The sequence below is a fragment of the Antechinus flavipes genome, chromosome 4 (assembly GCF_016432865.1).
Source record: "Antechinus flavipes isolate AdamAnt ecotype Samford, QLD, Australia chromosome 4, AdamAnt_v2, whole genome shotgun sequence".
NCBI classification, from domain to species: domain Eukaryota; kingdom Metazoa; phylum Chordata; class Mammalia; order Dasyuromorphia; family Dasyuridae; genus Antechinus; species Antechinus flavipes.
Genome location: NC_067401.1, coordinates 203,571,521 through 203,715,699, shown reverse-complemented (window position 1 = coordinate 203,715,699; position 144,179 = coordinate 203,571,521). Strand labels below are relative to the sequence as shown.

General features: G+C 40.4%; 2 protein-coding genes across 3 annotated transcripts; both read left to right on the top strand.

Moving 5' to 3' along the window:
• Positions 1-11,074: 11,074 nt before the first annotated feature.
• Positions 11,075-31,376, top strand: PGC (progastricsin). Its single transcript, XM_051996935.1, has 9 exons — positions 11,075-11,175; positions 13,225-13,375; positions 17,191-17,308; positions 19,092-19,210; positions 20,342-20,541; positions 26,306-26,428; positions 28,021-28,168; positions 30,386-30,484; positions 31,043-31,376. The coding sequence occupies exons 1-9, from the start codon at positions 11,120-11,122 to the stop codon at positions 31,193-31,195; spliced, it is 1,167 nt and encodes a 388-aa protein (XP_051852895.1). The 5' UTR covers positions 11,075-11,119; the 3' UTR covers positions 31,196-31,376.
• A 6,201-nt stretch (positions 31,377-37,577) lies between these two features.
• TFEB (transcription factor EB) lies at positions 37,578-117,526 on the top strand. 2 transcript variants are annotated; one of them, XM_051996932.1, is made up of 9 exons: positions 37,578-37,676; positions 104,703-104,953; positions 105,058-105,312; positions 107,426-107,506; positions 110,224-110,344; positions 110,499-110,555; positions 113,048-113,123; positions 114,577-114,724; positions 116,078-117,526. In XM_051996932.1, exons 2-9 carry the CDS (start codon positions 104,741-104,743, stop codon positions 116,555-116,557), a joined length of 1,431 nt encoding a protein of 476 aa, XP_051852892.1. In that variant the 5' UTR covers positions 37,578-37,676; positions 104,703-104,740; the 3' UTR covers positions 116,558-117,526. The 2 variants fall into 2 exon arrangements, with proteins under 2 accessions (XP_051852892.1, XP_051852891.1); XM_051996931.1 differs by lacking the exon at positions 37,578-37,676 and adding an exon at positions 101,195-101,316.
• Positions 117,527-144,179: the final 26,653 nt, after the last annotated feature.

The following is a 144,179-nucleotide window of genomic DNA, read 5'->3' as shown; positions in this document are numbered from 1 at the left end:
TCCCACATCCCCTCCAACATTCCCCATTATCTTTCCCTGTCATTCTAGCCAATCTGACAGGTGTGTAGTGGTATCTCAGAGTTGTCTTAATTTGCATTTCTCTGATTAATAATGATTTGGAGCATATTTTCATATGTCTATAAATAGTTTTAATTTCTTCATCTGAGAATTATCTGTTCATATCCTTTGACCATTTATCAATTGGAGAATGGCTTGATTTCTTATAAATTAGAGTCAATTTTCTACATATTTTGGAAATGAGGCCTTTATCTGAACCTTTGACTGTAAAAATGTTTTTCCAGTTTATTGTTTCCCTTCTAATCTTGTCTGCATTTGTTTTGTTTGTACAAAAACTTTTCAATTTGATATAATCAAAATTTTCTATTTTGTAGTCAATAGTGATCTCTATTTCTTCTTTGGTCATAAATTCCTTCCTCTTCCACAGGTCTGAGAGGTAAACTATCCTATGCTCTTCCAATTTATTTATAATCTCATTCTTTATGCCTAGGTCACAAACCCATTTTGACCTTATCTTGGTGTATGGTGTTAAGTGTGGGTCAATGCCTAGTTTCTGCCATACTAATTTCCAATTTTCCCAGCAATTTTTGTCAAATAATGCATTCTTATCCCAAAAGCTGGGGTTTTGGGGTTTGTCAAAGACTAGATTATTAAAGTCATTGGCTGTTTTGTCCTTTGAACCTAACCTATTCCATTGATCAACTAGTCTATTTCTTAGCCAATACCAGATGGTTTTAGTAACTGCTGCTTTATAATATAATTTTAGATCTGGTACAGCTTGGCCACCTTCATTTGATTTTTTTTTCATTAATTCTCTTGAAATTCTTGACCTTTTGTTTTTCCATATAACTTTGTTGTTATTTTTTCTAGGTCATCAAAATAGTTTTTTGGGAGTCTGATTGGTATAGCGCTAAATAAATAGATTAGTTTAGATAGTATTGTCATCTTTATTATATTTGCTCGCCCAGTCCAAGAGCACTTAATATTTTTCTAGGTGGTTAGATCAGACTTAATTTGTGTGGAAAGTGTTTTGTAGTTTTGCTCATAAAGTTTCTGATTTTCCCTTGGCAGATAGATTCCTAAATATTTTATACAATCAGTAGTTACTTTAAATGGAATTTTTTTTTTGTAACTCTAACTGTTGGGTTTTGTTAGTGATATATAAGAATGCTGATGACTTATGTGGGTTTATTTTGTATCCTGCAACTTTGCTGAAGGTGTGGATTGTTTCTAATAACTTTTTAGTAGAATCTCTGGAGTTCTCTAAGTATAACATTATATTATCAGCAAAGAGTGATAATTTGGTTTCCTTGTTGCCTATTCATATTCCTTTAATCTCTTTCTCAATTCTTATTGCCAAAGCTAGCATTTCTAATACAATATTAAATAGTAATGGTGATAGTGGGCAACCTTGTTTCACTCCTGATCTTACTGGGAATTGTTACAGTTTGTCCCTGTTACATATGATGCTTATTGCTGGTTTTAAATAGATGCTACTGATTATTTTAAGGAAAAGTCCATTTATTCCTATACTCTCAAGAGTTTTTAATAGTAATGGATGTTGGATTTTATCAAATTCTTTTTCTGCATCTATTGAGATGATCATATGGTTTATGTTAATTTGATTATTAATATGGTCAATTATATTGATAGTTTTCCAAAGTGAATATTGAGGATCTGTTAGAACACTCCCACTGACAATAAGTTCAGTACTTTACAATGCTTTAACAATCACACATTATTTGCCCACTATATGTCAATTCTGTTAAATATTGCCAAAATTAGGAAGTTTTAACTCATCACAGCTTGTACTCATAGACTCCTGGTTCTGCTAGGAAAGCCAGGGCTACCCTCCAGGGCTACCAGAACATATTTAATTCCTCTTTCTTGTCACAATCTTAATGTATAAGAAGATAGGCATCACCAATAGTGATAGAAATGTAAATTAAAACAACATAAAGATTTTATGATACTCTTTGAAAAATGGCAAAGGTGATGAAAATAGGAATAATCAATACTGGAGGGACTATGGGAAGACAAGTACAAGACTTTGCTGTTGGTAGAATTGTGAATAGATCCAACCATTGTGGGATTATGCAAAAAAAAAAAAAATGAGCTTTCATACTTTGTGATCCAGCTAACTCACCATTGGGTATATGCCCCAGTGGAGTCAAAGATAGAAATAAAGGATTCATATAAATACTAAAATATTCATAGTAGTACAATTTGTTGTGGAAGGAAGGAATTGCAAATAAAGTTCCATAAATATGGAAATAAAACACTATGGCACATGCATGTGATAGAATATTATTGCTCAGTAACAAATATTGAATGAACAGAATTCAGAAAAAAAAAACATGCAAAGTTTTATGATGCTTTATTCAGTGAAATAAACAGAACCCAAATATCAGTCTACAAGGTGAATATAACAACGCAAATGAAAACATCATCAAAAGGAAGTGACACTGAAAAATAGGAAAAAAAAAAAAAAAAAGATCCCATAGATCTTGAGTAGAGTCAATTTAACAAGCATCTATTAAATGTCCCATTATTAAAGTTCCAGGCATTTTGCTAAGTTCATTGAAGAGAAAAATATAGATTTCTCCTCACTTCAGAGAGGCAGAATGTAGTATATGTAGAATGTAGTGGCTGTTTGTGCTTCAGGTGCTTTTGCTTCATTATTTTTTCTTCACAAGGGAAGATTACATTTTGAAGGAGAGGATTTCTTCCCATCAAAAAAGACTGTAGGGTAAGAACAAAGAGTATCAATAAAAAGTATTTTTTCAAAAGAAAAGCCAAATCAAGTCAACAAGCATTTATTAAATCCCGACTATATTCTATATTCTAGGCACTGTATTAAGTTTAAGGAATATCAAGAAAGGCCTGACTATGGAATAGAATTAAATGGAAATAGAATTGAATGGAAAAATATTTCTTAAGTGCTTACTGTGTGCCCATTACTGTGCTAAGAATACAAATTTAAATGTATAGTTCTTTCTTTCAAAGAATTCTTATTTACAACATTTATAGAAAAGTTCAGTTTCAGTACAGAAATTTAGCAGTCTCTTAGTATCAGTCTTAGTAGCAGTCTGCCCATTAAGTTCAATGGCAGGGAATATGACAAGTCCTAGGATTTTTTTGCTAGCGTTTCTTGTCCCCAGTACTTTTTCAACATGATGACACTCTCTCAAAGTCTTACACATCATTTTATAGTTACAAAACTCTTTATTGCATATGTTCTTTTGGATTCACAACAAATCTGTGAGAGAAGAGATTAAAATATTTTAATCCTCATTGTGAAGCTCAGAAATATTAAGTGACCACATAAGAAAGTATTATTCCCATTTTACAAATGGGAGAGCTTAGGTTCAGAAGCATTAATCAATACACAATAACCTCATACAAATCTCCTCAAAGTATCTATGAAAAGACTCTTTCTTTAAAGCCATCCTGTTTAGTCTGTTCCACTATCTATCATCATTGCCGAACTTAGCCCAAGATTATATAAAACAATAATACTGCTGGGAATTATCCAGAAGCAACTCATTTGAATAAGGATAGAAGATGGGACTGGCCTTATGAGGTGAGGAATGAAAATACACAAACTCTTCAAAAACTCTTGATGGAACTCAAACTCTTTCTCTTATTCTAGTGACCTAAACCTTTTGTCCTGAGCCTTGAGCAGACAAAAAAAAAAAAAAAAAGCTTTCTCACTTTTAGCTGGAAATTTGCTTTGATAACACTATCAACCCCTCTTTCCTATTGTGACCCAACTTCCTCTTTTGATTCAACCTCATCTTCCAGATCAAGGACTAACTTTATAGAACAATCCAATGCATCTGGACCATTCTTGAGGAGGAACCTTCCAGTTGCAATCTTTACTTGCTTCCCTATGTAAGAGTTTTGAGTTTGTATAAAGAGACCAAGGCAAGTGTGCAAGATTGAGGGGAATTATATATATTTGATAAAAGTTCTTTTTGTTGCTTTCAAGATGACTGACTTGAGATTGGTGAGGAGGGGAATGGAATATAAGGGAACAAATGTCCTTAAATTTGACCTTCCATAGCCTGTAGTCTCCAGAAGAATCCCCAAGGACTCAAGTAAAACTATGAGAAAAGATGGCAAAAACAGAGAGGCTAGAGCTCCACTACAATATACCAAAGCTGGAAGGAAGTTAGAAGCTATCTACTACAACTCTTTCATTTGACAGAGAAATAACCAAGATCCAGTGAGATGAGGTAATTATCAAAAGGACTCCATAGATGTTCAAGAAAAATCAATAAGGATGTGGTACTTCATAACTCTGATATATCTCTGAAGATATAATCAATATTCTCTTGCTAAAGAAACCACAAATGACCAGAACAAAAAATGGTACTTTAGAGACCAGACTTACCCTCTACCTCCTGAGCCTTGGAGTTTAGGGTCAACTACTGATATTGGAGCTATAGAGGCCTCTGGGCACAATCCAAAAAGAGATCAGGGCTCATTTTAAAAGAAATTGATTGAGGGGTCCTAGAATGTCCAGCTGGGAGATGAGGTCCCTTCCAGTTTACATTCTGTGATCCCATGATCCTATGCCTGTACTGTCTACCTCACAGATGTGTTGTAGAACTTTGTAAACCTTGAATTACTGTATTCTTTTGAATTACCTAAGCTGTAAACATTTTTAAAAAAAAATGATTCATTTCCATTGTCCCCATGTCCTCCGAATCATATTCCTGCTGCCCTCCTTCTTTCCAGATCCCATCCTTACTTCCCTGAGAGTTACATTGAAGATAGAATGACCTGCAGTAGATAATTTAAATATTGTATGGATACAAATGAGAAAACAGGTCCAAAAAGGGGAAGAAACTAACCAAAGCTTTTCAGTGGTAGTCACCAAAATTCCCTCCTTCTCCTCCAAAAGAACTGATTCTCCATAGATTACTGGGAAAATATTTGATTAACTTCTTTGTGTTCTGTGTGGTCCTTTAAGTTGGTAGCTAGAGAACTTGGATCTTCCGATTCTCTGGCCATGGTTCAGAGAAAAAGAGAGCAACCACATCATTGGCTTGGGTGTCAATTTCCATGGCCCACATGGAAAATCCCCAATAGCTTGTTTGTGCTCATATCTGCCAGTCCTGGTTCTGGCTTGGGTCCCAATGTCCTGACAAATCTTTTTGATTTCCTGGGTTCAGGGGTAATGGGGAGGGTGTTGGCATGGAGGTAGTTTTTCCACTCACTCCATCACCCCAGAAAGGAGAATTCTCCTGTGCCACGTAATCAAACTTTGAGCCATCACTGGATTACTCTGGTTGATATAGCATGTATCAGGTGTGTGTGAGTTTGTGTGTGTGTGTGTGTGTGAACCAGGATAAGAGGTAGGGGAAGCATGCATGGGGAACAAAAATAGAAGTAGAGATAGGAAAAGGAGACAATATAGGAAAATGAAGTAGAATCCAACAAGTCAGAAGAACTTACTTGGTACTAAAAGGGAGAACATACGTGTATTAAATACTTACTATAGACAATGTGCAAATTAAGTACTTTACAGTATTATCACATTTTTGCTCCTTACAACAATCATGAGAGGTAGGTGCTTTTTAAAATTTCATTTTACAGTTGAGAAAACTGAGGCAGACAAAAATTGTCACTTGCCCAGAATCACATATATAGTAAATGTCTGAGACTGAATTTAAACTTAGATTTTCATGAATCTAGGCTCAGAAGTTCATGCACTCTATATTCCAGTCAAACTCAATTATTTGAGATTGACTCAACTATCCTCTATCCCTTTCTCTTATTCTGCCCACTCCCATTTCTATACCTTTGTGTACAACATTTATTATGGCCTGTAATGGATTTTTTCCCTTTTTCTCCCTACCAATCTCCACCTTTACTTTCCTTCAAGATTCAACTCATTTTCCACTTCCTCTATGAAGGCTTTCTTGTACTGTCTAATCTATGTTAAAATGGTCATTTTTCAAATAGTATTTTGCCTGGATTTCTCCTTTGGTCTGATCGTCATTTTGTTTTTTATTGTAACCATATGTTTATATTCTCTGCCTCTACTACATTGCAAAGTCCTTGAATATCAGGACTTTCTTCTACCTTTCTCTGTATCTCTAGTACTCAGCAAGGTACTTGCACATAGTGGGCACTCAAAAATGCTTTTTGCTTTGAAAGGAAATAAATGACTTCTTTCTACCTTTTTCCCTTTTATCCTACTTTTGTCCTCCCTTCCTTTTATCATGGAAAATTAGCAAGTGAGATTAGAACAATGCTATGCATAAGATGCTCAATAATAACAATTAAATGTGTACTAATGCTGGATTTGGAAGAGACTTTAGAGGCCATCTATCTCAAATTCCTTGTTTTACAGATGAAGGAACAAAGGCTTAAAGAGGGGCGGTGATGCTCAAATCACCCATCAAATTAGTAGCACTCCTGAGATTAGAATCTCAACCTCCTTACATTTAGTCCTGTGTCCTTTCCACTATAAATGCTTGCAGTTGATCTAGAGGTCCCCAGAAGTTCCACAAAAAGACCACTTCCCTAACAAATACCTTCCATTCCAACCCCAAGAACTAGATTTCATTCCCATTGCTTATATCCTTTATCCACTTGTGGTTCTGTGAGATGTCATACCTCATGATGTCACACATAAGTATGGATTCAGTGGTGGCTATTGAAGCCCTTTCCCTATCCTCTATTACTTAAAAGAATGGCTTCTTCATAAGCCATTGGGAAAATCTCTGACTGACTTTTGAAATTGCCCCATTCTGAGTGCCCTATAGAGTAACCCTTAGACTTCTTTCATGCAACTCTGCTTCTTCATGTGATATAAGAATGTATTGAGATAAGTGATTATTTTCCTGGGAAATATTAAAAATGCTGCTCAGTTATTCAACAAGCACTCATCAGTACCATGAATGGATACTGGACTAAGTACTGGAGGTACAAAGACAAAAACAAAAACAATCTCTACCCTCAAGAAGTTTACATTCTTTTTTCCCCTTTCCCACTTAATAATATTTATTTTTTCCAATTACATATAGAGATAATTTTCAACATTTATTTTTGTAATATTTTGAGTTCCAAGTTTTTTTCCTCTTTCCCTTTCCATCCCCTTCCCCAAGACAGCAAGCAATCTGATACAGATTATACATGTACAATCATATTAAACATATTTCCATATTAGTCATGTTATAAAAAAAGAATCAGAACAAAAGGAGGACACTACAAGAAAGAAAACTAACAAAAGAAAAGTGAAAATAATATGCTACAATCTGCATTTAGTTTTCATAGTTTTTTCTTTAGATATGGATTGCACTTTTCATTATCAGTCTATTGAAATTGTCTTAGATCACTGTATTGCTGAAAAAAGCTAAATCTATCATAGTTGATCATCACACAATCTTTCTATTACTATATATAATATTCTCCTGGTTCTGCTCACTCCACTCAGCCTCAGTTCATGTAAGTCTCAGATTTTTCTGAAATATGTCTGCTCATCATTTCTTACAGAACAATAGTATTTCATTATATCCATATATCATAACTTATTCAGCCATTCCTCAATTGTTGGGTCTTATCTCTTACCACCACAAAAAAAAAAAAAAAAAAGCTTCTACAAATGTTTTACATGTGAGTCCTTTGTTCTTTATGATCTCTTTGATATAGAACCAGTAATGGCACTGCTGAATCAAAGAGTATGCAATTTTATAGCCCTTCCAACATATTTTCAAATTGTTCTCCAGAAAGGTTGGATCAGTTCACAACTCCACCAATAATGCATCAGTGTCCCAGTTTTCCTGCATCCCTAAGGAGTTTACATTTTACAGGAGGAAAACAAGATGCACTCAAATAAATAGCAAACTCAAAGCATATATAAAAAAAATGTCAAGTGATTTCATTACTCTAGAGGCTAGAGAAGTATTAATAAGTGGTGAGAAGCAGGAAAGGGCGGACATAGGGACTCTGAACAATGGAATGGAAGGGAAATAGTATTATAAGTATGAGGGATAGCCTATGCAAAGGAATGTAGGACTATGGATATAGAAAGTGGTATGCTGGGAATTGAAAGTAGGCTAGACTTGTGTGTGACAATTTTTCAGGGTGAAAAGAAGTTTAATTTTCTTTCTTTGAGGCAGCTAGTTGGGCAGGCTCAAGCACTGAGCCTGAAGCCAGGAAGACCTGAGTTCAAATTTGGTCTCATATATTTGGCTATGTAACCCTGAGTTAACCCTGTTGCTCAGTTTTCTTAAGTATAAAATGAGCTGCAGAAGGAAATGGCAAATTACTCTAGTATCCTTGCCAAGAAAATCCCATATGAGGTCACAAAGAGTTGGATACAAGTGAAACAATTGAACAACATATGTTATTTATAATTGTATATGCGACAATTCTGTATTATATTATATAATTATATATAAATATGCAATGTAACTATATATTTTTATAATTATGTAACAAAAATGAATAAAATATGATGCATTTGTATTACATTAACATAATAAAATAACATAATAAATTTCCTTGTCTCCCTCCTAATGATCCCTGTTGTTACTCCTTTAAAGAATAAAGAAACCCATATGTATCTTTCTCTTTCTGTCTTTTAAATTTTATTTTAATGGTCTCTAGAAATGAGGTTGTTCTTTCTTAATTTCTGTTGTTTGAAATATTTACAAGTCAAATAAAGTGCTCACCTCTTTTAAAATTCCTTCCTAAGAATGTTTTAAATCCCTCACTTTTATTAAATGTCCAATTTTTTTTTTTTTAATTGATGATTAGACTTGGGTTTGCAGAGTACATCACTTTGCCTTGCTCCTTTTTTTTTTTTTTTTTTTTTTTTTTTTGGAATATAATCTTCCAGTCCTTTCTGTGGTCATGTATTATTAATTTTTCTTTTCCTTTCCATTTTAGGGTCTTTTTTCCAGTAGCTTGTAGAATTTGTCATTGAAATTGTGAAATTGCTCCACAATGTGTCTTAGAGTTGGAAGCATAGAATTTTGTTTGCTTGTAGATTTTTCTGGAAGTGATCTGTGGAATCTTTTGATTGGTAGTTTGTTTTCTGTATTCAGAAGTTCTGGGCAGTTTGTAGTTTCATGGTTTATAGTATCTCTGAATTCCTGTTAATCCCCAAAGTAATTCTGTCTACTGCCATATGTCAGTGGCAGCTATCCCTGAAACTCATTTGCAGAATCAAGAAGGCAATGCCCACATCTACCACCCAGGCATAAACCATTTGTACACATGCAGCACATTGAATATTTCAAATTATCTTGGACTCTTAATGAAATTTGAACCCTTCTCATTCTTTCAAGTATTCAAAACTTTTTGCTGGGTCCAGGTGACTGATCTTCATTTTTCTCTAAGCATTTTGATCTGAAGACACTGATTCTGATTGGAAAAATCACCTCCTTTTGCCCCCTCTAATCAGTACCACCCATCCAGGTGTATGTACAATTGGGTAAATGTTTAACAACTGGATCTCCTCTAACAATAGCAGGACACACTTTTTTTTTTTTTCCGGAGGCAATTGGGGTTAAGTGACTTGAAGTGTTAAGTGTCTGAGGTCAGATTTTACTCAGGTCCTCCTGATATCAGGGCTGGTGCTCCATTCACTGTGTCACCTAGCTGCCCTACCAGGACACACTTTTAAGCTTAACCTGTATTATCCACATTTTCCCCACTACTTTCTTAAGCCTAGATATTCAACAAAATAACATATCAAGCCCTTATTTGCAATGGATTTTGAAGTGTATATATGCACATTGAAAATCTAACAATCAGCTCTCTGTTTGGTGAGACAAACTGGCTCCACCACACCCCAGTTCTTATTCCTGGTAATTGATCCCTGATCATAACTGTTATATAATTGATTTAGGACTTTTGGTCTATTCTGGATACAGTGGTCTTTCGGAGTTCCCCAGCTTTGAAGCCTCAACCTGTGCCACAGAAGACTCCTAGCACAGTTCATGGCAGACCCAGACGTGTCTTAATAGGGTTTGGACAATACATTTCAAGTCTCAAGCATTCTGAAGCAAGAGTAGTTTGGGGAACCCTGGTACAGAACATGTGACACACATCCGATGTTTACCCACCAGTATTTGCCTTTCCTCCCTCTCCTTCTCATCATTAGGGGAATGACTAACCATATTGTGGATAGAATCCTGTTGTGCTGTAAGAAATTACTAGCCAGGTACTTTTAGAAAAATCTGGGGAAACTTACATGATCTGTTACAAAGTAAAGTGAGAAGAACCAGGAGAACATTGTATACAGTAACAGCAACATTGTAACTCTGATCAACCAAGAACAGTTTAGTTTTTCTCAACAATATCATGATTTCTTTAGCAACATGGCTAATATATATGTTTTATATATATATGTGTGTGTGTGTGTGTGTGTGTGTGTGTGTGTGTGTGTATAATCGATATATTGTTTGCCTTCTCACCAGATGGAAGAAAGGCAAGAGGAAGACAGTGAATTTGGAAGTCAAAAATTTTTTTTAAATTGTTAAAAATTTTACATGTAATTGGAAAATATTTAATAAAATAAACAAAATATATTTAAAAATTTGCCCATCCCATCAGTATCCACATATTACTTTCTATTTCCCAAGAGAACATGGAAACTTCTGTCATTGGAGCAAGTGAAGTCCTAATGTGTTTTATTTAAGGAATCTTTGTATTCTATCCTTGCTCCAAACCCTCCAGCTTTTCTTCCTCAAACAGACAGAGATGCCCATGGTCTGACCTCCCTAGTTCCCAGAGGAAAAAACCCAGCCATAGCTCTGTCTTGTTTACCGATTGGTTGATGTTCTTTGTTCTTTGTTATCATTCATGTCCCTTGGCCCCATTGCTTGTATTAAAAAGTCAACAAAATGGAAATTCTTTTCCTGAAATCATGCAGAAGGGAAAATTACACAGAAATAGTTGATATGGGAATGAGATGGGGGTTGAAAGGGCACATATGCCTGTAAGTGGGGTTGTGAGGTTAAAGAGAGGGGGTAGATCTTTAGCATATAAAAGAGCAGAGTGGCTACTCTTTTCTGATCAGTTTTGACTGTGATAACCTGAGTAGCTTCTCTACTGTGGAAGCTCATAAACTGACATCATGAAGTGGCTTGTCTTGGTCCTGGTTTGCCTCCACCTCTCAGAAGGGGTTTTCAGGTGGGTGATGAAACTTAAATGAAGCAAAGAGGCAGTCTTGGGTCAAGAGATCATAGTCACAGGAAAAGGAGAGGAAATCCTCTATCTTCCCAGATCTCTATTCTTTTGATAAGAAATCAATGCACCATTCTAGGCTGGGCCACTGTCTGCTACAGGGGAAACATTGCATCTCATATTTCTTTTACAATATTCTCTAAGTTTATAAAACCCTTTTCTCATAACCCTACAAGTATTTTTATCCCTATTTTACAGAGGAAGAAGGAGCTGAAGAATCTGAGAGAATATGACCTCTTCGTGGTCCTAGCTAGTAAATGGGATTTAAGCCTAATGCCAGTGCAATTTCCCAGGCATTGAAGCAAGAGAAGACATGGTCTCTCCCTTTATAATCTCTGTCCCCAGTCAGATGGATGAAACAGTTCTCATACTCAGGAAATTATTAGTATAAGACAGACCCTGTACTTAGAAAGTTTCAAATCTAATGGGAAAAACACAGTCATTATCTGAGAATTTTCCCAATCTGACTAGGAAGGCACAGTGTCATTTTTTCAGGTAACCTCTATCTAGTTTAATGGAGGAGATATGAGCCCTGACTTAAAAGAACTTCCAATTTGATGGGAGAGATGTAATCTTTCCATATTGAAGGAGAATATGCATAATATTCCCTTGTGAAGTTCCCAGTTTGATGGGGATGAGGAGAAGGAAAGCTGAAGATCCATAGGTCATGTGTGGGACTATTGTCCAAGTAGATTTTGCTCTGTAGGTCTTGGGGAGCAATCCTACTGGGGAAAGAAGGAGTCTCCTGAAAAAAAAATTCAGCCCACCTGAAAGGAAGTTTTGAAGATATATGGTTTAACCTACTCATTTTGGAAAAGAGAAAATAAAAATCCAGAGAAAGAAAGTGATTCACTCAAGTCAAATACTTGGTTGCTGATAGATCTAGGAGACCCCATCCACTGCCTCTTCTAAAAGACAAATATCCCTGAGAAAAGTAACAAAAATTCTTTATTCCTGGATTACTACAGCCTCTCTGTCAAGAGGTACCCAGGCAACAGAAGTAAAAGGGTTATTGGTGATGGGAAACATAGAGGTAAGGAACAGAAGGAATACAAAGGGGAAAGGAACAATATACAAAAAGAGAGCCTGTCCACTTTCACATTTGGTAGAAAGCTGGCATCGAAGGTGAATCATGAACAGAGTTTCCCAGAAGAGAAAGAACTTGAGCGGTTCCCCAAAACTTCCATTTTGGGGAAGGGCCTCATACCAGTCACCCTTAATTCTCTAGATTTAATCACCATACCACTGCCAGGGTATCCTCCCTTCCTCTCCTTTTCAACTTCTCTTTTATGCATTTTCTTCTCTCTTTAGAAGAAAAGCTCCTTTTTTTTTGCTTATAGTTCTCTATCTCCTACTACATTCAGGCCATCTCCAGCCATATCTTGCCACTGGACTCAGATGGCTCTGGAGGAGAAAGTGAGACAGGGGACTTTGTACAGCTCTCCCATACTGAGCATCATCTCCCTGATGTCATGATTCTCTTTGAGAATGAAGGACAAACAATAACAATAACAATCTCCTTATTTGGGTGGAGGTGGATAAGAGGAGTTAGGGGTACATCTCTACAATCTGGAAAATACGCATAAAATTTTTTGGCTCTTTCTTTGTATCAGAGGAGAAGTATGAATTATTATGGTATCAAAAGATAAAATATGTTAATATTATACAATACATATATTTTTCAAATTTCTGAATTTCTATACTTTTTTTGGACATTATGTGCCAGACTTTATGTATTATCTGTGACTTTCAGAAAACTTCCCCAAAATTCCCATTTGATTTTTTATGCTAACCTACGATATATCAAAACTTCAATGGGCAAAGTTGTGATGTAAAAGGGATAACTGTATTTCTAATTCCAGTGCTTAGCACAGTACCTTGCACAAAGTATGTGCTTAATAAATGATAGTTGCCTAACTAATTGAGAGAGAGGAAAGTTCCAGGAATAGAGAGAAAGGAAAGCTCCTCTCCTTGACTTGCCACCTTCTTCTGCAGAATCCCTCTGAAGAAAGGTAAATCCATCCGGGATACCATGAAGGAAAAAGGTGTTCTGAAAGAGTTCCTGAAAACTCACAAATATGACCCTGCCAAGAAATATCACTTCAACGATTTCAGTGTGGCCTTTGAACCCATGGCTTACATGGATGTGAGTACCCCTCTCTCCTATTTCACTAGTGCTGAGCCTTGGGGTCCCAGCTTTCCTAGGCAAGTTCTTCTCTCCTTAGCAGATCCTTCGAGACTAGTCAGTCACCTATCTGCAAGTAGATTCCACCAAGCTTTCCTCTTCTTCCTGTGCATAGACCTAAATCAGGGGATTTAGAGTGATTTTTTTTTCTTCCCTCACTGGAAAAGATCTGAAAGAATTCAACTATCCTCTTAATTTGGAGATGAGGGAATTGAAGTAACAAGCAATAAAGAGGACCTTACACAGTTAATAAATTATTTACACTGAGATTTAGACAAAAGTTTCCTGATTCTAAGGCTAGTTTTCTTCCTGGACAATTCAATTCAAAATTTCTTTCCCAGTTCAGCTCAAAAGCTCCCTCTTGCATGAGACCTTCCCAGTTGCTAAATCTTGAATTTATTGGGTACATGTCAATCCCATATTAGAAAGTAATCTCCTTGAGGTCAGGGACTGTTTCATGTTTTTGTATCCCTAAGACCTAGCACGATGTCTGGCACATTTTGGGGGGGGGGGTTATTGTTTTTTAGTTGTGTCAGTTCAATATTCCAGTTCAGTTTTCATGATCCCATTAGTAGCTTTCTTTTTTTTTTTTTTGAATTTTTTCTTTATCTCTATTTTTTAAATTAATATTTTATTTTATTTTATTTAATAATAACTTTATATTGACAGAATCCATGCCAGGGTAATTTTTTTACAACATTATCCCTTGCACTCGTTTCTGTTCCAATTTTTCCCCTCCCTCCCTCCACCCCCTCCCCTAGATGGCAAGCAGTCCTATATATGTTAGATATGTTGCAGTATATCCTAGATACAATATATGTTTGCAGAACTGAACAGTTCTCTTGTTGCATAGGGAGAATTGGATTCAGAAGGTAAAAATAACCTGGGAAGAAAAACAAAAATGCAGATAGTTCACATTCGTTTCCCAGTGTTCTTTCTTTGGGTGTAGCTGCTTCTGTCCATCATTTATCAATTGAAGTTCAGTTAGGTCTCTTTGTCAAAGAAATCCACTTCCATCAGAATACATCCTCATACAATATCGTTGTCGAAGTGTATAATGATCTCCTGGTTCTGCTCATTTCACTTAACATCAGTTCATGTAAGTCTCTCCAAGACTCTTTGTATTCATCCTGCTGGTCATTTCTTACAGAACAATAATATTCCATAACATTCATATACCACAATTTACCCAGCCATTCTCCAATTGATGGGCATCCATTCAATTTCCAGTTTCTAGCCACATTAGTAGTTTTCTTGGCAGAGACACTGGAGTGGTTTGCCATTTCTTTCTTCAGTTCATTTTACAGATGGGAAAATTGAGTCAAACAAGATTAAGTTACTTGTCCAGGGTCACACAGCTAGCAAGTATCAAAAGGCTGGATTTGAACTCAGAAAGATGAGTCTTTTTATCTCCAGGCCTACGTAGGCAGCCCATAAGTGAATTCATAGGATCCAATTTTTAAAAAATGCATCAGATAGTTCTAGGGTCTTGAGTGGGAAGATAAAAAACATTTCTTGTTCTCTAGGAGCTTAGAAAATGGAGATCTGCTGCTGAAGATCAGATTTTCAGCCTTCGGGGCCCTAAAACCAATCTCATGTGCTATAACTGAGTCACAGTCCATACTTGTAAGCTTTGACTACTCTCTTCTACTTTGCCTCTTCCATAATTCTCCTTCTGCCCTTCAGAGGAAAAAAAAATGTTTTTGGAAGTAGCTAACTTTCACTCAAGTCATAAAGTCACTGGGATATGTTTATGGCACCTATCATCTTATCTTGATTACTTCTCTCCACCCCCCTACCCCTTCCCTTTCCGTGTTCCTTTCTTCCTTCCCTTTCACACTTCCCTCATAGAGAAAACATCTTTGAGCTCAGGTCAGCAATGGAGATCTGCTATAGATTTGGTAAATCACTCAATCTTTCCATCAATAAAAATGAGGAAGCTAATTAGAAGATTCCTTAATTTCACAGTTGATCTTCATTCAGTATTGTTGTTACTGTGTGTTATATTCTCCTAGTTCTGCTCTCTTCACTTTACATCAATTCATATAATTCTTTCCAGGTTTTTCTGAAAGTATCCTGCTCATCATTTCTTATAGCCCAGTAGTATTCCATCACAATCATATAGTACAACTTGTTCAACCATTCCTCAGTTAATAAGCTTCCCCTCAATTTCCAATTCTTTGTCACCACAAAAAGCATTGTTATAAATAAGTCCTTTCACTTTTCCTTTGATCTCTTTGGGATGCAACCTAATGATGTTGCTGAGTGAAAAGATACATACAGTTTTATAACGCTTTGGGCATCATTCCAAATTGTTCTACAGAATGTTTGGATCAGTTCATAATTTCATCAATAATGTATTAGCACCCCATTTTCTCACATTTTTTCCCACACTGGTAATTTTTTTTCTGTCATATTAGCCAATATGATAGGTTTGGGGTGGTATCTAAGAGTTGTTTTAATTTGCATTTCTCTAATCAATTGAGAACATTTTAAAATATGACTACAGGTAGCTTTTATTTTTTTTCATATAAAACTGTCTGTTTATGTCTTTTGAATATTTATCAACTGGAAATTGATTCATATTCTTATATATTTAACTCAGTTCTCTATATATTTGAGAAATCAAGCCTTTATCAGAGAAACTTGCTTTAAAGTATTTCCCCAGTTTTCTGCTTTCCTTCTCATTTTGGCTGCATTGTTTTTGTTTATATAAACCCTTTTTGCTTTAATGTAATCAAAATTATTCATTTTCTATTTCATAATGTTCTCTATCTCTTGATTGGTCATAAATTCTTCCCTTATCCATAGATCTGATAATTAAACTATTCCATGGTCTCCTAATTTGTTTATGATATCACTTTATGTCTAAATCATGTACCCATTTTGACCTTATCTTGGAATATGCTATGAAATATTGCTCTATACTTAGTTTTTGCCAAACTGCTTTTTAGTTCATCAGTGTCCCCAAAGCTTGCATCTTTGTATTTGTCAATCACTAGATTACATTATCTACTATGAATTTTGAGCCCAAAGGAATTTGCTAATACCCAGGTAGTAGAGATGTTTAGGGGGAACATCTTTCAAATTTCTCCAACTATAAGATTAGGTAACATTACTCTATCAACTAGGAAAAATGTTTCTTCAAATAGTAATCCCTCAAAACTCCCCCAATTATCTTATGTGTACATTTAACTTCCATGATGACCCAACTCAAATTTTGCATTCCAGCTGTACTGGCTCCCAACACTTGATCCTTCTCTCTGCCTAATTATAAATCTGGCATAAATCTGGCATAGCCTCCCTTCTTCCAATCTTCAGGATCAAATTAGCTTTTAAAAAGGTTGCCTCCTCCATGTGACTTTTTAAAGATTTACTCAGATCATCCTTCAACTAGTCAGTGTAATACTTGCCCCATTCATGTCTACTTAAGGTTCTTTTAGAGTTCTAGATGCTCTAGCCACTGAGCCATCTAACTTCAGTTACCTTGAGTAGCTCAATACAATAAACACTTTTGAATGGATCCAAGGTTCTGAGGGCAACTAAAACAAAGCTTTCTATTTCTCTCTACATTCAACAAGTACATGGATCAGTCAGGGTCTTGGCTTTGTTTAGAGAAATGGGACAGGCTAAAGGAGTGAAGAGGATTCAGTGCCCACAATCATACTTCTAGGGCTGTGCTAGGTTAAGGATGGGCAATACAAGGACACAATCACTGTGGGTGGGAGCATCTACTGGGTTCAGCAGGAATGATGGGACTCTTTTCTTTTCTCTAGGCTGCTTACTATGGGGAGATCAGCATCGGGACCCCACCCCAGAACTTCCTGGTCCTCTTTGACACTGGCTCCTCCAACCTGTGGGTGCCCTCCATCTATTGCCAGAGCCAGGCCTGCAGTGAGTACTCCAGATGGTGGGGGAAGGGAGATGGAGGGAGACACAGGATCCTCAATTGAAGAAGATATGGCATCTAGTAGGAGGGGGGACTATTGGAGGAGGGAACTTTAGGCTCTTAGCAGCCCATTTACTTTCTCAAAATCAAATTACATAGGGGTAGCTAGATGGCACAGTGGATATAGAGTTAGAGGGACCTGAGTTCATTAGACATTTAACACTTCCTAGCTTCCTGACCCTGTGCAAGTCATCTAACTCCAATTGCCTTGCAAAAAAAAAAAATATCAGGAGCATTTCATTGAACTCTAATACATATATTTTTTAATGAAGCATTCATAATTGTGTGCTTGCAGAGGGAGGAGGTAGAAGAGTGGAGGAGATTTAGGAGAAGTATAAGATCTAGTCATTACTCTGTATTCTCAATGGGTAAATAGGTCCTAAATATGTTTTTTCTACCTCTGGCAAAACCCCAAGGTTTGGATCACTTTCCAGTTTCCTGGAAAGCTTGGAAATTCAGAGAAAAGCCATCCAACTTGACTGTAAAAATGGGTGTGGTCAGTCATGGTGGGAGTTGAGAATGTACTATGGAAATAAGTAGGAAGAAGCTGGTATCCCCTGAAGGGAGTGGATCTGGCCCACTTGAAATCATTTAATTTCTTAATGCCTTTGAGAGAACTAAGTTCTCTGTGGATGAATATTGTTGCAGGATGGGATGTCTTTGTCAACTACAAGAGGCAGATTCCTTAAGCACTTAGTATTGTTCCACAGACTAGAAGGAAAGACTTGATCCCTGACTTAGTGGAGTTTCCAGTCTAGTGCTGGGGAAAAATACCAACCTAGAAAATTAGAATATACAATAATTACATGATAAATTCATAATAGAGATACAAACAAATGTAAACTAGGTGGGGAGTCCTGATCTGAGCAGACGTTACTCAAACCCTCTAACCTTAATGATGATGATGATGATGATGATGATTTTCCCTTACTGAACCTGATTTGACTGCTGGTTTCCCATCCAAAGTGAGGAGACAAGTGTCTTAGCTTCTATTCCTGGACCTAAGCTTGTCTAGAAAGAGAAGGCTATTATGAGGGTCTACAAACCTTAGATCCTCTCCATCAGCCTATAATTCATGGGCAAGAAAAAGTACACTGGGCTTGGGGTTAGGAGAATCAAGCTAAAGGTCTGACTGCCACTAAATAACTGTGTGACTAGTCAAGTCACTTAGTTTCCATACCTATAAGATGAGGAGGTAACTAGGTAGTTTAGTATAGAGTGCTGGAACTGGAGTCAAGAAGACCTGAGTTCAAATATGGTCTCAGATACTTCCTGTGTGAGCCTGGGCAAGTCATTTAATCTCTGTTTGCCTTTATCCATTGGAGAAGAAAATGGCAAACCATTCCAATATCCTTGCCAAGAAAAACCCATGGACAATATTGATGTGCTATAATCCAAGGGGTCATAAAGCTCACAGAGGATTGAACAACTGAATAATAACAAAGAAAAGGAAATTGGATTAGATAATCTCTAAAGTATTTAAGATAAAGGAAAATCTGAGGTCAAAGTAATATCTCAGACACTTAGTAGCTGTCAAATCACTTAACCTTTATTTGCCTCAGTTTTCTTCATCTGTAAAATGATGATAATAATAGCAACTACCCTCTTATTATCAGAATCAAATGAGTCAACATCTATAGGATTCTTTGCAAACCTGAATGAACGCTATAAGTGTTATTCCAGCTCTTAAAGAATCTTAATACTAAGTTCTCTGGGTTTTTTCTTTAGGTGGCCATGCCCGATTCAACCCCAGCCAGTCTTCTACCTACTCCACCAATGGACAGACCTTTTCCCTGCAATATGGCAGTGGTAGTCTCACTGGTTTCTTTGGCTATGACACTATGACTGTGAGTAGCTCTCTTCCCTCTCCTCCTGTTCCCTCCCATCTTTTTTGTTCTCTCGCTTCTTTCTCTTGCCCTCTTGAAAGGAATCTGATTTATACTCTGACCTTGAATAGGCTGAAGGATTGAAGATGTTAGGTCTTGAGAAGTCTTGAAGGGGGTGGGATGTGAGAGCTGCCTTCCAGTATCTGAAAACTCATCCTATGGAAAAGGAATTGGCTTTGATTTGCTTGGCCCCAAATGGTCCAACAAAGAGAAGTGACTGGAAGTTGCAGAGGCTTGATTTCAGCTTGATATGAGGGGGAAAGTTTATAATAATTGGAGCTAATCGAGAGTAGAATTGGCTTCCTCAGGAATATAATGAGTTCCTCATCACAGGATGTCATCAGAGGTAAATCTGGATGACCATTTTTCAAGGGTTTCTTGGGAGAAGATGTTTTCTTTGGGGATATAAGATGGACAAGCTGATCTCAAAGATCCCTTTCAATTTTAAGATTCTTTGGCTAAAATATGAATCAAATTATAGAATAAATCATAGAATTTCAGAGCTAAAAAGGTAGATTCGGCCATGGAAGGAAAAAGCTTTGATGGTTAAATAGGATTTGGAAAATCTTAAGATTTATAGTTGAATATTACCTAGAAATTGTGCCATTTAACTCTTTCATTTTACATATGAGGGAAGCTAGGTGGCTCAGTGGATGGAATGTCAAATCTGGAGTCAGAAAGATTCATCTTCCTGAGTTCAAATCTGGCCTTAGATATTTATTAGTTGTATGATTCTAGGCAACTCACCTAACCCTATGTGTCTCAGTTTCTTTATCTGTACAATGAACTAGAGAAGGAAATGATAAGCGAAGAAAACACTAAATGGGGTCATGAAAAGTTAGACCTGACTGAACAACATTACATTTTACAGATGAGGAAATAGGAGCCAGTAAGAATCAAGGCGTGCATTCTCTGAGAATAATAGGGAGGATTAGGGAAGGGCAGCTTCAAAGCAAGGGTGACAGGGCTTTTAGGCATTCTGGGACCTCATCCCCTCAAGGTGGCTACCACAGCCCACTAAAACCCTTATCTGAATGATCATGCTCACAATCTCCTTTTAATATCTATCATCTCCGTTGTGCTTTTCTCTAGGTTCAGGGAATCAAGGTCCCCAACCAGGAGTTTGGCCTGAGTGAGAATGAGCCAGGAACCAATTTTGTCTATGCCCAGTTTGATGGTATCATGGGCATGGCCTATCCTGCCTTGGCCGTTGGGGGAGCCACCACAGCCCTGCAGGGCATGCTGCAACAGAACGTCCTTACAAACCCCATCTTCAGTTTCTACCTTGGCAAGTAAGGAGCTCAGAGGGCACATGGTCTTCCTCTTTCTTTCTCTGCATCTTTCCTTACCCTTTTTTTCCTCCATGCTTTATCTTAATTCACATTTCTTTAAAGCTTACAAAATTTTTCATTTTTTTTTTGGGGGGGGAGGAAGTTAAACTTTAAAGCTTAAACCTTCTTAAACCTTCAAAAAGCCCTGTGAAATAGGTAATGAATGTATTATCATACCTATTTTACAGATCAGGAAAATGAGGATCAGAGAAGTAAACTAGTTACAGAGCTAGTGAATGTCAAAATCCAGGCCTCTTAACTTCAATTCTACAAACCAAGGTTGTTGACATGACCCTCTGTCCTTTCCTGTTGCTTTTTCTACCACTATCTAAAGGTTGAGGTTCCTTCCTCTAGACTCCAGTGTCTCCAGTGTCATGATATATATACTTCCTTCAACACAAAAATCCATCCTACTATCATTTCCTATCTCCTACCTTCTTTTAGAACAAAATTATAAATCATTTTACTAGCAGGCATTATAAACAGATGCTAATAGTCATATTTAAAAACTATGAGTGACATGTTGGTGAATGTATTCTTCATGAATGACAGAATGATTCTCATTTTAAAGATCAAGACATAACATATAGAATTTTACTGAAAAAAAGAAATTATAACATACATGTAATGTAACAATGAAATATAGCATAATATAATACAACATAGCATAATATAGTTATATATAATGTAACAAATATTATAATCTATTGATTAATGTATTAAAATTAATTATATTATATAAAGTTAGATAATACTATAACTTTTTTTTTGCAACATGGCTAATATGGAAACAAAATGTTATTCAATATAACCAAATAATACAATTAAATATAGACTATCACATATAATATTATCAAAAATAAATATATCATACAATGCAATAATACATATTGTCTTATGTTATAAACAGAGCATAGTTAATGTTCACTGTGCTTAGTACATTTTAATGTATTATTCACATTATGCTTTGCTTTCCCCAGACACTTAATTCTTCACTTCTTTTTCCCAAATTAGCACAGTTGAGTTATCCCTAGGCATCACATTCTATTTCATCACAAATTTAGTAAACTAGTGACATAAAAATATTTCTTATTCACCAGATATTTGCTGCTGATGAAAATAAAACTGTGAAAATATTCTGTAAATCTTATGGCATATTGATTTAGACTGGCTATGGCCACACATAGACAAGAAAGTTACAAAAACTTTCCTTTGTGAATGAGGCTCCATGAGTAGGCAAATCTGATATAAGCTTGTAATCACAGGTACAAAGTATAGTTGGAAAGTCCTGTTCTGTCTGAGTCAGATCAGTTTTTCTTAAAGATTCTCTGCTTTTTAGAGTTCTACAGCTGCCTCATCACACAAAGGGCCTCGGCACACTCTAGGAACCTCTAAGTTTTAGGGATTCTTGCCCCAACTTAGAAAGAACATAGAAATTTAGCACTTTCCAAACAGTTTCCCACATCAGCATGCTAGCTCACAAGTTTTGAAACATTGAACGATTCATTTATGCATCAAAGGACACGGAAAATAACTAAGGGAGTTGATCAAAGACCTCCTTCCACAAGAGAGCTCCAATTCCCACGACTTACACTGGTGCCCTGGCTGGGGCCCCAATAAAAGGGGGAGCTTGGATTTGCTCCTCCATGTTGGTGCCTTCTTTTGCGGTTCCTTTCTATCACATTTGCTATTCAGTCATTTCAGTTGTGTCTAACTCTCTGTGATCTCATTTGGGGCTTTCTTGGCAAAGATTACTGGAATGGTTTGCCATTTACTTCTCCAGCTCATTTTACAGATGGGGAAACTGAGGCAAACAGGGCTAAGTGACTTGCCCAGAGTCACACAATTAGTAAGTGTTTGAGGCCAGATTTGAACTTTATGGTTCTGGTACTTTATCCACTGTTCCACTCAACGGTCTTGTAACACAGAGCCCTTTCTAGAGCAAGTCTTTGGTCACTATTCCATGTCTGCTGTAACTGTCACCAGATTGTGAGATTATACTATAAAATCACAGATTCCAAATCAGAAAGGATCTCAGAGTTCATTTCCTCCTATTTTAGATAAGAAAATTGAGTGTGTGTGTGATTTCCTCTGGGTTACCTAGCTAGCAAGAGTTATTGGTAAGATTTGAATCCAGGTCTGGGTTCAGCCCTCTCTTTGCTCTACCATACTGCTTCTCCCCTTTACTCTCCTAGGATCTCATTGCTTCCTTTGTACTGGCTGCTTCCACAATAGGTCTGATAATTTTTTTTTTAAGATTTCAGGTCTACATCCACGCTGCCTGAAATTTATTTCTCTCCCAGCAGATGGCGCTCATTTCCTTCTTTGCAGATCAGTTTTCTAAAGTTTCTTTAAATTTTACTTTTAACAAACCCCAACTCACACAGTCCCTGCCCTCTTACTCCAAGGAGTGATGGAATTTCTCTCAGGAAAGCTGGTTTTTCCATTTTAAGAATGAACATTTATGCCTCTCAAATCAGCAAACTACAAATCAGGACTTGATTTATTATTTTGTTTGTTGTCTACATTTAAGAAAGTGATGAAGAAAATGTAAATAGTGCAAATTTAAGCTTTAAAGTGTGTACGTGCACACATATCTTCCAAAAAGCCAGTTATTAAACATTTACCAGCATAACTTCTGCAGACTCTAGGCATTGTGGGTATATTCCCTGTTTATCCTGTTGGACCAAGTCTGCATTTTCTGGCTTCAGGTAAATCAATCCTTTTTGCCCCCTTCCTTTCTTACTTGTTGGTATGCTTCCTTTTTGTATTAGTATTTCCCACTGAATCTAAGGATTCTCCAAAGCTATCTTTTTTGAGATTTGCTACCTTTATTTGCCTTTCTATTGTGCATCTTCTGCTAGGACTACTAGAATAGATTATGCAAATCACTCCAGGGCTGTTTGAAGAAACTTTTCCAGAAAGGAGTAAGAGAGGGAGTAAGATTTACTTTTTTTTTTTTTTTAAATAACTTTTTATTGATAGAACTCATTCCAGGGTAATTTTTTACAGCATTATCCCTTGCATTCATTTCTGTTCCGATTTTTCCCTCCCTCCCTCCACCTCCTCCCCCAGATGGCAAGCAATCCTTTACATGTTGAATAGGTTACAGTATATCCTGGATACAATATACGTGTGCAGAACCGAACAGTTTTCTTATTGCACAGGGAGAATTGAATTCAGAAGGTATAAATAATCTGGGAAGAAAAACAAAAATGCAAGCAGTTTATATTCGTTTCCCAGTGTTCTTTCTTTGGGTATAGCTGCTTCTGCCCATCTTTGATCAATTGAAACTGAATTAGTTCTCTTTATCGAAGTGATCCACTTCCATCAGAATACATCCTCAAACAGTATCGTTATTGAGGTATATAATGATCTCCTGGTTCTGCTCATTTCACTTAGCATCAGTTCATGTAAGTCTCGCCAATCCTCTCTGTATTTATCCTGCTGGTCATTCCTTACAGAACAATAATATTCCATAACGTTCATATACCACAATTTACTCAACCATTCTCCAATTGATGGGCATTCATTCATTTTCCAGCTTCTAGCCACTACAAACAGGGCTGCCACAAACATTTTGGCACATACAGGTCCCTTTCCCTTCTTTAGTATCTCTTTGGGGTAGAGGGAGTAAGATTTAAAGGGAAAGGGACAAACCAGCTGGCATGGTAAAAATGTGTGTCTTGGTTTCCTATGTATAACATATATACATATGTATATATGTATAAGTATAACAGAAAGAAGGGTGTGATAGGAGCAAAGGAAAGATCCCAACAAAGCGTCAGGAAAATTGAAAGAAAAGAGATCACTTTTGGCCAGGAAAGTTAAGAAAGGCTTCAAGGAAATAGTCCTCTGCTTCTCATTTGAGGATTCAGTCTTTTCTGTTGTCTATTAACTCTAGCTTTGTTTATCATGGTCATTTACATGTTCAAGCAAAGACATTTAGCTTAGATAGAGACTGGATAAACACTTGAACAGAAAGAGATCCCATCCATGGGCCACTCATTTGGGAGACTCTTCCTACAACTCATTTCTTTCTTTTTCTCTGACTCTGTTTTTTTTTCCTTTTTTGTTGTTGCTTAGTCATTTCAGTCTTGTGTGACTCTTTGTTGACCACCTTTAGGGTTTTCTTGGCAAAGATACCGGAGTGGTTTCCTTCTCCAACTCATTTTATAGATGAGGAAACTGAGATAAACAGGGGGAAGTGACTTGCCCAGGGTCACATATCTAGTAAATGTCTGAGGCTGGATTTGAACTCATGAAAGTGAATCTTCCTGACTTCAGATTGGGTGTGCTATCCACTGAGCCACCTAGCTGCCCATCCTTCCTTCTTGAGACCATCTACTTGCAGTTCAGATAGTCACATCTTTATTAACTATGGGCTTCTATTAGCAACATAGTACTGTACTATAACAGCTAGGAGCCAGGAACATCTGAGTTTGAATCTTGCCTCCAATACTTAGTAGCTGTATGATCCTGTAAAAGTCAACCTAAGATCCCTATGCCTTGGTTTCCTCATCTGCAAAATGAGGATAAGAACAGCACTTACCTTTCATGGTTATTGTCAGGATCAAATGAAATTATATTTGTAAAGAGCTCTGAAAACCTGAAAATGCTGGCTTTCAACCTTCAACACTTACATTGTCATTAGAGTCTCTGTTCAGTCTGACTTGGCCACTGGCCACCAGTCTGGTGAGATAAGGGCCATATGTCATATGGCCAGGAAAGGCCTTTGCTAACAAAATACTAAATTTCCCTCCCCTCCCCCACTCCTTTTATCTCCTGACCCTTATCCCTTTATTATTACCAGCAGACTTCATCCCCAAAGCCAGAAAGACAACAAGTTTGGTTTAAGGATTGAGGAAGGTCTGCTTGTTTCAGAGGAGATGCTTTTTATCCCTAGAATAATAATTGCTAGAATTTATAGAATTCTTTAAGATTTACAAAATGTTTCGTGAGTATCTTATTTTATTCTCACAACAACCGAGAGACACGATTATTTTCCCCATTTTACAGATAACGACTGGGTGGCAAAAAAGAGATTTTAGTGACTTTCTCAGAGTCCCATAGTTAATAAGTATGAGGCAGAATTTGAACTCAACTCTTCCTCACTTCAGGTCTAGCCCTCTATCCCACAAGTCACTGAATTGTCTTAATTGCATAAATGGCACTGAATATAGTTCAAAATTGGATTCAGTGGCTTCTAAAGTCTCTTTCTGCTCTGAATCTATGACCCTTGAATTTTATGAATTATTTAAGTTCTGAATTAGGATTTCACTGGGTAGCTTCATTATTTGGTTTGTACAATTTACATTAAGCCAGTTAGAGCAGTGGATAGAATGCTCAACTTGGAGTCAGGAGGACAAATTTAACCATACTTACTAGCTATGTGACCTTGGGCAAGTCACTTAACCTTTCCTCATCTGTAAAATTAGTTGGAGAAGAAAATGGCAAACCACCCAGTATCTTTGTCAGGAAAACCCAAAATGGGATCAGGAAAAATTAAATATGACTGAACAACAAAACATCAACAATTATTCACATATTGTCCTGTTGACTAGATTGTGACCTTTTAAAAGGCAGGGACCATGGTCTTGACTTTCTTTGTATCCGTAGCAAACTTCAGGGATTTGTAAGTCTCATGAGGAAACAGGGGTTCAGTCATTTCTTCTCCCTTTCTACCTCTTCTTCAACCTTCCTATAATTTATTTTTCTTTTGCAGCCAGCAAAGCTCTCAAAATGGGGGTGAGGTAATCTTTGGAGGTGTTGACAACAACCTGTATACCGGTCAAATCTATTGGGCACCTGTCACTCAAGAACTCTACTGGCAAATTGGCATCCAAGAGTGAGTTGTGGAGGGGGAAGATGTGGGTTATAGTGGTGGTAGTGGGGACTTGAAAGGGAAAATTTGGAAGACAAGAGGATTCTGAGCCTCCTAAGGATTTTGAGGTCTCCCAGATTCATATTCCTCATTTAATGTCTCACATCTAGAAAGCAGAAAATGAGGGTACAATCTGGCCAGGTAAGTGCTTTTTTTCTCTCCACTAATAGCACTTTATTTTTCCCAATTATGTATAAAGATAATTTTCAACATTCATTTTTATAAAATTTTGAGTTCCAATTTTTTCTTCCTCTCTTCCTCCTCTTATTCCTTCCCTATATCTTATATATGTGCCAGCATATTAAACATATTTCCACATTAGTTATGTTGTGAAAGAAGAATTAGAACAAAAGGGAAAAATCAGGAGAAAGAAAAATAAAACAAAATAAAAAAAAAGAAGTGAAAATTATATGCTTTGATAGCAGGGAAGTATTTTAATCATTGATGGTTTTCCCAAAGCCTGCTTTACCACAGTTGTCTTATGATGGAACCTCAGGATCTAACAGATTAAAAAAGAGGGAGAAGTGAGAAATAGGGACTTACTCATCATTAAATATTTATTGAAGGACTGGTGTGTGGGGCGGGAGGAGGAGAGCCAGACATAATAATAATCCAGATTGTATCAAGAATAATGTAAGTTGGACAAGTCACTTAACCCCATTTGCTTCAGGAAAAAAAATAAAATAAAATAAAATAAAATAAAATAAAAATAATGTAAGCATTCCTCCCTCCTTTTCTAGATTAGGAAATTGGAGCCAGAAAAGAGAAGTAAATTGCCTAGGATTATCCAACTAGTTAGTGTCAGAGCTAAAACTCAATCCCAGGACTTCCAATTCCAAAAAGCTAAGCTCTCTGTCTGCAAAGAATCTATAGGAAAGGAACTCATGAAAGGAAAATCAGAAAAAAGAAAAGAAAAGGAGTTGATGACCTTTTTGTGGCAGGAGGGATTTAGAATAGACACCAGAAAGAACTTTCCTTAGACCCTAGACAGTGGAATTGAAGTAGATGATGGAAATCATGTTCCCTCCCTCTGTTCTATGGAAATCTTTTAAAGAAAATGTCTGTCTAGACTGAGTTGGATAGGAGTTTTAAGCTAGGAAACAGGGAAGGACAAAGGTGATCTCTGGAATCCTGAACTTTTCATAGCTAGGTAAAGGGGCTTTTGTGACTAGAGATGATTTTTAAGATGCTGAATTTTATTGGTAGAGTAGATAGACTCTTCCTAGAATTAGGAAGCTCTGAGTTCAAATCTTGCCTGCTGTGTGGGTCTCTTAACTTTTCTGTGCCTCAATTTCCTTATCTGTCATTCCAAATCTATGATCTTTTAGTGGAATATGGTGGGGTTGTATGATTCTTGCCAATATCTTGCCTCTTTTGCCTCAGCTTCCTCATCCATAAAATGAGGAGATTGGTCTTGCTGGCCTTTGAAAGTTCCCTTCCAGCTATCCATCTTTTGCTGGGAACTGGGAAGAGGATTGCTAAAGGAGTGACTTGTTCTTAGACTTTGTGTTCCAGACTTCCTAGGACTGAGGCACACCTTCCTTGGCTTCTTCTAGGTTTTCCATTGGGGGTCAAGCTACTGGTTGGTGTTCCCAGGGTTGCCAGGCTATTGTGGACACTGGCACTTCCCTCCTCACTGTGCCTCAGCAGTACATGAGTGCTTTCCTTCAGGCAACAGGAGGCCAGCAGGACCAGTATGGACAGGTATGTTTAACTTCAATTAGCATTTATTAAGTGCCTACTGTAAGCAAGATAACAAAGATGAAAAAAAAACATAATCTTTTCCTCAATGATGTCTACTAAGTAATGGATATGACATACATAGAGATAAGTATAGCATAAGATATCTTGTGATGGGGGCAAAGGAGAGACCCCTATATCTCATTGGCTACCTGTCCCACATTGGGATAACTCCTCTCTTTATTCCTGTCTCTTATTACTGAGCCTTTTTTCAGGCTGCTCATCCATCATTGGTATCTACCTATCACCTAGTTCTCACCTATGGCTCCAAGAAGCGTGTGTAGCAGCCACATTCTGGTAAAACTGTCTTGGTAGACAGGCTAAACCTTTAACTTGTCATTGAGTTAGTGGAATGTCTACCCCAAGCATGTGAAGACTTCCTGCAGAGAAATGGGCAGATGAGAACAAATTTGTTTCAGTAGCCATGAAGGTGGATGACACTGAATGCTTGCTTAGAGATGGAACAAACTAAAGTCATCCACTGCATCTTGGCCATGGCCAGTCATCTTTATTTTTGTCCTGCCACTGGACTTTGATGGCTCAGGAAAAAAGAATGAGGCTGATGACTTTGTACAACTCTGTCTCCCTTAAATCCAATTCATAAGAAAGTCAATACATCATCCCATGATGGGACTGGTCCTCTTTGAAACAAAGCATCAATAACAAAAATAACAAGAAGATGAAGGCTCCAGGAGTTGGTTACAAGAGGTCTGGGTCCTAATATCAGTTCTAGAATGTAGTAGGATATCACTTTTATCTCTCTGAGTCTCAGTTTCCTAGATGAACTCTAGGTCCTTTCCAGACTTAAATTTGATGATCCTATATATGTAGACTGGCATAGCCAGGTAACACAGTGACAGAGCTCAGGCTTGGAGTCAGAAAGACCTGAATTCAAACCCACCCTCAAATATTTACTAGCTGTGTGACTCTGGGAAAGTCATTAACCCTGGGCAAGTTAGTTTCTCTGTAAAATGAACCGGAGGAGAAAACAGCAAACCATTTTAGTATTTTTGCCAAGAAAACCCCAAATGCAGTCAAAGAGAATAGGACACGACTGAACAATAATAACAACACAATGTATAGGGATTTATTAATGTGAACTATTATAATTACTATTACTAGAAATTATATATTACCCCTCTCAGGAATCTGGGCAATTTAAAAGAGAACACCCAGAGCAGGAAGTACTTAGTTGAAATGATTAATTTTGTAGTGGCTGAGTCTAAAGCACCAGAGAATAAATTTGTAAATAGGGGTCTTTTGATTTCCACTTACAATCTCCTGGATAGTTTATTACTTACTCTGGCTATTCTTGTACTTAAAAAAATTTTTTTTAAGCTTTTTATTTTCAAAACATATGCATGGATAATTTTCCAGTACTGACCCTTGCAAAACCTTGTGTTCCAAATTTTCCCCCCTCTTCCTCCCATTCCCTCCCCAGATGGTAAGTAATCCAATATATGTTAAACATGTTTAAAAAATATGTTAAATCCAATATATGTATACATATTTATACAATCATCGAGCTGCATAAAAAAAATCAGATCAAAAAGGAAAAAAAAAAGAGAAAGAAAACAAAATGCAACCAAACAACAACAAAAAGAGTGAAAATGCTATGTTGTGATCCGTACTGTGATCCTCTCTCTAGGTGTGATAGTTTGCTTCCTCACAAGATCACTGGAACTGGCCTCATTTCATTGTTGAAAAGAGCCATGTCCCAGAATTAATCTTCATATAATCTTGTTGTTCTGGCTATTCTTGTTTTTTTTAAAAAATAGATTTTTATTGACATCTATAGTTTTCAAATTACCTACATTTCCCAATGTATCCCTTCTAGGAGAAAAATCACTAAAACAAAGAATAAAAAAGAAGGGGGGGAAATTCAGCACAACTAATCAAGATATGGAAAATGTCTGTCCTCATATGCAGTGTTCCATATCTAGTTGGGATGCCTTCTTGGATTTCTTCTTTGGGATCAAGCTCTGTCATTGTAATTTCACAACACTGAATTTTAATCTGTGTACTTTTAAAGGTGGGACTAGCAATAGGAGGGGAATAGGACTGGTGTCCTGTGTTTGGGAAGTTCTGGGCATAAATTAGGCCTTTTTATGAGTACTGTTCTCATGGGGAGGTCTTCTATGTAAATGGGATGACTTGGGGCCCTGCTGTTCTTTTCCCTAGTATGTGGTGGACTGCAATAGCATTCAGAGCCTGCCCACCATCTCCTTCCTCATCAATGGAGTGCAGTTCCCTCTGTCACCATCTGCCTACATCCTCAATGTAAGTAGAGTCTCCCCATAATTTCCACCAATTTTGGGGAGGGGACTCCCAGGAGTGGAGAAAGGTCTTGAAGAGGGATTATCATATTTCAAGGAGTCAACAAAGATCTAGATTCAAATTCCACCTCAGACACTTCCTGCTTACATAACCTTCATTTCCCTGAGCCTCAGGTTCTTTACCTGCAAAATAGGAGTACTTGTAGAAAAGTTCCTTTTCATGACCTTCTCATGACCAAGTTGCTTCTTATGACTTCTTCTCCACTTTCATTATTTTAAGCCCTTTTCTCAGAAGGAAAAAAAAATAAAGCTAGCTTCAAGATAGCAGAAAATATAAGACAAGGAGAAATCACCCTGAAAGGAAGGCTGCTGGAGTCAATGGGGTTATAGACGTGGGGAACAGCTTTGGATTAAGGGGAAAGCTTTTACATCAATGGAAAGGATATGGTTCTGAAAATGACAAGTTTGGGCCTTACATGTCAACATCCCTGCGATTATCCATCTGAAGGTTCAGCATGGCTGACTCTGTGCTCTCTCTCCCCTGACCCTCTGTATTGAACAGAATAATGGATACTGCACTGTAGGAATTGAGCCCACTTACCTACCATCCCAGAATGGCCAGCCCCTCTGGATCCTTGGAGATGTCTTCCTCAGGTCCTACTATTCCGTTTATGACATGAACAACAATAGGGTGGGCTTTGCTACAGCTGCATAGAATGACTGACTGATTGTTCAGAAACCTTTTTCTTCCTTTTTTCCTTTCCCAGTCCTACTACCCTTGTGGGATATATCCCCCTACATTCTCACCTTGTATTTCTTCCCTAGGCTATGTCTTTCTACTGCTTCTTTGTAGTCACTCTCTGACTTTACTTAATAATAAATGAATCCTCAAAATATTTCTTGTCCAGTCTGATATTTTTCAAGGGGGAGCCCCTGAAATTAATATATCAATTTTATTGGATCCAACACAGATTTATTAAGTGATGAAAGCATTATGCTACACATTAATGATTCAAAGATAGATGAGATACAGATCTTGCTTTTATGTAGGTTACTGTCAAGGTTGCCATAAGAAGATTTTTCCAACCTCCTAAGAAACCCAAATTATGAAACAAAGGATAGAGAGATTACCATAACAAACTTTTACTGAGCACCTACTATGTACAGAAACCAATACTGAATCTGGGAGTAGACAGAGTTAGACAAAAATGTTCTCTGTTCTCAGAGAGTTTATATTCTAGTGGATAATAATAGGAGAAATGATATTTCAGAAGGCAAAGAATATTTTCTTATAACCAAGAAAAACCTACCCAGAAAATCTTCATAGAATAAAAAAGACTATTTAATGAAATAGAAAACTTCTAAGCATTCCTGATGAAAAAATCAGAGCTGAGGAGAAAATCTGACATACAAACATAGGCATCAAGAGAAGCAGAAAAACATGAATGAGAAATCATAAGGGAATAAATAAGGTTAAACTGTTTACATTCTTATATGGGAAGATGATCATGTAGCTCCTATTTGTCATCATCAGGAGTCAGAGCCTAATTAGACAGAGGGCCTGGGTATAATTCTGTTTTGTCTGGATGAATTCAAAAGAAAGAATGGAATGGGTGGGAAAGAGGGAATATACTGAGAAATAGAGGAAGGGGAGAGGAAGAATGGTCAACATTACCTCACATAAATGGAATGAGCAAAAAATGTTTTCAACAAGGAACAAAATAAAATACAACAAGGAAAAATCACTGGGGAAGGGGAGAGGAGTGACATTTGAACCTGATTCTTATCGAACTAGTTTTAAAATGGAAGAATAAATATACACATGGTTGGGTACAATCAAATAGGAAGGAAAGGATTTAAGTGAAAAGAGGAGAATAATAGGTTAAGTGACTTTTCCAGAGTCACACAACTAGTAAGTGTCTAAAGTAGGATTTGAACTCAAATTTTCCTGACTCCAACTCTCTACCCACTAAACCTTTTTTTAAAGAAACTATACCATGTAGGTTCCTAGATCATAGATAAGGAGTCAGAAGGGACATCAGAGACTATTTAGTCCACCTCCTTAATTTTACAAATGACAAGATTGAAGCCCATAGAAGTTAAGGGACTTTCTCAAGCTTATACAAGTACTAAGTGTCAGTAAGTAAAATTTAAACACAGGTCTTGGGTTCCAAAACCACTGTAGTGATGTACAGCAAAATGCTATATGAACCAGGGTAATCAGAGGCAGCTAGATGGCACCATAGTGCACAGAGTGCCAGGGATGGAGCCAGGAAGACTCATCTTCCTGAGTTCAAATCTGAACTCGGACACTTACTAGCTGTGTGACTTTTTGCAGGTCACTTAGTCCAGTTTGCCTCAGTTTCCTCATCTATAAAATGAGCTAGAGAAGGCAATGGCAAACGACTCCAGTGTCTCTGCCAAGAAAACCCCAAATGGGTCATAAAGAGTCAGCTATATCTGAAACGAATGATCAACAAGAATCAGGAAAGGCTTCATAAAAGAGTTGGCATTGGCGTAGGACTTTATGTCTGGAAATTCAATTAAACAGCTAAATATGGGGAAGGAAAGCATTTTGGGTTATGGAAAATGAGAGGAAGAAGAGCTCATTTTTACTTGGAAGGCAAAAGAAGAAAGGGTTCAGGGAATGATTCATAGTGAAGGAGACTCCTGCAAGAGAAGAGGTCTTCAACAAATTGAAATGGGGGTACATTCCAGAAATGGATATAGGGCTTAAGAAAAGGGTTACAACATTTAAAACAGAAAAGGACCTTAGAGACAATCTAGTCCAATCCTCTTCCTTTTGTACATGGGAAAACGAAGGCTTAAAAGATTAAGTGACCCAGTGTCACAGAGTCAGTAAATAGCAGAGCCAAGACTCTAACTCATGTCTTTAGGCACCAAGTCTTGATGTTTCCCCTATTATATCATGCTGTCTGGGGTCAAGCACAGACCTAGAGATGAGAAAGTATAAGATGGAAAAGGGAGACAGAAAGTTCAGTTTGATTGGAATGTGCACAACAAGAAGATGAGTAATATCAGTGTGACAGAAGGTAGTACAGAAGAAAGAAGCTATAATGCAGCAGGCTTTGAAACTTGAATCAGCAATCTATATTTTTTAGCTTATATTTTAAGGCATGGGGAACCAGTGGAAATTTTTGAATAGACACAATCACCCTAATATGTTAGGAAGATTGCTTAGAGATGGTATGGAGTGGGAATTAGAGAGGTATGAGATTAGAACTAGCTAAGTAGATAAAAAGAGCTATGGTGCAGTGGATAGAGTGGCAAGCCTGGAATCAAGAAAACCTGAGTTCAAATCAGGTCTCAGATATTTACTATCTGTGTGACCCTGATCAAGTTTGCCTCAGTTTCTTCATCTGTAAAATGACCTGAAGAAAGAAATGGCAAACCACTCCAGTATTTTTGCCCCCCAAAACTCCTCACAAATCCCAACTCTCCCCTCATAACATATAAACCTCAAAACCCCCCAAAATGACTGAAGAATATGAAGTAGAACCAGTATTGGATTTGGAGATGGCTGAATCTCGGGTCTAGAGAATATATATTTCATGGCCAAGATGCTCAGTCTACAGGTTTTCTTTCTCCAAGGCTGTGTGGGTAATAATTATCACTGTTCAATTAAACAATCTGGTGCAAAGATCTATGCCCAAGCCTAGACAAAATTAAAGTGACCCTTGCTTTTAAGGAATTTAGCAATACATAAGAGCACTTAGCAGCACGTAAAGAGAAAAATAAAGTATTTGTAGAATGATCCAAAGTTATTTCAAGAAAAGAGGGCCAATGGGTGGGGGAAGATAAGGAGAGGGCACAGATGAATCTTTGAAAGAAGCTAGGGATTCCCTGAGATGGAAAGGAGGAAGGAGTACCAATTGCATATGAAAGTGCACAGAGACCAAATATTGTGCAGAGAGAAGAGAGTAGTCTCATTTCTGAAGGGGAGTAATATGATATAAAACAGCATAGGAAGAGGAAGTCAGATTGTAGAGGGCTTTAAATGCCAGCCTGAGGATCTTGTATTATGTCCAAAAGGTAAGAGGGAGCCATCCAGGTTTGTTTTTTTTTTTTTTTTGGTGAATGAGAGACAAAAGTGAGTGACAACACACTTAACATTTACAAAGTGCTTCCTTCCCTCACACATAACAGTTTAACAAGCCAGGTAGTATAAGTCAAAACTAATCTTTTTAAGTTCTAAATTGTCAATATTAGGGGTCATCCACACGCTCATTTAAAATTGAGATCCTGAAGGGTCCATGCCTTACCTAATGTCACACCTCTAGTTAAAAGATAAAACCAAATGATAAGAAATGATTTCTGGCTCTCATGGTGTAATAGAGACAAGAGTCCTCAAAGATCTGATCAGCCCCCTGATTCCTTTTTTTTTTTTAATTTTTTAATAGCTTTTTATTTACAAGTTATATGCATGGGTAATTTTACAGCATTGACAATTGCCAAACCTTTTGTTCCAGTTTTTTCCCTCCTTTCCCCCACCCCTCCCCTAGATGGCAGGATGACCAGTGGATGTTAAATACATCAAAGTATAAATTAGATACACAATAAGTATACATGACCAAACTGTTATTTTGCTATACGAAAAGAATCGGACTGTGAAATATTGTACAATTAGCCTGTGAAGGAAATCCAAAATGCAGGCAGGTAAAAATATAGGGATTGGGAATTCAATGTAATGGTTCTTAGTCATCTCCCAGGGTTCTTTTGCTGGGCGTAGCTGGTTCAGTTCATTATTGCTCCATTGGAACTGATTTGGTTCATCTCATTGCTGAAGATAGGACCATAGGTTTTAAAATACTTTTTAAAAAGAGCTGGGGTTACAACCAGAAGTAACTTACCCAGAAAAGATAAGTGTAATCCTGAATGAAGAAAAACAATACTTAACAAACTGAAAGACTTTCAGGTTTTTGTGACAGAAATAGCAAAACTTAAGGGAAATTTTGACAAATCCAGGAAAAATATAAATATTAAAAACTAATTATAAGGGACTCAATAAGGTCAAATCATTTACATTTATGAAAGTATTATCAATTCTTTTAGGACTGCCATTTTTATTTGAGTGTTTTGAAAGAAAGTCTTGGGCTAAAGGACTATATAACTCAGCATACACTTTGATCCAGCAGTGTCACTATTAGGTCCAGATCCCAAAAAGATCATTTAAAAAAAAGGCAAAAGGACCCACACATACAAAAATGTTTGTAGCAGCTCTTTCTGTAGTGGCAAAGAATTGGATATTGAGTGGATGCCCACTCATTGGCTGAATAAATTATAGTATATGAATGTAATGGAATATTATTATTCTTTGGGAAATAAAGAACAGGCAGATTTCAGAAAAGCCTGGAAAGATCTACATGAACTGATGCTGAATGAAATAAACAAAAGCAGGAGAACATTGCACATAGTAACAAGATTATGTAATGATCAACTGTGACAGATTTAGTTCTTCTCAGTAATACAATGTTGTTGCTTTCAAAAAGTATTATAAAAACAAGAGATACTCACAAACAAAATAAAGAACAAGAGTAGAATTTATTATGAAAGATTACACTTAAATTCTCACAGGCATTTATACCTTAGTATGAAAGAATTCACCAGAGCCATACTGAGAATCAGGAATTAATAGTAGAGAAGAGGAAAGAAATATTGAAAATAGATTCATATATTTCCATATCCATATATTCACATGGACACTTAAGTGAAAGGCAGGATATTCTCAGAGAGGTATAAAGAAATGTGAAATAAGGATTGGTCTGGCTTCCTTTTATCTAGTACCATTGAATGTCCTATGAACAGGTTTAGTTTTAGGATTCAGAGATGAAAGGGACTTGAAAGATGCAAGGTTTTCTTATATCTGTTATGAATATCTGTAAATGAGTATGTAGTCTCATTCATTCAAATGGAGGTCCCTCGAGAACATCTATTATATGTTTACAGCATTCAATTAAACTCTTGGCTTCTATTAGAAACTTACAAATACTTGTCGATATCAATAGATATAAATACAAGAAAAATAGATCTAATCGTCATCAGCCCCCTGATTCCTAAAGAAAATTGTACAGGAGGGGAAGACTGGATACAAATTCCCTGATTTCCTTGAATTCCCTAGGAATCGGTGTAGGGCATACTGCTTGTCTGATCTTGAGTGATACAAGCAGATCTTGAGCAGATACAATGTAGCTACTGGGAGCATATACAAGTCAAGGCAGCTGAATGGAGCAATGAGTATTCCAAGAGCAATATACCTAGAATCACAAATATTTGAGTTCAAATTCAGTTAGAAGCTTATTGGCTCTGTGACGCTCAGGAAAATTTTGCCCTCTCTGACTCAATTTCCCCTTCACAAAACTGAAGAAATAATGGTACTCCCCCTTCCTTCCCAAGTGCTGTTATGAGAATAAAACGAACTAACCTTAGAAAAGTGTTAGCTGTTAGTATTATTAGTCAGCATGTAAAATGATGTAGAGAAGGAAGAATTCTGTTTCTGTTCTTTTCCAGCCGTATTATTCACTGTCCTTCTCTGGGACGCAGTTGGATACCTAAGGTCCTTTCCAATTCTAAAATCATGTAACTCTTAAATTACAATGCACTTACTTTACGCACCGCTCTTCAAAAAGCAAAACTCCAAGTACCTAGCAAGGATGGGGACTACAACTACCAATGTGCCCTGCGGAGAGGCCAGGGATTACGAGGCCCGGGAGGACTACGATTCCCAGACTACATCGGGGGCGGGGCAGGGAGGGGCGGAGAGGCCGAGGGGGCGGGTGCTGCCCTCTGCCGGGCGCGGCGGGAAGTGGGCGAGAAGGTGACAGCCGGAGCCCGGGCGCCGGGGTTCGGGGTGACAGCGGCAGCGGCAGCGGCAGCGGCGGCGGGGGGAAGGAAGACCGGGCGGTTACAGAGGACCCGGAGGAGGCGCGTTTTCAGGGTACCCGGAGGAGGAGCCGCCGCCGGAGCCGGAGCTGGAGCAGCAGCAGCAGCGGCGGCGGCGGCAGCAGCAGCAGTGGCGGTAGTGCGACCAGTGGACGGGGCGAGCCGCCTGGGCAGCAGCTCCGAGCCCGGAGGAGGCCCCGGCGGGGCGGGGCGGGGCGCGCGCCAGCTCCCGGCCCGGGCACCTGAACTTGAACAAGTTGCCGGAGCGGCTCGGGCCGATTGACCTTCAGGTCGAGGTGAGCGGGGCCGCAGAAGGAAGGGGGTGGGGGCTGTGATCTCGGAACTCGGGACGGGGGTCCGCGGAAACGGGACTCCGATTCCTGGATCCCGCATTGGAAAGCAGCGTCTCCTGCCTCCCTTGGGTACCGGAGACAGGTGGCTGGAGCAGGGACAGCGGGTTAGACCGAGTGAGATCGAGAAGGAGATGGGGAATCCCCCTGTCCAGTCCGGACCAGGCGGCTTTCCCTCTGTCCCCGCGGGGCCGGCGCTGTCCCGCAGGCGGGGGGTGGGCGCTCCGGCCTCTCCCCTGGGGCTCGGACCGGGCAGGGGTGGGGGTGGGGGGCGGTCGCTCCGGGACCTTATGTAACCAGGCGGGAGGGGCCCGGGCTGGGGCCTCCCCCGGCCCGAGGAGTTGCGGGGTGTAAGGGGCGGGAGGCGTGGGAGTGAACTTGGGATGAGTTAATGGGACTAGACGGGAAAAGACGGCGGCCCAGCTTTCTTCCTCTCCCTCCCCCACGTCGCCCCCCACCCGCGATCGGGGTTGCAGGGGCGGGCGGGGCGCGGAAGGGGGGCCGGGGGAGGTGTGCGGGGGCCGTGTCCGGCCCGGGCCAGGCTCCGCCTGATGGTCGGAGAGGGGGCGGGTCCAGAACAGCGTCCCGCCTACCTGGGGGGCCAGGCTCGCAAGGGAGGGACCACTCCATTCCCGTTGTCTCCCCACCCCATCTCTCCGGACTCCAAGCTGGGAGAAGTTGCCCCCTCCAGCTGCACCCTCTTTCCAGAGGGTAGTCTTCGGGTCTTCTCCCTCTTTCCTAATGTGTTCTTGCTTCGCTCTCTCGCTCCGTCTTGTCTTCAAAGGGTGCCAACCCCGGGACTCCAGAGAATGCGCCCGTGGTACGCTTCCTCGGAGGGCTCCCTTCCTCTGCTAAACCTCGAATAACTATAGCTCTCCCTCCTGCCTGCCCAGCGCCCCCGCTTCCCGGTGCCTTGGCGGCTCCGTTCCTAAATCAGTGCGCCCCTATTCCTTTGCCAGGGCCTCAGACTCCGGAACCCGGTCTTTCCCAGGGCCCGGGATTCGCCCACTTTCCTGCCTCTGCCTCTCGGGCTGATGACAAGGGCCCTGGCCCTCCCGGGTCCCCTCCTCCCCACCCCTCTCTCCTTCCCTGACCCAGGCTTTCCATAGCTTTCCGCTCCGCCGCTCTGGGGCCGCTTGGGGCTGCGTGAGCAGGTTCCCGCTGCTGTCGCCCGGCCCGCCCTGGCGGCTGAGCACCTTTTCCCGGGGGCGGGGCACAAACTCGAAAAAGCTTCAGACCCCAGCCTCAATCTCTGGACCTGGCTCCTTTCCGCATCCTTTGATTCTCGCCTCTGTCCCAGAATCCCACTTCTTCTGAAGATCCCTGAGTTTCCCCACTCTTTTCACTATCCTTCTCCCCCGTCCCACTCCTACCTATTTACACTTTCTTCCGACCCTGTTTTAGTCTCGGAATTAGCCACTCTTCCCCCCTGCCCTCAGCCATATCTCTGGGGTCCAAATCACTTCCCTCCTTCTTTTGTCTTTAGGGAGTCTGAATTTAATACTTGTCCCTGCCGGCTTCTGAATGAAGTCCTGATCTTTTTCAAAACTTTTTCTGAGGTTGCTTACAGCCTATCCTTCTTTTTCGGTCTCTTCCCCCATTGAGGGCTTGGAGGACAATCTCTGGGTTTCCTTTCTCTATCTCCATCAAGAGTTTAAGTCAAAATAATGGAGAAGAGAGAGAGAGAGAGAGAGAGAGAGAGAGAGAGAGAGAGAGAGAGAGAGAGAGAGAGAGAGACAGAGAGACAGACAGAAAGACAGAGACACAGAGACACAGAGACACACAGAGAGAGAGACTACAAGAACCCAAGTTGCTTTCTGCCTCTGACCAGGTTATCCAGGAGATTAGTTCAGTGATCGATTCTATTTGCACCTTTTGAGGCTGTGACCATGGCATAGAACCCAGAATGGCTGAGACTTAAGATGGGGAATCAGACTTTCAAAGTTTGGAAGAGATCTCAAGAGCTGGAAGGTCTAGTACAGGGCTTCTTAAACATCTTCTACTCTATTTCACCTAACAAGTTTTCACATGACTCGGGGTATAAATGTATATTAAATACTTATATAAATCAAACACTTACTGATAAATCACAATTTTGTGACCCCACATTCAGTTAGAATATGCAAAACACAGTTTAAAAAGTTGGAGAAATTAGAGCAAGGCCTACGGTGGGGAGATTCCTTGACCAAGCTGACCTAATGAATTATTGACTGACTGGACTAAAAGTTAGGTCTCCCAATTTCTAGCTCTTTCTACTCCCGAAGGCTAAGGCACTCTCTCTCCTAGAGACTGTTTTCCAACAAGAACCTGAGCATTTTGTCTGAAGCTCCTTTGCAAGTGCTTTGCACAAAGGCTTAATAAATTCTTTTTCATCTATCCATCTACTGTCTTCTGGAAGGTAGAAGGGGACAGTTTTAACAATTTGCCATTGGAATTTCCTGGTCTATACTTGCTGAATGTGTGGGTAAATAGTAGATTTACCCTATATTCTATTTACTCTATGCTCTAACTTCCCCATCCATAACACAGAGGAATAACAATCCAAAATACACTTAGTTTGCTTGGGAATCTTGAAACCACAAAAAAAGTCACTGGCCCCATTCCTGAAGGACCAAACATTTGGTCAGTGTCAGATGCTATTTTGATTGGGGGGAGGGAAAGGAAGATGAACAAGAAACACTTGAGGAATTGGGGTATTGATATTCTCAGGTCTTACTTTGCTCAGTAGTGACATACCTAGGATCCTGGTATGATAGAGGATTAGGAGAAAAGAGACAGGTCCAGCCTCCTGAATTGTACTCTGTCCACTGTAGGCACTCAATAAAGTTTGGTTATTCTATATTGTATCTCTACTAGACTCTACTAGACTATTAAATTCATGAGGATTCGATTATATCTTGCATGAATTTTCTCTCCAATTTTCTCCACTTCAATGCCCAGGATAATGTTCTGTACACAGTAGGTGGCTAATAAATGTTTACTGAATGAATGAATGGTTGGATGAATGAATTCTGGAAGAATAGTTACTTATTTACGCAATGATTTTTGGGACTTGGGGTGAGGATGAAGGAAGATTGGGCAGGTAACAATGAATTCAGGCTTCTAGGTGATGTGTGAAGTGAGGGGTCCAGTGTCTACTCCCAGACTTCCCACCCTTCTTCTATGTAGCCCATTTCCTAGTGGGATGAAAACAGGCAAAAGGAAGCCCTAAGACTGGAATAAATTCTACTCTCCAAGATAAGGGTGGAATTTTGAGTGTCTGTCCTCTAGCTGTCTCTATTTTCGACCTTGTTTCTCACTGTAATTGTATTATGAGTTGGTGTTTTATCACTTCTCAGCACTTGTATATACCCAAAAGTACCTGAACCTCTGCCAGTCTTCCTCTTCTCCCTTTTCCTATCTTTTGGTCTGGCAGTGACACCTGTTTCTTCGTTTTCAAAGTAGCAAGCACTTTGTGGCTCCAGCAGGGGCTACCCAGAATATGCTGGCTCTAAAAACCAGTTTGGCTCCCTGCCCTCTTAGGAACAAGGGTGGATAGAGCTGGTGATGAACCTCATAGGCTTCAATTGAATTCTAATGTTTATTATTAGGCACCTGCTGTGCTAGGCACTGAGGGATATGTGTGGGAAATAAAAAAATTAGATCAGCTATTTTGTCCTCATGGAACTGGTAGTCTAGTGAGGGAAAAGTACAAATACAGAAAATTATAATACAGAATGATACAGGATAAAATCATCATAGATTGGGGGTGGGGTGGAAAGGGACTTCAGTTAAAGAAACTGAGAGTAGCAAAACAGTGTTGTATGAAGTTTGAAGAGAGTTAAAAGATCCCTACCATAGATGACTATGGAAAGATTTATCCTAAGTATCATCATCATCATCATCATTATAGCTAATGTTTATATAGTGATCCTATGTGCCAGACAATGTCTACATTCCCAGAAAAGGATCAGTATATCATAGTTCCATAGTTCTTGTGCTGGAAGGGTCTTAGAAGCCACCTAGTTCAACTCTCTCCTTTTCTAGGTAAGGAAACTGAGACAGAGAGATGGAAAGATTTGCTCTGGGTCATGAAAGGATTTAAGAGATCATCTAATTATTCTCTTGTGTCCCAATCACCCTATGAAATAGGTAGTACAAATAATATTGATTTCTTCTCCAAATAAGGAAAGTGAGGCTCAAAGAGGTTCTCTAATTATCTCAAGCTCTCTTCTATGAAGGCCAGTCTTACTTAGTTCCAGACTTAAAAGAGACATTTTGGATCTATTAAGGAAAAGCATTACTGTGTCAAAAAGGAAACACCTCACAGTTTAATATGAATTCAAAGGATCATTCATTTAGAGTTGAATGGGTCCTCAATGGCTGTCCAGTCCAACCCCCTCATTTTATAGAGGAATAAACCGAGGCACAGAAAGGTGAAATGATTTTTGTTCAAGGTTACACAAGTAGTATTAGGCAGTCATGATTTAAACTCAGGCTCTTTTGACTTCCAGCCCAGAGGTTTTTTTTTTTTTTTTTTTTTTTTTTTTTTTAAATAGTGAGCTTCCTCCTTCCCCAGACAATTTCTTTCCTTGGGCTAAGAGAGATATTTGTTGTTGTTTAGTCTATTAGTCATGGTTGACTCTTTATGATGCCATTTGGGATTTTCTTGGCAAAATACTAAGGGGGTTTGCTATTTTCTTTTCCAGTTCATTTTACCATTGAGGAAACTCAGGCAAACAGGTTTAAGTGACTTGTCCTGGGTCACACAGCTAGGATATGTCTGAGGTCATATTTGAATTCAGGTCCTTCTAATTCAAGTTTCTTTGCCTCTCTCTATCCCCCTTCCACTGTGCCACTTAGCTGCCCCCAAGGGCAGATTTATACAAGTTTTAAAGTATTAGATCCAAACTAGGGTTAGGAGGTAGTTATATCCAACTGTTGCCTTGAGACTGAACAAAGCAGTCTCATGTATCCCTAAGACTGAAGGTCTATTTACTTGATATGCTAAAAGTCTACAGATTTGATAGCTGGGTCGGTAGGGACACATTATAGGGAGAATTCTGTTTCTTATCTTATTGCAAAGGAAGGTATAAGACAGATTGTGGTTAACAATGGCCAAACCTATCATATGGGAGAATCACTGGTGCCAAGGAGAGACAGGAACAAAAATCTTAAAACTCTTAAACTTTAGAGTTGTAATAGACTTTAGCAGGCATGTGATTCAGCTTTCTCATTTTACATATGGGAAATATTCCCTCAAACATCAAAGGGTCATACAGGGATTTAGTGGCTAAGTCAGGACTAAGACCCAAGTCCATTATAAATAAGATTTAGACCTAGAAGGGACCAGTCATCTTTATTTGACAAGAAAAAATTGAGACCTGGGATGCGGAAATCGCTCAGTGATTTTTAAAGAACAGCTTTTATTCTCCTTTTAAAAAATTATTTGATATAAGAGATAAAGATCATTTAAAAATAAAAGTGATGGGAAACTAGAAGATATCAATGAAAATAATTTTTAAAAAAAATTTAAAGGAGAGTCGAATTTAGGATACCAGAATTAGCTGCTTGGATCCCATTAATTTCTAGAGAACTCTAGTGGCTTTGAGATAAACCTGTACTACCACACAAAATTTTAAACAAAGTCTCCTTATATTCAAGGTGTGGATTTGAACATAACTGTGTATGATTGAATGTGTGTGTGTGTGTAAGCTCAAACATATTTTCATGTTTATGAAGCTTTTCTCTTCCAAGTAGACTATAAACTTTGTACATAGGGAATGCCACTTCTGTTGTCTCATAGCCTCTATCACATTCAGTGCAATGCTGGGCACAAATTGGTTGATCAATCTTTTTGTTCCACCATAGCAGAGTAGGGTCTGGAAGGCCACTGAGCAGGAAAGGAAGGTGTGGTGATAGAATATGCAGTATTCCACATTCCTAGTCTACCATCTTTCCTCATTTAGCTTCGTTCCGGGCAGGGAGGGCATGTTCAGGCCACATCTTATCCCTTTGCCTTCTTTAGGCCAACCCAGACCTTTCTTCTTTTCTTCTTTCTTCTTTCTCCTTCTCTTCTTCCTCTTCCTCCTCCTCTTCCTCTTCTTCCTCCTCTTCCTTCTTTTCTTTTTCTTCTTTAAATTAAAGCTTTTTATTTTTTAAAACGTGTGCATGCACAATTCTTCAACATTAGCCCTTGCAAAACTGTGTATTCCAATTCCCCCCTCCCTCTCACATGCCCTCCCCTAGATGGCAAGTAGTCTAATATATGTTAAACATGGTAGAAATGTATGTTAAATCCAATATATGCATACATATTTATACAATTATCATGTCACACAAAAATAAAATCAAACCAGTTAAAAAAAAGAGAGAGAGAAAAGCAAAATAAAATGCAAGCAAACAACAAAAACAGTGAAAATGCTATGTTGTGAACCACACTCAGTTCCCACAGTTCTCTCTCTGGGTATAGATGGATGCCTCTCTTCATCACTAAACAATTGGGACTGGTTTGAATCCTCTCATTGTTGAAGAGAGCTACGTCCATCAGAATTGATCATTGTATAGTCTTGTTGTTGCTGTGTATAATGATCTTTTGGTTCTGCTCATTTCACTTAGCATCAGTTCATGTAAGTCTCTCCAGGTCTCTCTGAAATCATCTGCTAGACCTTTCTTCTTTTCAATGAAATAGCCAGTCTTCTGAGTTGGGAAGTAATTGTAGGTGAAGGAGATGATCCTCTGTGATAGGGCAGAAACTGAAGTTTTATCTTAACCACAGAAATGAATGAAAATGCATTTAATAAGCACTTCCTGCCTGGGCTAAACCCTAGAGATAAACATAAGAAAAGGAAGATCACATCTGCTCTTTAATAGCTCACATCCTAATGAGGGAGAAGACATATAGAGGTTTTAGCTGCAAGTTACATGGAAAGGTCCTATGATTCTGAAGTCCAAGGATGAAGCAGATGGGAATTCCTCTGACTGAATCTGTCTATCCACTATATTTTGTGGTTGTTCAGTCATTTTTCAGATGTCTCTGACTCTTTGTTATTCCATTTGGGGATTTCTTAGCCAAGATACTGGAGTGACCTTCACTGACATTTCCATTGCTGAAATTATATTGGTTTCTGATGTAAAGCCATCTGACAATAGCAAGGACTTTGGAGATGAGACATTTCTCTGCTGAGTCCTCAGTAGCTGTGGCTATAGCACCCTCAGAAACAATTTCTATGCTGTGTCTCCATAGTTCTTGCTTTTCCACCTCAACGTTATGAAGGCTGAGCTGAAAGTAGAACCTGTTACCAATCCTAGGGCTTTTGGGTTCATTAGTAGCAATTGGTCCACAGTTTTTGTTGGCTGTAGCAAGAAAAGCAGACCCTGTGTGTATAGTGATTATTCTCCTCATCCATGGCTGTGAGGGCCAGGCTGAAAGCCGAACCAGTAGTCTAGAATGCACTACTATTTCCAAGTTTCTTGGGCCAGGGGTGATGTCCACTGGCATCTGAAGGGAAGTAGTGATTGCAGTGATGGTGTTGGTTTGATTCATCTGGTGGATGATATCTTCTATCTCTCTCCCAGATGCCCTGCTGTTTCAGCTAGGCTGGCTTGCCTAGGTGGTGATTGGTAAATGGGATTGGGAAGAGACTTTTGAACAACTCTTTGATGGCTAATGTTAGAGATAAACGGATAGAAGAAGGATAAATAGCTAGTTAGATTTTAAAAATAGGCAGATAGAAGATAAGTGGATAGAATATAGAAGATCAATAAATCTTCTGCTGGATAGAAAATAAATAAAAGGTAGAAGATCAATAAATAACTAGTTAGATATAAGATAAATAGCTAGCTGAGATAGAAGATAAATGAATAGAAGATATAGTTAGATGGAACATAGAAGATAAATAGATGGGTAGATAGAGCATTTATTAAGTGCTTATCATTTGCCAGGTATAAAAGGTTTCTGATCATTTTCCTTGGTGGGACAAGCCTGGTCAGAATATAGTATTTACAGTTTGAAGGAAGCTTAGAAATGATCTAATGCAGCTAGCTCCCTCATTTTACCAGTGAGAAGGCAAATCTAAGACAGGAAGTGATTTGTACAAGTGATTTTAATGATAGAATCAGGATTAGAATCTAGTTCCTCTGACTGAATCTATCTCTCCATTATATTTTGTGGTTGTTAAGTCATTTTTCAGTGCAACAAGTCTCAGTTTGACTGAGTTTGACTGCCCTTACTGATGGATTGGAGCAATATGGATGATGGGAGTGTGATGAGGGAGGGAATGAAGGGGGCTGGAGAGGGTAAGAAGAAGAGACATTATATATATACAAAGACATCTGAGAGAAAAGAAGTTTGGGGATATTTAGGATTGGGGCTGCATTAGATTCCAGCCACTATGATCAGGGTGGGCCCAAGATCCTTAGCTTCTCAATGCTTAGGATCACAGAAACATTCATTGATTTAGAGCTGAAAGCAATTTTAAAGGTCATCTGGTTCAGCTCCCTCATTTTACAAAAGGAGAAACTAAGGACCAGAAAATGATGTACCCCAAAGTCACACAGATAGTATGTGGCAGAGCTGGAGTTTGAACCCATATCATAGTATACATAGTGACAGCAGCATTGGAGGCCAAGTCCAGAAATTGGAGTTTAAATTCTGCCTTTCTTTCTCCCTGTATGATTCACACCACTGCTCAGTTTCTTCATCTGTTAAATGGAGGAAGAGTTGGACTTGATTATCCTAAGACCCCTTCCAACTATTATTCTGTGATGGAAGAAAAAATGCTGGTGAATATTTGGCAATCTTGGGAGCTGGAAAGCATTGTGATACAGTGGAAAGAACATTGGACCCATGTTCAAACATGCCTCTTATTTCTATTTTGTGTGTGACTTTTCAACAAATCTTTTAACATTCTTGGGCTTCAGTTTCCCATTCTGTAAAATGAGGCAGTTACTCTAGTTGGTCTCTGAAAGCTCTTCCAGCTCTTCCAGAATCATAGACATATGATTTTACTTGCTATTATCCCTGATTTTAGATTGGAGACTGTCTTCTGAAGTATGGAAGAAAGGAGCTCTACAAGGGAGGGAGTAACTCCTCCAGTCTAAGAGATACATTCTCCACTTTAGTCTCTGTCAATCAACAAATACTTATTAAGCCTTATTGCTGTGTGCCCAGCACAGTACTAGGAGCTGTAGGATCTGAATAGAAAGAACAAGATATTCAGTCCTTGCCTTAAAGAGTTCAAAATCCAACTGGGAATCATAAGAAATAATAATGAACATACATTGACTTTGGAGTCAAAAGTCCTGGATTTTCATCCTGACTCTGCCATTTTACTACCTGTGTGATAATAGGAAGGTCACTAAAACCTTTCCAGGACTCAATTTCTTTATTCTATAAAAATGGATGGTAGTAATGGTGCTGGTGGGAAAGGTAGACTAAATGGGTTCCTAGGTCCCTTCACTTCATTTTAAGACAATGTTTCTTCTTTCCCTTTCCCTTTCTTTTCCCCCTTCCTGCTTCATTTCTTTATCTTTCCCTTCCTTTTCCCCTTCTCTTTTCCCTTTTCTGCTCCTTCCTCTTCTCCCTTCCTTTTCTCTTCCCCCTTGCCCTTGGCTTTGTCCTTCTTGTTCCCCTTTCCTTTCCTTTCTCCTCCCTATGTTGCTACTAGGTGTGTGTTGATAGAGATACTGGGGAATGGAGTGGGAAAGGGGGGAGGGGTGACAACAGGTTTGTTTTCTCCTGCTTAAGCAGTGAAGTCACAGCCTGTCCTTTGACTTGTTTATTATGGATTCAGAAGCAACAGCTGCTGTAGCTCCTGGTGGTCCCTGCAGGGAGAAGCATGGCCAGGGAGGTGACACATTATACTGCCCACTTCAGAACACCAACACTGGGACCTGGCTGCTGTTCCTTCCCCACTGCTCTCCTCTTCTTGGACTCTCTGAGGTCCTTTCAGTTGTCCCTTGATAGGATGGGGTCTCTGAGTTTGGGGACTTATTTAGGGTCATAGAACCACTCCTTGGAGGGGAGAGAGGTGAGGTTCACTCATTCTGGTCCCTTTATTTTCCTGCTGAGAAAACAAGATTCAGGAGAGATGAGGCAGATTGCCCAGGTCTCCTTTTGCTTTTGAATTTCTGGTTAGTGTTCTATCTACAACAACAGGCTGCTTTTATTCTGTTTAATTGTGTTAAATAAATAATGTGATGTACCTGCCTACCCTATGTCTAAGCCCTCTATTAGCCCCTTACAGAAGGTAAAAAGAGGCTGGCCCAGGTGGTCTGTACTGTAATGCTTCCCAACTTGAATTGATTTCCCAGCTTCCTGCTTTTAAAATAGAGATACTATTTGAGTTCCTTATCTGTTTGGGCTGTGGTTTTCCAGGTAGGCTTTCCAGAAAGCTAAATTGATTGGAGTGTTTTGTAAAAAGAAAAAAATCTTGTTAAATAAAACAAGACAAGGTCCCTGCTTTCTAAGATCGTGATGTATTATTGGTCAACTAGATTGACATGCCCTCAAATATAAGAAAATTGAAAGGAACAGAATAAATTGAATGGCATCACCTAGTAGAAAGACTATGGTTCCCAGAGCCAGAAGACCTGGATTCAGTATCCTTTGGATTCTCTCAGGTGGAAGACCAGCTTTCATTTTTACCACATATCCCTAATCTTCAGGCCCAAGTCATTTAGCTTGAAGGTTTTGGGGATTGAATAAAGGTCCACTTGGTTTTGAAATCTTGAGTCCTTATTACCTATGTGATCTGAGGCAAGGTGTTTTACTTCTCTGGGCTTTAAATACCTTACTATAAAAAAAGGGAAGAATTGCACTTGATGGTCCCTAAAATCCATGTCACACCAAATATATAGTCCTATCATTCTAAGAATTCTACATGCCACTATGGATTCTGTTACTTACCCTTCTTTCTCTCTCGGCATCTTTTTCCATATTTCAGGATCTTGTTTTCCTTTGCACTGGGGACTAAGGCTGCAAAAACAATAAGCTCAGAGAAATGGGTTTGGGAATCCCTTTCCCTTTGGGAGCTCTGGGGGCCACCATGGCCTTTGATCCACTTGTCTGCTTATTGGTTTCTCTGTGGCCATGTGCCTGGGATGCCTGTGCTAAATTGGGCTTGATGACTCAGGCCTGCACCCTTGGGCCTGATCATCGCTGATCTACTGTTCTCCTGCCCAGCTACCTACTCTATGTTCTTAAAGGACAGCTCTTTCTGAGAATACCCACCCTGCCCAGGGATCAACTTACTCTTTTCCCCTGTCCCCCATTTTTCTTTTTCCCTGTATACCTTGGTCCCACTATTTTCTCTTCTTCTTTTCCTTTCCCTATAACTCCTTGTGGTTATTCATTCATACTATACTCTTTATGACCACATTTCAAGTTTTCTTGGGAAAGATACTACAATGGTTTGACATTTCCTTCTCCAGCTCATTTTATAGATAAGGAAATTGAGGCAAACAGAGTTAAGGGACATGCCCAGGAGCACACAGCTAGAAAGTATTGGGTCAGATTTGAACTCAAGGTCCTCTTGAATCCAGCCTGGTGTTCTGTGCCTGATAATGTGTCACTTAGCTGCTTATAATTTCTATCCCCTTCTAGCTCTCTTTATGTCTCTTTTAAATATGAGTGTGTGTGTGGAAAAAAAATGTATATGTGTGTTTGTATATGAATGTCTTTTGTTTTTATCTTTTCTTAATCTTTGGCTCCAAGAGAGCCATTCCTTATAATGTCTCCCTTTCTTTTGACCTTCCCTTCTTCTCCTTTCATCTTTCCTTTCTCCCCCAGCCTTCTTCTCTGTCCCTTTTTACTTCTACTTTTTAATCCTTCCCTTCTTCTCCTTCTTTCTCCTTTGTCCTTACATCTCCATTTTTTTCCTTTCTCTGACTTATTTTCATTTTCCCCTCTGACCTCTTTCTTCCTTTTCTCTCCTCTGTCCCCATGCCCTTCTCTTCCTCTTTTCTACAGTTCCTCTCTCCTTTAGCTCCACTTAGCTCTTTTGCAGGAGAATCTCCCAGTGGCCCCATGACTTGTTTAGAAGATGGGTAGAAATTCCTAGAAGCAGAATATCCAAGTCCCTGAACCACCAATTCTTTGCCCCAGATCTTCTCATCTCTGCAATTTTTTTTTTTTTCATGGTTCCAGAATAAATTGGACCTCTCTTGTCAGGCCATGGTCCTCTGTTACCTCTGCCCTTCTCCATTCATTCATTCCTTCGTTCATTCACTCACTCAACAACAGACATTTACTGACCACCTGTTGTGTGTAAAGTTCTGTACTAGATGCTCTCTGACAGTCCCAAATGGCTATTGACTCACCAAGAGCCTGAAGCTATTCTCTGAGTTAAAGATGACCCCTCTGGATTCTTGATTAGGGTCAATTAACATGGCTGGCTGCCAGCCAGCACCCCATGTCATGCATGTCATGCATTTGCTATGCAGTCACCCTGTTCTCCTCCCAGGATCTCTAGCCCCAGGCTGGGGAACATCTCCTGGAAATGGAATGCCCTGGGACTCTGCACATTGCTGACCTAATCTTTCAGCCCAGTGGTGCCAAGAGCCACAGAGAAATATTCTCAAGGATATCATGGGTGGGAGGGACTGTGTGTTTGCAAGCTCACATGTAGCACTGAACAGAAGATGTATGGAGCCTAATTTTAGGGTAGAGTTTTAGGGGCTGACTCAGAGCCTCTTGATCAGGTAGGGATGTTTGAACATAGGATCATTGGCTTTGGAGCTGAAAGGGAACTTGGGATCATTTAATCTCATTCTCTTATTTTAAAAATAAAGAAAGTTAACCTCAGTCAGGGTGAAGGAACTTAACCAAGATCATTCAGGCAATCTGTATCAAAGCCAGAATTTGGAATGTGATCAGAGCCTTGGATCAGAAAAGATCTTGAAACTCATCTGGACCAACCTCCCTTATTTGACAGATGAGGAAAAGAAGGCTTACGGGGTTTAAGATTACGCAGATATTAAGGAGTAGAACCTGGTTCTGAAACCTTGTCCTCAGAATCAAATCTAGCTTTTTTTTTTTTTTTTTTTTTTTTGGTGCCCTAGGCCATGTTCATCTGACTCCAAACCAGTATTCTTTTCACTGGCCCAAACTGTCTAGTGGGTGGTGATGGCAGGGTGAGGACAGCATCTTGAGGGCACAATGAGAGAGGCTCTTCAAATTTGGCTTTGTCCTTCGGTTCTGGAGTACATCTAGGGGAGGTTCAGGTTGCCTGGGATCTGTGATGGCAATGGGGAGGCTGCCTCTATTGTCTCCCTTCCATATATCTAGGAATCACATTCTGTTTAGATGATGCTGAGGATGGCTAGCATCGGGTATCTTAGGTAGGAATTGATCCTTGAGATACAGCGATCCTCAGTGGGTTAGACATCCTCCCCAAAGTGCCAAAAACCATCAGAGCAAAGTACAATTTTTGCTTCTTTGGGAGACTTCCCATAGGAAGTTTGAGGTTCCCCTGTCTGAAGATGCAGTTTTAATTGGAGGGGTTAAGGAAATAGAGGAGGTGGCTCAGAAGACAATGTATTCATCAGTTAGCATTTATTAAATACTTACTATGTTCTGTGGTTGCAAAAGACAATAATATAAAATTTTTACCTCTAGGAAGCTTGGTCAGGAAAGGCAAATTCTCTATAATTAACTATGTACAAAATAAATACAAGATAAAGCAAAAAACATTTTTTTTTTCAGGGATGGAAGAGGAGGATAATAGAAACTGGGAGTACCAGGAAAGGCTTAATGTAGGGAGCAATGAAGACAGAACATCTATAGATGCCAAAAGAGACTAAGCATATTCCATAGTTTCTCCCTCCTCCAAACCTGCCAAGTCATCCAGTGCAGTTCAGAGAAAAGTAACACTGACTCTAAAGTTAGAAGACATGAGTTCAAATTCTATCCTATATGATCTCAGACATGTTACTTAAACCTCCTTAAAACCTCCTCTGGGCCTCAGTTTGCCCATTTGTAAAATTAGGGGTTTGGACTAGAGAGCCTCTGAAGTCTCTTTCAAGATCTGTGTGGTCTTGTGATCCTTTCAAGTTTTGAAGTGGTAGGGTTTAGGGAAGGGTCAAGCAGTGTGTGGTGCTGGACAGCTCTGGGTTCTGCCATCAGCTCCTTTATGGCCTTTGGGAGTGAGTCACTTACTGTCTCTGGTCCTCAGCTTCCTCATTTAGATGGGGATAATGAGACCTGCCCCACCTCTCTTTAGGGGGTTGTTGTGAGGATGAAATGAAATAATGGGTACCTTGAAAAATGGGATACAATAATAGTAAGGTATCATTATTATCATTATGTCTTCAGGGGAAGGAAGGGCTTTCAGCCCTGGCATGGAAATCTCCCTTGCCTCTTCTCCCTGTGGAGCTCCATAGGTCAAACAGAACTTGAGGAGTCAGGTGATTGTGGGCCTCAGACTCAGCAGTTTGCACAGGCTCCAGTCTAGGCTAAAAGGCATCTTGCTGTCTAGAGGGAAGTGGAATGGTTCTGTTGTAAGGGCACTTTAAGGCCTCCTATCCTGTTGATGAAAGCTGCTGAAGTGAGGGGCTCCGGGGGAAGCTCAGGGTTGGGGCAAACCACATCTGACTTTGTCCCTTGGACCAAGGAGTGATAAACTGGGGTGATAAGCCAGGCTTATTGTGCCCCTTATCTGGGGCCCCTTTGCCAGCCTCTGGCCTGTTCTGCCCTGGATTAGTGATTGGAAATCCAAGGGCAATAAACCCAAGAAAAACCCTTTTCAGATCATGTTCCCTGGTCCTAGGATGAGGGGTGAGGGGATGTGGGCAGCTTGGGTACTGAGTCATTCTTTGTATCTTTAAAAAGACCCCTGTCCTCAGGAGGAACACAGTATGAGATGCTGGAAAAGAACTCTAGTCCCAAGTTAGAGAAGCTGGCTTGGACATCTGATTCTGCTCCTCACTACCTTTGTAACTCTGAGCAAGTGACGTCCCCCGCCCCTGGGCCCCAATTTCCTCATCAACGAAAGGGTTGGACCAAATGATCTCTGAGATCCCCTTTCAGTTCTAAGTACTGTGCCCTCCCATAGAATCCAGTTCTCTTAGTCTCCACTTCTCTTTTTTGCTACTTCTATTCTGACCCATCCTTACTGATTGAAGATAGGAGGAGCCCATTGCATTCCTCTCTTCTATCTATTATCAGGAAAGAATCTGCTAAGATTCATTTGTGCAGAGAGATAAGTGATTGGAAAAAGGTTCCTTCTATGAACCTTCTCCCCAGTATTTGCATTGAACTGGGGGAGTGTGTGTGTGTGTGTGTGTGTGTGTGTGTGTGTGTGTGTGGGTGATGGTGGTGGGTTTTAAACCAGAAGAATGGAGTTTTTGTTTTGAAATTAGAACTATCCCTAAGCAACTGGAAGATCTGTTTTGGGGGATTTTCTCAAAGAGGGGAAGACCTCTGTGCCTCCAAAATCATTATAGACAGCACTTAGTTCATCTGTTTTGACCCTAAGTCTAATTGTAACTGGAGTCTTTATTTATTCAGTTTCAGCAAATCATTTAAACTCCATGTTTTCTCAGTTTTCTCATCTAGAAAATGAGGGGGTTCAGCTATATGATTTTGGAGATTCCTTCCAACTCTACATCTTTGCTTCTGTGTTTTTTTCGATGGTAAGAACCTAGAGAGGTTTTCTTTTGGAGAAGGCTTAAGGAAGACTATGTTGCCTCTCTTCACATATTTCCCGGGTGTCCCATAAAAGACGATTCGAGTTGGACAGCTTGGCCCCAGAAAATGGAACTAGAGTTTTAAGAAGGAAAATTTAAATTCAATTTAAGGAAAAATCCAAATAGAACTATACAAAAGTGGGATAGGCTATCTTGGCAAGTTCTTCATGACTTGAGGGCGTTTAGATTGCTAGATAGATAAAAGTGTTTTTGTTTTTTTGTTTTTATGGGCTTACTACGTGCTTGGAACGGTACAAGCAAAAAGACAGTTCCTGTCCTCAAAACACATCTTAATGGGGGAAGACAAAGTGTGAAGGGGACCTGGAAAAGGGGATATGATATGATTGGATGGCTTAAAGTAGGCTTTGAAAGAGAGGGTTGGGACCTTATGAAGATAAAGCAAAAAACTAACCTATCAGAAGTGGAGAAACCTCAATTACCAGTGGGGGGAATTGGAGGTGCTGGTTCTCATAGAGGAAGTTTGGGGAGGGGAGAGCCCGGAAGTAGCTTGGAGGTAGCAAAAGTTGAGTGCTATTGTGAGGAATCTGGTTCAAATATGTCTAAGACTAAATGACTCTTCCAACTCTGAGATTCTTTGTGATCACATTCATTGAAAATGGTTCTTGGTCTTTTATATATCCATGTTTTTGCTGAGGCAACTGGAGTTAAGTGACTTGCCCAGGAAGTGTTAAGTGTCTGAGGGCAAATTTGAACTCAGGGCCTCCTGACTATAGGGCTGGTGTTCTATCTATTGCACCACCTAGTTGCCCCTCTATAAAATTCTTTTAAAAACATTTTCTTTATGTCTTTTTTTTTCCACAAAAAAAGATATTACCATTGTTTCTGAACACATCTTTCTTCCCTCCTTACTCTTCCCCAGACAACTATTCCCTGTAACCAAAAATAAAAGAGAAAAAAAAAAGACACCCCAGTTAGAACAATCAACACATAAGCTAAATCTGACAGTTTAGACAACATTCTATACCTATGGTTCCTCACTTCTGTAAGAAAAGAAGGAATTGTATTTTCTGCAAAAATTTTATGGAAATGACCTAGACACTATTACCAAAAAGTGATAAGACTAAGGAATGAACTTTTGAAAGGTGTTCTCTGGCTAAGAATATCCTTCTTATCACACAGTTAACTGCCTAAAAGGGAGGGAATGTCATTGTATTTTTTGTTTGTTCAGTAGGATAGTTTTTTCTTTTTATTGCCTTAGAATTTAGCGCAGTGCCTGATATATAGTAGATGCTTTGACTGAAAGAAAAAATCTAAAAACATTGTATTTGGTGAGCAAATTGTGTTTTTATAAAATGCTGAGCCAGCCTCCAAGCTTCACATTTAGTAGCTTCTTCCTTTTGGGAAAGTCAGTTAAACATTACTTGCCTCAGTTTCCTTATCTGAAAAATGGGGATAATAATGGCACTTTACCTTTCCAGGGTTGTTGTGAGCACCAAATGAGATAATTTTTGTAATTTGCTTTGCAAACCTTAAATTCCTATATAAATATTGGCTATTGTTATTAAGCTCCTTGAGTACAAGCACTGTCCTTTGCTTTTTTTTTTTTTTAAATATCCCTTGTACTTAGCACTGTGCCTGGCACATAGTAGGCACTTAATAAATGCTTATTGATTTTTTATTGATTTTTTATTGATAGTATTAATGTCAAGATTGTTCAAGATTTCTTAAAGATAGTCATGATTTCCTGAAATGTAAAATGAGAATCAGCTCATCATAGTGAATAGTTGAGGTCATCTTTGAGGTCCAATATCCCCCTGGGATTTGAATCTTGCTTCTGACACTGATAGACTGAGGAAGAGTCTCTTGATCTCTCAGTAATCATGAGATTACATATGATAAGGGGGACGCACTAAGATTAAAAATTGAGAAAAATTGCTGCTCTTTAATGTTGAAAGGGGTTTTCACACAGAGTCCCTCAAGTTGATGATTTATACCAAAAATTAGACCCCTTCCCAAATCTTCCTTCTCAGGATTGTTGTGAGGATTAAATAAAATAATACATGTAAAATGCTTTGCAAACTGTGGCAACCAAAGAGCTATGTAAATGCCAGCTATTATTTTTATTGTTTTATGGCACTCAAAGCCCACTTCTTGCTGGCAATTTCTCAATCCCCTGATTGTGTGAGTCAGTATCAACTAGAGACCATTCTATTTGATGTTGCCCCCAAACTTGAGATTCAGAAGTTTAAGGCCCTAAGAGATGAGAGGAGTGTTATTCTCTCTGAGGAAGAAGGGTCAATGGGAAACCACATCCTATAATGTAAGCAGGACCTGGCCAGGAGTTTGACTTAGGCCATGCTCTTCTCTTTTCCTAGTCTTTTTGCCTCAGTTTCCATTCCCTACTGGCCAGACCATTGTTTGGTTAGAGTTTGGCATTGGAATGGAGCGGGTCTCTAGCAAGTGACCTTTGGAGCCTCAGGAGTGGCTAAAATTTGAATTCAGTGCTGATGAGTGTTCTATTATAGGATTATAAGGTTTTCTAGGCTTGTGGCTCGTTCTGCCTGGTTAGTAATCCTTGGTCATATTTGTATCTTGAAACAACTTGTGCAACTTCCTGTCTTGGTGGGGCCACTGGAGGCTGGGTGAGAAATAGCACCCCAAGAAAAATGAGGAAACTCTGGGCCTGAAGGGAGGGCCTTGGGAGATATCAGAGCACTGAATGGGGCTTCGGACCTCAGGCTCCTGAGCCCCACCAGTGTGATCATTCAGCTCCCCTAACCACCAAGAGGGCTTCCCTGACTGCCTAGTGGAAAAAGGGGGCTTTAAGCTATCTGGTACTGCTTTTGGTCAGTAGGAGACGAATGGTGGGTGTGGTCTGAGCCTTGGCCAACTAGATGGGCCTTTCAATTACTCTCTGGTGGAAGGAAGAGGGATGATGGGATATCTGGGGAAAGGAGTTAAGCCTAGGAAGGGCTGAGAAGTCAGTGGGGAACTGTGGTTCCGGACACTTGTCAGGGATGAACCAGCACTGGTTTCAGTGGAGAGAGGAAGTACAGAAAGAGACAACAGACTTATCATCAACCCCAGACCTCAATGACCAAATCTTGACTTAGACTCTTCTTACCACTGATTTTAGAAGACAGGAGTTTGGAAGGAAGGGCAGTCTAAGGTGAGTGTGAAAGGTAGAGAATCAAAGTATCTGTAGCTGGGAGGGGCCTTACAGATCAGAGGATCTCTGAGCTAGTCTGAAAGGCACCTCACAAGCTACTGGGTCCTTTCCCTTCATTTTACAGATAAGGTAACTGAGGCCCAAAGAAACTGAGTGACTTGCTCAATGTCTTATAGGTAGAGAAGGTATCAGTGTCTTCTCTCAGGATCAACTTTGATTATAGGATTTATTTTTATAAGAGATCTTATAGATCATGTAGGCCAAAGGTTCTTAATCTGGATTCTGTGAATTTGTTTTATGTATATATTTGTATGTATATATATATAATATTTGTGTACTTATACATAGCTATATATGATATGTTTATTTAAATGCATATTCATTATGCTATATATTGTCATATAACATTTATTTAAATATATATTTGTTACATTATATATTGTAATATATTTATATAGATATAGATAACTTATCTCACTATAATTATTTTCCTTTGTAATCCTATATTTTTTATTTTATTCATTTAAAAACATTATTGTAGGAAGGAGACTTCATCAATGCCAAAAGGATCTGATGCAAAAAAGATTAAGACTCCCTGACCTAGGCGGATCTCCATATTTTGCAGAAGGGGTACTGAGGTTGGGAAAGTGCATTTGAATTATGCATTTGAATTACTTAAAATCATACTGCTAATGACTAGCAGAAGTAGAATTAAACCCCAAGTTTTTTTGATTTAAATCTAGAGCTCTTTCTATTCTCCTGTTTTTGCCTATCAATAAGCATTTCTTGTGGGCCTGTTATCTACAAGAAACCAAGCTGTGTTGAAGAAGAGCACAAGAAAATAGAGAAAGTCTCTGTCTATCGTGACTAAATGACTTATGGGGGATGTAAGAGATGGGAGGTGCTGCCTACCCCACAGGCAATGTTGTCTCAATGTCTAAAGTCTAACCCATACCTAAGAAGTGGTATGGCTTTTCAAAGTAGAGGGAAATCTTTTCAACCTGGAATTAAGAGAGCTCAGGGAAGGCTTCCAGGAAGAGGTGGAGTCTGAACTGGTGCTTGAAGGATAGGGAGGCGGGGAGAAGACAGAAAGATAGAAATTACTGGAAGGGGAACTGTAGGCTACTTTCCTGGGGCCAGAGACTGGAGCAGCTGAAGATTTGTGTAAGGAGACAAGGGAACCCTATCCTTGGCCTGGCCTGGGGGAAGCTCAGCATGGTAGAACAGCAGCAAGAGCTTCCTCCTGGCTAGGGCTTAGAGGAGGCCAGCAGAATCCCAGGATGAGACCTGGGACTGACTCCTTTCCTCCCTTCTGGACAGTAAGATGAAATTCAAAGTCAACTTTTGCCCATTGACTATGGGCAAAAGACCTTAAGGTTTGAATTCCAGTTTTAACACTGATTAGTCTGACTTTAAGCAAGTAATCTCACCTCCCTGAGCCTCATCTCAGGTAAGGTGGTCATACTCCCCCCCCCCCCCCCCCCCCCCCCCCCCCCCCCGCCTCACAGGATTTTTAATTAGTCATTTTGTTCATGGACTGGACCTGTCGTTTCAATGATAAAGGGAACTTCCAATGAGGAAATTCCTTCTCTCAGTGTAACTTGGCACCCAGGATACAACCTATTGCTTAGAGCGTTGCTGGTGACATTGATAAGTTAAATTACTTACCCAGAGTCACACAGCTTATCTGTGTCAGAAGTAGGACTGGAACTCAAGTCTTTCTGATCTTTGGCTGATTTTCCAGCTGCTATCCTACACTAACACTCAGGGTGGCCAACAGAGAGTCATGATGGTGAAATGATAGATAAAGTGCTTTAAAACTATAAAGCACTGTTATTATTGGCAAATCTCTTGACTTCATGAGACTCACGTTCCTCATCTGTAACAAGAGCCAGACCATGATGATGATGACGAAGATGATGAATGATGGAGATGGACTCAATGGCAGCTCAGATCTATGATTTACCTCACAAGGCTATGGAGAAGAAAGCATTTTGGAATATTTAAAACCCTGTAAAAATGGGAGTTATAATTCTATAGCCTTGGATTCTGAGGAGGGTTTATTTTCTCTCTTATTTTTCCTCTCCTGGGCTCCCAATGAGCTCCTGGCTTCTCTGCCTGGCTTCCCCAGGACACTGAGACTAGTGGCTATTGATGTGAATAAAGATGGAAGCAGTGGGGTAAGTCATGGGGAGATCAGCTGCCTGGGCTCAGCCCTCTCTACCCCAATCCCATGACTGGAATGGTAGGAAGAGTGAGGGAGAGGGAGAAGTCAGGCCCATAGGGGGTGGAGAGCACTCTGGAGTCATCACTGCCCTGTCACTGCAGCAGAGGAAGTACCCTGGCTTGTCTTTGGAATAAGAGTAAAGAAAGTCATGAGGAAGCTCAGTGGTTGAAACTTTCCCCAGATAGAGGCACTTATAGGTCTAATGCCCGGATTCTCCAAGACCCTCCTAAATCCTTCCTGCCATCTAGAACTGGACGGTTAGTGGGGAGCCCCCTTTGGGTTCCTAGACATAGCTAGAGGATGGAGCCCTGGACCATAGAACAGATTTAGCCAGCAGACCCCAGCTTCGACAGGACCTAGAAAAGCCCTGATTATGTATCTCCCAATGGAAAGTAAGCTCTCTGAGGACAGGGAAGGTCTCCCTTTTATATTTATGTCTCCAGTACCTAGCACACATACACACTTAATTGGTATTTGTTTTTAGATTGGTTTTGGAGGGTGTACTCACATGGATGAAATCACAAATGCTTGAAGCGGCTCTGTGCTGTTCACTGGGACTAGAGAGACAAAATAGAACTGTCCCTATCCTCAAGGAAGCCAGAGGAACCCCTGCCAAATAGCCATTTCCCATAACCATCAGAAGGAGCAGTGTTTAGATTCTGAATTCCAGGGTCAGGCACTTTTGCCCTCAGGAAGGCTTGCACCCAGCACTGTAACAAGGAGCATTCTTTGCAAATGATGGCAGCTACCTGGATGGAGGAAAGGAAAGGGACATAGTTTAAGGTTGATCCTCCCAGGAGGGTTTCTTTATTCTCAGAAAAACTTTGCCTTCTTTCAGTTAGGTAGCAAAATGGATAGAGACCTAGGCCTGGAGTCAAGAAGGTCAAGTTCAAATCCACCCAGACACTTACTAGCTCTATTATCCTGGGCAAGTCATTTACTGCTTTCTAGCTCAGCTTCCTCAACTGTAAAATGGAGTAATAATAGCATCTTTCTCTCAGGATTATTATAAAGATCAAATAACATGGCATTTGTAAAGTATTTAACATAATGCCTGGGATATAATATGTGCTTGACAAATGTTTATTCCCTTCCATGCTTTTTTTCCTTCAATCCTCTGGATTTGAAGTCTTTACTGCTATCAGATGTGAGGAATTGGACGCAAACCCCAGTTCAGCCTGGAGTCTAATGGATCTTATTTCTGCCTGGGCTCATGCCTCTGCCTTTTAACAGAGCAGTGTCTGAAGGACCAGAACTGGAGTAGGCCTGATAGAATTTTAAGATTCCTAGAACTTTGGAACTGGAAAGGCTTCTTAGAAATCACCTAGATCTGCCCCTTTTATTTTAAGAATAGTGCAGTAGAAAGGACAATGTGCTTGAGTTTTAGATCCTGAGCTCAAATTTCAGGTCTGGACTTGTTAGCCTGGATTATGTTGAATAAATAATTGCTCCATCTGGGTCTCGGTTTCCTCATTTGTAAAGCAAAGGAGGTAGACTAGATGACCTCTCCATTCCTTTTAGAGCTTAAAGCACTACCATAGTCAGAATAACACAAGATTTAACAACTTCTATGTTAAAAGTTCAGAGAACTTGGAATATGATATTTCAACCAAAAATCACCGACCCACCAAAATTGAGTATAATCCTTTAGGGAAAAAAAATGGATATTCAATGAAGTAAAGGGCTTTCTAGCATTTATGATGAAAAGGCCAGAGCAGAATAGAAAATTTGATTAAAAATACAAATCTCAGGAGAGGTATAAGGAAGTAATCAGGAAAGGGAAATCACAAGGGACTTAATTATCTCTTTGCATTCCTACATTGAAGAATGATATTTGTAATTCATAAGAACTTTCTCATTATTAGGGCATTTAGGAGTATATGTAGATAGAGCTGAACATGTGTGAGCTGAACATGAAGGGATAATATCTAAAAAATAAAATTAAGGGGTGAGAAAGGAATGTACTGGGAGAAAGGGAATGATATAAATTATCCATCATAAAAGAGATTTAAAAAAAAAAAACCTTTTATAGTGGAGGGGAAGAGGAGGGGGAGTGAGTGAACCTCTCAATGAGGAAATAACATATACATTCAATATGGATATAGGGATCTATCTTACCTTGTAGGAAAGTATGAAGGGAAGGGAATACAAGAAAGGGGGAGAATGATAGAGGGGAGGGCATATTGGGGAGAGTCTGGTTAGAAGCAAAACACTTTAGAGGAGGATCAGGATGAAAGGTGAGAGAGAATAGAATTTAAAGCTCCAGATTTATGACCCCATGAATTGTGGATGGGGAGACTAAGACATATGGGAGTGGAAGTAACATGTACAAGGTCATGTGGTTAGTTAGGCCTCCAGTTCTTTGTATTCTACCACTCCCCTCTCACTTCCTCTCCTTTCTTGCTTTGTTTGGATTTGTTGCTGATGTTGCTCTCCCCCTTTGATTCCCCCCCAGATCTTCCCACCATCCCCTTGCTCCCATTGCATCACAGCTATCCATCACAGAACTCAGGAGTGAAGGGCAGCCAAGACAGAGTCAGTAATGCTAGTCTAGGCATATACAGCGCACTCAGGAATTACTTGGACTCTCTTGATGAATGAAAAGTAGAATAAGCATATGGTTGCTGTTGTTCTTTGGACCATGGCTAGAGGAGACATTAGAGGCTGTCTAGTGATATGTCCTCATTTTGTAGATGAAATAATTGAGTCCCAGAAACTTACAAGCCAACAAGTGCCTGCTAAGTGTTGGGGAAATAAGGAAAAGCAAAACAGTCCCTACCCTCCAGGAACTCATCTTCTGAGAGAGACAGCAGGCAAATGACTCTGTACACAAAAGATATAGCTAGACTATCAGTTGAGAATGACTGAATAAGTTATGGTATGCCAATGTTATGGAATATTATTTTTCTATAAGAAATGATCAGCAGGATGATTTTAGAAAGGCCTGGAGATCCGGACTTACATGAACTGATGCTAAATGAGTAGAACCAAGAAAACATTGTACACAACAACAACAAGATTATATGATGATCAATTCTAATGGATGTGGTTCTTTTCAATACTGAGGTGATTCAGGCCAGTTCCAATGGTCTTGTGATAGAGAGCAATCTGCACCCAGAGAGAGGACTGTAGGGTATCACAACATAATATTTTCACTTTTGTTGTTGTTGTTTGCTTGCATTTTGTTTTCTTTCTCATTTTTTTCCTTTTTGATCTGATTTTTCTTGTGCAGCATGATAATTATGGAAATATATATGTAGAAAAACTGCATATGTTGAACATATATTGGATTACTTGCTGTATAAGGGAGGGATGGGGGAAGGGAGGGAAATATTTGGAACACAAAGTTTTGTAAGATTTTTGAATGTTGAAAACTATTTATCCAAAGGTAAATGGGGGGCCAGGGGGCAATAATTTCAAAAGGAAGGCACTAGCATTAATGGGGGTGGAATCCTTTTTGTAGAAGATAGGATTTTAGCTTTGACTAAAGGAAGCCAGAGAAACCAGGGGATAGACATTAAGAGGGAAAATGTTTTAGAGGGGCAACAAGTGAAGAGATTCAGTGCCTTGTCCAATGGCAGAGCCTGGGTTCAAGCTAAGGCTCTTTTTTTCTCTAACAGAGGAAGGCAGTGGCAACATTTTGGGGCCCCAGTTTCTTCATTTGTAAAATGAAGGGGTTAGGATAGATGATCTCTAAGGTCTCTTCCATCATTAGATCCAGAAGTCTTAGGATTTTTATCTCAAGACACCCCAAAATATCCCCAAACAGTAAGAATCTCTTGTGAGCAGTCTTATAGTATCATAGACTTAGAGTTGAATGGGGACTATTTAGACAAGTTCCCTGCCTCCTCCATCTAACTGATGAAAATACTGAGTCTCAGAGAAGTGACTTGCCCAAGAACACCCAGGGAACAAGAGGCAAGATTCATTCTACAGGTCTGAGTTAGACCTCCAGTAGCCGCTGGCGGGTGACTCCCATATCACAACATATGGTGCCCGAACATGGGACATAAGAAACACAAGAAACAAAGAAACGGCAGCGCCTGAGAGCTGTTCATGAGTAGGATCCTCCCAGAGTTCCTTCGGTAACCTGTGGGGAAGGAAAGGGAGAAGAGACCCGGTAACACTTTTTTAGTTGGGGTAATTAAATGGTCCAACACATTAAAGGGCCGAGCCAGGAGACTGATGAGAGATTTAAATGCCTGTTCTGACTACAGTCCTCTTCTCCATTTGAAAGTTTGCTTCCATGACATCTCACAAGCTTCAACACCTGCTATGGTGCTGTTTTCACTCTTTACCCTGCGAATTCAGATACCTTAGCACGTGGACTTAGATAACAGCTAATGCATAAGCTTACTGACCATACTGACCAGTCACACTCCTATAAAACAAAAAATGGGGAATTGTTAAGGAACATGCCTGAGTGAAGGGGCAGGTCAATTCTCCAAGAGCCTGCATAGCTGTGGATCATAACACTTGAAGGAGTTGCAAAGCAGCCCTCACTAATGCAAATGTTCTTTGTTGGATTGGGATGAAATAAATTGGAGGCAAGATGGAAGAAGAGAGAGATCAGAGAACACAACTGCCTCTCAGTCTCCTTGTATCATCATCATCCTCTCACATGAAGAGATCCATTCTACAGGTCTGAGGTAGACCACAACAGAGGCAGAACTGGAATTTTAACCCAGGGCCTATGATTGAATCTGAATGTTTTCCCCCACTGAATGACATCCAATATCTGTCTCCATCTTTATTGTATAATCTAGGCTTTCTCTGGATCTCAGGTTCTTCTAGTACCCTACAAGGTGGGGTAGTTTGGCTACTTTTAGCTAATGGAAAGCGTTGGAATGATGATCTCCCCCTGTTACAGAACTCAAGTGATAGAATATGGAGCCTCATTCTCTGTTCCCTTAACATCTCTCTTCCATATGATATTTTCCCCCAACTCTTGGCTTCTTGTAACCCATGTTACCCTCTGAGCCGTGCCAGTGTCTGTGTCATGGCTTACAATTAGGTATAAATAGCCCCCATCCTCAGAGGGCTTTGGAGTGTGAAAGACTGAGGGAGGTGGGCAGGCCCTAGGCTGGGGGCAGGGTCTCTCCTGGCAGGAATCTGGCCTCTCCATTTGCTGGAGCTATTCATAGAGATGCTTCATTACTGGTTCTATTTTTAACTCAGCTTTTAAATTTTGCCAGCACCTGGTCTGGTGCTTATTGAAGAGGGGTGGGAAGGGGGTTGGGAGAATCAGAGAGTAGCATAGTACTAGCCAAGGAGTCTGGGCTGAAAGTCTTGGTAGGAAGGAAATAGAGGGTAACTTCTACTCATGGATAGGACAGCAGATTTGAAGCCTGGAGACTTGGGTTCAAATCCTGATTCTTTCATTCATTAACTGGGTGACACTGGCAAGTTTCTTAAACTCTATAAGCCTCAGCTTCCTCATCTGTAAAATGAGAGGGTGAGTCATATGAACTAGAAGCTTCTTCCATTTCTAAAATCTCTTGATTTTCATCCTAAGATCTTAGACAAGTCCCTCAAATCAAATTCAGGGGTTGTTGTGACCTTATGCAAATTCTATCATTCTATCATCATCATCATCATCATCATTATTATTATTATTATTATTATATCCTCCCAGTGTTCTGAATTGTAAAGTGGGGATTCATTGTCATAATTGACATTTATTTAGTGCTTTAAGGTTTTTAGAATACTTTTAATCTAAACCTCACAACACCCTGAGATAGGTGCTGTAGATATTGAAATCCAAATTTTTACAGATAGAGAAACTGAGGCTCAGAGAGAAGTTATGTGGCTGGCCCCATAGTCACAAAACTAGGAAATATTGGAGGTGGAATTCAAACCCAGGTTTTCCTTGCTCTGAATCTAACTGTCTGTTTCCTCTATCATGCTGTCTTTTCCTGACCATCATAGAGGATAGCTATGTAGGAGCAAATAAATGACTTGTATAGGGTGTTCCAAAAATCTTAGTGCAGTTTTAAGTTTTGCTAGTTTGCTGTATAAGGAACTTTATAGATCATAAAACATTTGAGAAGAACAATGGCAATTATGGACCATCAATGAGCACATAAGCAGAAGCTTAAAAGTGAGGAATGGTTAGTAAAGAATTAGTTGATACAGGACTTGTCCTTCCAGCTACAGATCTGAGGATTGAGTCACTTTGCCTAGTCATGGGAAAGGCCTGGGAATGATTATTTACTGGCCAAGAAACATATTGGTTATTCAACAAGTCAGCATATCATGGCCATTTTTGGCTACACTTTTCCCCATGGCCTAGAACTGAGGCTTTTTCTCTTATGTTCTGTGCCTTTGCATAGGATATCCTCCATGTTTGTAATGCACTTCCTCCTCCCCTCCACCTCTTAGCTTCCCTCCAAACTCAGCTCAGACTCCTAATGAATCCTTTCCTGATTTCCTCAGTTGTTAATGTCTCCTCCCCAATCTCATTGTTCAGTCATGTCCTATTCTACGTTACCCCACTGGAGTTTTCTTGGCAAAGACACAAGTGGTTTTCCATTTATTTTTCCAGCTCATTTTACAGATAAGGAAAGTGAAGCACACAGAGTTAAGTGACTTGCCCAAGGTCACACAGGTAATAAGTATCTGAGACCAAATTTGAACTCACAATCTTCCCAACTCCAGGTCCAGTGTTCTAACCACTGTACAACCTCATTGCTCTCCTCCCCTAATTACTTTGCATTAATTTTACATATGGTTTGTATTTATCTCCGGGTATATGCTGTTTCACCCCAATAGAATGTAAAGAGAGAGAACAGGAATTGTCTTATTTTTGCCTCTGTTCTCCTGGGGCTGTCCCTTAGAAGATGTTTAATGAATGCTTAATAAATGCTTGCATTCGGTTGGCCTGTGTCCTGAGAGGACCCCAGTCTTCTTCTAGACCTGGGCCCTGACAGTGCGATGGCTGCAGAAGAAAGGAATCAGATAGACCTGGGTTGTTTAGAAAGGTAGGAGCGTAATAGCCTGGATGAAGATGGGGAGAAAGAAAGGCCCCTGGCTGGTTTCCCTCTTGGCATCCACTTCCTGGCATCATAGGACAGCTCTGCAGAAGTGCTGGTGCTTGTGTGTGTGTGGTATGTGTATGTAGATATGAGGGCCCAGTTGCCTAGGTGGAGGCTTGAGAGTGAATCTTCCCCTTTAAGAAAAAGAAAGGCTTCATGGAAGAGGTACATCCAAGCTGAATTTCAATGGAAATTCCTTCCCTCCCTCCTTCCTTCTTTCCCTCCCTCTTTCCTTCCCTCCCTCCTTCCTTCCCTTCCTCCCTCCTTTCTTTCTTCCTCCCTCCTTCCTCTCTTTCTCTCCCTCCATACTTCTTCCTTCCTTTCTACCTTCCTTCCTTCTTTTCTTCCTCCACCTTCCCTCTCTCTTTCCTTCCTTCCTTTCTTCCCTCCCTCCCTTCTTCCTTTTCTACTTCCTTCCTTCCCTCCCTCCCTCTCTCCTTCCCTCCATCCTTTCTTCTCTTCCTCCCTCTCTCTGTCTTTCCTTATTTCCCTCCCTCTTTCCCTCCCTTTCTCCGTCCCTCCCTCCCTTCCTCTCTCCTTCCTTTCCTTTTTTCCTTCCTTCCTTCCTTCCTTCCTTCCTTCCTTCCTTCCTTCCTTCCTTCCTTCCTTCCTTCCTTCCTTCCTTCTTCCTTCCTTCCTTCCTTCCTTCCTTCCTTCCTTCCTTCCTTCCTTCCTTCCTTCCTTCCTTCCTTCCTTCCTTCCTTCCTTCCTTCCTTCTTTCTTTCTTTCCTTCCTTCCTTTCCTCTGAGGAATGGAAGTTACCTGATAATTTTTTCAAAAAATATTAAATACCTACTCCATGAAAAGTACTATTAGATATGAAAAATGGACAGGACCCATTTACAGACAATTGCAGTATCATAGGATGGGTACAATAGAAAGATGCTAAAAATTGCTGTGTCAGGCTAGAGTTTGGAAAAGCTTATTACTTAAGGGTGTGGGTGTGGTTGTGGGTAGGGCCAGATTGAGATCTAGGAAGCCTTTCTGTAGGAGGAAGAGATGACTTTTGAGTTTGGCTTTCTAGAATGGGTAGGAATTCAATCAGCAAAGAAGGGGAGGGCAGGGCACAGATAACACCTGAACAAAGACCTGGAGAAGGTGGGCTGTGTTTAGCTTTATAATGCCCAGAAATGTTGTTAAAAACAAATCTGCAAGGTGTATTATTTACAGATAAATTTACAGATGAACATGAAAGTACAAGGAGGTTAAGAGATTTGCCCAATAACAAAACTGGTGATCCAGATCTGATTCCAGATCCCATATTCTTCCTATTGTAAATGAGTAGAGAAAGGATGGAGGTGATTGAAGAGGAATAAAAAGAGTAATAAAACTCAAGAGGAAGGAAAGAGTTTAATGCCAAGAAGAAACCAAGAGAATCAATCAATAAGCATTTATTAAGCATTTACTATATGCCAGGTACCGTGCTAAATGCTGGGGATACAAAAAGATATTTAAGACAGAACCTGCCCTCAGGGAACTTATAATCCAATGCGGAGGTATGTAAAGACATCTATATAAAGCAAGCTATATATAGGATAAATAGGATATAATTAACTAACTGAGTGAAGGTATTGGAATTAAGAGAAGTTGGGGAAAGGCTCCCTATACAGAGAAATAAAGAAGACAAAGGTGCAAGATGGTTCTAGCCTCTCTTTTGAGACTTATTTCCCACCACTCACCCCTATTCATATTTCATTCCAGCCAAATTGGCTTACTTGTTTTCTGTATACAACATTCCACCTCCCTCCTTGGTGCCTTTGCATGGACATGCCTAGAATGCCCTCCCTTCTTACTTCCATCTATTGGAATTCTTAGCTTCCAACTAGGCCCAGCTCAGGTACTACTTCCTATCTTTTCCTCATTCTCTTTAATAAATGAATTATCTGAAGAATTATCAGAGATGGAGAGTCATGACCTCTCAGGGCAGCCTACTTTATTTTTGGATAGCTCTAATTGTTAGAAAGTCTTTCCTTATGTTGAGTTCAAATTTATCTCTTTCTAACTTCCACTTATTGGTCCTAATTCTTCTTGTTAGCACAGCTCAAAAGACTTTTTTTCCCTTTTTTTACCATGGCACTGGTGAGCCCTGTGCTCTTCCTATCCTGCTCAAAAATGTCTTTGTATTTATTTTGTCTACATACAGGGGTAGCATGATGTCTTGGAGAGAGCTAGCCCCTGGACTAGGAAGACAAATTCAAATCCTCTAACACAGGGCTTTTTAAACTTTTTCCACTTATGTTCCCTTTATACCTGAGAAATGTTTATATGACCCTAGATGTATAGGTATATAAAACAGCTGTACAAATTAAACATTTACCGATAATCAATAATAATTTCATGACCCCCACATCCAGTTATGGGACCTCATAGCAGGTTAAAACCCAGTAAGAAGCTGGGCTCTAATACGAATTAGTTATGTGACCTTCAGGAAAATCATTTAACATGTCAGTGCCCGAGGCAATTTTTTAAGACCTTAAGTTGCAGAGAAATTTCTGACTTGAGTTGTTGAAGAGCCTATTCTTACCAGGAGTTCCCTAAATCAATGAAATAACTGGTTTAATCCTTATCTTATATTTTGTATTTATTTATTTGTGTATGTGTTATTTTATCCCAGTAGATGGAGTTAGGGTTAGGAGGGCAGATGCTTTTTTGGAATTTTTATGCCTTGTGTCTGATATATAATAATCTTAGTAAATGCTTATTGGACTGAATTAAATTGAGTATTCAGCTGGAAATCAAGACCCTGACACTGCTATTAACTCATTGTATGACCTTAGGCAATTTCTTCTTCTGTAAAGTGAGTGGGTTAGATTATATAATCAAACATCAATCCTTTATTAGACAACTACTATGTGCCTAGTACTGTACTGGACACTGGCAATAGAAAGAAATAATACCATTCCTGCCTTCAAGGAGCTTATATTTCTGAGGTTCCATTGGTTCTAATGTGTGGTGTTCTTTTCTCTTCTTTAAAATAATATAAGAATGGTTCTTTCTGGGAGTGAGCAGGTTTCTCAGGGAGGTTTTCTGGAGGCAGCCTTAGTTTCGGTTAAGATTAATAATCACCTAAATGCAGCCAGCAGATAAAATCCAAATGTTTATTTTCTCCTTCCAAAATAGCCCAGTTAGTTGAGGCCTATTTCTCTGCTTGGTTCTAAGAGCTCTTGCAGCTTTGTCCTTTGCTTCTGCTTCTGCCTCCAGCCAGCACCACGGTAAAAGTTGTAATGAAAATCTCTTGCCTCCGAGAGAGGGTTTCTGGCTCTCCCAGAGTGCTCTGTGTCTGTCCCAGCGTGTTCCTCTCCAATCTAATTCAGCTAAACTCTCTCTGCTGGGCCTCTGTCTGCTTCTTATATGTGAGAGAGTGGGCTTGTGGGATTATCTCCCAGCGTGCTCTCTGGCCCTGAGAGCTTCAAGGGAGGTGTGAATTCGGATATCTCATACTAAACCCTGAAATCTCCCAAACGTGTGAACTCCAATGAGTAAAGGTGTGAACACAAGCATTGAACCAAGCTAAATTAGATAATTATTGTCTCTATCAACTCTAATGACTTAACAGTTTGTAAAGATTCCAACACTAATCTATGTTTTCTCTATTTTGTGTTCTGAAGTTCTTTCTAGCTCTGGCAAACCATGCTCAATATTCTAACATTCTGTGTGTGTGTCTTTTTTTTTTTTTTTAATAACAACTTTTTATTTTCAAAATAGTTTTCAACTTTCAATTTTCAAAGATAGTTTTCAACACTCACCCTTACAACTCCTTGGGTTCCAAATTTTTTCCCTCCCTTCCCCCCATACCTCTCCCCTAGACAGAGAGAAATTCAATATATAACCCTTTATGTTTTAAGGTTCCTCTCTGCTCTAATATTCTATTCTCCAAATGGTAATATTCTTTGTTCTAAAACCCCTTCTACCCCTGACATTCTAGATAAGGTGGGGTAGGGTGTACTCATTGGAGTGTGGGAGAGTCTGAAGACCTCCCCCCTTTCACTGAGATGCACCTGTGTCTTTTGGTCGTGATGGGTACTGCCCTGAGTATGTCTTTGTAAGACTGAGTGTTGTGTGCAGTATACATGTCTTTGCCATTGGGTGTGTTTAAGGCTAGGCTATTGTGCATAACTAATTTTTTGGACTTGGGGTCAAATGTAGGAGGCAGGTGTTCTTGACTGCTAAATATGCCTCTCTGCCCCACCTTGCATGAAACTGTGATGGATGCAGTTGTGACCAGCCTCCCCACTACTGTGGGAGGCAGCCTGTGGTTATGAATTTGTGTTTTCTGATTTTTGACTTGTTTGTTTTGCAGTTCTTTTCCCCAAAGGATTCATGGAAAATGGGAAGGGATTCATCTGAAATGTGTAGTTGTTTTGTCATGTTCTTTCAACTCTTTCATTCAAAGGGTCAGAAAATTTTAGAACTGAAATGGATTTCAGAAGTCATCTAGTTCAAACTGTCCCTGAAGAGCAATCTCTTGTTCAACTTCCTTAACAAGTGGTCATTTAGCTTTTGCTTGAAGCTCTTTAGAGATGGGGAGTTCGTGACCTATCTTAAGGCAGTCCACTTTGGTTTTGGACAGCCCTAATTATTAGAAAGTTGTTCCTTTTAATGGGTTGAAATCTGTCTCTTTCTAACTTCCACTTATTGACCCTAACTTTTCCTATTAATACAGGCCATGAGCCCATTAGATTTTTTAGCTAACATGACTTTATTCCCAAGATCTTTTCCACATAAACTCCTTGTCTAGCCTGCTTCCCTATCCTAAACTTAGGCAGTAGATTTTTTGATCCCTAATAGGGGATCAAATTATACTTATTCCCATTAGATTTTGTTTTAGATAAATGCTTCATGTAATATACCCTAAATATGCATTAGCCTTTTTTTTTTGACCATACAGACTAAGACTAACTCTCTGTAAAACTGTGAAAGAGAAGCTTTTCTTCACTTGTAATCTGTGCTCTTTTTCTTCTTTAGTAATTAATGCTCCTCCCCTTGCTGGTTCCCAGAACTGTCAGAAACTTTCATTTTTCTCCTTTCTTCTTCCCTCTATCCAGACCACCCCTTAGTTTTGTCATTTACACTGAAGTCTAATCTGAGTGATGAGAAAAGAGCATAAGGCTCACTGAGTTTAGAATTAGGAGAGAAACCTTAAAATATAGTGGCTCAATCTCTGGCCTTGAAGCCAAGAATGTTAAGGTTCCAGACAGTGTGTTAGTCAATAAACATTTTAAAGTACTTACCATATGCTGGGCAATGTGCTAAGTATTGGGGGTACAAAAAAAAGGCAAAAGACTGTTCCAGGATTTAAAAATCTACTAGGGGAGAGAGCAGGCAGACAGCTACATACAATCAAGATATGTACAGAATGAGTTGGAGATAATCAGCAGGGAGAAAGCACTAGAATGAAGGGGGATTAGGAAAGGCTTCTTGTGGAAGGTAAGAATTTAGCTGGGACTTGAAGGAAGCCAGGGAAGGCAGGAGATGAGGAAGGAAGAGTGTTCTAGGAAGTGGGAGACAGACATTGAAAATGCCTGGAGCCAAAAGATGAAATGTCTTTTTGAGAAACAACATGGAAGCTAGTGTTATTGAATACACAGTAGGGAATGGAAATTTTTTTCATCTGAAAAGTGGGGATAAGAAGATTGACACTAATTACTTGCCGAGTAGTTGTATGGAAATGCTTTACCAACCTCAAAGCACAATGTATAAAGGAATTATTGTTATTTAGATCATTCCTTTTTTTTTCATATGGGGAAACTAAGGTTTAGAGAGATGAAATGACCTACTCCAAAGTCCTCTAATTCTATGTCCTTCTTCCAGTGCATTGCCTTGGAATATTATTTCTCCCTGGGTTATTTCTTTTTCTTTCTTTCTTTCTTTTTTTTTTTGGTAGTAATAATAGCTGACATTTGTATAATACAATAATTCTTAATCTCTTTTTCTTAATCACTTTGTCAGAATAATAGTTCTAAATGCATAAAATAAAAATGTATAGGATTACAAGGGAAGTCAATTATATTGAAATATAATTAAAAAAATAAAAATTCATAGATCCCAGGTAAAGAGCTCGTAATTCAATACTAGAATTTCAGAATGCCTTACATAATTATTTCATTTTATTCTTACCATAGCCCCTGTCAAATTGTTATCCCCAATTCTGCCATTATTATCCTCATTTACAGTTGAGGAAACTGAGGCTACATGTCTCCTAGCTAATATTGACTGAAGTAAGATTTCAAATTCAGGCTCCTGATTCTAAGTCTAAGATAATGCTCTACTTTCTCCACTCTATGGCTCCCTTCTTTCAACTGGGATCAAAATCTTAAGCCAAAAAGATGATGCTCTAAAGGTAGTCTTCCATGCCAACAAGTAGAGGAGGATATTTTTAATTTGGGGGTGGGGTGGTGGCAATGGTGAATCAGGGCCTTCCTAGCTCCCTGAAATCATTCCATAGAAGTAGTCACTTACTCCACCTAAGGGTGAGGTGGCCTTGAAGGCTCGACTCCCCCCACCCTTTGCCCCACTTGGTCCCCTTGAGTAGACCTGGAAAACCCTTACTGCCCCTTTGGGGGTTCAGCCCCAGATGCCAGATCATAGTGGCTGTTCTGGCCCGGGATTATCTGCTAAGGAAGGGGGAGGAGAGGTTCTCCTTGTTCACCCTGTGGATAGGCGAAACTGCTGCCAGGGCCAGTGACTCATCCCCCTGGGAAATTCCACCTGTCACAGAGCAAAGCTAGCCTGGCTTAGCCCCAGAGCTTGCTGGTGGCCTGAGAAGTTGCCAGGCAAGGACAGTGCCCAAACATCTTTTAGCTCCTGTCAGTTCCGTGGAGGAGAGTGCTAGACCCTGACCTACCTCTGGAAGGCCTGTGTTTAAGGTAAAGATAGTAATGATAGTCACTACAATTCCTTCCATTTATATGGTGCTTTATGCTTTAGGAAGTGATTTCATAGACAGCATGATGCACTGTGAGATAGGAGAGTAGCTATTATTGCCCCTCAAGTTTAGGCAGGATCAGTGATTTACTATAATCAAACAGCTAGTAAGCATGGGAACCAAGGCTTGGACCTAGGGCTGGGGACTCCAACCTCAGGGTCTTTTCACTATTTCCCATTTGCCTCCTGAGATGACTGGATACTGAGGCATGGGGCTTGATGGGGTCAGAACAGGAGTTTGGGGATAATACCAAAGATTCCCTTGTATCATTCCCTGAAGTTTAACCCTACCTGAATTCAGAGTAAGAGGCTTCATTCTTGGGGCATTCTTCAGGCAATTGGAATCAAAGAATAGGCACCCAGAATCAATAATCAATCAATTCATCAAAAGAATAAAAAAATCAGTCAATCAATAAGCAATTATTAAATGCCTACTATGTACCAGGCACTATGCTAAGTACTAGGAGTACAAAAAGAGGCAAAAGACAGTTCTTGTCCTCAAGGAACTTAGAATCTGAGAAACTACATGCAACAACATATATATATATATATATATTCAAGCAATACAGGATAAATAAGAAATAATTAACAGAGGGAAGGCATTAAAATTTAATAGAGTTGGGGAAGGTTTCTAGTAAAAGATGGAATTTTAGTTGGGATTTTAAGAAAGCCAGGGAGGTCAGTAAGTGGCGCTGAGGAGAGTTAGTGTTCTAGAAAAGTTACATTTTATAGGGCCCATAGCCCTTGGAGATTACCCAGCTCAGTTGATTGTAACCCCCTTGGCAGTCTGGTGGAGCCTCTGGACCCCTTCTCAGAGAAATATTTTTAAATGCATAAACACATAGCATTACAAAGGAAGCCTGCTCTGGTTTTTTTTTTTTTTTTTTTTTGTTTGTTTTGTTTTTTTATAATAACCTTTTATTGACAGAACCCATGCCAGGGTAATTTTTTTTTTTTACAACATTATCCCTTGCACTCGCTTCTGTTCCGATTTTTCCCCTCCCTCCCTCCACCCCCTCCCCTAGATGGCAAGCAGTTCTATATATGTTAAATATGTTGCAGTATATCCTAGATACAATATATGTTTGCAGAACCGAATAGTTCTCTTGTTGCATAGGGAAAATTGGATTCAGAAGGTAAAAATAACCCGGGAAGAAAAACAAAAATGCAAAAGTTTACACTCATTTCCCAGTGTTCTTTCTTCGGGTGTAGCTGCTTCTGTCCATCATTTATCAATTGAAACTGAGTTAGGTCTCTTTGTCAAAGAAATCCACTTCCATCAGAATACATCTTCATACAGTATCGTTGTTGAAGTGTATAAGGATCTCCTGGTTCTGCTCATTTCACTTAGCATCAGTTCATGTAAGTCTCGCCAGTCCTCTCTGTATTCATCCTGCTGGTCATTTCTTACAGAACAATAATATTCCATAACATTCATATACCACCATTTACCCAGCCATTCTCCAATTGATGGGCATCCATTCAATTTCCAGTTTCTAGCCACTACAAATAGGGTTGCTACAAACATTTTGGCACATACAGGTCCCTTTGCCTTCTTTAGTATTTCTTTGGGATATAAGCCCAATAGAAACACTGCTGGATCAAAGGGTGTGCACAGTTTGATAACTTTTGGGGCATAATTCCAGATTGCTCTCCAGAATGGTTGGATTCATTCACAACTCCACCAACAATGCATCTGTGTCCCAGTTTTCCCGCATCCCCTCCAACATTCATCATTATTTTTTCCTGTCATCTTAGCCAATCTGACAGGTGTGTAGTAGTATCTCAGAGTTGTCTTAATTTTCATTTCTCTGATCAATAATGATTTGGAGCATTCTTTCATATGAGTGGAAATAGTTTCAATTTCATCATCTGAAAATTGTCTGTTCATATCCTTTGACCATTTATCAATTGGAGAATGACTTGATTTCTTATAAATTTGAGTCAATTCTCTATATATTTTGGAAATGAGGCCTTTATCAGAACCTTTAACTGTGAAGATGTTTTCCCAGTTTGTTGCTTCCCTTCTAATCTTGTTTGCATTAGTTTTGTTTGTACAAAGGAAGCCTGCTCTGTTGAAATACTATGATCAAAAGATTTGAAAACCAAATTCACAGCATTCCTAGCATCTCTACATACACCCTGTGAGAATTTATGAAGCCCAATTAAGAACCTCAATCTCCTTATTTTATAGAGGAGTAAACTGAGGCCCAGAGAAGTTGGTTGACATCCAAGATCACAAAGTGATCAAGTGGCAGAGACAAGACTTGAGCCCAGTCCACTTTCTAAATCCCAGAATACAGCTCACTTGCAATAAAAGAAGGGTTGCAGTGGAGGTTAGTGGAAAGGGTGGTCAGAGGGTACCAGAGCTAGCAACATCCATGACTGGCCCCCGGGGAGGGTGATACTCTCTGTGCCACGGCACAAGTTAGCCAGTGCAAAAAGAATGACCCTCTCTTTGGGGGTGGGGGTGGCTCTCTCCAGGGAACTGAATTCCTGGCTTGACCCCAGACGCTGAGCTGCCTAGTTCCTCTCCTTGGTAGCACTAGGCTGCACACACAGCCCCATTGTGTGCCTGGGCCCTCTGCCCACTGCCGGGGCTGGCACTCAGTCACATCAGCAGCAGCAGCCGCTTGGTCACTTCCCCACCCCCTCTCCTCCCACCCTGCGGAGAGACTCTGGCCCATCACAATGGAGGAACCTAGGGAGGGAGGGAGAGAAGGATCAATCGGCTGTAAAGGCCAGCTGGACCATGCACTCTAAAGATGCTATAACTTCTCTACTCCTTCACACCCCAGGGACCTGGAGGAAACTGCCAGGAGATACCCAGAACCATGAGGGGATTGAAATTCTAGGAGAATGAGGTCAAGATTTCTCGGGGCAGGAAAGTGTGTGGATCTTGCATTCTTGCATGTCTGCTGTGTTCAGTTTCTCTTGATGTACAGTTCCCCTACTATCTCTTCTACTACTCTTTTCAGGTGGAAGCAGACTTAGAAAGTCCAGGGACTCCATGTCTCACGGAATGTTAGAGGTGGAAGTTAACCATGACAATCAGCTTGCCTCATTCTCGTGAAGAAACTGAGTCACCATAGAAAAGTTTGCCCACCATCACATAGTGCCTTGAATGGCCTATCCAGTTCTAGAACCCAAGCCTTCTGATTCTCCAGATCTGGCCCCTGTGCTGCCCCAAGCTGCCTCTCCGAGGAATTCTGAATCTCTCAATGCGTCCTCCAAGCAAGACCTAGGGCATCTGAGGATAGGGCCCCACCTGCAGCTCCCCAGAGGCCCTGGCTGCTGAGCCAAGGGCCTCCAGGGCATTGATGCTGCTGAGTAGATTCCTCTTCGGCTTAAGGTGCCTGGCAGTCAGGATGTGGGGAAGAGCTTTAAGAAATGACCCACCTGGAATCCTTCACCTGTCCCAGTGCATTCTGAGAGGCACCGGGGTATGGTGGATGGAGTGTTGAACTTGGATGCTAGAGTAGGGGAAGCACATGAGTTAAAATATTGCCTCTCACTCTAGCTAGGTAACTGGAAGAATCACTTAACTGAGCCTCAGTTTCCAGTAAAGTGAACATAATAATAGTACTTATCTCATAGGGTTACTGTAAAATTTCAGTAAGATGAAGTATATAAAGTACTTTGCAAACTATGAACCCTATACAAGCATTTATTATGCATCTGTTACACGTCAGACACCTAGTTAGATACTGGGGATATGGATAGAAAAGGGCGACAATCCCTGCCCTCAAGAAGTTTACGTTCTATATGGGAGTTAACATGGTTAGAGATTACTAAAACTAACACAATAATTTTACTGCTTTCAGTTAAATGAGAGGATTTAAGTGTGAACTATTTTGCAACCACAAAGGAGTCAATCAGAGTGAACAGTTATTATAACAGAGTTGTAACTGGCATGGGGCAAATAGGATTGTATCCCAGAGTGCCAATATAGGGAATAAATAGCTCCTCCCCAGCAGGGCCATCTTCAGTGATTTCTGTTCCTTCATTACCTCCACAATCTCTTGACATGTAGCTCATTCACCAGCTCTCAACAGACATCATTCAGGCATAGGTTAAGAGTTCTGGGAAGATCTATATTCAAATTCTGTCTCAAATATTTATTAACTGTGTGATCCTGGACAAATGACTTAATCTCTCTCAGTTTATTTCTTCATCTGTAAAATGGGAATAGTAATAGTATCTATTTCCCAAGTTTATTGTGAAGATCAAATCAGGTAACACATAGAAAAACATAAGTTCATTTTCTGATTAAGATCCATATTAGGCAGCTGGGTTTCTCACTGGATGGAAATATGGGCCTGAAGACAGGAAGATCCTGAGTTCAAGTTTGGCCTCAGATACTTATTAGCTGTGTGATCTTGGACAAGTCACTTAACCTCTGTCTTCATTTCCTCACTTGTATAATGGGGATAATAACAGCATCTACATTAAAGAGTTGTTGTGAAAAATAAATGAGATAATATTTATAAAGGACTTAATGACGTCAGCAGCACATAGGAGATATTATATATAAATATGTATTCCTTTTCTTTCTATAACTTCTCTTTAATAGCCATCCTCTATAGGACATTTACAAAGTACATTAACAGTAATCTGTAAGTACAAAGAAATCACATTATGTTTTCTCTTTTTGTGTCTGTTTCTCTGGCTTGGTTTGGTTTTGTATTTTGGTGTTCCCATGATTCCATAATGTAGGGAGTTGGAAGGGAGGGATGTTGGAACTTTGACCAATATAGATCTGAACTTTCTCTGAAATTTTGTCTTAGAGCATTGCCTGGGAGAACAGAGAGGTTATAGAGATATCAAGCCTCAGAAGACTTGAACTCAGAGTTTCCTTGTCCCTGAGAACATCTTTCAAGCCATCATACTTGATGTTTCTTAGTCACAAACTAGTCACAAAAAAAGAGGCCTGTAATTTAGAGAACACAGCTTAGTCAATGAATTCAGCTTGATACAGCTTGTTACAACAACAACAACAACAACAACTAACCATTTATTTCTGCCTATATTTTCATAATACTTTGCTAGGTGCTTACTTCCCAATTCCAGCTTCATTCCAATTATAAGAAATATTTTTCCTTTCTTTCTTTTCTTTTTGGAAGCAATAGGGGTTAAGTGGATTTGAATGTGAATTTGAATTAAGGATGGATTTGAATTCCAGTCCTCTAGACTATGGGGCTCTATCCTACCATGTTATCTAGCTGCCCCACTTTTCCTTTATTAAAGAGAGAAAATCTTTTTGTCTTAAGATTGAAACTGCCCAAATATACTAGTTAACTTCCTCTTTTTCTGTTTGGAGAAACTCTCCCCTTCTTTTCCACCCCCTCTTTGTAGCTGTTCCTCACAGAACCTACAACCTGGATATCCCCTTACAGTTCTAAGTCACCCACTGCCCATCCTGGATCAACATAAGTTGTTTTGACTCTGATGGACTCTCTCTGGAGGAGAGAGTAAAGACAAAGACTTTGCTCAGCTCTGTCTCGTTTAAATCCAACTCCCTTGCAAGTCAAGACATCACCTTCTGAAGTCATTGGTCTTTTTTGATTAACAATGAAATTCACTGACTATGATACCTTTGTGCTTTATGATCCCACTTTTCTTTCTCATAATTCTTGTTGACTTTTACCTCTAAATCTTCAAGTGAGGTATTCACACTTAGTTTTCCATTTGTTAGAGGCAGTTAGGTAGACCACTATATAAAGTGAGGAACCTGGAGTCAGTCAGAAAGACCTGAATTCAAATTCAACACTAGATACTTACTAGTTATGTGACCTTGGGCAAGTCAAATAATCTCTGTTGACTTCAATTTCCTTACTTACAAAATGGGAAAAAATACCTACCTCTAGGGGTTATTGTGAGAATCAAATGGGATATTTGTAAAGCAGTTAGTGTATTTCATGGAGCTTTATTTTAGATGTACACTCAGATGTAATATTGTCTTTTGTTTGTGTCTCTGTTTGTGTCTTATCCCCCTAATATGGCGTAAGTGCCATGAGAATAGAAATTTTGTTTATCTAAATTTTGTATCTTCCCAAATGCTTAGTATTAGTAACAGGCATGAGACATATCTGAAGTTATGGTCTGATATATGTTCATGAAATGAACAAAAGAATGAAAAAGGCTCTTGTTATTCAGTCCTGGAATTCATTTCTTTAAAGTTCTTTATGCTGGGGCACACCCAGTAGTTAAGCATAATGCAAGAGCTGGGAATATTTCTTTGGATCATAGATTTAGAGCTGGAAGGGATCTAAGAAGTTTTCTAATTCAACTCCTTCTGTTGAACAGGTAAGGAAAAGCTCAGGAAGTACAATGACTTAGCCAGTGTCATGCAGGCAATGACAGAGTCGTACCTAGATCCTTGAATTTAAAATCAATGTTCTTTCCATTGTGCTAGATGGACACCTTCTTGTATTCCCTACAAAGCCTAGATATTTGCCCAGCACTTGGGGAATTTTAGGCAGGCAGCTTCTCTCTGTTTGCAAGAGTCTCTTGTCATCACAATGGACTTGAGTTCAGATTCTACTATAAATGTTGCTTCTTTCAATCTCTATTTCCTCATCTGTAAAATGGGCATGGGGAATAGAATGTATGTGTATGTGTGTAGAGAGAGAACACATATGTATATATTTGTGTGTGTATACATATATATAGACACATATACATATACTACATGTGTGTTTATATATAAAAATTGGTAAGGGAGAAAACTAATAACTATGGGTAGGAGGAGAAGTTTTTAAACCTCAATATGACTGCTTTTATACTACCCTAAACCTAAAATACCTACCCACCTTTACTAGCTGAAATGTATTCCATTCTTAAATATGTCAGATGTCACCTCCTCCAAGATGTCTTCCTAGTTCCTCCAACTAAAAATGACCTTTTCCTCCTTCAAACTCTTAAAGCACTTGGACGTTATGCCATATGGTTCTTTGCTCTTAGTAGGCATTAAATTTACATTTATTGTTTAATTAATGTATGTTAGTCTTACCTCATAGGGCAGTTGTGAGGACCAAATAAGATCATATATGTAGAATTCTTTATAAAACTTAAAGGATGTTATCTTGAAACCAACTTAATGTGTCTTCTTGACTTGCCATGTTTTCCACAAGGTTGCATGAAGGAGGCCCTAAATCAGTACTATATAAATGCTATTACTATTGCTATCTTGATTAAATTAATCAGCCTCTAAAGGCTTCATCTTCTTTCCTATCCTTTCCCCTTCCCTTGTCTTCCCTACCCTCCATTCCTAGTTAGAGGAAGCAATTATGGAAATAAGCATCAGGAATTAGAGGTTGGGGGGGTACTGGAGAGGATATAATAATAGGGAGGGTCCAGGCCCTGATTTTAGAGTTTACTCAGAAAAACTCCACGGAAGCTGCATTAAGGCATCCATACCGCATTTTCTTTTTGTTCAGTTTTCTTCTTGATATTTGCATTCCAGAACTAGGCACAAAGTGAGAGACAGTGAATTATTCCAGCATCTGAGTCTTGGTCTCTTGTCACCTTTAGCAACCTTCATTAATTGTTAAGATTCTTACCTTCATTGACTAAAGAACTATGACTCACCCAGACTTAACATGGCAATTAGTGGCAAAGTGAATTGGAATTCCCATCTCCTAACATTTCTCCATTCTTTAAATAATTCCCTCCCACATAGAATGAAACATTGCTTCAATGAATACATTCAACATTTATCAAGCATGCTATATGCAATACAAAATAGCAACATGATATTTATTCATTCACTCAGGCAACAAATATTAATTAAATGCCCACTATGTTCCTAAGTGCTTTGAGAATTTGAAGAAAAGAAAGGACATTTTGGTTGGAGGATCTGGGAAGGTATCATGGAGGATTGACATCTGAATTGGATATTTATGAGTAATGTTTTAGCTGATGAAGGTAAGCAGGCATTCTAGACTTGGGGAGTGGTGTGAGCTATGGCATTGAGGTTGAAAAACTTCTTTTATCCATGGTTTTTAGTGTTCTCTCCCCTTACTGAATTATTCTGTACAACATATCTTTGTACATGTTCTTTTCCACTTTCAGCCACCCCCATCCCAAAGTTGTCCTCAGCAATTAGCAATTAGTCTGATGCATTGCTCATAGGATGTGTTAAATACATTTTTCTAGAACCGAAATAGTAGGAAGTGTTCTTGAAGTGGTGAATAGACTGTATCCTTTTTTTTTTTTTTTTTTTTGCCTTGTATCTTCAACCTAGCAACAATACCTTGCAGTTGCATAAACTCAATCAGCATTTATTGAATTGAATTTAAGGAGGTTGGACAAAGGAGAAATGTGAGATAAAGCTATAATGGGAGGTGAGAGTCAAATTGGAATTGAGTTTGTATGAGAGAGAGAGAAGGGAGCTTGAGAGAAGGAGAGAATTGTTAAGTGATTGAAAAGTGGAAGGAAAGAAGGAAGGAAGGAAAGAAGGAAGAGAGGGAGGAAAGGGGGGGAGAGAGGAAGAGATGGGAGGGAGGGAGGGAGGAAAGAAACTAGCTTTCATTATGTACCAGGTGCTTTACAAATATCTCAAATATCTTTACAAATAACTCATAACTACCCTGAGAGGCAGATGCTATTGTTATCACTCCCATTTTATAGTTAAGGGAAACCAAGATAAAGACATGAAAAGTGACTGTCCAGAATCACAAGCAAGTCTCTGAGGTTAAATTTTAACTTGTATCTTCCTGACTCCAGGCCCAATGCTCTCTTCACCATGTCATCTTTACTGCCTCTTTGTTCCAAAGGAAGAAGGCCCAGGCAACTGCTTTAGTTCCTGTTTGCTTTCAAATTTTCCCATAGGATTGAAAGTGTGTTAGTAGACCAAGAATCTCAAACCTTCAGCTGAGGGAGGGAGAAAAAACATAAGGAAGGAGAGGGGTGAGAGAGTTGGTATGGGGTAGAGAGGTGAGTTCTTACTTGCTGTACATTCCTCCTTATCCCATCCAGTCTTTGAATTTAACTCCACGTGCCCTGATAAAGGAAGTGCAGATTGAATCTAAAAAAATTTGGGCAGTACTAATACCACTGCTTCACAGCAGAAGAAAGAGAAGGATTGAGTTAGACTGTGTGGGAAAAGTCTTTTTTTATTTTCATATGAAAGTCATGTGTGGGTGGGGGCGTAAGGGTGGTAAATTCTCAGCAAATGCATATAGTACCTCACAGTATACAAAGGCTTTTTTAAAAAAAATAACATTCTTATGAAATATGTGACATCTATCTAGCTTTGAAAACCAAAAGGCCTGTGTTCAAATCTTGTCTTGGACACATTGTGGCTGTGTGACTACAATCTTCCTATGCCTTCAGTGAACTAAGACTTAAAATTGCCCAACAATTATCAATCTACACTAGTAGAGATAGTTCATTCAAAAGATCTTCTCTACACTAATGAAATCATAACTCTAGGACTCCTCTTCCCATTCCCATTTTACAGATAAGGTAATTGAGGCTCTAGGTGACTTATCTTGTCTCATAAAGTTAGTAATGCATGATGGTGGGGCTTGAAATGACTTTTTTTCTGGCTCTAGAGCCAATATTCTAAATATTGTAGGAGAACATTCATTTCTCCTGTAGAAAAAATCCAGTTGGGAAGATTATTTTTCCAGTGTCCTTCCTATGACTCTATTGTCTCTGTGTGTGGGTGATGGTGGGGGGAGGCCAGGGACAAGAATGATGAGTATACTTGGGTACCTTTGGAGTAGGAGAGCTGCTCACCAGCTGTACTGACTGAGAGAAGACAGCAAGTTATGTCCTGTTTCTCCCTCATCACCGCTCAGCCAAATTCTTGTGTTTGTCAGTCTATTATTACCGAGAGAGAGAAGAAACAGAAACCATGTGATGGAGTTGGACCCTAGAGGTTGCCATGGTCCTAGTCTTTAGCCTATGTTTAACCCTGATTCCAGAAAAGCACTGGGCCTGAACTGATTTTGGAGGTGATCTGTGGGTCACCCTAGAAATTTGGATTTGAAGCGTGATAGAAGGGAAAGGGAAGTACAGTAGCCTTTTTTTTTGGGGGGGTGGGGTGGGGAAGAGAGGAGGGTTAGGGAGGTTAAGGTCCAAGCTGATCTGATTATGGGATGGATTAAAGGATGTCCTCTCCCTTGGAGTCTTAGGAGCCCTTGCTGTCTGCAGACCCCACAGCCCCCTCCTTGGGGCCGCCTGCTGTAAGTGGGGGAGTGAGTCAGACTGAAAGCAGAAGCTGCCAAACATTACACAGGGTGAAACCAAGCAGAACCATGTGAGCTATTTTGGAACTTGGTTAATTCCCCCTCTCCTCCCCCCACCCCCTTTCCTTTCCCCTGTTACAGGACTGGTGCAAATTAACTTAGCCAGTCTTCCTTTCCCCCTTTCCACATTGGGTGGATGGGTGGGACAGGACACTTGGTTCTCCTTTAAGTCAAAAGGCCCCATCTTTCAGGGGCATTTCCCTGTTGGCCCAAGGAGAGAGGCTGGAGGAGTGCCAAAGATCTTGGGAGTTCCAATGGGAAGCTGTCCCCTCCTCTGGGTGGGCAGGGGGTAGTTCTGACAGCCTTGGAAAGTTTATCTATGGTTGCTGTCTTACCTCCCTTCTCAGCAACAACTCTCCCGCCTGCTCTCTCCCCCATTCTCCCTGCCCCTCCACCCGTCCCCAATCTGTCTTACTGTCAGCCAAGTTGTCAACTAACCCCCCTCAAAAGTGTTAGCTGACAAGGGCTTAATCATGGTTTCCTCCTCTGCCCCTGCCCCTGCCCCTGTGGACTCTGAAACACAGAGAGGCCTTCAAAAGGCATCAGCACAGAGCTCTGATAGCTAACCCTCCCTGTCCTCCCAAACAAGAGGAAGTCTTCCCAGCGCGTTTGAAATCATAGATTTCTAGATTACCAGAGACAGAGAGGCCCTAAAAGATCATCTAATCTAACCTTCTTGGGGAGGAAACTGAGGCCCAGAAAAGGGAAATCATTTCCCCAAGATCCCAATGGTAGTAAATAGCAGAATTAGGTCTCAAATTGAAATGCTCTGACTCCCAAGGTTCTCATTCTTCTGCAAACCCATGGTGGTGCTGCTTAGCATGGAGATATGTGAAAAGGAAAGTTCTAGCTCCTCTCCCCTCTCCATCCCTGTCTGGTGTTCCTTCAGTGGATCCTACTTGTGGACATCAGCACTTAGCAGAGACAGGCTCCTGATGCACCACCTGTAGTAAATAGCAGTTACATCAGACGATCTTGACTTTTACCCTCTACCTTGCTATGGCTGTTGTTTCCACCAGGCTTGTGTGTGTGTGTGTGTGTGTGTGTGTGTGTTTCTGTTGCAAAGCTTAGTCTGTGCTTGGTTGGAGGTGGGTATGGTCACAGGGTGTAACTATTGGATAAAAAAGGCACAGGATGAAGTGATGGGGTAATTGGATGCATTCTGTGGGGCAGGGTATTTGTATGGCCTAGCACAATAGGGAATGTTGATTATCTTGTTAAGGCTAGGGCATTTGTTGGGGAAGCAGAATTTCTGTGGTTATTGCTTTATAGCTTTATGTGCAGTAGCATATTTTGCATGGGAAGACTGAATATATTTATTTATGTAAGGGAGTATGGGAGTTATGTAAATGTTAGTGATGTAAGCACTTGTATTTGTATATAGGAAATTGGGGAACGAGTGGACAGAGTCCTGGATTTGGGAAAACCTGAGTAAAAAATCTGACCTCAGATGCTTCTGAGCTTTATGATACTAGATGTGTCACTAGCCTTAGTTTTCTTTTCTGAAAAATGGGGATGATATTAGTACTTACTTCCTAGGGTTCTTATGAAGATACAGTGAGATGATATTTGTAAAGCCCTTTGCAAATCTTAAGAGTGTGCTATAATACTAGCTGTAGTAATAATATTTGTATATGCATCTAATGTATAGGGGTTGTGTGTGCATGTAAAATAGTATGGCAGGGTTGTGTGTGTATATGTAAGAGGGATTGCGTATACGTGTGCAGTTGTGTGGAGACTGTGTCTTTGTGTAAGTTGTATGTGTAAATAGTAGTATGAGGCAGTGGTACAGAATGGTTATTTATTTGTGTAGTGGGAGGCAGGATGAGTGTGATATATGTTAGAAGAGAGTGCACTTATGTCAGAATGCGTACCTGGTTGGGCAAGTTTTTGGGTTGGTATAGAGGGCACTGGTTGAGGAAGGTCTAGAGATAAAAAGCTAAAATAGCATCATGAGATTAAGATTAGAAAAGGGGTTTGGAGACCTTCATGTCACCCTTTTTACAGAAGAGGAAACTGAGTCTTCCTTAGCCTTACTAGTTCAGCTCTAATCACCTTCATGTCATGTAGTTCACCTGTGAAAGGTTCTATGCTCAAAGAATTGCACATCTGTAGAGAAAGCCTCACTGCTCTGGAATGAACAGTGGATTGTGAACTGGGAGATCGAGGTTCTAGTCCCTACCTTGCCACCTATTTCCAGAGGGGTTTTGGGCAAATCCCTTTTTTCTGCGCTTCAATTTCCTTATTCTTTTCAAAATGAGGATCCTGGACTAAATGATGCTGAAGTTTATAAGATTATAGCATTCAGGGGCAGCTAGGGGGCGAAGTGGATAGAGCACCAGCCCTGAAGTCAGGAGGACCTGAGTTCAAATGTGACCTCAGACACTTAACACTTCCTAGCTGTGTGACCCTGGGCAAGTCACTTAACCCCAATTGCCTCAGGGAGGGAAAAGATTATAGGATTCTAATGGATTTCTCCAAATGCTAGCTTGTTTCCATGACTTGACCTATGGCTCCACACATTTGGTGATGGTATTTGCTATTTTAAGAACATGAATATATCCACCATCTATGTAAATGTCCGCATATACTTGTAAACCTGATAGGTGGTAGTAATAATAATAATAGTAATAACTAACATTTTAAAAATTCTTCAATGTTTGCAAAGTGCAAATCTTATATTAGGTCCTTTCATCTGCCCAATCCTTAAAGTAGATATTATTATTATCCCTGTTTTAGAGGTGAGGAAACTGAGACAGGTTAAATAATGTGCTAGTGAGAACCCAAAGCTGGATTTGAACTCAGTTCTTTTTCATTCCAGTCCAGTATTCTTTCCAATATACCACCTAGTTTAAATATCACCTTCTTCAGGAAGCCTGCAGAAACATGAATTTAGACATCAATGAGTACAGCACCTCCACTTTATAGCTGAAGAAAATGAAGACCAAAAAGTCAGTTGATTTGCCTAGAGTAACACAACTAATAAGTATCTGAGGTAGGATGTGAACCTCCAAATCACATTTGATGAAGGATGGCATAGTGAATAAGGCTCTAGAGATTGCCATCCCTCACCAAATGTGATTCTCCCTCCTCTAAACTCTGTAGTTTATTTGGATCTCTTTCAATTTATCAAGGTCTAATTTGTATTACATTTATTTGTCATCAGTCTGTTCTCCCTTACCAAACTGCAAATACCTTAACATCAGGAACGGAGTCCTTTTAAAAAAATTTGCCCTCTAGTACCTATTGTAAGTATGGTTGAATATGAGGCCAAATGACAAACTTTAGGAACTAAAGAGTGAGATGTGGATGGGAAAAAAGGAAGACCAGGAGTAAGTCCTTAAAAGTTAGCTATATGATTTTAGAAGAGTTGGGAGTGGAACTGGGGTTTGTCCTCATAATAAATGTACTCTTTGATTTATTCTCAGAGTTGATCCCCATAATAAACACAAACACAACCAAAAACCACCCCAAAGGCAAACACACACAAACTTTGCCTGGTGGTTCTCTTTGGGTTCTTTCCCAGCAGAATGGTGGGAGAAGAAAATTTGGTAGGATGATAGATTTAAGTCTGGAAGAGACCTTAGAGTAGACCGTGGAGTCTAACATCCTATTTTTACAGATAGGGAGACTTAGGATTGGAGATTTTAATTCACTTTCCCAAGATTATATAGTTAAGGAAATGTCTGAGAAGGGATTGGAATCAAGGACTCCCAGTCTGTCTTCTTTCTTTGAGTCTTTAGGACTCTAAGGTTCTCCTAAGTAGAAAAATTTCTCCTCCAAAGGCAGCTAGGAAGCTAAGTGAGGGCTGAGTCTGGTATTAGGAAGACCTGAATTCAAATTTGGCTTCGGACACTTTCTAGCCATGTGACCCTAACTAAGTCATTTCACTTTGCCTTAATCCATTGAAGAAGGAAATGGCAAAACCACATCAGAATCTTTGCCAAGAAAACCCCAAGGACAATCTAGTCCACAGAGTCATAAAGAGTCAGATGTGACTGAATAACAACAGCAAGAGTCGCTCCTTTACCATTCCTTGTGGGGTGAGGACCTTTTCCCTGCATAATGCATAAGGGATGAATGAGTGATTTATCCACTACACTATAATGTACTAGAAAATGTGTTGTTTTTCTCAGCAGAATTCAGACCTGCCCAGGGAGCCCCTTTGGACTTTGAGCCATCTCCCTTTCTTCCTCATCTGACTATTCAATAGGAACTATTCATTCCTTGCAGTAGGAGACCTGACCTCTTACTTCGATACAATGGAAAGAATGCTAGATTTGGAGTTAGGGCCCCTGGGTTCACTTCTGTGAATAGCCACTAGTAACTAACCTGTGTGACCTTGTATAAGTCACAAACTCTCCAGGCCTTGGGTTCCTTATCTGTAGAATGAGAATGTTGGACAAGTCCCTTATGAAGTCCCTTCTAGCTCTAGAGAGATGACCCTTGATCCTTTGTGACTTTATGACCTCTCTAGTGTATTTAGGATTATAACAATCATTTATTTGGATCTAAAAAGGACTGAGAAGAATCTGGAAAAAAGTTACTTAGTCCAGCATCCTCATTTTACAGATGACGGCACCAAAGCCCTGGCAAATTGTATGATTGGCTTGACATGTGAGGCCCTGTCCTTTTCCCAAGGACCATCCCTGATGGAATAGGTTTTGTGTTGTGTGCTCTGTGTGCTCTGTGTGTGTGTGTGTGTGTGTGTGTGTGTATGTGTGTGTATGTGTGTGTAGACAGATTCACACAAAATCTTCACTGGGGAGGGAAGGGGACAGAACAGAGAATAGTAAACTTGAAGCCCATGCAGGCTCAGCCTGTCTCCTTCCTCCTAACCCTGGTTACCCCCATATCTACCATGCTCAGATGACTAGGCTACAGGTAGGACCCCCTACACACTCTCACATTCTTTCAAACACAGACACCACCTCTGCAGTCCAGGGCTCAATCTTTGATCCATGTAATTGTACTGCTGTCTGACCAGCTTGATTTAATTCTCCCCTGAGGCTCTCTCGTGGCAGTATTAACCGCCTCAGTGAGAGCCAGATATATTGTTTTTGAGGCAGCTTTCTGGTCCCCTCATCCTTCCCCTTGGCTGGACTCTGCTGAAGTGTATTTTTTTTTTTTTTTTTTAACTATTAAGGTAGAAAAGAAGAATGAAAGTATAGCATTGTTGGCTTGGGCCATTGATCCCTCTTGATAATTGGGGTAGGAGGAAGTGCTCTTCTACCTGCCCATTGTGGGTAAGCTCCTTCTGTGGACAGGGAATGGATGAATGAGCAAACAAGCATTGGTTAAGCTCATCCTATATGCCAGGCATGGCAAATACAAGACAGTTAGGAGACATTCTATGCCTCCAGGATTCTAGTTCTGGGATTGGAGCCAGGGAAGGGAATTTTGGTCTAGAGATGTCACAGGGATTGTGAGGGAAGCAATAAGAAGGTTGATGATATCAACTTTTCCACCTGTTTTATTATTATTCACAGAACCAGAGTGAATGTATGGAAGGGCATGGGAGTGGAGAAGAAGGCATGAGGTACCTGTGGGCAGGGCAAATAGTAATATGCCTTCAGGGAGCAGACCTTAGTTTCCCAGACTTGTTGGGAAGTGAAGAATGGTGAGAATTTGACTCAGTCAGGACCATCTTTAAAGGGGAGGAGGCAGATATGAGGAATTGAGAAAGAAAAAAACATTAATCCTATTAAGGGAAGATTCAATAAAATGACACCTCTTTTCCCTGGACCCATGGATTTTCTAGGCCTGCTTATAAGGGTCTCTGCCCCAAGACTTTTTTCTATATTACTTAGAGAAACTATCTCTACAAGAGGTTGAGTATGAAAGGGAGCTAATGCTGAATAATTGACCCAACATTTATTCCTTCATTCAAAAAAGCATTTCTATGTGTGCTGGTGAACTGATGTTCCTGGAGGGAAAGGGCTAGAATAGGTTAGAATTAAGGCAGTCTGGATTCAAATCCTACCTTACATATCTGGTATGTCCATAGCAAGTGAGCCTTAGGCACAGTTCACAATATTTACAGGACCTCATCCACAGAGTTGATCTTCCCTCTCCCAAGTTAATTTAACTGTCAATTAACAAGCTTTTATTATTTCTCCTCCACCCCTTACCCCCAAATGTATCAAATAGACATAATCAAGCAAAACAAATTCCCATGCTGGTAGGTTCCAAAATGCATGTCATTCTGTATTCTGAGGCCAGTACTCCTCTGTCAGAAGGTTGGGCGGGGTGCTTCATCACTGTCCTTTGAGCGTGGTTGGACATCATATTGAGTAGAGTTCTCAAGAGTTTCAAAGTTGTTTGTCTTTATCACCACACAATTATTTTGTAGACCTTAAAGGGCTAGAGAAATGTGACTAACTGTCCTTTATTGGCAATGGAGTGGGCGGGGATGATTTTCCTGTTTAGCTGGGGAGACCAAGTAATAATACCCACAACAGAAGAAGAAAGCTATTAGAGATGGGTGTGGATGTGTGCCAGTAGATCTGCTGGAAAGGGCATCCAGATGAGTGTGTTGGAGGTAGGAAAGAGAGAGGAAGCATTCAAGGATCCTGGGAAGGCAACAGTAGCCAGCTGTGGGGGACAGAAGGGCATGACAAGATTCCTGGGGAAGGAATTCCTGGAACATCAGAATGCGATTGTCAGGGTGTAGAATTTTGAAATGCTTTTCAAAGGGCATCTGTGTGAGAGATAGAAGGACTTGTGTGTGTTTTCCTGCTTATGCAATGGACTTGTGTATGTGTGCATGTGTGTCTGTGAGTGATGTACTGGCATCGATGTGTGTGTGAATGAGGCATCTGTGAGACGTGAGAGACTTGTAGGAATCTGTGAAATGGAGAGACTTGTGTTATCTCTGGATTGTAAGGCACTTGTGCTTGTCTCTTTATGTGCAGTGGATATCTGTGTATCTTTGTGTATGGTAGATTTATGTGTATCTGAAGGACATGCATGTATGAAGGCTTTGTGTATGTGTAGACCGAGGGATCTGTGTTTGTGTGTGAGATGGACTTTATGTGTAATCTGGATGTGAATGAATTATTTGTCTGTATCTGTGAGATGGAGGGACTTGTCTATAATATCTGTGTGTGTGTGTGTGTGTGTGTGTGTGTGTGTGTGTGTGTAGTGCTTATAAATACCTGTATAAAAAGGCAGTTTGGTATTGTGGATAGAACACTGGATGTGATGTTGGAAAGACTGGCCTCAGACACTTACTAGTTGCATGGCTTTGGGCAAGCCTCTACTAGCCTCAGTTTCTTCATTTATAAACAACAATAATAAGGTAACTAAGTGATACAGTGGATCAAGCTGGGCCTGAAGTTAGGAAGATCTGAATTCCAATTTGGCCTCAGATACTTACTAGGTATATGACCCTGGACAAGTCACTTAACTCACATTTGCTTTAATTTCCTCATCTGTAAAGTGAACAAGAGAAGGAAATAGCAAACCACTCCAGTATCTTTGCCAAGAAAACTCAACCCTTTTGACAAGAAAGACAAAGAGAGGGAGGGAGGGAAGGGAAAGAGAATCAGAGGAGAGGGACAAAGAGAGAGACGAGAGAGAGACAGAGAGAGACAGAGACAGAGAGAGAGAGAGAGAGAGAGAGAGAGAGAGAGAGAGAGAGAGAGAGAGAGAGAGAGAGAGAGAGAGAAGGGAGGGAGAAAAGGAGGGAGGACAGGAAGGAGAGGGAGGCAGGGAAGTTGAGAGATTATATCTGGTATGTGTGTGTATCAGGAAAAAGCAGTGTTTAGTTTTGTGATGGACTGATGCAACATTGTCTATTGAGGGGAATGCTGTGTGTGGTATTGTATGTGGCAGGAGAAGTGAAGAAATGTTATGTGGATGTTAGCCAGGTGAGACAACACATTATATTTGATCATTTTTTCTGTTTGCCCAAGGCCCTTTTAGCCCTTGGCTATCCAAGTACTTTGTAGCCTCTAGGATGGGGGAAATCCCGTGTTATATCTTTCTTTTCACACTTTCCATACTACTTCCTGTTCCCTGGGCTTGGAAGTCTACTGTTTTTTCTCTCACTTCTCTCCCCTTTCCATCCTCAAACCTCAAGTCCCATGGCATATCTACTTTCTGGGTCAGCATCTGGCTGGTCTCCATAGGACTCCTCATTGGTCTTCAATAGCCCTTTGAAGCTTTCCCAACCCTAGCCACAGGATTGCCTTGACTTGCTAAGGGCTAGAAATCCCAGCCCTGCCAGGCACCAACACCAGCAATGCTTGCCCTGGGCTGTGGGGAGCAAGCATGCTGAGGCATGGGGCTGGTGTGCCTGATCTCTGGGAATTTCAGGCAAAGTGGGAACCAGGCCCAGAGAGCAGCAGACACGTTTTCTTCTCCCTCCTCTCTCTCTGTCTGATATCATCTATCTCTCTACTCAGATCATCAATCCCCAAGCTGTTAGACTGGCTGGGGTCATCCTTTCCACATGGAAGAGTGAGAAGAGCTGTGTCTTCAGGATCCAGTTCTCCAACTACTAAGTTGCTCTGTTTTGTTTTTTCCTTGGGGCCTCCCCAGATGGGTATTCAACAGGAAGGAAGTGCTTTCTCTTTGATATCCCCATGGGAATTCATGAAGTACAACTTCCCCTCCGTAGATCTCACAGAAACTCAAGTGTTGAAAGGGGCCTCAGAAACCAACCTAGTCCAACTCATATATAAATAAGACTCTCTTTTTACAACATCCCTGAAAAGTGCTCATCTAGTCTCTATTTAACAAACTCCATTGAGGGAGAAGCCATGATTCCCTCAGGCAGCTCACTCCACTTTTATTTTATTTTCTCCAATAGCATTTTATTTTTCCAAATACATGTAAAGATAGTTTTCAAGATTCATTTTTGTAAAACTTTGTGTCTCTCCCTTTCCCCAAGACAGCAAGCAATCTGATCTAAGTTAAATTTGTTCAATTTTTAAAAAAAACATCTCCCTATTTGTCATGTTGTGCAAGAAAAATCAGACAAAATGGGGAGAAAAACTTATGAGAAAAAAAACCAAACACATAAAAAGGTGAAAATGCTGTGTTTATATATGCATTGAGTCTTCACAGTTTTCTTTCTGAATGCGATTGGCATTTTCAGTCACGTCTATTGGAATTGTCTTGAATCATTGCATTGTAGAGAAGAGCCAAATCCATCACAATTTAACATCACATAATCTTGTTACTGTGTACAATGTTCTCTTTGTTCTAACTCACCTCACTCAGCATCAATTCATGTAAGTCTTTCCAGGCTTTTCTGAAATCAAACTGCTCATCATTTCTTATAGAACAATAGTATTTCATTACTTTCATATACCATAACTTATTTAGCCATTCCCCAACTGATGGGCATCCAATGAATTTCCAGTTCTTTGCTGCTACAAAAAGAGCTGCTGCATTTTGCATATATGGGTTCTTTTCCTTTAAAAAAATTTATCTCTTTGGGATACAGACCCAATAAGTGAGAGTGCACAAAGGGCATTAATTCCACCTTTAGACACCTCTAATTGATAGGGAGAGTCCTCAGATTTACAACCTCAGATTGTCTCTCAGTATCTTTTACCTATTCCTCCTCTTTCTACCCTGGAGGGCCAATTAGAACCAATCTGATTGCTCTTCTTCTTCCCAGTCTTTCAGATATTTAAAGGTGGCTTTTATGCTCTTATAAGTCTTCCCTTTTCTGGGGTAACCATCTTCCATTGTTTCAACCTTTCTTTATCTGTTATAATCTTAAGACCCTTTCCCATCCTTTTGATACTTTCTACCTTGCTAGTTTCTTTCTTAAATTGTGCCCAGAAGCAAACAATACTCTAGATGTGGTCTGACTAGAGCAAACTAAAATCAGATTCTCACCTCTTATTTTAACACATTTACAATAATTTTAGCTTTATTGACCACCATATATCATAGTTGACATGTTAAATTTTCAGTCAGTCAAATGTGGTAGCACATATCTGTAATCGCCTGCTAATGAGGAAGCTGAGGATGTGGATCACTGAAGTTCTGGAGTTCTAAGCTGTAGTGGGCCAAGCTGATTAGGTATCAGCAACTAAATCTGGCATCAATATGGAGAGCCCTTGGGAGAAGGAGACTACTTGGCTTTCTTATAATAGTAGGTGGCACAGGCGATAGAATGAATGCTGGGCCTGGAATTAGGAAAACATGAATGAATGCTATGTGATATTGGGCAAGTCACTTAACCTCTCTATGTCTCAGTTTCTTCAGCTGTAAAATGGGAAAATAATAGCACCCACTTGTGAAAAAGGAGATAATATTTGTAAAGCACTTAGCACAATGCCTAGAACAGAATAGGTGCTATATACTTTCTCATGTCTAAGGAGAAGCAAAATAGAGCAGATTAAAACTCTTGCTCATCAGTTGTAGGATTAGGGCCCTGAACAATCATTATACTTCTGATAGCAATAGGGGAACCAGTTTCAAAAAGATAAAAAACCAAGCAAACAACAAAAAAACTCAGTCCACTTAGTATTCCCTACCCCATTCTCCATCTCTACCTAGCTTTGACAAGCTAGTATTTTGTCATGTTTTTCCCATATTTGCATTTGTGAGATTAATCTTTCCAGCCTATGTGTAAGTCTTGACATTTCTCTATTCAGTTTTGCTCTTTTTAGATTTAGCCTAGGCTTCAAGATCCTGAATATCATTAAAGGCATGAGTTATCCCTCCTGATTTTGTTTTATATACCAATGTTATAGTCATGCCATCTATGCCTTTATCCAAGTCATCGCTAACAATGTCAGCTAAAATCAGGCCACACACAGAGCCAGAGGGAATCCACCAGACACTTCCTTTCAAATTGATACCAAACTATTAATGGAAACTTTGAGACTGGCCAATTCTGAATCCTCCTACTGCACTATTGTCAAAAACATTATCTCTCCATCTTTTCTGCAAGAATGACAGATTTTGTCAGGTGCTTTGTTAAAATCTAGGTAAACTATATATATATATATATATACAGCATTTCCCAGATCGACCTGTGTAATAACACTGCCAAAAAGGAAATAAGTTTGATCTTGCATGACCTATAATTGATGGGGAAAGAGATAAGTATTTAAATAGTGCTTACTATGTGCCAGGTAGTGTACTAAGTGCTTTACAAATCTTATCTCATTTAATCTCACAGTAACCTGGGAGGAATGAGCTATTATTATCTTCATTTTACAACAGTATTACACAACTGGTAGGTGTCTGAGGCTGGATTTGAACTCAGGTCTTCCTGGCGCCAGACCCACCACTCTCTACTGAGCCACCTAACTTTCCTTATTGATGAAACCCTGCTCCTTTAGGACTGCCATTGCCTTTTCTAAATAAGCTCTATCTCTTTATTAATATGTTCTAGAATTTTACTTGAAACCAAAATTAAATTTGTGGCCTTCATTTTCAAAAGGTAATTCATATGGGGCTGTTGACTTGAACTCTTCAGGGATAGTTAAGTGCTTTCTTTCTATCTCCTTACTTACCTTGGGTTTTAGCTGCCTAATAGATATTTTTGTTCTATCCTTTCAACTCTCCGATTCATTTTCCTTAGAGAAAAAAGAACCACAAATGGGAGCTAGTCAGTTCTATCTATGAGCACACAATTTTTTCCCCAATAGAACAAGCATAGAGTCTTCTCTTCTGTGGAATGAGCAACTTGGACCAGATAGATGGTTTCTTAGGTCCACTTCCATCCTTGACGTTGTTTCTATGTTCTAAAACTCCTTCTGGATCTAACATTGTATGTTCTATGCCCTGACATTGTGCTCTGTGTAACATTCTAGGGGATAAAGCTCCCTGTACCCCTGGCATTCTATGGTTTCTATCTGAACTGTGTATGTTCTTGGATCCTTCCAACTCTGACATTCTATGTTCTCTATTAGATTAGGTTTAATAGTTTAAGGTGTATTAAGACTTATCCATCAATCAATCCATCAATAAGCATTTATTAACACCTCTTAAGTTCAACTTATGCTAATCAATGAGCATGATATGAAGATGAAAATGAAGTAATGGCTCTCCTTTAAAAGCTTTGGTTCTATGAGGAAAGATAGCATATGCCTATAGAGGTCTATTTAAAAAAGTACAAGATAAAATTAAGTTAATGAGGGATGCTGGCTGGCTTTGGAGAGGACTAGGTAAGGCCTCATTTAAAAGCTGGAGCTGGGATTGAATCTTGAAGGAATTGAACGGCTCTAAAAAGCTGAGTTAGGAGGAAGTCTGTTCCAGGTATGAGGTGACAGCCTGTGCAAAGCCACACAGAGAGGGGATGGAGTGTCATGTGTGAAGAACAGCCATAGATCCAATTTGGCTGGAGTACAGGGGGAGTCAGGTGTAATCAACCTGGAAAAGGATGGCTGGAGCCAGATTGTAAAAGACTTTGATTTCCAAAGAGAGGAGGGTAGAATTTATTCAAAGTACAATAGGAAGGTGCAGAATTTTCTTTAAGGCAGGGGTCCTCAAACTAAGGCTCGTGGGCCAGATGAGGCAGCTGAGGAAGATTATCCCCATCACCCAGGGATATGAAGTTTCTTTATTTAAAGGCCCACAAAACAAAGTTTTTGTTTTTACTATTGTCTGGCCCTCCAACAGTCTGAGGGACAGTGAACTGGTCCCCTATTTAAAAAGTTTGAGGACCCCTGTTTTAAGGGGTCAGGCATAAGAACTTATGGAAGGGAGAGAAGGGGCCCAATTATGAGGGTATTTGAGTTGAGAAAGGTGATAAAGACCTGAACTAGAGTTTACTAAATAGCTATGGGATCTTAGTTCAGTCATATTTCTCTCTAAAAAGATTAATGATTTGTCCTAAGTCATGGAGAAAATCAGTGGCAGAGGCAAGACCTCTGGAGCCCTCTGATTTTGAATACCACTAGATGGAGCAGCAGATAGTGGTACTAGGCCTAGAATCAGGAAGACTTATTTATTATGTCAAATATTTGGTCATTTATTAGCTGTGTCATTTATTAGCTGTGTGACCCTGGGTAAGTCAATTTATTTGTCTCAATTTCTTCACCTGTAAAATAGGGATGATAAGAATGGCACCTAGGGTTATTGTGAGGCTCAAATGAGATAACAATTGTAAAGTCTTGGTGTAATAATTATAAAGCCATAATGCCTCACATGTAATTTTTTTTTGGGGGGGGGGTTACTGTTGTTCCGTTGTGTCCATTTCTCTGACTCCATTTGGGGTTTTCTTGACAGAGGTACTAAAGTGATTTGCCATTTTCTTTATTAGTTCATTTTACAGATGAGAAAACTGAGGCATATAGGATTAAATGACTTACCTAGGGTCTCTCATGTATTGTTGAATGTCAGATTTCAGTTCACAAAGATGCATCTTCCTGACTCCAGGTCAGCAACTCTATTCAGTCTGCCACCCTGTAGCTGCAGTTAGTTCCCAGTGAAATCACAGGTCTAGTTCCTATCTTCCCTTCTGTTTGGGAGAGCTCTGAGTTTTGTAAGAGAAATCTAGCGATCTAGGACACTGGGTTCGAGATCTGACTCTTTTTCTTAACCAACTCAAGATGTAAAGCTATATATGTTATTTATCTTCCTCATCTGTCCAAAGAGATAATTGCTTACTTCTCTAGGCATACGGTTATGAAGATCAGATAAGATGATGGATAGGAAAGGGATTAGGAAAAAGCATGCCCTGTTCTATAAATGCAGGGGAATTTTGTAGCTGGTGTAGTGAATCCTCTAGGATTGGTGAGGAGCTGAGGGGCCTCCTTCCCCACTGGCAGTGGGGCATAGGGAAAAGAGCATTGCCTAGAGTCTCAGAAAACCTGGTTTCAAATGCCTCTTCCATATTTAATGCTGAATCCATTTAACTTCTCCATCATCTGTAAAATGAAGGGGTTGGTCTAGATGGCCTGTGAGGTCCATTCCAGGCTAAATTTATGATCTTGTGATCCCTCAGCCAGAGTCAGCTAGCCCCTGGGGAGCCCGTTCTGTAAAGGATCAGTGATAGCGGTCACCTTTGAAGGACACTGACACTACCTGGCTCAGCATTTCTTCAGTGAAATTATGAAGTTGTATAGAAAGTGCCTCTGACTTTCTCTTTCAATGGCCATCTCCTTACTTGACTCAATCAAATTCAATAGCATTTGTTTAAGACCCTCTACGGGAGAGACACTGTGCTGGATTTTGAAGATACAAAGACAAAAATAAATAGTTCCTGTCCTCAGGATACTTTCTACTAGGGGAAATAATATGTATCTTGGAAATCAGATACAAAGTATATACATCACCATTTCTGGGAGAAGCCTATATACATATTATGAAGGAAAGTTTGGTAACAAGATTTCAGAGGGTACATTGGAAGGAAAGGAATGAATATGTTAGCAGCACCAAAAAAAAAAAAAAAAATGAGGCTGATATGAATGACTTATAGGGGAACAGAGACAACTAAGTGGCTTAGTAGATAAAGAAGCAGCTCTGGAGTCAGGAAGACTTATCTTCCTGAGTTCAAATCCAGTCTCACATACATTTTAGCTGTTTGACCTTGGGCAAATTAGTTTCACCCTGTTTGTTTCAGTTTTCTCATCTGTGAAATGGATTGGAGAAGGAACTAACAAACCACTCTAGTATCTTTACAAAGAAAATCCTAAATGGAGTCATGAAGACTCAGATATGACTAACATGATTGAATATCAATATGAAGGAATTAAAAACTGGAAACTTTACTTGGGAAATGGATCACTGGAATCTGAGAAGATCCATAGGCTTTCAATACTGAATCAATGAACTAATTTGATTATTCATCTCCAAGGCAGAGTTGGGGTTGAGGTTGGGAGGCTCAATGAATCCCTGGGTCTTGCTTGGTAGCCAAGACAGAGTTAGGAGAGTTCAGCCTGGTTGAAGGGTAAGCAATATTTGTGAGGTAATCGACCCTCCAGTTATTGGTCAGGTCAGCTCTGCCCAGTATTCTGAATAAACCCCTACCTTCAGCACAGGGCTTCGTGCCAGTGTGGTATCACTCAGACCTATCCCTTCACATGGTCCCATCTTCCAAAATTATGTGCTTCCTTCTCCACCCAGAAGAGATCTGATGATGTCACTACCACTTAATGATTCCTCTTTGCTTCTAGAATAAAATAAAAATGCTGATATTTAAAGCCCTTTACAATCCAGCCCCATCCTATCCTATTGAGACTAGTGATTTCCACTTACAGACTCTATAGCTAAACTTACTTGCTATTCTGAACAAAATAGGAAGCAGCAAGGCTCAGTGTTTGGAGCATTGTTTAGATTCCTTGAATCAGGAAGACCTGAATTCAAATCCAGTCTCAGATATTTCCTAGCTGTGTGATCCTGGGCAAGTCACTTAACTTGTTTGTTTTAATCTACTGAAAAGGAAATGACAAACTGTTCCAGTATCTTTACCAAGAAAACCCCACTGATAGCTTTGATATGCAGTAGTTCACAAGGTTAAAAAGAGTTGGATGGGACTGAACAACAAATCTCTTACTTCCTTGTCTTTCTATAATCTCTCCTCTATGCCTCCCTCCTCACTTCAACATCTTAGATTCCTACCTTTTTTCCCCACCTCATGTGTTATCTCCTGCAGGATGCCTTTCTGGAAGTCTCCAAGTTACTACTTTTTTCTGCAACTCGTAGGTTAAAATAAACTTCATATCTGCTTTACATGTTGTTGTTGAGTAATATCCAACTCTTTTTGCAAAGATACTGCAAGGGTTTGCCATTTTCTGTTCATTTTACACCTTTACTGAAACAAACGGTAAAATGATTTGCCCAGGACCATGCATCTAGTTAAATATCTGAGATTGTATTTGAATTTAAGTCTTCCTGACCCCAAGTGTAGTGCTCTATCCACTGCACTACCCAGCTGCCTCACATCTTCCTTTGCCTATGTTTTATATATATTTCTCTCAAGATAGGTGTGGTTTCCCCAAAAAACAGGGCTCCTAGAATGCAAGGATTGTAATTGATTGTGTTTCCCTATAACCCTGTCCAGTAGCTGGCAAATGCTTGTGGAATTGAATTTCTGTAGGGCCTGATCTCTGATTGCTCTCCTGAGAGAGAAGTAGAAAGAACTCAGGAGTTCAGGAACCCCTAACTAGAAGTCACGTCTCTGGGGACTCGGGTTCCCTTTTCTGGAAAAAAAAAAAAAGAGGGTTGGACAGCTAGTTCTCTTTCTGCTCAGTGGCTCCATATAGCTTCAGAAGCACATACAAAATGCTATGTTTGGCATTCAAAGCTCTTCATAATCTAGTCTCCTCCTGCCTTCCCAGTCTTCTTAACACCTTACTCCCCAACAAGTACTCTCTGATCCGGTAACACTGGCCTCCTGGCTACTCCACTAACAAGGACACTTTTATCTCTAGGCTCCAGGCATTCTCTCTGGCTGCCCACATGCTTGAATGCTGGGACTACTGACCTTCCTGGCTTCTTTTAGTCCCAACTAAAACCCCACCTCCTACAGGAAGCCTTCTCCTACCCCTCTTAATTCTAGGGCCTTCCTTCTGTTAATTATCTCCCATTCATCCTGCTTTGAATATATTTGTTTGTATGTTGTGTTCCTCATTAGATTGTAACCTCCTTGAGGACAGGGATTATTTTTTGTCTCTTTTGGCATCCCCAGCGCTTAGCACTATGCCTGGCACATATTGTTGCTCTGTCATGTCAGACTCTTCATAATGACCCCATGGCTGTATAGCACACCAGGTATGTCTATCCTTCCTTACCTCTTAAAGGCTATTTAAGTTCATGTTTTTTGTCTCCATGCTATTATCTATCCATCACATCCTCTGCCATTTCCTTTTCCTTTTGCTTTCAATCTTTTCTAACATTAGAATTTTTTTCCCCAATGAGTCCCACGTTTTTAATTATGTGGCCAGAGTATTTAAGCTTTAGCTTCAGTATGTGAGCTTCCAGTGAATAATCTGAATTAATTTCTTTATTCAATGATTGATTTGACTCCCTTGCTTTCTAAGTTTCGCAAGTCTTGTTCTGAACTGCAATTTGAAAGCATCAAAATCAAAACAATTGAATAAGTTCAATTCTCACAGCCATACATAGCTCCTGACACATACTAGGTGTTTAATAAATGTTTACTGAATTGAATATATTGGTCACAGTAGAAGTCAAGTTCTCTAGCCTCTCTCTTCAGTTTTCTTCCCTGTAAAATGGCATGGACTGGCCGGCCCTAGAAGTCCCATCTAACTCGATTCTCTAACTCTACAATTCATTGCTGGTCACTCTTTCAGCCCCACTTCATGGGCTTTTCCTACTCCAGATGTGGGTTAGTTTCTGCAGATGTGACCTCCATGTAAAGGCTAGGTAAGTCTCTTTTTAGAGCAGCCCATTCCAACAGTGCCTGCTTTGCCTCCTTGCCCCATAATTGGTGCCTGGCCCCTTTGTGGAGAAGAACAAGAGCTCTGTCAGTGTACTGCCATCACACCCCCATCCTCCACCTCTCCTACCCCCAACGCTGGCTGGCGCTGCCAGGCCCCTTAGACTAGCCCCTTCACCAGTCTGCCTTCACAGTAATCAGACAGTGTGTGTCTGCACTCGGGGAGGGGGTGGAGGAGGGAGAAAAGCATGGGCCAGGTGGGGCTTGGGTCTGGGTCTGGATTCTGGAGTGTGTGTGAGAGTGGGTTTGATGAGTGGCCTAGCAAGAGATGCCCCCACTCGCCGGGACCCCTGGAAGAGAAGGAGTGTGGCTAGAGGGCAAAGTGGGGGTTGGAGTAGTCTCCTAGTTCCAGCTGAACTGGAGGGGCCAAGATTTAAAGAAAGCTGCTAATGAGATTAGCTGTCTGCCCCAGGTTTCCCTCCCCTTCGCCTCTCCCCAGGGTCCAGTCAGATCTTCCTGGGGCTGGGGTTGGAGGAGCCCTTCCGGATTCCACCCAGGCTGGGTAAGAGCTTTGGAGGGAGGACTCCATCCCGTTGGCTCCTCCCCTGCCCCTGCCCCAGACACGTGGGTAGATTATTCTTTTCCCCAGACTCCTGCCAGCATCCAGATAAACTGCCAGAGCTCGTGTCTCAAAAATACTTTGCAAGTGATCTGGCATATACCTTGTATATGATTCAAAAGGCACAGAAATTCCTCCCCCTTCTCAGTAGATCTAGTCTGGAAAAACAACTCATCCAGTTCTCTGGCATGGGGGTGGGGGTGGGTGGGGGAAGACTTATGTAGGTGCTTGCCCTTCCTCCTCTCCCTCCTCCACCCCTTTTTCCTCCTCCACCCGATCCATTCCCTCTTCACTGCCTCTCCCTCCCATTCCCCTTCTGTATTCCTGGGGAAAGCACTTCTGTGAGGGGCTTCTGTGTACGACTCTCCCCCTTCTCTCCATGTCTCCTATTGACTACATTTTCTCAGCCAGAGGTGAGCGCTCTCAGGAAGTGGGACAGTGTGAGGGAGCTGGCGTTTGTGCGCAGTGGTGGTGGTGATGGCAACAGCTTCGCCGCTAGTGGCAGTAGAGGGTGGTAGTGGTGGCAATAGTGCATGGCAGAGGTGGTGACAGTGGTGGCACTTTGGTTTGAAGGCTGGGCTTTAACTACCTGGATTCCATACTCAGACAGATGACTCTGGACAAGTCATTAGCTTCTAAGTCAGTTTCCTTATTTGTAAAATGGCAATAGCAATGACCTCACCTTAAAGAGCTATCTCAATTGGTGCTGCTACCCCCTGTCTCTCAAAACGGACTACCTGAGCACTTGAACAATTATTAACATAGTATTTGGTATCCAGATCAGGCAGTCTGGGTGAGACATGGACTTGGAATCAAGACAGATCCAATTCAAATACTGCCTCAGACACTTTCTGGCTATAGACTCTGGGCTAGTCAGTCGCTCAATAATTCTAGACTTCAGTCCCTTATTTGTAAAATGAAGGGTATGGATAGCTCCTGAGATTTCTTTCAGTTCTAAATTTATGATCCAGCGGTAGTTATGTTATAGCTATTAAACTGAAATTAATATTATTCTTGAATTTTAATTAGATTTTTTTAAAATGAGGTTTTATTTTAGTTTATTGAAATGGTCATTATTTTGTATAACTCTATAAACTTGGCAAAGATATTGGATTGAGTTACCACTTCTTTTTCCAGTGGATTAAGGCAAACAGGGTTAAATGACTTGTGCAGGGTCACATAGCTAGCAAGCATCTGAAGTTTGAACTCAGATCTTGACTCTAGGAAAAACCAAGATATAGTAGAAAGAGAAATAGGTTTGGATCTCAGGATTGGGGTTTCAATACTGGTTTTGTTGCCTACATGTTGGTGTGCAGTTGAAAGAACAGTTTTAACTAATAAGGCCCTGATTCAGATATCACCTCTGATTTTCTTTGTGGCTCTTTGGTTTCTCATTTGTAAAATCAGAGGTTTGGACTGAATGGCTTCTAAGATTTCTTCCAGCTCTTAGCTAGAACCATAAGCATTTATTGATTATTTACAATATTGAAAGCACTGTGGCTAGTCTTTGGAATAGAGAGAAAGGCAAAAGACAATCCTTACCCTCAGAGAGCTTACTTTCGAATGGGGACACAACATGTAAATAAACAGATGCATACCAGATATATTGCAGAGTAGATGGAAGGTAAATTATAGAGAAGAAAGCCCTAACAATTGAGGAGGGGTAGGCTGAGAAACCAATTAGGAAGCTTCTACAATAGCTCAGATGAGAGGTAATGAAGTTGAGCGCTAGTGAAATTGAGACAGTTTAATCAGTTAGCGTCATTGGAGGAGTTTGGGGAAGATTCAATGAGAAATGGGAATTTCTGTGCCCTAAATCCCAATTTACCTCAACTCCCCTTGGTTTGGTGACAGTATTGAAATTCATTTTGCATAGTTCTATTGGGCTGGAACCAATGACCATAGTTTATACAATTATAACTCTGAATAATGCAAATTTGAATATATTCTATTCAATCACTTTTATTATTCATACTAATTGGGATCTAACTGTTTAGTAAAGCATTGTTCATAAGTGCATTTTGATATTAACCTGGGAAAATATTTCAAATATGGTAACACTGCTTTCATAATTAAATCATTCACTTTAATTTACATATAGAATTTATATTTTGGGGGACAGTTATACAGTTATACAGGTGTTATATAGGTGGAAACAAAAAGTTGGTATAAGGGTCAAATGGGACAAAGGATATGAGAATGTTTTTTTTAAAAAAGTATGTGTATGTATATATGCATATAGGTATGCATGCATGTGTATACACATACATACACATGTATATGTATAACAAACTAGTGTGGTTTTAGAAGGGAGCAGGTACAGGTGGTTATGGTTAATGCTCAATTTAAGGGCTGATGTCTAACAGCATCAGCCTGAGGGAATAGTTTATGTTTAGATTAAATGAAAATAAATATGTGTGAGATCCAAGTGAACTTTCCTACTAGTCATATCTGAAAGGGATGATTGAGCTCATTTTTACAGATTGAAATTGAGGATGAGAAATGAGATTCTCCTAAGATCACATAACGAATTAATGGGCCCAATCTGGATTTGAACTCAGGACTCTACCTCTTTGTTTCCTTTGATGATAGAAACACAGGCCCTGCTTTGAAGGAGCTCTCAATCTGATGTAGAAATATTTAAGAAGCCTCCTGAAGCATCTGGATGGCTTAAATAATCAACTTCAGACCCATATTAGTTGTGTAACCCTGATCAAGTTATTTAATCACTCTCTGCCTCAGTTTCTTTATCTGTAAAGTGAAGATAATTACAGCAAATACCTCCTAGGGCTATTACTACAGTCAAATGAGATAATATTTACAAAGCACTTTACAAATTTGAAAGGACTATTTAAATGCTAACTATTATTGTTATTGCTAAGGCCTCTGTTTGGTACTAAGCATACATTAAGTGTTCTATAAAAGTTTGTTCAATTAAACCAAATTGCTTATGTATGTCTTTTTCTGATTGATTTGTTTCATTGAAACTTTCTGCCTCTTAAAGAGAGAATTCTCTTGTAGCTAAACCTGCCCAGATTACTAAGTAGCAGTGGCCCCTTAGGCCACTGTTAAACATTAGCCTCTTGTTAAGCACTAACTTGTGCATATCGTCTTGGTAGGAGGACTAGAAATGAATTGGAAGGGACCTCCCAGGTCATCAATTTCAAGCCCCTTATTCTATAGAGGAGGAATTAAAGCTCTGGGTAGTGACTAGTCCAAAGTCAAATAGGAGACAAATGGCAGAGTGGGGACTTGAATCCAGGTCCTTTGATTCTAGAGCCACTGCTCTTTCTGCTATAGCTATTCTGCCTCAACTGCTAAACTTAGTTGGAAAATCCTGGGCTCTGAGGCTGGCCTTGGATTTAGGAAGTTGTTAGTCATTTTTCTGTCATGTCCTGCTCTTCATGACCTCATTTGGGGTTTTCTTGGCAAAGATACTGGAATCGTTTGCCATTTCCTTCTCCAACTCATTTTACAGATATGTAAACGGAGGCAAACAGGATTACGTGAGTTGCCCAGGATCACACAGCTAATAAGTGTCTGAAGCTAAATTTGAATCCAGGTTTTCCTGAATTCAGGCCATTCTATCCACTGAGTTCAAATACAGCCATTTAACCTCTGTTAAATAGATCTGTTTCTTCATTTGCAAAATGAGAATAATTTCAGCATTTGCTTCATAGGACTAGTCTGAGGTTCAAACAAGAGACTGTCTGTTAAGTGATTTGTAAAGCACTGTTTAAATAAACATTATCATAGTGCTGCTCCTGTGAACTCCATTGGTCCTTTGCTTCTCCCACAGGGATCCAGCTTGCCTTCGGGCACCTGCAGCCAGCTGCCATGGCCTCTCGAATCGGCCTTCGGATGCAGCTCATGAGGGAGCAGGCTCAGCAGGAGGAGCAGCGGGAGCGGATGCAACAACAGGCTGTGATGCATTACATGCAACAGCAACAACAGCAGCAGCAGCAGCAGCTGCCAGGACCCCCCACCCCAGCCATCAACACCCCAGTGCACTTCCAGTCCCCACCTCCTGTTCCAGGAGAGGTCCTGAAGGTACGGCCTGGCCAGGGTGAATCCCTTCCATCTTTGGAATACTACTGTCCCTCCTGGAGCTCATGTCTCCCTTGACATCTTCTCCTTTTTCTTTGGGGATGTAGGTACAGTCATACTTGGAGAACCCCACTAGCTACCATCTGCAACAGTCACGAGACCAGAAGGTGCGGGAGTACTTGTCTGAGACTTATGGGAACAAGTTTGCTGCTCACATCAGCCCTGCTCAGAGCTCCCCAAAGCCTCCTCCAGCTGCTTCTCCTGGGGTCCGGGCCAGCCATGTGCTCTCTTCCTCTGCAGGCAATAGTGCCCCCAATAGCCCGATGGCTATGCTCAATATCGGCTCTAATCCAGAGAGGGAGGTGAGTCAGGCTCTGTGCCACTATCATAAGCTGTTTGGGTTCAAGGACCAATATAAGGCTTCCTGGGAGCATGAAGAAGCTCTCAAAGGACAGCTAGTCTGATATGGACATTCACAGTCTCTACTCTAAGGAACCTTCGGTCTCATGTGAGTACCTGCCCAAATAGGTACCCACAATTTGATGGGGAAAATTTGGTTCCTGCTCTCAAATAGTTTCTACTTTTATGGGAGAAACACAATTCCTAGACTCAAGGAACTTTCAGTCTGATAGAACGCTGCAGGCATTAATACATGCTTCCAAAGCACTGGGTAAATCAGTGGTTGAGGATCACTGAGTAAAGTATGGGAGCAGGGTCCCTTCAAGATCTGAAAATCATGATTGGAAGAGTGAAGCTGGTGGGAAAATGGTAAATTCACTTGGTTTCCTAACTGAATTGTAATGTCACTGCTATGACAATCACACGATAACGACCTCAGGTCCACCAGTACAAGAATCTCAGTATTGAATGGAACCTCAGAGATGTCATCTAGTTCTGTTAGGGTTTCTACAAGAGTTCTTTCTATAGCATCCCTGAGAAGTGACCATCTGGCTCCTGCCACTTCCTCTAATGTTAGGACACTTGAATCTCCTGAGAAAGCTCATTCAACTTTTGGACAGCCCTGTTTCTAAGAGAACAGGTGGGGGGGGGGGGTGTGTGTGAGAATTGTTTGTTCCCATGGCCATGAAAGTGTCTGAAGCAGGTACTTCAGGGCTTGATCAGACATCCAAAATCCCAGATCATATACCGCATCACTGGGTCATCTTGACTTTTGTCTTGTCAGTGCACCTTGATGACTCTGGAAGAGAGAGTGAATCTTTGTGCAACTCTGCCTCATTTAAATCCAATTCATGCACAAATCAGGACATCACATGTCATTGATCATCTTTGTAATGAAAGAAGAACAACAATGGTTTTTAGGAAATTTTTTCTGATATTCGCCTTGGAATTTCCTGTCTCAGTGAGATCACAGGTTCAGCTCCTATTAAGCAAAAATCTATCATCTCCATTTTACCCATTGCTCCTTCTTCATCCTTCTCATGACGAATATAGCATATCTCTAGTCTCCCTACACAACTCCTAAAATACTTGAAAACTGTGGCCATGTCTCACCTCTACCTCAGGCTCCCTTCCTTTTCATGATAAATAAATATTCCAAGTTTCTCCAACTGATTTCACTCTAGCCTGGTTTTAAGTCCCCTTATTGTCCCAGTCAACTTTCTCTGGATGAATTTCAGCTAGTCAAATGACCTTCTTAAAATGTAGTGCTTCAGAGGAGGCTACAACTGTTACCTGGCTTAGGCAGAATAAAGTGGAATGCTTTGATCCCATTCTCTGAATGTCATTTTCCACTAATGCAGTTTTGGAGCCCATCAGTTTGTAGGGCTGCTGAGTCAGATTATTGAGCTGAGAATTCAATTCAGCAGTTATTAAGCACTTACTATACAAGAAAAGAAAGTAAGAACAAGCATTTATTAAGCACCTACTATATGCCAGGCATTGTAGTATATTCTCACTTGATTCTCACAAAAACCTTGGCAGGTAGGTGGTATTATTATTCCCACTTCACAGATGAGGAAACTGAGGCAGACAGAATTTAATGGACTTGGCCTGGGGTCACATGACTCATAAGTATCTCAAGCCATATTGGAATACAGATTATCCTGACTGCAGGCCAATTACTGTATCCATTGCACCAGCTAGCTTGCCACTCAGCAAAGCTCCCTAGAGGAACACACAAAGTTAGGAGAAGATAAAAGACTTTTCCCTAACAGTCTTCTAGGAGCTGTTAATCAGGATTCCTAAGGGTTGGAAGTTGGTTATCATAACATACAGATTCTCCAAGTCTGTCTGTCCATCCCCATGGAGTTTCTTAGCTTTAAGAAGAAAGGAGCTAGGCTGTGTGGAAGAAGGCTGAACAGAACAATAGACTGGCTGGTTGTCTTCTGTCCACCCTTAATCTCTGCTTTATAGGCAGACTTCTGCTCTTTCTGGCCCCTCCCAACTCCAAATACATCCTTCTCCCAGTAGGAGATACCAAGGACATATGACTTACATGCACCATTTTTCTTCCAGCTCGATGATGTTATTGACAACATCATGCGCTTGGATGACGTCCTAGGATACATCAATCCAGAGATTCAGATGCCCAATACGGTATTGATAACCAGGGCGAGGGTGGGAGTGGGACAAACAGTGGGTAGGTACAAGATATATGGAGGGAAGGAGGGAGATACAGGAGCAAAATAAGACATTGCCCTTAAGCTCAAGCTTAAGTTTATGCTTGCTAAGGAGACAGTCACAGAATTTCCAACCCTGTAATTTATAGAGGAGGAGATTAATGTTCAGTGAGGTACATGACTTGCGTAAGGTCACCCAAATAATAAGTGGCCAGTGTGCTTCCTACCACTCTATTTACCACACACCACGTAAGACAAACAGAAAAATACAAAATATAATTAAGTGGCTGATTATATGGCTCAGCCTATAAATACTATAAGAATTAAGAGAAGAGGGAACTCAATGCACACTGGAGGAGATCAGGAGGAGGCCTTCCCAGAGGAGGTAGGATTGGAAGCCAGCCCTGAAGGAGAGGGAAGGTTTGGGAAGTCAATGAGTAGGGAGGGAGAGAAGCATGAACAAAGACATGGAGACGGTATTAAATACTGTGTTTCCTTGAGACAGAGAGGACTTGCCTAGCTGTATTTTTGGAGGGGGGAGTGCATTAGGAGCACCCATTGTCTCTTTTTGGCTTCATGGATGGATGGATGCAGATGCTCTTCTCTTTGTGGGAGGAGGGGGCATGGCTCCCATCCAATTCCAAGGGATCAGACTCTTAGATAGCTAAACTGGTGCAAGTTCTTCAGACGTCCAAGGAGGCCTAGATCCTTAAGAGCAGCACTGCAGTAGGATAAATCTGGAAAGAATTTAGGATTTAGAAGACTTGAGTTCTAGTCCCAACTCTGACACTAATTTCCTCTTTGACCCTTGTCAAATGACTCTTTTGTAACTCAATTTTCTTATCTGTAAATGGCAGTAAATCATATCAGCCTGCCTCCCCCTATCCCAGAAAGGATTTGTGAGGCTCAAAAAAGACAGCAATTGTTAAAACAACAACCAGCCCAGGAAGGCAAGATTTTGAGCTTCTCCCCTTCCTCAGGAAGTATCCCTGCCCCTCCCATATAGGTCTCCGCATCTCATCTCTGCTGCCTAAGCTTTTGGGCACCTGGCTGAACTGGTTGTCCCCAGGCTTCCTGGCCCCTGGCCCATGCCAGCAAAGGGAAAATCAGAATTCTGCTGGAAGTAGTCAGGCTCAGTAGGTTAGCAGCCCAGAGCTGGCTTGGGCTGGTTTGGAGTTGAGCTAGAAACTAGGAGAGTTTGGAAAGGCTGGAGAGGGAGGGAGTGTGTGTGTGTGTGTGTACATGTATATTTATATCTGTTCTGGGACCCTGGATGAGCATGTCTTCCTGTCTGTGAACTGTGTGAACTTGTTGGTACAACTAGAGAGCCTCTAAATATTGGGGTTTAAAATAAAGGCTGGAAATCCAGTTAAAGGGTAACTCAGACACTGAATTCTTTGTTTGTTTGTTTGTTTTACTGGTTCTTTCTTGCTTATTTCCTCCTCTACCTGCCTTTCCCATGCACATACACATATACAAACATACATTATCAACAACCAACCTGAAGATTTTAGAATTTAATACCTGGAAGGTGACTTAGTTTATACCCCTAGATCCAGTGCTTCTTTTATTGGGCAACAATGACAGGGAGGTCAAAAACAGAAAAAAAAAAAAGTATCCACAAATCTTCCTTGTGAAAAAGGAAAGATAATTAGGTCAAACCTATTGATGCAGCAAGGGTGCCTTGAACATATACAATGTCTTGTTTTTATAATTCCCTACCTTTTTATCAAGAGGAGGATCCTCGTCTGCCTATTAGGACTCAATATTGGTTACTGTGTTTAAGTTGAGTTCTACTGACTTTTAGTGTAATTTTAAAATTTGTAATCATTATCATTATACATATTATTCTCCTTTCTTTTCTCTGCATCAGTTCACATGTTTCTTCCCATATTTCTCTAAGTTCCTCTTATTTTTCATTATTTATGGAGCAATATAATTTCTATTCTGTACTATGATTTATTCAACCATTCTCCAGTATGGTAACACCTATTTTATTTCCAGATTTTTGCTACCACAAAAGGGGCTACTATGAATATTTCAGGACCTTTATTTCTGTCTCTAATCTCTTGGCCATTAATGCCTGGTATTGCAAATATTGGGTCAAGGTTTGGCAAGTATATTCACTTTCCAGGCACTAAATTCTGAAATCTTAGATTCTTAACAGAACACCGAGACTCAGATTTGTTGTCTAATTCCCTAAAATGATCTTGTCTAATTCACCTTTCCCACTCCCTCTCCAACTCTCTGTCTCTATATTTTTTACTCATGTTCTTTTCTTTTTATCTTTTTTCCTTCCTTCTTTCCTTCCTTCCTTTTTCTGTCCTTCCTCCTTGCCGCTCTCTCTCCTTCCATCTTTTCTTCCTTCCTTCCTTCCTTCTTTTTTTCTTTCACTGGCACTTTCAAATAACTCTCCTCTCTTCCTCTAGTTCCCTTATCTTGTAATACATAAACACAATTAATTAAAAACAAATCAACACATTGCCCATGTCTGAAAATATATGCCTCATTCCATACCTATAGTCTCCCCTCCCTCTGCTGAGGAGGCATAATTTTCCCTCTTGATTTTCTGAAGTCATCATCGGTTACTTGCAGTTTACTCCTCCCCTGAGATGGTCTTCTTTTGATAGCTGTGCTTTCCTGAATCTCTGATGAAGGAGGTTCTCATGCAGTTTTCTTTCCTTTATCCCACAGCTGCCTCTGTCCAGCAGCCACCTGACAGTGTACAGTGGAGACCCCCAGGTCACAGCCTCCCTTGTAGGTGTCACTAGCAGCTCCTGCCCTGCTGACTTGGCCCAGAAGAGAGAGCTCACAGGTTTAAGACTCACTCTAACTCCTAAATCCCTTCCCTAGCTTATCTTTCCCCTCCTTCCCACCCCTGTACTCATAGTCAGTATTCCTATTACTATTGCTAGTTCCTAACAGAGTTCCTATTACCGTCGTCTTTTTCCTTTCCCATTTGGTTATAGATGCTGAGAGCCGAGCCTTGGCCAAGGAACGACAGAAAAAAGACAATCACAACCTTAGTAAGTCTTGCTGAGCCCTTCCTCATTCTCCCCTGCCCCACTTCCTTCCCTGTTCCATCCATCCAGAAGCATGCATCCCTATTTCCTGTTGTTACTTTTAGATGCACTATTCAATGTGGACTTGGGCTAGCCAGCCTCATAAGTTGTCTAAGTGGGTTTATAAAGTTATACATATGTCTGGGGCTGGAAGGGACCTGAGAGACTAGCTAGTCTCCCTCATATCCCAGATGAGGAGACTGAGATTCAGGGAGTGCCCAAAGTCATAAAGCTAGTGAGTCCCTGAGTCAGGATCAGAACTTGAATCTTCTAACTCCAGAGTTCCTTTTCTGTTGTTTTCTCCATGCTCTGTGGTTTGATTTTTATTTAAAAAAAAAAAAAAAAACCAAACAAAAACACAAGGAAGATTCTTTCCCTGCCAAGTCTCTTACCCCATTGAGATCTGAAATATGAATCTTCACTGTAACCTTAGGACTAAGCCTTATCCTCTCTTACTGGTCTTTTTTTATTTTATTTTATTTTAAGGCCATTGTCTCTCAATGGTATTTTATTTTTCCAATTATAAGTAAAGATAGTTTCCAACATTCTTTTTTGTCAGATTTTAAATTCCAATTTTTTTCCTCCCTTCATTCCTTCCCTCTCCCTTCTCCAAGACACCAAGCAATCTAATCTAAGTTATACATGTACACTTATTTTAAACATAAAAGTTGATGTCCCTTTGAGGTGTAATAACTTTATTAGTTCAAATTATAGTGTCAGACGATTTCCTGGCTTAGATGATAGAAAAGAGGCAGGAACATGAAGAGCAGGGGTCCTATTGGGGGATGAAAAGCACTAGATTGAGAGTTTGGAGGGCTGATTTCTAGTTCCATCTTTACAATTAATTACCTGTATGGCTTGAGCCAGTCACAACCTCCTTGAACCTGAGCAAATCTGCAAAAAAAGAGGAGGTTGGAGCAGATTGCCTCTGAGGTTTCTTTCAGTTCTAGAACTATAGTCCTATGACCCTATAACCCATATAGAATATGCAGCTAGGGATCATGATGTAGTTTTCTTTTTTTTTTTTTTTTTCATCCCTGATCTTTTTTTTTTTTTTTTTTTTTTTTTTTTTAATAATAACTTTTTATTGACAGAACCCATGCCAGGGTAATTTTTTTTTACAACATTATCCCTTGCACTCGCTTCTGTTCCGATTTTTCCCCTTCCTTCCTCCATCCCCTCCCCTAGATGGCAAGCAGTCCTATATATGTTGGATATGTTGCAGTATATCCTAGATACAATATATGTTTGCAGAACCGAACAGTTCCCTTGTTGCACAGGAAGAATTGGATTCAGAAGGTAAAAATAACCTGGGAAGAAAAACAAAAATGCAAAAGTTTACACTCATTTCCCAGTGTTCTTTCTTTGGGTGTAGCTGCTTCTGTCCATCATTTATCAATTGAAACTGAGTTAGGTCTCTTTGTCAAAGAAATCCACTTCCATCAGAATACATTCTCATACAGTATCGTTGTTGAAGTGTATAATGATTTCCTGGTTCTGCTCATTTCACTTAGCATCAGTTCATGTAAATCTCTCCAAGCCTCTCTGTATCATCCTGCTGGTCATTTCTTACAGGACAATAATATTCCATAACATTCATATACCACAATTTACCCAATCATTCTCCAATTGATGGGCATCCATTCAATTTCCAGTTTCTAGCCACTACAAACAGGGCTGCCACAAACATTTTGGCACATATAGGTCCCTTTCCCTTCTTTAGTATTTCTTTGGGATATAAGCCCAGTAGTAACACTGTTGGATCAAAGGGTATGCACAATTTGATAACTTTTTAAGCATAGTTCCAAAACGCTCTCCAGAATGGTTGAATCAATTCACAACTCTACCAACAATGCATCAGTGTCCCAGTTTTCCCAAATCCCCTCCAACATTCATCATTATTTTTTCCTGTCATCTTAGCCAATCTGACAGGTGTGTAGTGGTATCTCAGAGTTGTCTTAATTTGCATTTCTCTGATCAATAGTGATTTGGAACACTCTTTCATATGAGTGGAAATAGTTTCAATTTCATCCTCTGAAAATTGTCTGTTCATATCCTTTGACCATTTATCAATTGGAGAATGGCTTGATTTCTTATAAATTTGAGTCAATTCTCTATATATTTTGGAAATGAGGCCTTTACATGATGGAGTTTTCAACTGTGCATCAAGAAGACGACTTCAAATTCTGCCTCAAACATTTACTAAGCTATGTGATTCTGGGCAAGCTACTTCACCTCTCTTATCCACAAAATAAGAGTACTGAATTCAATAGCCAGCTCCAATCTATGGTCTTATAGTCTGAGAGACAGAGATTGGCTGCTGTTTCACAGGGGTCTCAGGCTTATGCTTCCTCTTTGGCTTTAGGGATTCCCATAGTCAGACCTGGAGGCTACAGGATGAAAGTAGGTACCCTAATTCTCCTTAACTGTTTCTCTCTCCATCCCCTATCTCCCAGTTGAAAGAAGACGAAGATTCAATATCAATGACCGAATCAAAGAACTGGGCATGCTGATTCCCAAGGCCAATGACCTGTGAGTTCAGACTTTGGGAAGTGGGAGTGGGGGAGGGATGGAGGATGGGTGAGGGAAGGAATGAAGTTAGACAAGTTAGGAGTTAGGAGAGCATCAGCTCATCAGGAAGCTGTGATGTTTCAAGGTATTGACCTTTGGGTGCTGCATGGGATAACAGATTGAACATCAGGAGCATCAAGAGCATAGGGTCTGATTTTTCCTCCAACCTCTGCCTATTACTAGTTATATAACCTTAGCCAAACCATTTTATCTTTCTGAGCCTCAGTTTCCCTTTTTGTTAGATGAAGATTACATGCTTATATTGATGCTGTAGAGAAAGAACTTTATAAAAAGGAAAGTCCACCAAAAAATCAGGACTTCTCAAGGATTTTGTAAAAAGAAAACTAAAAGACCAAGGAAGCAAGATTGGAGGACCTGAATTCAAATCCAGTCTCAGACATTTAACACTTACCAGCTGTGTGACCCTGGACAAATCACTTAATCCCAGTTGCCCTAAAAAAAAAAGAGATTAAGGCATTTAACCAACATTGATAAAGCAAGGACTATGGAATTAGTGCCTGATTATGGAGAATAAAAAGAATGGAGCCTATAGTTTAATTGAGAGATCAAGACTCACTCTAGATTCCATCCATCCATCCATATCAGGCAGTGGAAGCTTAGTACGTAGAGCCTGACTCCCAAGTAAGTTATAGGGGACAGCTAGGTGGCACAGTGGTCAGAACACCAGGTCTGGAGTCAGTTCAAATCTGGCTTCAGATACTATTTGCGTGATCCTGGACAAGTCACTTAATCTTTTTGCCTCAGTTTCCTCAGCCTTAAAATGGAAATATTAGTAGCATCTACTTCTCAGGGTTGTTGTTCACAATAATAAGTGAGATTGTATTTGTGAAAATGTTTAGCACAGTGCCTTGCACACAGTGAACACTGTGTAAATGTTGGTAATGATTAATTATAATCCCAGGAAGGAGAGATCTGGCAGGGTAGTCAGGGAAGGCTTTAGAGAGGGGGTGGGACTTGAAGGAATGGCGGATTGAGTTAGGGTAGGAAGATTCTGAGCAGAGGCTAGAATGTGCAAGGTCTTTGCACGGTAGGAGAATAATGGGAGGAAAGGCTGGAGAGGTAGTTTCAGTCCCAGCTCTGAATGTCTTAAATGTCTGGCTGAAGAGTTTAGCCTTGATCTTAGAGTCAGTAGGATTTTGAGCAAGATACTGACAAAATAAGTGATCTACATTAGAAAGATTAGACTGGCCAGTATATGAAAAATGGTTTTGGGAAGGAAGAGATTAAAGGCAGAGAGACCAGGTAGGAGGCTATTATAGTGGTCTAGAGGCAGCGAGGGTTCTGCTTCTCTGCCCCTCCCCAGTGATGGGGACTGGAAGCAGGGATTAGAAGTGTTTATATAGAGAAGATCTGCTCTCAGGGCCAGTGGTGTATGATCTCTTCTTGTTTTCAGAGATGTGCGCTGGAACAAGGGGACTATCTTGAAGGCTTCAGTCGATTATATTCGTCGAATGCAGAAGGATCTGCAGAAATCCAGAGACTTGGAGAACCACTCTCGGCGCCTTGAGATGACAAACAAGCAGTTGTGGCTTCGCATTCAGGTCTGACTTCCTGACCTTTAACACTGGGATGGAAAATCTCATGTTCTCCAAAGTGTGGGTCTTTGGTCTTCCAGCTCCTGGGAGACCCACAGGGAATTTGGGTGTTCAGGGCTAGAACCTGGACAGTCACTAGGTCTACAATTTTTTGTTTTTGTTTTTTTGGTTAGTAAATTTACTTTATTAAAAAAAAAACTGTATTTGATTTATTTATTTAATATTTTCTCCCAGTTACATTTCAAACAAATTTTTTTTACATTTGTTTTTAAAATTTTTGAGTTCTAGGTTCTCTCCCTTACGCCCACCCACAATTAAGAAACCACATGTAAAGTTATACAAAACATTTCCAAAAGCTATGTTGTGAAAGAAAACAGATTTCTCCCTCTAATGAAAATAAAAACCCTCAAGAAAAATGAAGTTAAAAAGAAGAGAGGATGAGAGAAAAAGAGAATGCTTCAATCTGTATTCAGACACAATCAGTTCCTTCTCTGGATATGGATAGGATTTTTTTATCTGAAATCCTTCAGAATAATTGTGCATCATTCTACTGCTGAGAATAACAAAAGCATTTGTAGTTAGTCATCCTAGAATACTTCTACTACTTTGTATAAAGTACATTTTACTTTGCTTGAATTTATGGAGGACTTTCCAGGTTTTTTTTTTTTTTTTTTTCCCTGAGAGCATCCTGCTTATCATTTCCCATTGAATAATAACATTCCATTATAAATACATACAACACTTTACTGAGCCATTCTCCAGTTGATTGGGCATTCCCTAAATTACCATTTTTTTTTGCCTTGAATAGAGAGCTGCTGTGACTGTTGACACCCCCCCTTTTTTTTTTCTAATCCTTTTTGGCATTCATGCCTTGTGGTGGTGGTATTAGGTCAAATGATATGCATGAATTTATATCAGTTTGGGCCGAGATCATATCTTTTGATCATTTATCAATTGGTGTATGCAGGCCTAGAATTTGGAGATATGGATCCTAATCTTGGCTTTGGCACTAGTGAGTGTGTGACCTTGACCATATCATTTTCCTTCCATTTTTTTTCCTTTTTTGCTTAAACCAGAATCACATGGACTAGAATCACATATCTAGAGATTGGAGGAGACTTCACAAGCCCTCTATTCCAGACTTATCATTTTATAGCCTCTTAAGAGAGGCCCAAGGTGACTGGTGATTTATCCAAAATCTTGGAGATAATTAAATGTCAATGGGATTTGAATCCATCCTGTGGCTCTTCCTATTGAACTCATCCTAAGGTTCCTTCCACCTCTGACATTCTGTGGAAGGCAGAACTGGTGTCTTGGGTGTGCTCCCCCAATCCCACCACTCTCTCTCGTTTCTCACAGGAGCTGGAGATGCAGGCCCGAGTCCATGGCTTACCTACAGCTTCCCCGTCTGGTGTTAACATGGCGGAACTGGCCCAGCAGGTGGTGAAACAAGAGCTCCCCAGTGAGGAGGGCCTGGGGGAGCCGTTGCTCCCCACGGCTGAGCTCCCTGACCAAGAGCCCTCTCTGACCCTGCCTCCTCAACCCCCACCGCCCCCACCCCCACCCCTGCCGCCGCAGTCCCCATACCAACTGGACTTCAGCCAAAACTTGAGCTTCAGCGGGGGTGAGGGGCCCCAGGGTTTCCCTGACCCCCTGGGACCCGAGCACGGCTCCCTCTTCCCCTCCCTGTCCAAGAAAGAGCTGGACCATCTGATGCTTCTGGACGACACCATGTTGCCCTTGGCCTCCGACCCCCTCTTCTCCACCATGTCACCCGAGGCCTCCAAGGCCAGCAGCCGCCGTAGCAGCTTCAGCATGGAGGAAGGGGACATGCTGTGACCCCAGCCACCCCCCTCCCAATCCCCAGAGCTGGGGAGGAGGGACAAGCCCTGGGGGGTTGGGAGTTAGGGACGTGTGATGGGGAGTGCTCTCTTCCTCCCACTTCCCTCCAATCTGCACTCGTGTGTGATTAGTGACCTGTGTGGACACTGGCTCCCCCACTTCTGCCTCCCCCACTCTTCCCAATCCCGTGCTCCCAACTCTAGGCCTCCCAGCCCAGCCAGGCCCCTGACATGCAGGACGTGCTTCAAGGGACTGGGAGCTGGAGCTCTCAGGGGGCGCTGGAGATCTCATGGGGGGCCAGCCTGGTTCCCTAGGACCCCATAGTTCCCCGTAGCACTCTTCCCCCCTATTCCCCCTCTCAGGGGATGGAGTAGGCAGGAGTGGGCAAGAGTCTGCCTGCCCTGGCACAGAGACCTGCAGGGCTAGGCCCTGAGGGCTGAGATCAGCTTGGATGGGTGGGGGGGCTAGTGTGGGAGAAGAGGCTCAGCCATGACAGGTGGCAGCATACCAGGAGTTCCGAAGGGGCTTCTAGCTTCTACCCTGGCCCCTTCCCCTAACCAGGCTGCAAGGGGAGTGTGCATATATAGAGGGGGAAGAGCGGAAGCATCTCCTGAGAGAGGCTCCCTGTTCCTCACCCTTAGCCCCACACTGGCTCAGCAATGCCCTGGTTCCATGGAGATCAGTATCTTGGGACCCCTGCAGAGAGGGACTGGAGCCTAGTGCTCCCTCACCTCTTGCCACATACTTGGAGTGGCCCCCCACTTTGGTGCTAACTGCCTCCTTTCCCAGGACCTTGTGAGGGTGGGGCCATAGGAGAGACCAGTGGCTGTACCCCTGCAGGAGCAGCTCCTTCATGGGAGGCTGGTGCCAGGGCAGGGGGGGTTGGGGCTAGGGTGCGCTGTCAGGGGGGGGCAGCCAGGCTCTGGCCTCCTCCGCCTTGTGCCTTAGTAAACACTTTGCTTTGTATATCCCCTGTGTGCTGTGTCTCTGGGGGCAATATCTGTTTGGGTGGGGAACACATTTGGAATTCCCTCTTCTAGGTGCTGGGCTTCAAAACTCCCATTTATGAAAATGAGGGTGGGGAGGCGAAGCTCTCCTAGGACAGAGAGGGACAGGACCATTGGCCCTAACGAGCTTCTGTCCTAAGTGCAATCCTATCCCATCCACACTCCCCAATTCTAAAGCCATGCTCATCATCTTATGACTGGCAGGAGTTTGAGAAGAGTGAGTGCTTTCCTCCAATGTAACCACAAGATGGTGCTGCTTCTATGCTAGTCTTCTATCCAGATGTTGCTGGAGGGGATAAAAAGGAATAAGGGAGGGGTGTGGGTGTGTGCTGGGCTGCAGCTTGATAAGCTAAATCTGGTGCTCCTTTACTGGGAAATCACTGGCCCAACTCAGTTTATCTTATGGAAATGTGTGGAGAGGTGAGAGGGCAATGGTGAGGACATCACTTTTCTTACTGAATCCCTTACCACAAAGGGGAGGGAGTAGACAGTGTTACCCTACTACAAGTCCCCAACTGGAAATCCAAGGTTATCATCCTATTTGAGATTTTCCTCTCTACTCCATCCCTCAAAGATAGGCCATTAGTTGTTTTCTCCCCTGCCCTCTCCACCCTTACCCCCTCCCCCCCTTAAAAAAAAAGACCAGACAGAAACGCTTCTGTAGGAGATATTGCACTCACATTCACTCTGCTAGAGAAAAATCCCTTTTCTTTCTAAAATAGCCTTCTTCTTCCTCCATTATGTCAGAAACAAGGGAGCTGCCTTAACATCCCTGAAGAACTGGGGAAAGGATTATCTGGGTAGGAAATAATTTGGGTCTGTTTGAGGAAACCGGGAAAAGGAAGTGGGGATTGTAGAGGCTTGACCTGGTCCTGGATGTGATGGAGAACCTTTAGGGCAGGGGTGGAGGTCATGAAGCTTATGGGGGAGGTCCCCAAATCTTCTATAGACTTTATCCACAGAAAGATCAAAATGATTTCCTCCCTAAAAACTGCAAACCTTCCCCACCCCCCCAATGTCCCTTACCCTCACCCCTTCCCAAGCTGGGCCCTGAGAGGCTGAGGGGCCTAATTAAAAAAACAGGAGGAAAATGGAGCAATAAGATGACAATTTCCTCTGTGCGGAATAGGGAGATCAAATCAACGTTGAGCAATTAATGTGCACGGGGAGAGAAGAAAAGGGGGCGCGAGGCGGGGGTGGTGAGGTGGGATGAGGAGGGGGAGAGCTGGCAGAGGAGTCTGTGCTAATGACGGCTCGGGTGGAGGCTCCGAGGATTAGTCTGAAGGTCAGATGGAGATGAGGATGACCTTGTGGAGCCAGAGTGAGGGAGCTGAAGCCTCCCAATTAGTAGGTCTGGCCCAGGCTCCATCAACACCTGCTGCCGAGGTCCAGTCCCTTGGAACCGGGCCTTGCTCAGGGTGGAGGAGTCCGGCTCAGAGATATAACTCAGGCTGGGAGCCTGAGCCGATGAGTAAAGACAGGTGCATTTGTGTTAGGACTAAAGGTGGTGGAGTGACTGGGTAGTGGGGGCTGGGGATGCCTCTGAGACTTTCGGTAGCCTGCTTTCCTGCTCCTTTAAGAATCTAAAGCGCTTAAGTTCCTCTTCATTGCTTTCTGTGTTTGTCTCTGCTTCTCATTCTCTCTCTTAGTCTCTGCTTGCCCTGAGTGCAAGTGGAGTTGGATAAAATAGTTCTGATATAGCATCTGAGCAGCCAGGGAGGAGCTTTAGTGTCTCAGATAGAAGAGATGCTCTCCCGAAAGTAGAACACAAAGAGCGAATAACTAGTCCTGGGAAGGAGTAATGGTACCTGGGACCAAGATTCCTGGTTACTGGCCTTCTCTGGGAAACCGCTATTTCAACTATAGAATGAAGAGATTGTATTAGAAAATCTCTCCCTTCTGCTCACAGAAAGCCTCCACCCCTCCCTCCCTCCCTCCGCGCAGCTCCCCAACACCCCTCTCCACACTTAAACTCTAGCATTCTGTAGCTCCCGTCTCACCCTGGGTTCCTCATTCTTCATGCCTTTCCTTTCTTTTCAGTTTCTGGAGCATACGGCTGTAGGCATCCTCCCCACTCCTAGCAGTATGATCTATGGAAACATAGGTTTTCAATTTTGAATTCTGGGTGGGGAGATGATGAGAAAGACAGCGCAAGAATGTGAGACCCTGGGAACGTCTGAATGCTACGGCCGAGCGACCTAATTGGAGTGTGTAGTATCAGATCCTTCCCACAGGAGGGTGCTGCCGTCTCCCTATCATTTTGTAAAATAGGGCAGAATAAGGAAACGGCCAGGGGAGGAAGCCTTGGAAAAACTAGATCTTATTTGGGAGTATGAGCTGTAGTTCTTTCTGGCTCCATCAGGGGACAGCACAATCCATATAAACCAAGGCAAAGTGGGGATGTGTTTGTAGGGGGGAAATCGAGCGCCCCACTTTCTCTGGTTATCACTAGCTCCCCACTTTCCAGTCATCTCCTCTCCCCTTCAGTCAGCTTCTTTTCTACCTACGAAAGTGCCCCTCACCTCCACCTATGCTCTACTCCAAGGGAACTAGGGTCTTATCCAAACTGCCCAGATATAGAAGGAGAACCTGGGTCCTACAATGAGCAGCTGTTAGATAATTAGCTGTGTGCCCTTAGCAAACCACTCGCCTTCTTCCAGCTGGGAAGTGTAGGTCTCCCTCCATCATAGTTTCATAAGGTGTTGGTCAAAAATGAGAGCCCAGCAGTTGTTATTGACCTAGAAGTCTGTTATTGGTCTTATATAACCCCAGTTCTAATGAAAACAGGATGGGATTGTAATTAAACATTAGACTTTCAAATACTGAGGCTTTCGAATTTGTTGAGTTCCCTTTAGTCTATGAAAAACCAACTATGGTTGGTTAAGCTGACTTATCTCTGTTGGGATTGCCTTAGAACAGGAGACACTCCACAGGAGTGTACTGGTAAAATGTTTAACAACCAGCTCTCCAAACACATAATAAAAATTAAATATACATTATACATCATATTATATGATTATATGTGACACAAATGCTGAAGCTTAAAATTTAGTCTATGAAAAAATGACTGGTTAAGCCGGTCTGTCTCTGATAGGGTTGCCTCAGTTAAAATAGGAGACACCCCAAAAAGAGTATACAGGTAAATGTTTAACAACCAGCTCTCCATACACATATAATAAAAATAAAATATATGCTATAAATCATACAGATATGATTATATATATATATTTTATATTTATTTTAAAATATATAAATATATTTATATAATATTTTTATATATGATTATATATACATTAAACTTAAGTTTAATCTATACTATTAGCATTTCCCTATCATTTTCTTAAAACTAGACAATCAACAAAACCATAAATCAAACAATGATTTGGAAAACTGAGGTGTAAGTGCTCACTCTGAAAACACAACAATCACCTATCCCAGTTGAAATGCCTTGAAGATGCCCTTCAAGGACAGAAGGGGAGCAATCACTTATCCTTTTATATAATGTCCCTCATTCTGGAATAAATGACACCTTCCTCCTGAGGAGCTACCATCTCCATGTGGGTCAGGCCCATTCCCCCAATCTCATCTCCCCCATCCTGCTTCCATAGTAGTCACAGAATTCAAAGGATGGGAGGGAGCTTGGAGGCTAACTAATAGAATCTCCCAATTTGAAGCACAAATCCTTTCTGCAGCCTCCCCAACAAGTGGCTTTTAGCTGGATTGTAGATTCAGAACAAGAAGATATCTCAGCAGACACTTAGAGCAACCCCCTCCTCTTACACAAGCTCAAACAAGTAAAGTGACCTCCCCAGAGTGATGTATGGAAAGCATAGGGACTGGATCAGCGGCTATATCACTAGTAAACAGAATTCCTGAATGTAGAAACTCCCTCTCCCCGTACAAGTTAGCACTTCAGTCTTAAAGAGCTGCCTAGAATATTGAGTGGTCAAGGGACTTGTTTGGGGTCATATATACAGTCAATGTGTCACAATCAGAACCTGAAGTCAGAGCTCTATCAATTATAATGCTGCTGGGGCAACCTTTTCTCCCAGTCACAACTCTCTAAGCCCCTCTATTCGACTCTAGTTTCTCAGTGCCCTCTCTTCAAGCCCTTCTTCACAGACTCATCCCAACCCCAGAACCTCTGGCCTTATCTTCCCACATCAGTCTTCAGGGACTATCAGTCCTTGGCAGGGAGAGAGAATCCCCTTCAACCTGCACCCCCACTTGTCTGGCCCTTTACCCCAAAGTATAGCCCAGCTCCGGTCGGAACTTAGTCCCTCTCCTTCCCCACCCCCTCCAGACTTGAGCTTTCTGTGCTTCTCTCTTTTTCTTTGCTCTCCCTTTTCTAAGGGGGCAGTGGAATTTATACAATATTTAAGCAGCCAAAGCCGAGTCCGGGAAGATATTATTAATGTAAAAGGGACGGGCTGAAAATGCACTTGAACCTGGTTACAATTAGAGGGTGATTTTTCTAAAGGTCAATGAATTCAGATAATATCCACAGGGGGGAGAGAAATTTAATACCTTTTTAGTGAATTAATTAATTATAATATTATATCGGCTTGGGGTTCTTTTCCAGAGTGATTAAGGGAGCGATCTGTCTTCTGAGAGGCCAGGGGGAGCTGGCGCCTGGGAGCCTGCCTGACACCAAGCCGAGGACAGAATAGGGCCCTTTTCATTCTTTTCAACCTGCTGCCCCCCCTACCCCTCCCTGGCCCATCCTCCTCCTTTGCAGTAGCTGAGGGAGCTAGAGGGACTGGCTTTAGCTGAGGGGAAGAAGAGGGGGAGGAATAAGAAATTGGAAAGAAAGGGGGGCATCAGCAAGGAGGACTGGCAGCTTTAGGAAGGACAAGGTACACTCCCCATCCATCTTGGTGACTCCCCAGAAGCATCAGAATTTGCCCTCACCTCTCAAACACCCCTCCTCCCCCTTCCTTCATTTTCATATTTAAAGCTGGGCTAGGGACAAGTGAATACTCTAGAGCTGGGAAGACACCCTTTCCCCAACACATTTCTCCCACTAGTCTGAAGCACCATTATTTGAAATTCATTCTTTTGGGGCTAAAACATTATTACTCTTTTCTGGCTCCGTAGGGCAGAGGAGAGAACCTGAAAGTCAGGAAAACTAGGTTTGAAATTGAATGATTGTGTGATCTTTAACAAATCATATCCCTCTTTCCGAATTCCAGTTGTTTCATCCTATAAAAATAGGGGGTTGGAAGACATGATTTTCCAGGTCTTTTTCAATTCTGAAATTCTGAAAATTTATATTCAATGGTCTGACATCTTTCTCTGTCTGACATCTGTTCTGTAATCTAGGTTCTTATATTCTATGTTCTAAGGGCTCGTTTAATCCTGACACCTTCTGTTCTGTTTCCTTACATTCCTTATAATTTAAGGTTCTTCATACACCTGATATACTACATCCCATGTTCTCATATTCCAGATTCTAAGATCCTTCCTAGTTTGGACATCTTCTGTTCTGTGTTCTTACATTCTCTATTTTCTAAGATTCCTCATACATCATATCTTCTATGTTCTTATATTCCACGTTCTAAAATCCCTTCTTCCTTGAACATTCTCCGTTCTATTCTCTTGCATTCCATGTTCTAAAGTTCCTTATATATCTGATATCTTATGTTTTGTGTCTTGTTCACATTCTATGTTCTAGTATTCTATGTGTTATATTCTCACATTTGTGTTCTTTTTTCCTCTTTTAATAGTATTTTATTTTTTCAAATACATGTTGAGATAGCTTGCAACATTCATTTTTGGAAAATTGTGTTCCAAATTTTTCTTCCTCCTTCCCTTACCTCTCCTCTCCCCAAGACATCAAGCAATCTGATATAGGTTAAATATCACATTTGTGTCCTTAAGATTCCTTCTAGTTCTGAAATTTTCTACCCTCTGTTCTGAAGCCCCTTTCCCCTTTGACATTTCCTGGTTCCCTTTTTTTAAAAAGTGAAAAATCAGTACACAGAATTGTATTATGAATGAAATTTTCAGATTTGTTTTTCTTCAGAAGACGCTGGTTGGGCACCCAACACTGGGTATTGGGATGAGGCAGTAAGGAGAGTCCTGGGTATTGAAGATAAACATTCCTACTTCACAATGTCCTCTGGGCCCAGCTCTACTCAAGCAGACAGACTTCCTCACAGTTGGTGTTTTCAGATTTAATTTCTGCTGCCAAAATTGACAAGAACTATGTAGACTCTCAGAATGGGACGGATCTCAGAGCAAAACTGGGGAAATTACCAATAACTTAGTGTTGCAGGGACCTTAGAGATCATTTGGTCCAACACATTATTTTGTAGGTGAGAAAACCGAGGCCTAAAAAGATTAAGTTACTTAAATAAGCTCACAGGTCCTGAGCTACAGAGCAGGGGTTTGAACCCAGGTCCTTGACAGATCCATCTCTACACTAGGCCACATTACTATTTAAATAATATTTAAACAAAATGATGCTTCATTTTTCAGTCCTGTCCAACTTTTCATACTCCATTTGGAATTTTCTTGGCAGAGATAACTGGAGGGGTTTGCTCGTTCCTTCTCTAGATCATTTTAAGATGAGGAAACTGAGGCAAACAGGGTTAAGTTACTTGATCAGGGTCACACAGCTAGTAAGTATTGAGACCAGATTTGAACTTAGGAAGATGAGTCTTCTTGACTCCAAACCTCCATGCTATCCACCAGACCACTTAACTGCCCACATACCTTCATACATAATTCCTTTCTCTCTCTCTCTCTCTCTCTCTCTCTCTCTCTCTCTCTCTCTCTCTCTCTCTCTCTCTCTCTCTCTCTCTCTCTCTCTCTCCTTTTCCCCCTCTCCCTCTCTTCTCTGTTACTCTCTCTTTTCTCTTCCTTCTCTCTTCTCTCCCCTTTCTCTCTTGCTTTCCCCCTTTCTCTCTTTCTTCTCAGTGTATCTATCTCTCTTGTTAGTTAGATATCATACATTTACATGTCTCTTTAAAATTTGTAAATGCTTTACATATATTATTTCTTTTAATCCCTACATCAACCTTCTGAAGTAGGTTCTATTATTATACCCATTTTACAAATGAGGAAACCGAGGCTGAAACAGATTAAGTGAATTACCTGAGATAATACACCTGATAAATGTCTGAGGCAGGATTTAAACTCAGGTCTTCCTGATTCATAGAGAAAGCCATACTTTTTGCTATGTGATGAGTCAAGTTACAAAAAGACAATCCAGTTTTGGAATCAAAGGCTCTGCTTTTGATTCTAGAGCTACTTATTTTCTGTGACCCTGAACAGTTTACTTCACTGGGGATTAGATTAGGGTGTAGTAGGAATTAGGAAAATGTTCAGATCCAGCCTTAGATACTTACTAGTTGTGTGATGATGGGCAAGTCACTTAATCTCACCTGCCCAAGTTTCTTTCTTTATAAAATAGAGCTGAGGAACACCTAGAAATCTCCATAACTCTGGTTCAGGGATCCTATCTAGATAATGAGAAAGCAAACAGGACATCATAATGAGGAGCTAAAGAAAGCTGGTGTCCGCACAGTGGTGATTTAGGGCTGACCTGGTTTTCCTGGAGACTTGTGGATAAGGCTTGGCATCTAGGATCACATTGACCTTAATGTATGAGAGCTGGAATATCAATGCATTGTCAGCATCATGTTTGGTTCTGAGTGGTGATCAAATGTGGAGTCAACACTTTGTCCTCAGAGTTGGATTCTGTATGGCAAGACACACACACACACACACACACACACACACACACACACAGAGTTAAGTTCCTACTCTCTGAGGAAGGCACGAAAGCTGATTCTTAGTTTGATTTTGGGTTATATGATTTTCTTTTTCTTCCTTTCCTTTGTCACCTCCCAGGTTGTGGGCTGTTAGAGGGACCAATGACTTTTACTTAGGTTGACTTGGGAAAACTTCCTGTAAGAGGGGCTCACTTGGAAGAAGCTTTGAACAGGGAAGGGGAAGAGGGATGTTTTATCTCTTCTGGGTGGGATCATAGGCTTTAGGGTTAGAAATCATACAATCCAGCTCTCATTTTGTAGGTGAGAAAATAGGACTGGAAAGGTGATTACCTCAAGGTTACAAAGGTAGAAAGTAGGAGAGCTGCAGCTCCAAAGCAGTCCCGGATCCCAAATCCAGGACTGATTCCATTACACCAGGCTTCTTGAGATTTCCCTCTTCCTATCTTCTCCTTCGTTATCATCTAACCTCATCTCCTGGGTCTCCAAATGCCTTCTTTCATTACCTTCCCATTTCTTATTCACTCTCATTCTTTGGTTATTTTCTTTGAATTTTTCCCTCTCTTCCTTCCCTTCCTTCCTGATTCTTTCTCCTTTTCTTCCAGTTTCTTTCTCCTCATCTCCCAATTCCTCTCTTCTTCTCTCCCCATCTTCTCCTTCTCTCATCCTTGTCCTTCTTCTTCTTCTTCCCCTTCCCCTTTCCCCATTCCTCTTGCTTTTCCCCCTTCTTCTTCTCTTCCCCCGCTCCATCCTCTTTTTCATTCCCTCCTTTGGCCCTATTTCCCCTTTTTTCTTGCCCTTACTCCCCTTCTCTTCTGCTCTCCCTGCTCCTCCTGCTCCTCTCCTCTCTCCTCTGCTCCCTCCCTCATGCCCTCCTCCTTTTCCCTCTGTCTCCTCTCCTCTTTTCCCTCCTTCTTTTCTCCGTTCCTCCTCTTCTCTCACCGACTTTTCCTCTCCCTTCTTCCCCTCCTCTTTCACCTCCTCTCCCTTCCTCCTCCTCCTCTTCTCCCATCTTCCTTCTCTCTCCTCCTCTCCCTTCTCCTTCTTCTTTTCTCCTTCTCTCCCTCTTCTCCTGACTCTTCCTCTCCCCTCTGCTTTTCTCCCTTTCCTCCTCACCTTCTCCCGGTCCCTCTCTCCTGCTTACTTCTCCCTCCTCTCTTTCCTCCTCCCTACCTCCCTCTCCTCTGCCCTGTTCCTCTCCTCCCTCCCGCTCCTCCCTCTCCGTGTGTTCCTTGGCTGGAGAGTGCCTTCCCATTGTACTATCTTTGGGCCTTAAATTAAAATTGATGACATCTTGAAATGAGCAGTGAGGGTAATTTTGCTCCTGAGCCTGGATGCTAATGAGGCCCCTTAATGGCGTGAATGAGGAGCTGACGGGTCGTGTGTCACGGTGGCGGCTGCGCTGAGTGTAATGGCCGCGGTAAGTGGCGGTAATTACACCCTGTCTCACTGTATTTTGGCAGGCTTGGTGGGAGAGCGGGGGCTCAATCACAGCCGGGAAGGAGGGGACCCCCCCCCAACACCGCCCCTGGCTTCATTGACAGAGTCACCTCCCCCATCCCTGCCCGTCCAGACCCAGCTGGGGCCGGGGCGTGGACCCTCCACCCCCACCTTGCACCTCGCAGGATCCCAGACCTGTACTTCATGCACACTCCTTGCAATGCACTCGTGCTCTCTGTGCACACCATGGAGGGAACACAGCACACATAGAGGGACACACGGTGCATGTGCAGACACGCGTGTACTCTGAACACACATGCACACATGTATGACTAGAATCCAGGCAAACTTCTGTGCAACGATCCAGCATGTGATGGGTGCTTATGTACATGAAAGTTGCCACATATCTATGCACATGTATATATGCATATTTATATATGTATATAAATAATGTGTATTATATATATGTATATAAACAATATGTACACATGCACACATAAAGAACTATACACTATATAAAATATACCTGTACTACATATGTTTACACCCTATGAAAATACATCTCTACACAAACATAGACATATGGATGTGCTACATTTTACATAAACGCACCAATGATGTATCTTGGGACATTGGAAGGAATCCTAGGGCTGGAGTCAGAGGACTTTGTTTCCAATCTTTACTCTCCCTCCTTTTTTAGATGTGTGACCGTGGGGAAATCAATCATTCAACCTCTGGGAGACTTGATTTTCTCTTTATACAATGAGAAGGCTATACTGGATAGCCCTGGGCATAGAGCATGGCAGTCAGAATTAGGAAAACCTGAGTCAAAATCCTGTTTAATTAGGAAGTCATTTAATTGATCTCTGTCTCAGTTTCCTCATCTATAATGAGAATAATAATAATGGCATCTACATCCTGGGAAATGCAATGCTATCTGTAGGATTCTTGGCAGGCCTTAAAGTACTTTATAAATGTGAGCTAATATTATAATACGATGTTATAAGATATACACATAAAAGGATGTGTGTACATACATACATTTGCATCCATGCAATATACCTGTATGTGAATACATGCATATAGATGTGGACATATATGTGCACATATAAACCTGCGCCTGGATGTCTGCGTGTGTATATATGCACAAAACACATATACATATGCCTATAAATTTCCTACTCTGCAAAATGAAAGGGTTATTGCAGAAGATCTTTTAAGGTCATTTTAGCTCAAATAGTCTCTGAGTTTATGGGTGTTGCATGATTATACACACACACAATTTTTCTATGATTAAATGCATATATTGAATAAACATACATTTATACATATATACATACACACACACACACATATATATATATATACACATAATATATATACCCAAATGTATTGAACACAGAGATCCACATTGTACCCACATAGAACCATGGTGCACACAGAGGCATTGCACATATGTGCAAATACTCACAAGTAAACACATGGATATATACCACATTCTACCCAAGCACCCTCATGTTGCATGCAGATTCATAGTGGTTAGAGTATTAGACTTGGGGTCCTGTAGATCTCTTGTAGAATTCCTTGTCCAGTCCTGCAATCAGAGCTTAGAGCTGAAAAGGACCTAGAGACCATTTAGTCCAACGCAGGATCACCAAAGTTTGTTAGAGGTGACATTGAGACCTAGGTCTTCTGCCTCCAGAGTCAGTTTTGCACTTTGCAAACCTTAAACTGCTATAATAAATATAATTATTATAACTGTATCTAGTGGCATATAATGCACGCAGATGTACATACTGCATATATACAAGTATGTCCACCCTCACAGACATGTACATATATTATTGTGTACATACATACTCACCCCCTTGTTCAGCTTGCACATTTATTTGCACTTCAGTCTCACGTGGCTCACAGGAAGGCATTGTGCAAAGAACAAAGGACTAGTGTTGGCAAGGCAGGTATGGGTGACAGTGCTCTGTGAGGGGATGTGCTCCTTCCTGCTTTGGGCCAGACAGAAAAGGAGCTTCTGGAACCTCAGAGGTCTGTTCAGTGTCAGGCAAGGCTTAGGGAGTAGAAGGGGGAGAACTGAGAACAACACGCAGTCAATCAAGACTGGAATCCACGGGTACCAGAGAATCATGGTCTGGGAGGTTCATCTAGTCCTGTCAGTAAGAATGAGAGATCTTCTGACTCTCCGGTCAGGGCACTCCCCATTGCACCACACAGCCCAAGGCTTATATTTCCCTCCTAATTCTTGCTACTTTCCCTTGTTCCCCATTCTTCCACCAGAAGGTAAGAATCTCTCAGAACTAGACTTGCCAGTCTCTGAGTTTCACCAGTATCCTAGAATTCCCTAGGGTGGTTCTAATTCCCAAGAATACTTTTTTCCCCTGGGGTTTTAAGTTACTCAAGTATGTACGGCCAGACTAGGGAAAGAAGGAGCCATAGATTCTTAGATAACTGGAGCTTGAGGTTTTGGGTTCAAATCTGCCTTACTTGTATTATTTTAGGAGAATCGATCTATTGGAGCCTCAACATTCTCATTTATAAACTGGACTAGTTGTTCTTGGAAGTACCTCCCAGTTCTATTCGTCTATTCCAAAGCTTCTTAAACTGTGGGTTTTGACTCCATATGGGGCCGCATACCTGAATGTAGAGATCATGAAATTATGATTTATTATCGGTAAATGAATTTGTATATCTATTTCATATACTTATATACCCAGGGTTTTGTAAAAATTTCTTGGGTGAAAAGGGATCACAAGTAGAAAAAGTTTAAGAAGTCTTTTTCTATTCTTATAATTTTATAATTTGGCTGGCTAGCCTTCCTGGAAAGCTGAGTGTTCCAGCAAAGTAGGATTCTATCAACCAACAAGCATTTATTAAGCACCTTCTTTGTGTTACCTACTATGTTAAATGCTGGGGCCCTAATTAAAAAAATAGAGTAAGATCGATTTTCCAGGATCTTACATTAGAAAAGGGGAAGGCAACAACAACAACAACAATATATACTTTCCTGGGGCAGAATATTTCTCAGGCCTCTAGGTCCCCCAACACCCCATTAGATTTCCTCCAACTGTTTCTGAGAGTCTAAAAATTCACCTCTAAATATCCCTAAGAAAGAAATCAGTTTCTTCCTTCTAGGTCAAAAATTATCCACTGAGGACCCCAAGGATAAGATTCAGGTTTAGGTAGAAAAAGTTGGGGTAAAAGGATACATCATGTTTTAGAAGGATAGAGACAGAGTTTGGAATAGTTTTCTTTTCTGAAGTTTGTGTTGCTTTTTCCCTGTTAAAGTTCTCCTCTGATCTTTCATCCTGAGCCAAAGATGATCCAGAATTCTAAAATACTGTGTTCAACAACTCGAATCAATCAACCAGTCATCACAAGCATTTATTAAGCACTCACTTTTTGCCAATCACTAAGCTAAGTGCTGGGGATACAAAAAAGAGCAAGAACAGTCCCTCCCCTTCGGGAGCTTACATTGCAATGGTGGAGATAATATACACAAAAACTCTGTACATATGAGATATGCACAGGATAAATATATCCTGTAGAGAGGCAATCTGAGAAGGAAGATGTTAGTAGTGATGGGAACTATGAAAGGCCTCTTACAGATGATAGGGTTTAAGCTGAGTCCTGAAGGAAACCAGAGACAGTCAGGTAAAGAACATGGAGTCCAGAAAGGGAGTTTAATGTGTGAAGAACAGAAAAAAGGCCAATGTGATCTAATCATAAAGCATATAAAAGCAAATAAAGTATCAGAAGACTAACAGATAGGAAGAGCCAGGTTGGGAATGTCTAGTAAATCTGACCAAGCTAGAAAGATTTCAAGTGATGGGTTGCAGGTATCTTCTCTGACAGTCAGCTTAGTAATAATCAAGAGGCTTCTCCCAAAAAAGTTGGCCATTGAGAGAATCATTTTTTTTTCATGATAACCCATGAAGACCACTTTCAATGAAGGGAAAAAATTATCCAAAAATATCTCAGTAGACTGACTCTGGAGGTTGAAATTTAATAGGCAAATGTAAAATCCTACATATATGCGGAAAAAAATCACTTTGACAAATACAAAATGGAGGAAATAAACTAGATAGCAGTTTGTCTAAAGGGCATCTGGGAATCTTAGTAGATTAAAAGCTTAATAAGACTTAATGATAGGCCACTAAAAAAGCAAATGCAATTATCAGCTACAGTAAGTGAGGTACAATGTCTGGAATGAAAAAGGTGGTGATCCCAATGTTCTCTGCCTTAGTCAGCCTATATCTGGAATATTGGGTATTCATTCCTGGGGCCACATTTTCAAAGGACCTTGACAGTCTGGAGCACATCCAGAGGAGGGGCAAAAGTATAGTAAAAGGACCTCAAGACAGGATTAGCTGAAGGAACTGAGGATGTTCAGTCTGGAGAAAAGAACATTTAGTCTTAGAAGTATAGTGACTCATCAAAGTATTTGAAGGGCTGTCATGTAGAAAAGGATTAAATTTATTATTTTTGGTCTCAGAGGCCCAAACTAAGAATAGTTGGTAGAAACTGTCCTGGCAGTTAAACTTAGTTCCAAGAAAAACTTACCTAATAATTTTCTTGTTGTTTACTTGTTTCTCTTGTGACTCCACTTGGGGTTTTCTTGGCAAACATACTGGAGTGGTTTACTATTTCCTTATTCAGTTTATTTTATAGATAAAGAAATTGTGGCAAATAGGATTAAGTGACTCGGTCAGGGTCACACAGCTAGCAAGGGTCCGAGGCTGGTTTTGAACTTAGCTCTTTCCAATAGAGCCATCTTAGCTGCTCAACATAAAAATTAGAACTAACCAAAAATGAAATGGGTTTTGAGGGAAGGAAATGGATTGTCATTTGAGGTTTTGAAGTGAAGATTTATTAGGGATGTCAGAGAGGAGATCTTTGTACAGGAACAGTTTGGATCTCTGAGGTCCCATACAACTCCAACTCTGTGAAGTCAAAGATTTTTCAGTCAATTGATCAGCAAACATTTACAAAATGTTTACTATGTGTGTCAGTCACTGTGCTAGGCTGAGAATATAGGACAGAAATGAAATAGTCCTTGTCCTCGAGGATATCAGGGAAAAAACATGTACTTCTAAAAGTATATACAAGATGTATAGTGGGTATAATGCCAGATCTGAGTTCAAATCCAATCTCAGACATGTATTGCTATGTTTCTTGGGGTAAGTCACTTAACCCTGCTTGCCTCAGTTTCCTTTTCTGTAAAAAGATCTATAGATGGAAATGGTAAATCACTATAGTATCTTTGCTAATACCTAAATTGTATTTTTGTGTGTGTGCGTGGTGGTGGTGAGAGAAATATTTAACTCCCCCCCCCCCCTGCAAGTTAGGCTGTTTTCCCTTAAAAGGTATTGAAATCTTTGACACTTTGATTGGCTCAGTCTATTGAGTTATTTTCTCATCACCTGAGTACAATCACAAGGAGCTCCTAGCACATTCTTTGAGGCTTAGCTGGTAGAAAAATAATAGGAGACTCAGGTAAATCATCTTAAGGTATCAATGCTTAATCTTCTGTATTGCTAAGTAAATCTCTTTTGGTTAACTTTTGACTAATTTATGAATGTCTCATTTTATTCCAATATTGAACTCAAATTGCCAAGGGATTAGCACTGAAAGGCCAGCCCAGAATAGGGAAGGGAGTAGGGGAAGAGGAAAGCTTAGATATTTATATCGTGTGCTTTTGTTGTTGTGTTTACACCAAAGTAGTTTTGAAGCCCATCAATTTTTTAGGGCTACTGAGTCACACTTTTGGGCTGAGAAGCCATGAAACATCTCTGCCACCATTAAATTCAGCAATTACTTTTTTAAAATAGCATTTTATTTTTCCAAATACATATAAAAATACTTTTGAGCATTCATTTTTTATTATAATTTTTTATTGAGAGAATATATGCCTGGGTAATTTTTTACAATATTATCCCTTGCACTCACTTCTGTTCCAATTCTTCCCTTCTCCACCTCCACCACCCTCCCCTAGATGGCAGGAAGTCTTATACATGTTAAATATGTTATAGTATATCCTAGATACAATATATGTGTGCAGAATCGTACAGTTCTTTTGTTGTACAAGAAGAATTGGATTCAAAAGGTAAAAATAACCTGGGAAGAAAAACAAAAATGCAAATAGTCCACATTCATTTCCCTTCTCTGCATGTAGCTGATTCTGTCCATCACTGATCAATTGGAACTGAATTAGATCTTCTCTTTGTCGAAAAGGATGGATCAGAATACATCCTCACACAGTATTGTTGTTAAAGTATATAATGATCTCCTGGTTCTGCTCCATTTCACTCAGCATCAGTTCATGTAAGTCTCTCCAAGCCTCTTTTATTCATCCTGCTGGTCATTTCTTACAGAACAATAATATTCCATAACATTCATATACCACAGTTTACCCAGCCATTCTCCAGTTGATGGGCATCCATTCAGTTTCCAGTTTCTCGCCACTACAAACAGGGCTGCCACAAACATTCTTGCACATACAGGTTCCTTTCCCTTCTTTAGTATTTCTTTGGGATACAAGCCCAGTAGAAACACTGTTGGGTCAGAGGATATGCACAGTTTGATAACTTTTTAAGCACAGTTCCAAATCGTCTCCAGAATGGTTGAATCAATTCACAACTCCACCAACAATGTATCAGTGTCTCAGTTTTCCCACATCCCCTCCAACATTCATTATTATTTTTTCCTGTCATTTTAGCCAATCTGACAGGTATGTAGTGACATCTTAGAGTTGCTTTAATTTGCATTTCTCTAATCAATGGTGATTTAGAGCACCTTTTCATATGACTAGAAATAGTTTCAATTTCTTCGTCTGAAAATTGTCTGTTGATATCCTTTGATCATTTATCAACTGGAGAATGGCTTGATTTCTTATAAATTTGAGTCAATTTTCTATATATAGTTTTAGATCTAGTACAGTTAAGCCACCTTCACTGAGCATTCATTTTTGTAAAACTTTGTGGTCCAAATTTTTTCTCTCCTTCCCTTCCTTCCTTCCTACCCAAGGCAGCAAGCAAACCTATATGCTGTTCTTTTAAACAAATCTCCATATTCATCAGGTTGTGCAAGAAAAATCAAATGAAAGGGAAAAAAACACAAGAAAGAAAGAAAAACAAGCAAACAAACTATAACAACAACAACAAAGGGTGAAAAATACTATACATTGAATTGTATTCAAGCTCCATAGTTCTTTCTCTGGAAGCGGATGGCACTTTTTATCCCAAGTCCTTTGGAATTGCCTTGAATTACAATGTACAATGTTCTCTTGGTTCTGCTCACTTCACTCAGTATCAGTACATGTAAATCTTTCCATTTTTTTCTGAAATCACACTTATCATTTCTTACAGAACAATAATATTCCATTACATTCATATACCACAACTTATTTAGTTGTTCCCCAATTGATGGGCATCTACTCATTTTCCAATTCTTTGACAATACAAAAAAGGCTGCTACATTTTTGTGTATGTGGGTTCTTTTCCCTCTTTTATGATCTCCTTGGGATATAGACCCAATAGAGAGACTGCAGCATCAAAGGGTACACACAGTTTTTATAGCCCTTTAAGCATAGTTCCAAATTGCTCTCCAAAATGGTTGGATCATTTTACAATTACACCAACAATGTCAGCAAACAGTTTTTAAGCACTTACTAAATGCAAAGAAAGGAAGGGAACAAACATTTGTGCCAGGCACTGTCCTAACTACCTTACAAATATTATCTCATTTGTTCTTCACAACAACCCTAAAAGATAGGAAAACAGGGAAGCTCATAAGTGGAGATAATGCTGAAGCAATAGGGCATTCTAAGGGAAAGACAGGAGGTGGAGTGTGCCAGGCCAACACTATCAATTTAATCACATCTCCCATCAGACCCCAATAAATGTAAGTAATAGTAATACTTCCAGTCCAGCCATCACACTGGGAAGCAGCTCCTTGGAATGCAGCTTGATCATGCTCTTGCAGGAACTGCAGTCACAGCTACTGAAGACCCAGGAAAGACAGCTCTGTTACTAAAATCCTCAGCATTGTCAATTGGTTCAAGATCAGTAACAGAAATTATTTCTTCAGGGTAAAAGGAGGCATTTATTTTCAACAATGAGGTAATCCAAGACAATTCCAATAGACTTGTGGTTGGAAAGTGCTATCTGCATTTGGAGAGAGAACTATGGAGACTGTATGTAGTTCAAAACATAGCATTTTCATCTTTTTTTCTCCTTGTTGTTGTTTGTTTGCTTGTTTTTTTCTTTTGATCTGATTTTTCTTGTGCAGCATGATGAATATGGAAATACTTTTAGAAGACTTGCACATGTTTAACCTATATTGGATTGCTTGCTGTCTTGGGAATGGGGAGAGGGAAGTAGAGAGGGGGGAAATTTTGGAACACAAGATTTTCCAAAGATCAATGTTGAAAACTATCTTTGCATCTATTTGGAAAAACAAAATATTACTTAAAAAAACAACACAAGGAGGCATTAACATCTGCTTTGTATCCAAAGGACTATGAGCGTTTTCCAAATAACTTGCAGTTAAAACCTTCCATATGTGTTGTCTCTTCTGTTAGAGTGTATGCTCCTTGAGGGCAGACAGTGTCTCACTTCTCTATTTGTGTCCCTAATACTTAGCACATCAGTTTCCTCAGCTGAAAAATGAATTGGAGAAAGAAATTGCAAATCACTCCAGTTTCTTGGCCAAAAAATTCTAAAATAGGGTCACAAAGAGTTGGGCTTGACTGTAACAACCCAGAAACAACAATAAAATCCTTATTTATTTATTATATTTTTGTTCCTTAAGGTATATAAAAGAAATCTAATTGACTACAATTCATGAAGGGGTGAAATGTATAATAAGGTTGGAAAAGTTAAGTTGGAACGAGTAAAACAACTTAAATGTTGAGCAAAGGAGGTTGTATCTGACCTTAAAAATAATAGAGACCAAGTAGAGCAGGGATGTGACATGGTCAGACCTGTACTTTGGGAATATTAGTTTGATAATTGGGTGGAGGATAGAGTGGAGAGGGGAGAAATTTGAGGAAGAAAGACCAATTGGATGGCTATTGCAATAGTCCCAGTGATGATAGCCTTAATTAAGGAGATGGTTGTAAGTGGTCAGACTTAAGTGATATTGTGCAGGTAGAATTGACAAGATTTGGCAACTGATTAAATATACTGGCTGAAGGAGGAAAAAAAGTGGAGGAAGATGGTGAAATTACAAACCTGGGTAAGGGGAAGGATACTGATGCTCTTAATAAAAAGAGAGAAATTAGGAAAAGAGTGGATTTTAGGGAAAAGACAAATTCATTTTTGATCATGTTGCATTTGAGGCATCTCTGGGATGCACAGATATCCAATAATAGATAGTTGGTTAAGTACAACTAGAACTCAAAAGAGAGACTTGTTGGGTGCATGGATCTAAGAATTTTCTGCACTGAAATGATGATTAAACCTATGGGAGCTGGCGAGGTCACCAAGTGAGAGTGTAAGTAAAACAGAAGAGGACATAGAATAGAATCTTGTAAAACACCCAGAATGGGCATGAAGTGGAGGATGAAATAGAAGAGACTGAGAAGGAGCAGGCAGATAGGTAGGTATATTTATTGGTAGCAGAGAAGAAACTAATAGATAGGCAGTTGTTAAAGATTAGAAAAAAAAGAAGGTGATATTGGGGGCAATCTGCTGGAGAACACAGAAGTTGGAATCAAAAGTAATTGTAGAAGGATTAGTCTTCACAAAGGAGAAAGGTCACTTCTTCATCAGAGAAAGGAGAAAGGAAAAAGGAGGGTGGGATGATGTCAAGAGGGATTAAGATGTAGAGAAGAGGGAAGTCAGGGCAAATGGCTTTTTTTTTTTCTTTAGCAAAGTATGAGTATAGTAAAAGAATTACCTTGAGGCTGTGAGGGTCCAGTTGAGCTTGTAATGGATTCATATTTGTGACTTCCTTCAGCTCCATCAGTCACACATGAATAGGAATTAAAGAAGTAGCTAGGAGGACTATTTCACAATTAGGGTTTGACAAGATATGAGTGACAAGAAAGCCAGGGGGCAAGACTACTTAATGGAGAAAAGGCATTTTTCTCATTGAAATACTATATTATCATATTAAAAAATTTTTTTAATAAGATACAGGATTTAGGTAAGGAAAGAAATAGTGGTGCAGTGGATGGAGTACCAGGCTTGAGTTCAAATTCAGTCTCAAACACTTATTAGCTATAAGACTCTGGACAAGTTAGTTAACCCTGCTTGCCTCAGTTTCCTCATCTATAAAGTGATCTGGAGAAGCCATTGGCAAACCACTCCAGTATCTTCACCAAGAAAAACCCAAATGGGGTCACAAAGAGTCAGATACAACTTAAACAGGAGGATTTGTGATTTCATCCGAGTGGGAATGAAAGGAACTCTGGGGTGGGAATTTTCTTACAAAGGATAAAGCTGTGCTAAGGAGTTAGTTAATTGTTTGAGACACAGAAAAGTTATATGACTGCCCAGGGTCTCACAATGGCAAATCCAAGTCATTCTAACTCCAAGTATTGTGCTGTATTTACTTTGCTTATTATTGTTACCAAAATGTAATCACAACAATTCCATTTTATTAGATACTTTATGGTTCACAAAGCACTTTCACATCCTTTATCTCATTTTATGTTCAAAATCCCTTGTGAGGCAGTGAGAGAAAAAAATATTTTTCTCATTTTGCAGATCTATGTAAGAGAATCACATTGAAGAGAAGCTGAGACCTAGAGGTAAAAGGCCAATGTCAGTCAACTAATCAATGAAAAAGTTGAAACTAAAATGGAGAGCTCCTCCTGAATATTTATCATGGGCAAAGATACAAGAAACATAACATAGTTCCTGTTCTCAAGGAGCTTTTAATCCATCTAGGGATACAATACTTCCATAGATAAAAACATGGCAAATCATACAAATCATTACATGTTAAACATCCAGTAAGTGATACAGCCAGTCTGTGCTCCAGTAGCACAGAATAGAGAGATTCTTTTCAGTTGAGGCAACAGAGAAGGCTTCAGGGAACCCAAAGAATGAGAAGGACTCAGATAAAAGGAGAGAAAGGGAAGGATGCTATGGAAGAAGGGAGGAGGAGACAGCATGTGTCAGAAATGGAGCAACAGACAAGACCACACACACACACACACACACACACACACACACACACACAGATGCCTCACACCCAGAGGACTCTGCACATTAGACTGTAACAGTTTTCAGATAATGAGCAGAGGGTGGGGGTGAGGATCCTGACCTAATTGATAATGTCTCTCTCATAAATGCCTAGGATCTCACCAAGCGTTTGTGAGAGGAGCACTGACCAAGGAAGGGGCATAGATGGAGGTATCCCAAGACAGCAGTGGGGCACTCACTGGATTTCAATTTATTTCCCCACATCCCCTTGTTGCCTCCCCCGTTCCCTTCCTGTCTCAGAGCTCGGGGCAGAGATCTGACCTAGTTAGAAGAGGGTGGCATTATGGTTTGGAGCAGTTGGGCCTGGGGGACTAGACACAGTTCTTGGAAGAGGACCTGGGGAGATGAAGAGAAGAGAGGAGGGAGACAGAGAAACGGTGGTGTAGGAGGAAGCAGGCAGGGAGCCAGGAATATTAGAGCTGAATGTAGAAAAGAAGGGAGGCAAGTCCCTAATTCTCCTTCTCCAAAAGCTATTTCTAGTGTCCCTGAGGGCAGCAATACTATAAGATTGCAGTGGGATTTTGAGCTGGTCAGACATTTATACCCCTTTATATTTTTTTATCTTAAAAAAGTTTTTTCAATGCTCTTTTCCTTTTTTAAAAAAAAAATTACTACAATGATTTCCATTAAAGAAACTTCTCTTTGTAATAAATAAGAATTAACATTTGCATAGTTTTTATTAGGTGTCCTAAGTGCTTTACAAGTACCATCTCATTTGATCCTCATAATAACCCTGAGAGGTATGTGATCTTATTATCCCCATTTTATAGATGAGGAAACTGAGGTATGTGGCGACAAATGCCCAGGATTACATAGTGCATAGATGTCATTTTCCTGGTGGCACTAGGTGGAATAGTGGATAGAGTGTAGGACATGGAGTCAGAAAGATCATCTTCCTGAGTCCTGGCCTCAGATATTTACCAGCTATATGATTCTGGGCAAGTCATTTAACCCTATTTGCTTCAGTTTCCTTACCTGTAAAATGAGCTGGAGAAGGAAAGGGCAAATCTTTAGTTTCTTTGCCAAGAAAACCTCAAATGAGGTCATGAAGACTTCATGAAGAGTTGAACACAACTGAAAAACAATTGAACAACAATTACAACAACTTCCTGACTCCAGATGCAATACTATCCACTACATCATCTAGATGCCAAATAATTACAATCAATCAAAACAAATCAACAAACTGTCCAAGACTACAATATATGTCTCATTCTGAACTTACTATCCAACATCTTTTTGCAAGACAGAAGGTATGCTTCACCTTCAGGTTCTCTGAAGTAGAAATTCAGGCTCTTTATTTTGCAGAGGCCACACAGAAAGATAGAACTAGAGGTCCAATTCATATCTTGTGAATCAAAATCTCCTATTCTTTCCCCTACATTGTACCCTTAGCTCCTGACTCTGAGATGCCCTTGCGAAACCATGAGTTTAATCCCAAAGTTGCTGCCTCAAAAGGTTGGTTATGATCACGGTTTTCTTCTCTTTCAAGTCTCTTTTGTACTCAGACATTCACTCCAGGCAAGTAATAGTTACACTCATGACTTGTTTGATCACTTCTCCAATCTGCATCCCAGTTTCCCCTTCTTTAAAATGAAGGGGTTGGATCACATGATTTCTAAGATTTCTTCCATCCTCTCAGGCTTTGAGTTGGGTTGTTTTAGGCCTATGATTTCATTAGGGGCAGGGAATTTCTAATGAATTCCTTCTGTTAATACAAATAGGCACCTGTTCTGCAATAGTTCTGGAGAACTGTCTAAAGTCTCAGAAAGGTTAAATGATTTACTTAGAATCACAAAGGCAGTATGAATCAAAGGCAGGATTCAAAGCTAGATTCTTCTGATTCAGAATTTAACTCTCTATCCACTATACCATGCTGGTTCTTAGCAGCTGGAAGTCTGTAGACAAAAGCTACCAGAATTTTAATTGGATGGTAGAAATGAATAGCATGAACCTCAAAGGAGGTTTTACTGAGTGATGGATAGAGAGGGAACCTGGAAGTGGTAATATGGAAAAAGGAATAATAAAGCTCCCTTGTCTCAACCATTGAGCCAAGGGGAATGAAGGGGATAATCAGGACTGGAAAGGGTAGCCAAGAAGGCTGGGCCATCAAGAGGGAATCAGATCTTGGTGATTACAAGAAGATGGAGTTGGAAGGAAAAGATTTAGGAAGAAGGGAAGTTTGTTGCCTACGGACCAGGGCATTCCAGAGGATGAAGTGGAAGTGGAGGATGGCTTTTGATTGGAATTTTGGGATGGGAGGGTTGAAGAAGATGGGAGTAAGGAATTAAGTGGCGAGAATGGGGAATAAAGTTTGGTTAATAACTCACAGGTATTCAGAATCACTGCCATGTGTAGGTTATGACCAGATGTGAGAATGTTTATCATTGGGTATAAGATTTCACTCCTTTTTCCAAAGGAGACTGGAGACAAGTATAACGAGATAGAATGTACACAGTCAGATGGTCAGAGGAATATTGTATTATTATTTATTCCCTCCAAAGTCTGAAGATTAGACAAGAAACAGGACAGCAGAAAGGTGAAAGGAAAACCTGGACAACAGGAGAAGGAAATCCTGCTGCTATTTACTTTCCTCTTCCCCCTCCCCTCAAGGGACAGACATAGGCAGTCGGAAGGCATGAGGTCAAAAGGAAGGTTGCTCTGCTTTCCACTAGGAGTTTTCCACATCACTTTTAGGAGACCAGGCTGGGGGCAAAAGATAGAAATTACCTTGTACTGGCATGATGGAATTTGGTCCTTCTGGCCCCTTGCTATATTCCTTCAGCAACAGCAGGAAAGTGTGTGGTCAGAGGAAAGTTTGATTCCTTTTCTAGAAGCTCAAGAAACAGATAGTTATCTACTTTGACTAGAAACAAGAGTGCATGGTGAGGGAATAATGTGAAATAAGACTGGACAGAGAGATCGTGGAAGGTCTTAAATGTCAGGCCAACAAATTTGTACTCCATCCTATGGACAATGGGGAACTACTGAATATTTCTAAACCAAAGAGCAACAGGATCATTCTTGTGACTTAGAAAGATTATTTTGGCAGCTATGTGGAGGATAGACTGTCGAGGGAAGAAATTAGAGACCAATTAAAGCTGCTAGAGTTGTCTAGGTCAGAAACGTAACTAGTAATTCTGTCACCTGAGTCAAGTACCACAAAATGCACCTACGTCAAACAGTAAGACAAATTTAAGTGTGTGTGTGTGTGTGTGTGTGTGTGTGTGTGTGTGTGTCCCCAGGAAGACATTTCAACCCTAGGGACATTAGGCTGTGAAGAAGACCTAGGGACACAAACAGGATAAGTCTAGGGAAACAGCAAGCCAGACTGGACCAAGCCAGAGCAGGCTAATGGGAGAATTCACCTGGAGTATTACAAGAAGGGAGGAGTGGAGAAGGAAACCTGACATCTAGTAACTTCCTATTTTAATTAATTATTCATGCTAACCAGGTGCTAATCTCAGTTGTTTCTAATAAAACCTCTTAGCATAACTGGCCCATTATTTAGAGCCTTCTACAATCTGTTTCAGACTTTCCAGTCTTTTTTGCTATTACTGCCTTTTATGTCCTCTCTGTTCCATTCAATGTTAGTTGTTCCCAAAGCATGATATTAAATCTCCAGCCTTATATGTTAAATCTCTTTGCCTAGTTTTCTTCAAAGCATAGGTTGAGCCATTTCATAGAAGAGATCTTTTCTGATTGCCCCCTTACCCTTTTTCTCTCTTAAAATTATTTTGTGCAGAAGAAGCACTGTGGCATGATGGGTAAAGTGAGTTAAGGAGAATGAGAGGTTCAGTTCTGCTTGTGATACATAATGATACACAATAGCTTTGTACAAGTCAACAAATATTTTAGAAGAGAAGAAAAAAGTAAATGAATGAGTATTTAACAGCAACTGTGTATTAGGCACTGTGCTAAGTGTTTCACAAAATATATCACTTGAGGGGAAGTTAGATGGCATGGTGGGTGGATAGAGCACCGGCTCTGAAGTCAGTAGGACCTGAATTCAAATTCAGCCTCAGACACTTAACATTTGCTAGCTATGTGATCTTAACCCCAATTGCCTCACCAAATAAATAAAAAATAAATAAACAAACGAAAAACAAACACACAAAAATCAGGCATATCATTTGATCTCAACAATCTTTGAGGTGGGTTTTATTCTCATTCTATAACTGAAGAAACCTAGGCAGGCAGACTGGTCACATCATACCTAAAGTTGAATTTGAGCTCAGCTTTCTGGCTCCACGCCCAGTATTCTCTCTACTTTAAGACTTGTTTGCCTTGGAATACCCAGACAAACTTCTAGAACTCTAAGTTATAAATTATGTTTTATATATATATATATGTTATGTTATATGTTATATATATATCAATTGAAGAAGATTCTATACTGGAAATGCTCTATGCCAATTAAAACTGGAAAAAAAAACAACCAAGCAAAACTATAGCTTTATACATTGTACCTTGCATCTCCAGCAGGTTATAAACTATTGATAATAGGAATGATTTTATTTGTCTTTCTCTTCTCAGTATTTTGCAAAGAACTTTGGCAGATGCATAAATATTTGTTTAATGAAAAATTGAATTGGAGGAATTCAAATCTTTTTAGCACCCTCTAAATTTTGGTGTCCTTAGGCAAAGTTTTGGTATCCCTACAGCTTCCTTACAGCTCTGGTCTAGGCTAAAAGTGATGATGGCCTGAACTAGGGCAGTGACTGAGTAGAGAAAAGGAATGGATGGATACATTTAAATATTAACTGATCAAATATGAGAGGCAGGGTGACTGAAAATCTGTGTAATTAAAATGATGGTGATGCTTTCAATAGACACAGAGAAGTTTGGTAGAAAACAAACTTTGACTTGCCCAGGGTCACATAGCTAGTAAATCTCCTTCCTCTCTTTGTTTTATACATAATGAGTTTGAAGTAAGTTTTGAATGAGACTGTGAAGAATGAAAAGTGGGGTCTTCTAAGAGCTCCTATTACATCTTTTCTTTAGGAGTAAAGGATGTCAAGGGAGGCAAGTGATGCAGGGATGCAATAGTTCTTTCCTTCTTTTGTCTCCAAAAAGTAGAGGCAAAGGTAGTTCAAAGACTTCTATTTCTACTCTTGTAAAATAATAGAACAGCATAGTGTGGTAGAAAGAGCTCACATTTTACAGTTACGGCACTGGATTTCAAATTCCATCTGTTACTTACCTGTATGATCATGGGAAAGGCATGTCAGTTGTCTGAGCCTCAGTTTCCTCATTTATAAAATGAGGGAATTGGGTAATATATTTTTAAGACTCCTCACAACTATGAAATTTTATAAAAATCTGATGAAGTAGATGAATCAATAAGTAATAAATTGATGATCTTCTTCAATAGGACATAGAAACTTCACACCTCAGTTTTCTCATCAGCAGAAGATGTAAATTAGGGCCACTTCACTATAGCAACTTGAATGATATCTTTCTATATGAATTTGATCTCTTCCGTATGTATTTAATTATTTACAATAATTTATTTATTCTAAAAAAATCACCCCCTTCCCACTAGATCATAAACTCCTTGAGGACAGGAACTGTTTTTGCCTTTCTTCTTATGCCCAGTGTGTACTGAACCTGGCATATAAAGGTATATTGATTGATTGCAACTGATCAATTTCTCCCAATCATTTCAATCCCTACCTTTGGGAACAAAGATCTTTCCAAATGATGGTAACATGGCAACTCAGCACTGACACAGTAAAGAGGAAAGGAGAAAATCTATACATTAAGACATATATCCAAATGAGATTTATTAGAGATTATTCTATATAGCTGTTCATGACCTCTAGAGGTCTAGAGATGGAAGATGAGTGCTAAAATCCCCCAAATTTGAATTCAAACTAAGGTGATAATGTGACATCTCCAATATGGCTTCTCAGTTCTTTCTTCTGTACAAGAAAAGTCCCATCTCTGGCTTATGTTGGGGGGTGCTCCCTCCTTTTGGGGGATTTCAGAATGGTAATAGATGGGGGAGCCAGGTATTAAGCTATTTCTGCTTTAAGACCTATGTTTTGAAATCTTTAATAACAACATTTTATTAAAGGAATATGAGAATATAAGATTGAAATGTTTCCCCATCTTTTTGAGGTCTAACAAAGGGGATTTGGAGGTTCTTTTCTATGATCCCAGAGGCTACGGTGACATTTGGGCTTAGGTGGACACTTACTTATCTATG

What these genes read in the sequence shown, in the direction of transcription:
- PGC (XM_051996935.1), top strand. Translation starts at nt 11,120, where the DNA reads ATGAAGTGGCTTGTCTTGGTCCTGGTTTGCCTCCACCTCTCAGAAGGG. An exon ending in CTCTCAGAAGGGGTTTTCAG is followed by an intron (nt 11,176 to 13,224) that starts GTGGGTGATGAA and finishes CTTCTTCTGCAG; the next exon opens with AATCCCTCTGAAGAAAGGTA. An exon ending in CATCTGCCTACATCCTCAAT is followed by an intron (nt 30,485 to 31,042) that starts GTAAGTAGAGTC and finishes TGTATTGAACAG; the next exon opens with AATAATGGATACTGCACTGT.
- TFEB (XM_051996931.1), top strand. Translation starts at nt 101,283, where the DNA reads ATGTCTCCTATTGACTACATTTTCTCAGCCAGAG. An exon ending in TTCCAGGAGAGGTCCTGAAG is followed by an intron (nt 104,954 to 105,057) that starts GTACGGCCTGGC and finishes TTGGGGATGTAG; the next exon opens with GTACAGTCATACTTGGAGAA. An exon ending in ATTCCCAAGGCCAATGACCT is followed by an intron (nt 113,124 to 114,576) that starts GTGAGTTCAGAC and finishes TCTTGTTTTCAG; the next exon opens with AGATGTGCGCTGGAACAAGG.